Raw genomic sequence first — 144,179 nt, 5'->3', positions numbered from 1 at the left:
AGAAAACACAAAAGCATTTCCAACTTGTCAAATAAGTCGAAAAACATCCTAATAGTTCAGTGTAGGTTCTATGGTATATTCCATAGCCTGTGTAGTCACAACAGCTTTGTTTGTTTTTCAGGAGATGCTATTCTGCGGGAAAGAAAGTAGGGAAACAGAAGACAGAGACAGAGAGGGAAAACGAGAGACAGAGAGAGACAGAGAGAGACAGAGAGAGAGACAGAGAGACAGAGAGACAGAGAAAGTAAGAGAAAAGATATACACTTTCTGGAAAGCAAGCATTATCACCTTCCACAATCATGATAAGAGGCTTTATCCCAAAGCAGACACTTAGTCACGATGACAGGTGATTTTACTTGCTAGAGAAGATTGATTGTACCCCTTGAAATCTGGGGTCCTGTGACCTCACCATCGCAGATACATCTCACTTGCACCATCAACATTCCATACGTCAGTCGTAGAGTAAGCTTAGGAAGCTCATAATGAAACAATACTTTTCTTTCACATCTTTGATAAACCCTAGAAGACCCTGGATTGTGGAGAACTGCTCAAATATTGCATAAAATAGTGAACTGGCTTTAAATTCTCTAGAAACTATGAATAGCCAATTCTCCCACAGCCTGAAGAAGATGCAGATTATAAACCATAAATCTACAAGGAAATGGGTGCTCTTTTGGGCCTAGAGTTTGAAGAAGGAGGAGGTTTGCCAGCTGTAAAGACTTCAAATCCTTCTATGTCTCTTTTTTCAACTGGAGGAGGTGATGAGTTAAATGAACTACCAGCCCACGAGATGTATCACTCTATCTTCTGCAGCCCTGAGGCATCTGACCCTTCATCTCTTGCATTATTCCACCCTTCTTTCACTCCTACAGCAAGGAGGAGAAGGGAGATTTTGTAGCTAAGCTACCAGAGCATTTGTTTTGTAGGAACTCCAAAACATGAATCTCAATCAATCACTTGGGTGCTAATGAGGTCAAGTTTACAAACTGAGACTCCACCTGAGCCAGCTATTCGGCAGCAAATCATTACTGTGGGGTGATAGAGTTCTGGATTCTATTTTAAGTTCAACAAGAAGATGGTGATGGCTTTCAAGCAGAGGACAGGTAAAATCCATTTTGCCCGGAAAGTAGATCACTGTCGATGCTACAAGAATGCGGCCTAAGAGTGGAAATCAAAGTCAGATAGAGGACTGTGGTGGATATATTTTTATGGGCCCCGATAGATCCACTCTCCACCTTTCTTTATACTCTCCTTCTCCAGCCCCCCTCCACCCCAGGGTGCGGACTACAAGAACTGGAACCCCAGCAGCATCCTTTTCCTGGTGGCTTCCAGCTCTGCTCGGCCAGTGCGGATCATGGGCAGGAAATGAGGGAGGGGCAGAAAGTAAGATCGAGGCATTTCTTCACCAGGCTCATTCTCTGCTGGGTCGCCTCACCAGGCTGTGTCCCTCTACTGGAAGCTGAAGTGACTGCCCTAAGGTCCTCATCACTCAGCTCTCTGCCCAGCTGCTGATAACCCTTCCTCAACCTTTGCTCCCCTGTGACTATTTCTGGAGTACTCTACTATCCCTCGCTGTCTTTGTATAAACCCTGCCAATAGCTTTGGAAATAACCCCTTTATAAAATCTTCAATTACTAAGCTCGGGTGTCCCATGTGTTTCTAACCAGGAACCTGCATCCAGAGGCTATCTTAGTATTTCAGCCAAGCGATAATGATGATATGATCTAAGGGAGTGGTTGTGAAGATAGATAGAATTAGACTGGCTCGAGATGTATTATGGAGTCAGAATCACAGGATTTGTTGAAATATATGATGTGGGATTTAAGAAAAAGGAGGACAAATCCAGGATGATTCCAACCAAAACAAGTGGTTCAATGGAAGGTAATATCTCTCATTTATAAGGGAAAAGTGGAAATGGAATAGAGTTGGAAGATAGGAAAAGGGCAAGAAAACGTCATTGTAAGGTGCTTGGGAGATAGCCAAGTGGGAATACCAAGAAGTAGTTAAATAAATAATTATGGATTTCAAGGGAGGTCAGGACGGTAAGTGTGTTATTCTTCACTTCGTCGGTGGTATCTGAATGTCAGGACTGACTGCCATCACCCAGGACGTGGGCACAACTACAAAGAAGTCTGAGGTCTGATCTCTGGTCAAGGAGAAAAGGTGATGCCTGAAGTTGAGTGAGAAAGAGTAGTGAGTGAGGTAGAAGGCAACCTAGGAGAAAGGCATCACGAGAGCTCAAAAAAAGGATGTTCGAAGAGGAACGTGAAACACATCTTAGAGCTGGCCAACCGATGCGGAGGGTTTGAATGGGATGAGAATGGATAGGTATTCGTTGAATTTTGCTGGCAATTTTGACAATATTAGTTTCTGTGCATATTTCGACCAAACCAGACTAATTGGAAGAATGGCTGGGAGAGAAGCAAGTAGAAACATCATTTGTAAGTAATGCTTTTAGTAGTAAATTTATTTACGAAAGAAATTTCCTTTCTCTCCGGGAAAGAAATGGAGATATGGGTGGTATGTGAGAAGAAAGGAAGACTGTTTTTGTTGTTTTTAAGATGGGATAAGTTTGAATGAGAATGATCGAATAGATAAGGAGTAACTAATGCTGATAAGCAGAGAGGCAGAGATAAGTAGCAACTTCTTAAAGGTGAGAGAGATCCACAGCAGGAGAACGCAGAATGACCTCTTTTATTTTTTTCCTAAGTTTATGCAACTTAAAAAAAAATCTGATTGACTTTGTCCAAAGAATGGAGGGCAACTTTCAGACATTATAATGAAGAGAATAAAATAGTATATGTTTTAAAGCAATCATTATTGTATCAGTTAGAATATTATAATACAAACAATGAAGAATACACGGGAGTAATGTTAAAAAGATATTTCCCCCTTCTGCAAGCACGGCATGACCTCAGAATGGATATACAGCATTAAAAGAGCCTTATTGGTTGTTCCATGCCCTCCTCTAAGTCGTAAAACAAATAACAGTAATTTTCCTCAGTGTTCCAGGGCACATGGAAAACGTTACACGTTTTCAATAATTGTGTGTCCCTCATCCAAACTTGCACTATTTCATTTTTCTGTCTGCACCGGTTAGTTGTTTTGTATTCCTCTCTTAGAGCACATTTTAATTTTATTGTTAAATGTTTTCCCAAAAAAAGCTGCAAAAAAAAAGAGCCACCATAATGCGAATATTGTGTGTAACTACTATCTGTTTCAAAAGAAAAAAATCAGAAAGCTTTACTTGATATAAATATTTTGGTCAAAAAACAAACTGTTTTCGAACAGAGACACTTCAAACCCAAAAGCGGTGTGAGGCTCAGAGGCGGACGCTCCAGAACGGTGTATGAAGAGAGAATGAGGAAGCTTGTTTAACTTTTACAACGATTGGTGGTTGTTATAACGGGAGTTTCCAGACAGCAAGGAATTGGTTAACAGTGATTATCTTATACCATTTTAGGAGGACAACTTAAGTTTTGTTTATGATCATTAGAAGCATTTACAAGAAATTACCTAAGTTAAATTTTACTAACATTCATGAACTAAGCTAAATTAAGTTTGGCTTACATGGCTTAACTGGTTTTGTCTGGTTGAGGAATTTTCAAGTCTGGTCTCTATGCTACTGAATTTTAACACAAGAAATCTGACAGAAAATACCCATAGACACATCTTTTTTGATTTCAGTATTTATAAATTAAAGCTTATTAACATGACTCTAATTGCTTACTCTTTCTAGTGGCTATTTTGCTAGAAAACTGAATTCAAATTTTGTTTCCCAAATGTTTGTTTCCTACAGTATGAATTATTTTGGATCTTATCTTTGGAAAAAATATAAAATATCCACTAGATTGTATAAAATAATCCCAATAAACGTGTTGTTTATATAATGAAAATTAACTAAATTTTCATTTAAGGTGAATGGTGATATACAGATGCAGCTAGATTATATACCCTTTGACAAAATAATATATCACAAAATTATCTGAAATCTTTGACAAATATTTTCTGAAGTCATTTTCCAGACGCATAGCCTAGGAGTGAGAACACAGGCCTGGAGACAGGTGGATGTGGCTCTAAATACCAGCTGTCACATCTATGAGTCATATGATAATAGATCAATGGAAATATTCAAATCAAAATATTGCTTAAAGTACTGAAGGAAATCATGTAACAATAAAAAACAGCACAGTTTTATCTTCCTTTTCTTCACCCTCTATTTCCATATTTCTAGGTTTTTAATTACTTTGTTATTCTGATAAAAAACACACAACATGAAATTTGTCATTTTAATCATTTTTAAGTGTACAGCTAAGCAGAGTTAAGTACATTCACATCATTATGAAACAGATCTCCAGAACGTTTTCATCCTGTAAATTTGAAACACTACACCCATTAAAAAATAATTGCCCTCCGCCAACCCCTTCTACACATTCCCAGGTAACCACCATTCTACTTCCTGTGTCTATAAATTTGATTACTTTAGATATCTCACGTAAGTGGAATCACACAGTATTTATCTTTTTTCTCAAGCCTCCCAGTTTTTATTTCAATAATGTCATTTAAAAACCTCCCCCAGATAGCCCTACACATAATTCATCATTTTCTTTTTTTTTTCCTATTTTTCACTCTATTTTTTTTTCTTCATTTTTGGCTGTGTTGGGTCTTCGTTGCTGTGCGTGGGCTTTCTCTAGTTGTGGCGAGCGGGGGCTACTCTTCATTGTGATGCATGGGTTTCTCATTGCAGTGGCTTCTCTTCTGGCAGAGCACGGACTCTAGGCCCATGGGCTTCAGTAGTACACAGTATTTATCTTTTTGTGACTGATTTATTTTACGTAGCATAATGTGTTCAAAATTCATCCATGTTGTAGCATGTTACAGGATTGCCTCCCTTCTTTAGGCTGAATAATATTCCATTGTATGCAAAACCACAGCCAACATCATTCTCAATGGTGAAAAACTGAAACCATTTTCTCTAAGATCAGGAAAAAGACAAGGTCATCCACTCTCACCACTATTAATGAATATAGTTTTGGAAGTTTTAGCCATAGCAATGAGAGAAGAAAAAGAAATAAAAGGAATCCAAATTGAAAAAGAAGAAGTAAAGCTGTCACTGTTTGCAGATGACATGATACTATACATAGAGAATCCTAAAGATGCCACCAGAAAACTACTAGAGTTAATCAATGAATCTGGTAAAGTAGCAGTATACAAAATTAATGCACAGAAATCTCTTGCATTCCTATATGCTAGTGATGAAAAATCTGAAAGAGAAATTAAGGAAACACTCCCATTTACCATTGCAACAAAAAGAATTAAATATCTAGGAATAAACCTACATAAGGAGGCAAAAGACCTCTATGCAGAAAACTATAAGACACTGATCAAAGGAATTAAAGACAATACAAACAGATGGAGAGATATACCATGTTCCTGGATTGGAAGAATCAACATTGTGAAAATGACCATAGCACCCAAAGCAATCTACAGATTCAATGCAATCCCTATCAAACTACCAATGGTATTTCTCACAGAACTAGAACAAAAAATTGCATCATTTGTATGGAAACACAAAAGACCCCGAATAGCCAAAGCAATCCTGAGAAAGAAAAACGGAGCTGGAAGAATCAGGCTCCAGGACTTCACACTATACTACGAAGCTACAGTAATCAAGACAGGATGGTACTGGCACAGTAACAGAAATATAGATCAATGGAACAGGATAGAAAGCCCAGAGATAAACCCACGCACATATGGTCACCTTATTCTTGATAAAGGAGGCAAGAATATATATACAAAGGAGAAAAGAAAGCCACTTCAATAAGTGGTGCTGGGAAAACTGGACAGCTACATGTAAAAGAATGAAATTAGAACACTCCCTAACCTCATACACAAAAATAAACTCCAAATGGATTAAAGACTTAAATGTAAGGCCAGACACTCTAAAACTCTTAAAGGAAAACATAGGCAGAACAATCTATGACATACATCACAGAAAGATCCTTTTTGACCCACCTCCTAGAGAAATGGAAAAAAAACCCAAAAATAAACAAATGGGACCTAATGAAACTTAAAAGTTTTTGCACAGCAAAGGAAACCATAAACAAGACGAAAAGACAACTCTCAGAATGGGAGAAAATATCTGCAAACAAAGCAGCTGACAAAGGATTAATCTCCAAAATTTACAAGCAGCTCATGTAGTTCAATATCAAAAAACAAACAATGCAATCCAAAAATGGGCAGAAGACCTAAATAGACATTTCTCCAAAGAAGATATACAGATTGCCAACAAACACATGAAAGGATGCTCAACATCACTAATCATTAGAGAAATGCAAATCAAAACTACAATGAGGTATCACCTCACACCAGTCAGAATGGCCATCATCAAAAAATCTACAGACAATAAATGCTAGAGAGGGTGTGGAGAAAAGGGAACCTTGTTGCACTGTTGGTGGGAATGTAAATGGATACAGCCACTATGGAGAACAGTATGGAGGTTCCTTAAGAAACTAAAAACAGAACTACCATACGATCCAGCAATCCCACTACTGGGCATATACCCTGAGAAAACCATCATTCAAAAAGAGTCGTGTACCACAATGTTCATTGCAGTCTATTTACAATAGCCAGGACACGGAACCAACCTAAGTGTCCATCCACAGATGAATGGATAAAGAAGATGTGGCACATATATACAACGGAATATTACTGAGCCAAAAAAAGAAACGAAATTGAGTTATTTGTAGTGAGGTGGATGGACCTAGAGACTGTCATACAGAGTGAAGTAAGTCAGAAAGAGAAAAAAAAAATACCGTATGCTAAAACATATATATGGAATCTAAAAAAAATAAATCGTCTGATGAACCTAGGGGCAGGACAGGAATAAAGGTGCAGACGTAGAGAATGGACTTGAGGACACGGGGAGGGGGAAGGGTAAGGTAGGACGAAGTGAGAGAGTGGCATGGACATATATACACTACCAAATCTAAAATAGCTAGCTAGTGGGAAGCAGTGCATAGCAAAGGGAGATCAGCTCGGTGCTCTGTGACCACCTAGAGAGGTGGGATACAGAGGATGGGAGGAAGATGCAAGAGGGAGGGGATATGGGGATATATGTATATGTATAGCTGATTCACTTTGTCATAAAGCAGAAACTAACACACCACTGTAAAGCAATTATACTCTAATAGAGATGTTAAAAAAATATTCCATTGTATGTATATACTCCAATTTGTTTATCCATTCCTCCATCATTGGATATTTTAGTTGCTTCCATCTCTTGGCTATTATGAACACTGATGTGCAGCTACCTTTGGGGACCCTGCTTTCAATTCTTATGAATATATACACAGAAGTATGAATGCTGGATCATATGATAGTTCTATTTAAAAATTTTTGAGGAAACTTTGTATCATTTTCCATTGCTGTTGGACCATTTTAAAATCACAACAACAGTGCACAAGGATTCCAATTTCTCCCACATCCTCAAAAACAGCTGTTATTGTCTGGGGGGTTTTCTGGTTGTTTTGTTTTTTGTTTTGTGTTATAATAGCCATCCTAATGGGTGCCAGCTGACATCTCACTGTGGTTTCCATTTGTATATTTCTGATTATCAGAGATGTTGAATGTCTTCTCATATGCTTCTTGGCCATTCATTTTCCATCATTAGAGAAATGTCCATTCAAGTCCTTTGCCCATTTTTTAATTGGTTTATTTGATTTTTTGTTCTTGAGTTTTAGTACTTCTTTACATATTCTGGATAGTAATGTCTTATCAGATATATGATTTGCAAACATTTTCTCCCATTCCATAGGTTGCCTTTCACTCTATGGATTATATCCTTTGATGCACAGATGTTCTTACCAATTACTCTATTTTTGCTTTTTTTGCCCGAGGTTTTGATGTCATATCCAAGAAATCATTGCCAAACCCAATTTCATAAAGTTTTTCCCCTATGTTTTCTTTGAGGAATTTTAGAGTTGTAGGTCTCCTATTTCAGCCTTTAATCCATTTTGAGTTAATTTTTGTGTATGGTATAAGATAAGGGTCTACCTGCAGTCTTTTGCATGTGGATATCCCATTTTCTTAACACAGTTTGTGGAGAAGACTCTCCTTTCCCCACTGAGCGCTCTTGGCACCCATGTCAAATGTCATTTAATCATTACACAAAGATTTATTTCGGGGCTTTCTATTCTTTGCATCAGTCTATTTGTCTTTATGTCAATACAACACTGTTTTGATCACTGTAGCTTTGTAATAACGTGTTGAAATCTGAAAGTGTGAGTCCTCTAAATTTGTTTCTCTTTTTAAAAATAGTTTTGACTATTTGAAATCCCTTGATATTCCATATGAATTTTAGGATGAAGTTTTCCAAATCTCCCAAAAATGCTATTGGGATCTTGATAGGGATTGCACTGAATCTGCAGATTGTTTTGGGTACTACGGACATTTCAACAACATGTTAAGTCTTCGAATCCATGAAAATGGGATTTTTTTTCCCATTTATTGTTTGTATTAAAATTTCTTTCAACAATGTTTGCAGTTTTCAGAGTACAAGTCTTTCACTTCCTTGGTTAACTTTATTCCTAAGTATTTTATTCTTGTTGATGCTGTTGTAAATGGAATTGTTTTCTTAATTTCTTTCTGGGACAGTTTGTCATTAGCATATAGAAATAGAACTCTTTTTTGTGTGCTGATTTTGTATCCTGCTTCTTTGCTGAATTTGTGAATTAGTTCTAATGGTTTTGTGTGTGTGTATATGTAATCTTTAGGGTTTTCTACATATAATATAATGTCATCTGAAAACACCGATAATTTTATTTCTTTATCTCCCACTTGGATTCCTTTTATTTCTTTTTCTTATCTTACTGCTCTGGCAAGGACTTTCAATATTATATTGAATAGAAGTGGCAAGAGTGGACATCCTTGCCTTGATTTTTGAGGAAAACCCTTCAGTCTATCATCACTGAGTATGATGTTAGCTGTGGGTTTTTAATAAATGGTTGTTATTATATTGAGGTATTTTTCTTCTGTTCCTAGTTTGTGTTTTTATCACGAAAGGGTGTTGACCCTGTCAAATGCTTTTTCTCTGTCAATTGAGATGATCATATGATTTTTCTCTTCATTCTATTTATATATCACATTGATTGATTTTCATATGGTGAAGCATCCTTGCATTCCAAGAATAAATTCCACTTGGTAATGGTGCATAATCCTTTTAATGGTCTGTTGAATTCTATTTGCTAGTATTTTCTTGAGAATTTTGAATTAATATTCAACAGGAATAGTCGTCTGTAGTTTTCTTTTCCTGTAGTATCTTTGTGTAGCTTTGGTAATAGGTTAATACTGGCCTCATAGAGTGAGTTTGGAAATGTTCCTTCCTCTTCAAGTTCTTGGAAAAGTTTCAGGAGGAATGGTGTTAATTCTTCTTTAAGTTTTTAGCATAGAATTCTCCAGTGAAACCATGTGATTCAGGACTTTTCTTTGTGGGTAGGCTTTTGATTACTGATTCAATCTCTTGTTATTTGTTCAGATTTTCTAATTTTTCATGATTCAGTCTTGGTAGATTGTGTGTTTTCAGGAATTTGTCCATTTCTTCTAGGTTATTCAATTTGTTGGAGTACACTTATTCATAATAGTCTCTTATAATCCTTTTTATTTCTGTGGCATCATTTGTAATTTCCCATCTTTCATTTATGATTTTAGATATTTGAGTCTTCTCTCTTTTTTTCTTAGTTGGTCTAGCTAAGGGTTTGTCAATTTTGTTTATCTTAAAAAAAAACCTGTTTTTAAAAAAATTTTTCTATTCTCTATTTTATTTAGCTCTGCTGTAGTCTTCACTATTTCCTACCTTCTGCTAACTTTGAGTTTAATTTTTTCTTTCTTCTTATTTCTTGAGATGTAAAGTTAGGGTCTTGTTTCGAGATCTTCTTTTTTAATGTATGCATTCACAGCTATAAACTTCCGTTTTAGCAATGATTTCACTGAAACCCGTAAGTTTCAGTATATTGTGCTTTCAATTACTTTGTCTCAAGGTATTTTCTAATTACTCTTGTGACTTCTTTGACTTACTGGTTGTTTAATTTCCACATATTTGCAAATTTTCCAGTTTTCCATTTCTTTGTCTCTTGTAAAATTTTTTGATTTAAGGTCTAATTTGTCTTATATTAGCATAGCCATCCTTGCTCTCCTTTGGTTAACATTTGTATGGAATATCTTCTTCCATTTCTCCACTTTCTGTCTAGATCTAAAGTGAGTCTCTTGTAAATAATATATAGTTGAATTCCTTTTTATTTAAAATCCACTCAGCCAATCCAAGTCTTTTGATTGGTATGTTAATCTATTTACACTTAAAGTAATTATTGATAGGGAAGGACTTACTATTGGCAATTTGTTAATTGTCTTCTGCATTTCTTGTAGCTATTTGGTCCCTCCTGTCTACACTACTGCCCTACTTCGTGTTTCATTGATTTTCTTCTCATTTCCTGTTGTGTATATTCTATAGATACTTTCCTTGTGGTTACATTGCAGCTACATAAAACATCTTCAAGTTATAACACTCTTCTTTTTTTTCTTTGTCCACGCAACTTGCAGGGTCTCAGTTCCCTGAACAGGGATTGAACCGAGGTCACAGCAACGAAAGTGCCAAATCCTAACCACTAGACCACCAGGGAACTCCCCAATATAGCATTCTATTTTAGACTAATAACAATTAACTTCAATCGCATACAAAAACTATCCCTTTACAGTTCCACCCACCTGCACAGTTTATAGTCTTGATATCAAATTCTGTCTTTATATATTGTATATCATTAACACGGATTTATATATTGAAAAAAATTTTTATCATTTAAATTCTATGCATCAAAGTTACAATAGTATGGTTGCTGTATTTGTCCCTATTTACCTTTACTGGAGAACCTTATGTTTATGTATAGCTTTTTATTGCTGTCTACCATCTTTCTATTTTAATTTGATGAAATCACTTTAGCATTCCTTGTAGAATAGGCCTAGTGGTAATGAAATCCCTCAGCTTTTGTTTATCTGAGAAAGTCTTAATTTTTCCTTCATTTTAAAAGGACAGTTTGCCCTATACAGTATTCTTGGTTGACAGTTTTTTGTTTTTTTCCTTTCAACACTTTGAATATATCATCCCAATACCTTCTGGTTTGCAAAGTTTCTGCTGAGAAATCCTCTGATAATTTTATGGAGGCTCCTTTGTATGTGTAAATTTATTCAGAGTACTAATATTTGTGACTTAATAACTCTACTTCTGATGAATCAGAACAGCAGCCCTCCTGCTTTGAGGGAATAAGTAATAGAAGGCTAGGAAAGAATCATTGGAGGTCTTTTAACTTTTAGAAATAAAGATAGAAAATGGGAAAGAAATATTTTCTTCTCCCCTTAAATCTGTTTATTTTAAACAGGTTTAGTATATATTTTTCAGAAACCATGGTTACTTGGTTTATTGAGGGCTAGTTAACTCATTCATAATGGAAGCTTATACTAATGAAAAGGTATTTAAGCAAGGAATAAATTTTCTACTACTCATTTAGGTCACTATATTAATAAGCCTATAGTTAATTTATATGGCCACCACATGGAAGTGCAGGCAAAGAAGTTTTAACTTTTACAGATATTAAAATTCCTGAAATTTACCCTGAGTCTATAAAAAATTGACAGCTATAGCTCTCTTCTCAAGACCATCAATGCCCCCATTATCATCACATTTTATGTTACTAGGCATAAATAACACAAGGTAGAAAAATATTAAATAGCAACCTAATTAGGAGTTACTATTTAACTTTAATCAATCAGTTCTAATATATTGTTTAGAAATAACAGAACTGAAAGTTTTTCTTCAGCTTTTGGATTACAAATACGGTTTCATGCTAACAGAATTTTTTTATGCATCCCTTTGTCTGAAATAATTAACAAAGTCATCTCCTCAACGTTAATGTGCCAACAGTATGACCACATGGGGGAAATTTACTGTCTTACATTATTTTATCATAAACAACATATTTGCTCATGATTGTAGATATTGTTGAATTTACAAATCCCTTAGCAACAGCCAAGCCAATTGTTTTTATAAAGCTTTGGAAAAAATCTTAACCAAAAGTGAGTTTACATTAATTAGAAATATATTGTGTTCTCCCTCTTCTAAGATCACTTCTGTCTACCCAAGATTTAGCTCCAGAGAATTTTATGTTTAATTTTTAGTCATATTTTGGCCAAACAGAGACACTCACATGGTTGCCAAATTGGGCCAGATGGAAAAGTTGATATGATGGCACTGCAGTTTCAATATCTTCACTGCAGTTTCAGTATCTTCGTTTCCAAGTGTTTTCTCTCCTTTCCTATGTCCCAACCTACTCATTCTCAGAAAACAAAGTCACACCAAAATGTGTGTCCCTCTGCAAGAAGGACCCTCAAGTTGTAAGAATGCAATCTCCATGTGTCAATGGAGCTTTGTTGCTGAATGTCCTCATATAATTAAATACAGGAATTAGTTTTTTGAAACAGAAACCAAAAAAGCATGAAAATAATTCACACCATTTATATGTCCTGGTGGAGATAAAGAAATACTAAAAACACATTTCAGTAAAATGTTTACCTTTCATTGATTGCTGTCATTTGATAGCTACAACTCACATATCTATAAAGCTTGAAGTCTCAATTTTGTTTCTGTAATGAAAATAAACTGTCTGAGATTTATAATGAATTTTAATAAGTATTGAAGTAAAAGAAAAACACTTCAGCTGAGTATTACCATTAAATCACATAAACATATCTGTAGAATTTTTGCCAAAATTCCTGAGAAAATGTATTGAATAATACTTATTACTATTTTTAGTAAAACAAACTATAAGAAACATAATTTTCCAATAGTAAAAATTTCCTTTCCTCTGAAATCTTGGAAAGTTTTAAAAAAGTGATTATTCACAGGCATACTTTAAAGATACATCTTTAAAAACCAATTTTTGCTAGCTAATTCCCCCAAAGACTATGTGGACTTTAAAGATTTTCTGAGCACTTGTTTTGAAAATGTGTGCCATTGCAGTAGGCATGAATTTAAAAGTTAACACAACTTCGGAATCTTATGCTAAATTAATTTTATAAAATTTCTTTTTAATTTTTCTAGTTAAGAGGCGCGTCTTCACTTTTTTTTTTTCCATTTTCATTATTAGCAAAAATACCAAACTGGTGATTGTCAGAATCCATTCTGCTCTTGTTATCAAAGCTTTAAGATTTTATCTAAACCTGTCACCACTTCAGGTTCTTTTGTAGTAGGTGATCAAACTATTTAAGATAAGACAAATCTTTTTTCAGAAACAATTGTTTCCAATCTTAGGATTTCTCCTATATAGCTCTGATAGAGTTAAGATTTCTCTGATTCTAATTCCTTGAAAAATAGAGTGTATTCAGGATTAGTCAAAATAATGTTTGTTTTCTGTCATTCCTTTAATAGAATGTCCAGCCTCCCATGGGTAACAAACTACACCTAGCCCACCAATGAGATTTTAATGACTTATTCATAGACTATGGTAACTGTTCATTTTCAAAGGTTTCTTTGTTCTTGTCTTTATTTTTCTATTCATCTAATGTTACTGTAAATTCAATTAAAATAATATATGTAGAAGTATACATAGGAATGAAGAGTATGAGACAGTATATCAGATTGGAAGCCACGCTAAATCAGCTTTAGCAGGAGAGTCTCTAAAAATGTCCTCAAGAGTGGAACATAGGAAATAGTGCAGCACTAAATATTTTAGTATTAATACATCAGGGTAAATTTATTGTGGACAAAATTTTTCTAAGTGAGAGATTCTAAGTTCAATTTATAAAGAAGTGAATGAGACCACAGAAGAAACATTTTAAATAATTAAAATTATCAAAGTGTGTTTATGACCTACATATACCTGAATATAAAATTAATATATCTTGTGCTTCATATTGTAACTTAATCACTGGTAGACTGGTAGACTGATTAGTTTGTATTGTATTGTATTGTATTGTATTGTATTGATTGTAACTTAATCACTGGTAGACTGAAAATACTGTAAGTTTACAAACTGTTCCACAATCATGCATGGTAATTTATTCCTTATCTTTCTTCATGATGTTAACCTCCATCTACAATGTCTTAGACCTCACCTCAAATGTTCAAATCCAAGGTTGGCCTCAAATTTTCCTTCTTCAGCCTCACCAACTACTCCATTCTGTAATAATTTTTCCCCCCGTTACCCAATTAACTTTCTTATCTCTACTGTACCATTGTTAGACTTCAGCGGTAGGATATCTTGCATATGTCTTGTTTAGCTAAAATTATTTCCATTTCATTGTTTTAGAGCCTGTATAGTACATTTCTGATTGTCACACAGTACGAGTTTTTACTGCAGCTAGCACAAGCTTGACACTCACTGTATGAAGACATTTAGAAATATATCATGATTTCTATTACTTAAATTGATGGAGAAAAATTTTTCTTTGGAAAAGAGCAACTCTATGTTGAGTAAATATCCTAATGACAATTTAGAATTGTGAAATATTGGTCTTCCCTGTGTTCCTCCTCCCCAAGACACTGCAGATGAAAAATGAAAGAAAAAATGAAAATGTTATGTGGGAATTATTACAGATTAAAACCAATCAGCTCAAGGAAGAAGGGTTTAAGTTTAAGTACACCAAGCAAAGAATCAGATGGAGAAGTGCCTATAGAAACCATCTTGGCCTGAAGACAGTGGACAGGTGTTCCTACCTGTACTGTAAACAGCTGATTAGTTACTTTTTTTTTTTTAACATCTTTATTGGAGTATAATTGCTTTACAATCATGTGACAGTTTCTGCTGTATAACAAAGTGAATCAGCTATACATATACATATATCCCCATATCTCCTCCCTCTAATGTCTCCCTCCAACCCTCCCTATCCCACCCCTCTAGGTGGACACAAAGCACTGAGCTGATCTCCCTGTGCTATGTGGCTGCTTCCCACTAGCTAGCTATTTTACGTTTGGTAGTGTATATATGTCCATGCCACTTTCTCACTTCGTCCCAGCTTACCCTTCCCCCTCCCCGTGTCCTCAAGTCCATTCTCTATGTCTGCGTCTTTATTCCTGTCCTGCCCCTAGGTTCTTCACAACCAATTTTTTTTTTTTTAGATTCCATATATATGTGTTAGCATATGGTATTTATTTTTCTCTTTCTGACTTACTTCACTCTGTATGACAGTCTCTAGGTCCATCCATCTTACTACAAATAACTCAATTTCATTTCTTTTTATGGCTCAGTAATATTCCATTGTATATATGTACCACATCTTCTTTATCCATTCATCTGTCGATGGACACTTAGGTTGCTTCCATGTCCTGGCTATTGTAAATAGAGCTGCAATGAACACTGTGGTACAAGACTCTTTTTGAATTATGGTTTTCTAAGGGTATATGCCCAGTACTGGGATCATATGGTAGTTCTATTTTTAGTTTTTTTAGGAAGCTCCATACTGTTCTCCTTAGTGGCTATGTCAATTTACATTCCCACCAACAGTGCAAGAGGGTTGCCTCTTGTCCACACTCTCTCCAGCATTTATTGTCTGTAGATGTTTTGATGATGGCCCTTCTGACGAGTGTGAGGTGATACCTCATTGCAGTGTTGATTTGCATTTCTCTAATGATTAGTGATGTTGAGCATTCTTTCATGTTGCTGGCAATCTGTATATCTTCTTTGGAGAAATGTCTATTTAGGTCTTCTGCCCATTCTTGGATTGGGTTTTTTGTTTTTTTTGTTATGGAGCTGCATAAGCTGCTTGTATGTTTTGGAGATTAATCCTTTGTCAGTTGCTTCATTTGCAAATAGTTTCTCCCATTCTGAGGGTTGCCTTTTCGTCTTGTTTATGGTTTCCCTTGCTGTGCAAAAGCTTTTAAGTTTCATTAGGTCTCATTTGTTTATTTTTGTTTTTATTTCCATTTCTCTAGAAGGTGGGTCAAAAAGGATCTTTCTGTGATGTATGTCATAGAGTGTTCTGCCTATGTTTTCCTCTAAGACTTTTAGAGTGTCTGGCCTTACATTTAGGGCTTAAATCCATTATGAGTTTATTTTTGTGTATGGTGCTAGGAATGTTCTAATTTCATTCTTTTACACGTAGCTGTCCAGTTTTCCCAGCACCACTTATTGAAGAGGATTTCTTTTCTCTATTGTATATCCTTGCCTCCTTTATCAAAGATAAGGTGACTATATGTGTGTAGACTTATCTCTGGGCTTTCGATCCTGTTCCAGTGATCCATATTTCTGTTTTTGTGCTACTACTATACTGTCTTGATTACTGTAGCTTTGTAGTATAGTCTGAAGTCTGGGAGCCTGATTCTTCCAGCTTCGTTTTTCTTCCCCAAGATTGTTTTGGCTATTCGGGGTCTTTTGTGTTTCCATACAAATTGTGAAACTTTTTGTTCTACTTCTGTGAAAAATGTCCCTGGTAGTTGATAGGGATTGCATTGAATCTGTAGATTGCTTTGGGTACTAGAGTCATTTTCACAATGTTGATTCTTCCAATCCAAGAACATGGTATATCTCTCCATCTGTTTGTATCACCTTTAATTTCTTTCATCAGTATCTTATAGTTTTCTGCACACAGGTCTTTTGTCTCCTTAGGTAGGTTTATTCCTAGGTATTTTATTCTTTATGTTGCAATGGTAAATGGGAGTGTTTCCTTAATTTCTCTTTCAGATTTTTCATCATTAGTGTATAGGAATGCAAGAGATTTCTGTGCATTAATTTTGCATCCTGCTACTCTACCAAAGTCATTAATTAGCTCTAGTATTTTTCTGGTAGCATCTTTAGAATTCTCTATGGATAGTATCATGTCATCTGCAAACAGTGACAGTTTTACTTCTTTTCTCATTCGGATTCTTTTTATTTCTTTTTCTTCTCTCATTGCTGTGGCTAAAACTTCCAAAACTATGTTGAATAACAGTGGTGAGAGTGGACAACCTTGTCTTGTTCCTGATCTTAGTGGAAATGGTTTCAGTTTTTCACCATTGAGGACGATGTTGGCTGTGGGTTTGTCATATATGCCCTTTATCATGTTGAGGTAAGTTCCCACTATGCCTACTTTCTGGAGGGTTTTTATCATAAATTGGTGAATTTTGTCAAAAGCTTTTTCTGTATCTATTGAGATGATCATATGGTTTTCCTCCTTCAATTTGTTAACATGGTTTATCACATTTATTGTTTTGCGTATATTGAAGAATTCTTGCATTCCTCGGATAAACCCCACTTGATCATGGTGTATGATCCTCTTAATGTGCTGTTGGATTCTGTTTGCTAGTGTTTTGTTGATGATTTTTGCATCAATGTACATCAGTGATATTGGCCTGTAGTTTTCTTTCTTTGTGACATCTTTGTCTGGTTTTGGTATCAGGGTGATGGTTGCCTCGTAGAATGAGTTTGGGAGTGTTCCTCCCTCTGCTATATTTTGGAAGAGTTTGAGAAGGATAGGTGTTAGCTCTTCTCTAAATGTTTGATAGAATGCACCTGTGAAGGCATCTGGTCCTGGACTTTTGTTTGTTGGATGATTTTTAATCACAGTTTCAATTTTAGTCCTTGGGAGTGGTCGGTTTATGTTTTCTATTTCTTCCTTGTTCAGTCTCAGAAGGTTGTGCTTTTCTAAGAATTTGTCCACTTCTTCCAGGTTGTCCATTTTATTGGCATAGAGTTGCTTATAGTATTCTCTCATGATCCTTTGTATTTCTGCAGTGTCAGTTGTTACCTTTCCTTTTTCATTTCTAATTCTATTGATTTGAGTCTTCACCCTTTTTTTCTCGATGAGTTTGGCTAATGGTTTATCAATTTTGTTTATCTTCTCAAAGAACCAGCTTTTAGCTTTATTGATCCTTGCTATTGTTTCCTTCATTTCTTTTTCATCTATTTCTGATCTGATCTTTATGATTTCTTTCCTTCTGTTAACTTTGGGGTTCTTTTGTTCTTCTCTCTCTAATTGCTTTAGGTGTAAGGTTAGGTTGTTTATTTGAGATGTTTCTTGTTTCTTGAGGTAGGATTTTATTGCTTTAAACTTCCCTCTTAGAACTGCTTTTGCTCCATCCCATAGGTTTTGGAGGGTTGTTTTTGATTTCCTTTTGATTTCTTCAGTGATCTCTTGGTTAGTTAGTAGTGTATTGTTTAGTCTCCATGTGTTTTTATTTTTATAGACTTTTTTCCTATAATTGATATCTAGTCTCCTAGCATTGGGGTCAGAAAAGATACTTGATACGATTTCAATTTTCTAATATTTACCAAGGTTTAATTTGTGACCCTAGATATGATCTATGCTGGAGAATGTTCCATGAGTACTTGAGAAGAAAGTGTATTCTGTTGTTTTTGGATGGAGTGCCCTATAAATATCAATTAAGTCCATCTTGTTTAATGTGTCACTTAAAGCTTGTGTTTCCTTATTTATTTTCATTTAGGATGATTCGTCCATTGGTGAAAGTGGGGTGTTAAAGTCCCCTACTATTATTGTGCTACTGTTGATTTCCCCTTTTATGGCTCTTAGCGTCACCTTATGTATTAAGGTGCTCCTATGTGGGGTGCAAAATATTTACAACTTTTTATCTTTTTCTTGGATTGATCCCTTGATCATTATGTAATGTCCATTTTTGTCTCTTATAATAGTCTTTATTTTAAAGTCTATTTTGTCTGATACGAGAATTGCTACTCCAACTTTCTTTTGATTTCCATTTGCATGGAATATCTTTTTCCATCCTCTCACTTTCAGTCTGTATGTGTCCCTAAGTCTGAAATGGGTCTCTTGTAGACAGGCTATCTACGGGTCTTGTTTTTGTATCCATTCAGCCAGTCTTTTTCTTTGGTTGGAGCATTGAAACCATTTACATTTAAGGTAGTTATTGATATGTATGTCCCTATTACCATTTTCTTAATTGTTTTGGGTTTGTTATTGTAAGTCTTTTCCTTCTCTTACGTTTCCTGCCTAGAGAAGTTGTTTTAGCATTTGTTGTAGAGCTGGTTTGGTGGTGCTGAATTCTCTTAGCTTTTGCTTGTCTGTAAAGGTTTTAATTTCTGCATCGAATCTGAATGAGATCCTTGCTGGGTAGAGTAATCTTGGTTGCAGGCTTTTCTCCTTCATCACTTTAAATATGTCCTGCCACTCCCTTCCAGCTTGCAGAGTTTCTGCTGAAATATCAGCTGTTAACCTTATGGGGATTCCCTTGTATGCTAATTGTTGCTCTTCCTTTGCTGCTTTTAATATTTTTTCTTTGTATTTAATTTTTGATAGTTTGATTAATACATGTCTTGACATGTTTCTCCTTGGATTTATCCTGTATGGGACTCTCTACGCTTCATGGATTTGATTGACTATTTCCTTTCCCATATTAGGGAAGTTTTCAACTATAATCTCTTCAAATATTTTCTCAGTCCCTTTCTTTTTCTCTTCCTCTCTGGGACCCCTATGATTCGAACGTTGGTGTGTTTAATGTTGTCTCAGAGGTCTCTGAGACTGTCCTCAATTCTTTTTTCTTTATTCTGCTGTGTGGTAGTTATTTCCACTATTTTATCTTCCAGGTCACTTATCCGTTCTTCTGCCTCAGTTATTCTGCTCTTGATTCTTTCTAGAGAATTTTAAATTTCATTTATTGTGTTGTTAGTCATTGTTTGTTTGGTCTTTATTTCTTCTAGGTCCTTTTAAACGCTTCTTGTATTTTCTCCTTTGTATTTCCAAGATTTTGGATCATCTTTACTATCACTACTCTGAATTCTTTTTCAGGTAGCCTGCCTGTTTCCTCTTCATTCGCTTGCTCTGTGGGGTTTTTACCTTACTCCTTCATCTGCTGTGTGTTTCTCTGTCTTCTCATTTTGCCTAACTTACTGTGTTTGGGGTCTCCATTTTGCAGGCTGCAGGTTTGTAGTTCCCGTTGCTTTTGGTGTCTTCCCCCAGTGGGGAAGGTTGGTTCAATGGATTTTGTAGGCTTCCTGATGGGGGTGGACTGGTGCCTGTATTTTGGTGGATGAGGCTGGATCTTGTCTTTCTGGTGGGCAGAACTGTGTCTGGTGGTGTGTTTTGGGGTGTTTATGAACTTATTATGAATTTAGGCAGCTTCTCTGCTGATGGGTGGGTTTGTGTGCCTGTCTTCCTAGTTGTTTGGCATAGGGTGTCCAGCACTGTAGCTTCCTGGTCGTTGAGTGGAGCTGGGTCTTAGTGTTGAGGTGGAGATATCTGGGAGAGCTTTCGCTGCTTGATATTACATGGGGCCGGGAGGTCTCTGGTGGACCAATGTCCTGAACTCGGCTCTCCCACCTCAGAGGCTCAGGCCTGACACCCGGACAGAGCACCAAGACCCTGTCAGCCACATGGTTTTCAACTATTTGGGGAATCTTCCAGGTGTTCATCAAAGAAGAAGGAAGCCGCTGTCTCTGTGAGATGCATCCCTACTTGTTCCTATGGTGTCTTTTAGTCACTGGGACAGCCTTGACTTTTACTTTTGTGTCCATGACCCATATGATAAATGCCACCTCTTTGGCATAAATTATAATTCCCCAGAGGTGAAGTCACAAAGCTCGGTCTTGCAGCTCATCAGCTTGTCCAGATGCATATTTCTGTTCTACCGAGGAATAAGCATAAGTTGGCAGGCAGTGCTGAGCAGGGCAGAAACAGGCAGGACCCCCAAAACAAATGGTTTTGGCAGCTGCTAGAAACGTCCCCCCCAAAACTCCCTCCTGGGCACAGCGAGCAAGGAGCAGCGGCTCCTCAGAGCCAGCCCTGTGAGCTTTCATGGCCGTGGCTCTGCTTTTGATTAGTTACCTTTTACTCTTGGTTTCTGAAACCAGCATATTTCTCACTAAATCCACAACTGCATAAACACAATCCTACAGCCCTGTTTTCTTCATGGAGTTGGGAGTACTTGACAATCAATACCATCTATGAACCTGCCAGTCTATAGATATGACACTGAAATGAGGGAAAATTAATCAGACAAGCTTTACTTTCTTAGGAAAACTAAAATCCTTCAGTTTGTCAGGAAAGACAGACAGCAGTGGCAGAAAATCAAAGCAACATTCAGTGAGTTCATTTCCTGTAAATCTTAGCTAATGTTTTGATGTTATAGAGACACATGTCTAGTAAAAGCATGTTTGATAATTTTATCCACTCAAAAAGTATTTAATAACAGCGTATTTTGTGCCAGACTTACGAAGCTTGTTTTTAAAAAATTTATGTCTCGCTTATTTCCGAAAAGGTATTCGAAGTGACTTTTACCATCCATTACAATTAATCATGATCTTATGAAATCCATACAGTTAAGTTAGTCTACTGGTGGCTCCCTTTCTTTCAAAGGACTTTGTTCTCCAGGAATGTAGTATGTGTCAAATGTTCTAGTAGGTAAGTTAAGAAAATAATCTTGCTCACAAATCAACTAATATTTGCTGAGGGCCATATTTTTTTTACTGATTATTTTATTATTGTATGCTAAAAAAATAACAAAAGAATAAAAACTGTTGTCCTGCTCCTACTATAACTTCTTGCCGGAAGATACACAAACAAGCAGAGAACAAATTTCTGCCCTTGGGGACACGACGTTCTCAAGCAACAGGACAGCTGTTCCTTGAACAACTAAACAGCAATGTAAGACTCTATAGAGCAATGCTTCTGAGATGTTAATGTGGTTAGAATCACCTTGGGATCTTGTTAAAATGCAGACTCAGGTTGAGTAGATCTGGGGTGGAAACTGGGCTTCCACGTTTTTAACAACTTCCCAGGTGATGGTGGAGGCTACCGGCTCCTGCACCCCCACTCTGAACTAGGCTGTGCTACTGGCCAGTTGAGCTAGTCACTTCATCTTCTGAAACTTCATCTATTACATGTGGAAGAGTCTAATGCATAATAAACAGATCTCTAATGTTCCTTGCTGCTCTAACACTTTGATCCTGTGTGTATTTTGTTTCTCTTTTCTGTTTCAACACTTATTTTCTCATTCCAAGATTCATGACCAGATTCTTTAATAGCAGAAGAGGCAGATGAGATAGTTTGCCATCTTGCTTTCTAAATTAATGGCTCCTCTGTTTCCCCGATTTACCCATCTTTTAATTAATTATTAGGTGATTTCATAATCTTCTTCTTCCAGTAGTTCATGTATTCTACACAACTTGTCTTTTGAGTTCTCTAATTTTATAGTCTCATTTTTTTCTACTCCATCAAATTTTTTGCAATAAAAATATAAAACTTTGAACGTTTTTTTCTGCCATATAGTCCTCTAATATCTTGTCCTTGTTTTAAATGGGAAGTGGCATTCCACAAGGTGCCTAAAAAACAATGCAGTTTTGAACTCAAAGACAAACGTTTTTAATTTAATATTTTACTAGAATTACTGTCACATAGTCCTGTGTTGAGAATTCTTGGCCATAGAGGTAGGAATACGTCACTTAAGAAGCTCACAAAGATTTTCTCTTCAATGTCCTCTCCTCTTGGCCCTTCCTGACTGCCACCAGTAAGCACCTGTGGACTATAATGCATTGAGAATACACTGAGCAAAGGAAAGCATGGCCATCTAAGTTTTGCACACTAATTAAGAGTTGCAAATGTCTTAACAAACTTCAGTTATAATTGAGAAATTGCCTTTTTCATCTGTTTATATAAATAAGACAGCTAGAGTTGGAAATTTTTAGATTGCCTAATAAAAAAAGATAAGGGCTTTTTTAAAAAAGAGTTGATCCTCCTAAAATATTTAAAGCCCTGTCCTTTAAGACCTTTAAAATCTTTTGTTTTTCTGTAAAAGACTATATAGAGATAGAAAGAGCGTTATTATCTCCAAGAGCCATACTTACATTGGCATCAGAAATTGAATGTTCCTTGAATTTTCTACCAGGAATATTGATATGTTTATCCTTGAAGCACTCTTTAAAATAAAAATACTATCTACGTAAAGAACTCTGAATAAATGGTACTGGTTGCTGGCTTACTGGGAAAGAACAATTGGCTATTAGGTAAAATGTCTCACTTACAGAATTAACTCTTCTCCTGGATCTGGCCTTCAACATTGTAAAACCAGACATCTAAATATCAGTACTCAATAGCAGATTTGCTTCTAGAGCAGAGATCTGTTTTCAAAGCTTACAGGAACTCAAGAATATGATTATCCAAAAGAATGAAATACTCAAACATAACTATAACTAGTACATTGTCTCTTTCAAGGAAGCCATTTGGAAAAAGTCTCATCATGGTTGGAAAGTTACTCAGTGAGCAGAGAATCAGAGCAAGGAGAATTAAGGAATTACTAAATAGATACTGTCTTTTGTTGTTATATCTTTTTAAAAAACATCTTTATTGGAGTATAATTGCTTTACAATGGTGTGACAGTTTCTGCTGTATAACAAAGTGAATCAGCTATGTGTATACATATATCCCCATATCTCTTCCCTCTTGCGTCTCCCTCCCACCCTCTAGGTAGTCACAAAGCACCGAGCTGATCTCCCTGTGCTATGCGGCTGATTCCCACTAGCTACCTATTTTACATTTCGTAGTGTATATATGTCCATGCCACTCTCTCACTTCGTCCCAGCTTACCCTTCCCGTCCCCATGTCCTCAAGTCCATTCTCTATGTCTGTGTCTTTATTCCCGTCCTGCCTCTACAGCCACTATGGAGAACAGTATGAAGGTTCCTTAAAAGACTAAAAATAGAACTACCATACGACCCAGCAATCCCACTACTGGGCATATACCCTGAGAAAACCATAATTCAAAAGGAGTCATGCTACTATGTCTTGATGGCTCTATCACCATAGTATTAGAAAAGGACAAAGGAATAGGAACCACTCTATCAAATAGATATAATCTAATGCATGATCACACAGGTAGTGGAAAAGACTGACAGTGTAAACAACAGTGGGAAGTTATTACCTTTCTTAGACTAGAGGGGGACAAAAGGAGAAAACCGGTTTATAGAGCCTACGGGTCAGCTGGCCAAAACTGGAACCACAATACAATACCCATGTTCCCTCTTCCTTTCATTTCCAATCTCTTGGCAATGCCTCTCACTGGCTGAACCAACCCACAAGACAGCTTTAGAAAAGATTCTCTTTCTATTTTTTCTTTACTTCTTTGGAAGGTATTCAACTCTATTTCTATGCTTTTCGTGGTTTCTCTAGAAATTTTAACATGCATACTTATCTAAATTGAAAATCAATATCTTTACCCTTTTCCAAACAACACAATTATATTCACCACTCCTGGCTTTATGGCTATAATTTTAAGAACTTTTAAACCTCATACAACATTGCCATTACTGTTTTATACAGTAGTAATAATAATCATAACACATGCTGACTGCGTTTCAGGTATTTTTTCAAATACTCTTTTCATATTCTCCTGATAATAACCCATAAGGGAAGTAGTATTATTATCACCAATTTACAAAGGAGAAGAAAAGGGCGGACGGAGGTTAATTAATATTTGCATGATCACATCAATTAAATGACAGTCAGCTTTTCAATGCACATTGTTGGCTTCAGAGTCTAAGCTCATAATCACTCTTTAGAGCCTCTTCCTGTGAATGCTGGCTTTGATTTCCCCACATATTCCTACATTTCTTAGCTTTGTAATATCTAACATCTCAGCCCATCTATCTGGAAACATTATTTTTTTCTGTCTACATTTAATATGGATTTATTTGATTATTTGCAATTGTCTTTATTTTTCCTTCTTTCCTAAAAAAGACTATTTTTATTGGCTACAGAGTGCTAGGTCAATGTTTATCTTCATTAGGCATATTGAAGATACTATTCCATTTTGTCTAAGCTTTCATTTTTTATGTAAAGTCAGATGTCAGTCTAATTATTGCTCTATTTCAATAATCAGAATTTCTCTTCAGCTGCTTTAAGTGTTTGGCCTTTGCTTTAGGTGTTTTTAATTTCACTATTATGTGTTTTAGGTAGATTTCTTTTATTTATTTGGTTTTTAGTTACCTGTTTTTATATTATATTTGTTTTCATTTATAAATCTTTGAGGTTCTTGAATTAATACAATTTGGTGTCTTTCAAATTCTGGGAAGTTCTCAGCCAGTATACCCTTAGATAATACTTCTGCCTTATTCTCTCCCTCCTTTCCACTGGGAACTATTAGGTTTTTTAACTTCTCTATGTCTTTAATCTTTTCATTATACTTTCTAATTCTTTTATTATTCTGGGCCAAACTCTGGATATTTTCATCAGCTTTTATTTGATAATCCAATTTAAAACTTAAAGTGTTTTATTTATTTATTTATTTTAATTTCCAGGCATTCTTTTGATTCTCCCCCCCCCCCCCCAATCCTCTGGTTCTTTATGATTGTCTTAAAGTTCCTTCTGCTTTTATAAAGTGCTTATAATTCCCTTGAATGGTCTCTTTGCAGGTCCTAGATTTTGCTGCTGTAATTTCTTCTGGTGTTTAGAGTGCCTTGTTTCTTTATATATTTTTGTGATTTTATTTTACTGTGAGGTGTTCAATCTGCCTTGAAACTTTATATGTGGAAGTACTTTGAAGCCTGGGATGTTTTTCTCCAGAACAGACTAGTATTTGCTTCTGTAGGTACAGTCCAGACTCACTAAGCCAAATTTATAGCTTTAGTTCATGTGTGTGTCACTCAGGTGGTGTGAATTCAGGCTGTCATCTTCTGAGAGGACAGGTTTATCACTACATGTTCTCAAGGGAACATTCTTTTCCCCTTGCTCAGGAGAAGTATGACAAAGCAGGCATTTTCCTTGACGTCCTTTGTGGTAGAATGGAATTATCTCTAATTCTCCCTCATCCTCAGGTTATATGGCCCTTTTGGAGTCTGAGAATTATTGAGGTGCGGGAGTCTGATGACTTCTATCATAAAACTCTGCAAAGTGTGTAAAAACTTGTGTTCAAGTTCACTTGGATCAGAAAAAGTAATAATTTCAAAGCCTCTCAGCATTCCCACTTTCACTCCGGCCCTGGCCTTAGTACTCCTGACTTTGTCAACATACAGATACATTAAAAAGATACTTTTTCATATTTTATATAAAATTTTTAGTTGCTTTTACCAGAAGCATAAGTTTACCAATGTATTCCACATATTTACGAAAACAGAAGCAGATCATACTTCCCTTAGATGTTAATGTCAGTTGCATTACAGCCAAAGGAACCGTAAACCAATCTGTACCTCAAAGACAACTGTTTCTATTTTACGAGACACCCATTATGAACTGACTTTTAGAGTTTCTCAAATAATTCCTAGTTTTGCCTTTATTTCCAAGGCATTGGAAGAACTCTTTATTCCTCCATCCCCTTCATCTCCCGGTTTGGCCATCTTGAAGAAAATTAGACACCATCCATACTCCACACATTTGGACAAAATATACATCCAAAAACAAGGATGCCCTTGGCCAATTTAAAACTATGGATGAATGTTATACTAAGGTTAAAAAAAAAAAATGCAACCTCCACATTTAGCTTCTCTAATAGGCTTCCGTCATTTATAAGCACTAAATAGTCTGCAAATCTACCAGCTGATGGATGCTACCAATATGGAGTTTTTACAGATACTGATTTCTTCTCAAATCACATTTCTGCTAAGAATTAGATAATTCCTGTACCTGTCTTTGTGTAACACAATAGGTTTATCAACTTGAACTAAGAGTTCACTCTTAATGAAAATATTTGTTGTTGCTATTTACAGATAAACTATATTGGGTTGGCCCAAAAGTTTGTTCGGTTACGCTGTTCAATAAATTTCTTCGCGAAATGAAAAACGTGTCTTTTATTTTTACTGAAAACCGAACGAACTTTTGTGGCCACAACCCGATATCACAGGGCTTCATTTTCTGGCAATCCATGCTGGTCAAGGTCGACTTTTAGGCTGAATCGAATACCATGAAATGTCATTAAATGTACATCCAGACTGGAAAATAGGAGATCAAAAATTATAAGAAAGTATAATTCACAAAAGCTCCCATGCTCTGAAGCCAATAATTGCCCTGAGGACATCTGCCCGTTGCTTGTAACTTGGAGGTTTTGAGTTTAAGCACACTAGAGGACTGAAGACAAAACACAGGGCCAGCACAAGTTTGAAGTCTGATTAAGCTCCAAATAGTCATGGCTCTAAAAGGCAGCGTTCAGTAAAATGATGAACTGAGAAAAAACTCTACCCGCCACCCCCCTCCCCCCTTGCCTGCCAGGACCACTGTTTAATAGCCTACAGTATTCTAAGGATCTCAAAAGCCCTCTTCTCCATTTGCTTTCAAATGGGACCAAAGCTCAAATATTGCCTGGGTTCGAATTCTACTGTACTATTATTTAAGCAAGTTACTCAAACTTTGAACCAGTTACTTCAACTTTCTGGGCCTCAGTTAATTTTCACCAGTAAAAAGAGTATGATTATAATACTACCCGTCTATGCCTAGTATATACGAAGTTCTCAATAAATGTTAGTAGAATCCAGAAGTGACCAAAATAACTTGGGAAACAATTAATAAAAGAGAAAACAGGAAGAGAAAAGAGGAAGACTGAATGATGAGAGGTACAGCTGGTTACAGAAATTCCTGTGCAGGGTTATTTTTTAATATACTTTAATGATACAAAAACATAAATGAGGAAAATTTGTAATGGAAAATCTGCTGCCTACAACATGTTGGCAATTGTCTTACTATTATTTTAAGACAATTAAGCCTAAAATCAGAGGTCTAGTGATTTTATTTACAATGTCTATACATTCTTCCTTTAGGGATATTCATCCAAACGCGCAAAGTCTTTTCTTTGCCGCCTAAAAATAATTAGGGAACACAGACAAAGCTCACGGGAATTGCATTCTCTGATGTTCTTTTCACAACTACTAGAAAATTCCTTGGCTTGTCTCTTCCTGTATTTCTTTCATTGTGGTGTTTTCTATCAGCTATTCCTCTGGGTTAAACACACTGAGCAACAATGCTCTTCAAGGTTAATTATAAGAACCAGGTTCAATGTAAGCAATGCTTGCCTAGTTGTCCGGTGAATTCATTTTCTTTCCTGATTATACTTAGAAGTGATTCTCAGCCCTTCCTGGTGTCATGACTGGGAGTCAGCTTTGGACATTATTTTCATAAAGTCTCTTCAGATTCCACAATATATTAAAACCATGAATTGATAGAAGACGTTGTAGAGCTAATGTGATATGTTTAGCCCTTTGAATAAACACTTAAGTTAATCTTTAAAAAAATAACCCTTAGCCCCACCTTTCCTCTAATTCTCTGCTTTGCAAAACGGGAGCCACAGCAATAATGAGTTGGAAGGGTGATTACAATTAGAAAAGTAAGGGCAAGCTACAGCTATCAGCATGTTTCATTAAACTTCCATACACTAGAGTGAGATAGGATTTTTCAACTGTTTGTAGCTACGTTTGCCAAAAGCTAATTAACAGGATTAAGCTTCAGAGTTTCTCTTTTCCCACTGGGCAAACTAAAACAACATTAAGAAAGATACCCCATATCTAATCTGAAATGAGTCTTGTGCTACTATGTTTGTGTCTAAACTTTAGAGTGGGTTTAGAATTCATCAACAGAGTTAAAGCTATGACATTCCCCTAAATGACTATTCTAGATTGATAACAAAATAATGAAATGGCAAATAACTTTACTTTGAAAGTAACAGAACTAAATACAGGACATTTCTAAAGGTTCAGATTGTCTTAAGAATAGAAATTTTTAAAATTTACTATGAGAAATAATGTCTGAATTTATCCACTATAACTGAATTTATCATCTTCATAAAAATATTTACTATGTCGATCCTGTGAAATGGTTTTTCTGCTAACAATATAGTTTTTAAAGTAGTAGAAAGATACCAAAATATTATATAATACACTGTAAATTCTTATTCTATTTATTATGCTATAATTTTCCTGAGACTTGCTTTGTTCTTTCTATGGAAAGATTTGCTGAGAAACTAATAATGAAAACAATAGGGTTTGAGAGGTACGTATTGAGAGAAGGGCTGGGGAACCCAGAGGGGGCATTTCACATTAAGATTTTCATTGTTTTAAATATTTTAGGACATTATCATCATTTAAATTACTAAAAAATGTCATCAGGGCCCCTAGCTTTATAAAAATGTAACTGCTAACTGGAAACATTTTTAGGAGTTATTCTAAGTCTCCTTAGGAGTTACTCTTATTTGGAATGAAAAAGTCTTTTTTATCTTCAAAAGTCGCTATAATATTGCGTTACATGAAATGAGTGGACTTCCTAAAGTAGCTTAAATTGTGAATTTTCACTTTATTCTATCACTAAGAAACAAAATTAACTTAGTATGTATTGGGGTATTTTTCTGCATTTAAAATAGATTTTTTTCTACATTAGTTCATTTCTACTTGTTTCTTTACCATTCAACGCAATAAAATAAACAAACAAACAAGTAAATAAATAAATAATTTCCGTCAGCGTTTCTCATCTTTGGCACTACTGACATTTGAACTGGATAATTCCTTGCTTGGTGACAGGGGGAGTGTCTGTGCTGTGTATCATTGGATATTTAGTAGCATTTTGGCCTCTACCCATTAGATGCCAGTAGTACCCTCCCAGCTGTGACAACCCAAAATGTCTGCAGACCTTGCCAGGTGTCCCCTGAAAGGAAGGGGCAAAGCCACACTCCACTCTTGGTTGAGAACAACTAATTTATATGTATAACTGAGGTTATAAAAAGATTGAAAAATTCCAGTGTGCCCTAATTATAAACAACTTTAATTTACCAACATTTATGTAAAATTAAATTTTTTAAGGAGAAAAAGTAGAAAGTATCAAAGAGCAGGTACAGGAAAAATGTATTAAACGTTAACATTTTCATTTTGAAATTTAACATAGTATAAAAAATACTGAATACAGATTATCCAAATTGATATAAATGATATATAATTATATATGAAAATTGATATAATTTTATCGTAATTTATATTGGAATATAAAATACAATAAACTTTCCATATTTAAGTTGCACAATTTGATCATTTTGACACATATATACCTATAAAACCATAATCACTATAAAAATACTGAACATTTTAATTACACTAGAAAATTTCCTTTTTCCCCTCTGTAATCCATCTCTCTCTCAACTCCTAACCATAGGCAATCACCCCTGATCTGCTTTCTGTCACCGTAGGTTAGTTAGAATTTTCTAAAACTTTATATGTATATGGAATCATACAGAATGCACTCTTTCTGCCTTACTTTTTCATGCAGAATAATGATTTTGAAATGAATCCATATTGTTGCGTACATCAATAATCATTTCTTTTTATTGCTGGTGAGTATTCCTTGGTGTAGATATGCCACAATTTGTTTATCCATTCCCCCAATATAAGTATATACTTGGGTTATCTCCAGTTTGGGATTTTACAAATACAGCTACTCTGAATATTTGCATACAAATCTTTGGACTGGAGTTTTGTGTCTCTTGGATAAATACCTAAGAGTGGAATGGGTGGATCAGGGGTATGTGTTGAACATTCTAAGAAACTGTTGGTTGTCCACTGTGATTGTACCTGTTTACATTACCTCTGGGAGTATATGGGAATTTCAGTGGCTCTATATTTTGTAGGGTCACACATACAAACACTTAACGAACTCATCACTGACAGCTCTTCACTAGAAGAAATGTTAAAGGAAGTCCTTCTTGAAGTAGAAAGAAATTATACCAGGTAGATGTAGGGAATTACACAAAGGAATAAAACGCACCGGAAACAGTAACAACGTCGTGATCATAATTATTCTGAAGTCCTTGTCAGGTAGCACCCATATCTCAATCATCTGTGAGCCTGTTTCTACGTTATTTATTTTATTTTTGGTCTTGATATTAGTTTTGTGCTTTAGCAATTTTTATTAAAGGCAAGTTTTTCTATAGTAAAACAATTAAGAGGCTTAAAGTGGTAATATATTCCTCCAGACAGTATTTATCTTTGCTACTGTGCTAAAACAACAGAGGCTTAGTTAGAACTGCTCTGAATCACGGCTGCACTGCAGCCCCACTGATGCTTATTCTACTCGAGTTTGATCCGGACTCAACCAAGAGCTCTGGGTATTCTCCATGGCCCCTCCCCATTTCAGGTGCTGAACAGTAATTTTTGTCTTATAAGACTGGTGATAGCTTTGATATGCTTTTCAGAGGCTTCCCACCTAGCTTTTACATCTCCTGCCCCATGGAGCCCAGAATTCGGCAATATTTTCAGGGGAAAATTAACCACATGCTTGGGGTTGCCAAATTCTATCATAACCCCAGGGTTTCCTCTGTCTCCGGGCAGCAGCCTCTGGGGGATCAGAGCTGAGATTCTGAGTCCCCTGCTCTCGCCCAGATCCATCTGCCCCAGGGTAGAAGGCGATGCAGAAATTATTTCACCTCTGAGGAATCTGGCTCCTGATTCAAAGCCTCTGTGTGCTTTCTCGTGCCTGACCATAGGCAATTACCGAGGCTTTCCCTGACAGACCTCGAATTTGGGGCACAGCCAGTGGACAGCCAAGTCAGGACTTGGGCTCCTCTGACGGGCCATGCATTTCACGTATTTAAATACCTAGCCGCAGTGCCTTCATTCCTAAATCTCTTTATCTGAGGCCTTGCCAAGGTCTCCTTATGAAGGGAGGGGGGCGCTATTTTTCCCCAGCCTGACTCAGCATCTACTACATTCCACTCCCGCCCTTCCGTTTCACACCCCTCCCACCCCCCACCCCCCGAACTCCATGGTCCACACAACTGCGGGAGCCTTCGGGGCCCCTTCCGCTGTGGCACACGCCCGCACCTGCGTTGATCCACCGACCTTCAACGGGTGCCCCTTCCACGGGGGAAAACGGAATCGGGGGAGTCGGTGTTTCTCTGGTTTTAGTCTCTTTCTTACACCGTCTCAGGAAGCCATGAAAGGCTTAACCCTTTCCTTTTGGGCTTGTTGCTCTAATCAGCCAGGCGATCCCTGACAGCTCTGCTTTCTCCCTCCCAGCTCAGCTGAGCTCTGGAACACCTTCAGCTCTCCTACCTCACTTCTTGTCTCTCGACTGCCATTAAACATTTTGCTTCTGTATTTTATCTGGATTTCAATTATTTTCTGCAGAAGTGCTGTTCTATTCCTATGCAATCTATCCTACCCAAAGTGTAATTTCCACCCACTGCCTTTTTAAAAAAAATACATCATTGGAGTATAATTGCTTCACAATGCTGTTAGTTTTTGTTGTACAACAAAGTGAATCAGCTATATGTATACATACATCCCCATATCCCTTCCCTCTTGTGTCTTCCTCCCACACTCCCTCCCTATCCCACCCCACATAGCTGATCTCCCGGTGCTATGTGGCTGCTTCCCACTAGCTATCCATTTTACATTTGGTAGCGTATATATGTCTATGCCACTCTCTCACTTCGTCCCAGTTTACCCCTCCCCCTCCCCATGTCCTCAAGTCCATTCTCTGTGTCTGCATCTTTATTCCTGCTCTGCCACAAGGTTCATCAGTACCATTTTGTTTTGAAAGTACCGTATAACACTTCTGGTTACGCTTCATTAACTGCACTTAGTTACACGGTTAAAAGTGGCTTCAAGTGTGTCTGGGGAATACGTAGTCCTATGACTGAGAACATTGTCATCCTAGGTCCTGTTTGTAAGGATGAGGGGGAAATGGTTATATTAAGGCAGCTCCAGTCTCTAACACATCTTCCCCTTTTGGCCCTGGTGCCAAGCTGCTTTTTCCACCTGCCCCTCTCTACACTCTCTTGTGCGTCTAATACTGTCTGACTTGACTGCATAAAATATGTTGAGTTTCCGTTCACAGGAGGTGCCTGAAGTCGGTGGCATGGTCAGAGACGAGGCAGGTGAGGAATTATCAACACTGGTGGGATCTGGGGCAGCTAAAGACTAAGAACATGTTCACGCTGAAGGGAAGGTATATACCTTGCAAACTGGAAGTACATTGGACTAATGTGTGGCTTAATTCCCAATGGTTATTGTGTCCCTGAAAATGGTGTGATTTTGACTTTTTAGTTTGGCTTTTCTTTATATGTGTACACCGTTCTAAAAAAAGATAAAAATTAAGTGTGATAGTACAGTCATCTTAATTTCAGATAGTTATTTTTTGATCATTTTAACTTTATATGTACTTATTTATATGCCTTGGTTGCTGACAGAGAAGAAAATAATTAACGTTATATAAATGACTAATGCTTCTCAATGTTTATGAACAAAATATACAGAATGATTTGTAGGTTTTACAATTGTATATTTAAATGTGACTTGTATTTCTGATAATACATATACCTAATAGATTCGATGGATAAATTGGTTAGCAAAGTCATCTTATCTATAGTACCCTTTTAATTTTAGTTAATACTCTTAAAAGATATACTATAAATAACTTCCAAATCGTCTAGGAGCCTCTGTCCCAAGCGTCATTCCCTTAAAATATATAAAATATTTGCTGACAGTTATATGTCATACGTAGGTATTATATAGGTTATTATATAGGTTATGTGTAGGTGTTACAATAGCTCCTCTTCAGTAAATGGTGGGGTTTCTGCTCTTACATGACAGCGCCATGCATCATGCCAGTGCTGAGTCAAGGGACAGAAAGGGCAGCATTCCCTTTTCCTAGGAATAGTGTAACACAGAGGATTATCAACCAGATATCGAAGAAGAGAAGTGGCAATAAAGGGAATACTAGACTACCACAGAGGTAATAACTTCAGGAAGCAGCTACCAGCAGCCATCACTAGGACTGGAGAATAGAGGGAAGAGTCTGGAAACTTAGAAATCTGCAGGAGCTTAGACTCAGATCTCCACGGTGGTCACCACTGGGCTGGTGCACGGGTCTCGGCAGCTTAGGGAGGAGGCCTGTGGAGCCGGGATTAGATCCAAGAGGAGGGTGAGCCAGCCAGCAGGGGCTGATGCTCCTTAAGGAGGACCTTGAGGTTGATTCTCAAAGTGTTGGGAAACCTGCCAATTAGCCATAGCCAGGGGATGGGGCATCATCGGCTGACTCTGACAGGACAGAGGGGAGGACAGGAATGAAGAGTTGCCATCTTCTCCAGCCTAGCACTGTCTCTCAACACCTGGCACAGCTGGAACCATCTGGCAAAAGGGAAATGTGTCTTACAGGAAGCCAAGCAGAGCAGAGGGGGCAGGATTTGAAATGGAGAGAAAATAGCTTCGGGGCTTCCCTGGCGGTCCAGTGGGTAGGGCTCCGCGCTCTCAGTGCAGGGGGCCCAGGTTCCATCCCTGGTCAGGGAGCTAGATCCCGTGTGCAGGCTGCAACTAAGACCTAGCGCAGCCTAAATAAATAATAAGTAAATAAAAATAAACCTTTAAAAAGAAGATTAAAAAAAAGAAAATAGCTTACTAACTAGCACAAAGATCTTACATATGTTACTAAATGAGACACTGGACTATATACATTGATGAATTGATGGTTCGATGTTCACTCTGTAGGATTTTATTTGGTGAAGGATATTATTAACTTAGTTAAATGTGGACAAAATAAAACAAACTCGAAATCATGTCCCTAAATTTCAAGTGGAAATCTATTCTTATTATGAAAAACTGAATAAAAAAAGAGAAAAGCCAAAGTAGGTTTCAACTATAATAAGAGCCGTTTGTGAACACATATATTCTGTTTTCTGAGACAGTCTTAATTTCAAAAATGAAGCGAGAGCTTGAAATTATTTTTCTTGTAAATATATGTGTGTTCACAGGTAAGGGCACATGCGCTGTGTGTGTGTGTGTGTGTTTGTGTGTGTGAGAAGAGTTTTTCATACATATCTAGAAAAGTAACATAATATTTTTTTTTTTTTTTTTTTTTTTTTTGCGCGGTACGCAGGCCTCTCACTGTTGTGGCCTCTCCCGTTGCGGAGCACAGGCTCCGGACGTGCAGGCCCAGCCGCCATGGCTCACGGGCCCAGCCGCTCTGCGGCACGTGGGATCTTCCCGGACCGGGGCACGAACCCGCGTCCCCTGCATCGGCAGGCGGACTCTCAACCGCTGTGCCACCAGGGAAGCCCCGAAAAGTAACAGAATCTTGATTAAGAGATTGGGGTTGAGAAGTATATCATCTTACCTGAGACTCTAGCTTAAATTTTCTCTGGCCTCTGGCACAGAGTCTTAAAAAGTGAACCACAGCTTTTAGTGGAGAGAAGTGAGGATGACATCTGGCTGATGCAGGAATATATCTTGGTTACATTCCACCTCATTCCGGAAGAAAAAAAGAATGTCTGAGCAAATAATATAAATGAACTAAATATATAACTTCAGTTGTCATAGGCAACTTTTTCCTTCCACGGGGAAGAAAGAATAAGGATAAGAAACATATGGGAAAACGGACACATGATCTGAAAGTATGCACAAGAGAAATCTCAGAATAACATGAACACATATGCTCTATGCAACTAATCAAGCAAATGACCAGCCAGAAAAGCTCAGTGTCCCCCATGAATACTCATTTACTTCTAAGAGTTCTTTCTGCAGACCCATTTACCCTCCAGCTGGCATTGAACAAGTAAAGCAAAAACTGTTAGGAACAAAGGATAAGAAGAGTAATTTTGAGTAATTACAGGGAGGCATCAGCAGTGTTAATCATTCCTCTTGAGTTCCGCTTAAAAACTATTTTGTCACAGGAAAGAAAACTTTTGTTGACTAAGTCATAGAATATATGTTAGCAATTATCATGGAAATTGTATATTATACTCACAAAATTTTTTGTTCTAATTTGTCACCCTCTGTAGAATCTGAGATTGAAATTGTATACTTATTGATTTTATAAATGTATTTTTGTAAATTCTCCCATGTCCCCATTATTGGTTTCAATGATAAATACCCACTGACGTTCTATGTATATTGATACTTAACTCTCTTAAGTAATTGCTTTAACTCAAGATTTTGCTTTGTTTTGTTTGATTTTTCTATTCCTCGTCTTGGTTTTGATGTTAGAAACATAAGAAGTCCAAACTCAGAGGTTTGCAATGCAAAACCTAGATGAGACCATTTTAATGATAATATAAACTCCTAAATGCCTATTCTACTATTTTAAAATGAAGATCAATAAGAGAATGAAAGAGGGAGACTTTGGGGGGGTTAATGGGTAGTAAAGTAACAAAGCAAACAATACACAAATGACAGAAGGACAGACAAAAATTCTCAACATTTATGAAGAAAATGTGATAATAGTAAAACAGCAATTTAAAAAAAAAACAGAGAAAACAAAAATAAGGCAGCTGACTCTGATGGTTATTGCTGCATAGCATTTTCCTTCAGATCTGAGAGCTGAAAAGGCAAAACTATTTTTCTGTTCATTATTAACTTCTGACTTGTAAAATCACATACTATATGATAATCTATTCATTGAAATTTGAGACTCTTTCTGGCTTAGTACTGATCAATTTTTATAAATGTTCTAAGAGTTAGAGGGAAAACATATTTAAAAAATTATTGGCTCTAGAACTCTATGTATCCGGGGGTCACTCTTGTTAACTGTATTTTTTAGATATTCTATTTTTTGTTTACCTGTCAATAATTACTAAGAAAAATGTTTTAATTATGAGCTCTTAGGAATTTCCTCCTGTAGTTCCACCAACTTTTGCCTCATCTATTTCCAAGCTGTTTTAGATGCATAATCTTTAACATTGCTATATCCTCTTAGTTAATAGAATGTATTATCTTGGATAATGAGTCTCCCTACTCCTCATGTTCTGTTTTTGTTTGTTTATTTTACCTGGCTTTAACACATTACAGTAATGTTCTTTGGTTTGGTACTTTCCTGATATGTCTTTTTACACTCTTTGCCAGTGGCTTCATTTGCAAATATTTTCTCCTATTCTAGGGTTGTATTTTGTCTTGTTTATGGTTTCCTTTGCTGTGCAAAAGCTTTCAAGTTTCATTAGGTCCCATACGTTTTTGTTTCTATTTCCATTACTCTAGGAGGTGGGTCAAAAAGGATATTGCAGTGATGTATGTCATAGACTGTTCTGCCTATGTTTTCCTCTAAGAGTTTGATAGTTTTGGGCCTTAAATTTAGGTCTTTAATCCATTTTGAGATTATTTTTGTGTATGGGGTTAGGGAGTGTTCTAATTTTATTCTTTTACATGTAGCTGTCCAGTTTTCCCAGCACCACTTATTGAGGAGGCTGTCTTTTCTCCATTGTATGTTCTTGCCTCCTTTATCAAAAATAAGGTGACCATATGTGCGTGGGTTTATCTCTGGGCTTTCTATCCTGTTCCATTGATCTATATTTCTGTTTTTGTGCCAGTACCATACTGTCTTGATTACTGTAGCTTTGTAGTATAGTCTGAAGTCCAGGAGCCTGATTCTTCCAGCTCCGTTTTTCTTCCTCAAGATTGCTTTGGCTATTCGGGGTCTTTTGTGACTCCGTACAAATTGTGAAATCTTTTGTACTTAGTTCTGTGAATAATGCCATTGGTAGCCTGATAGGAATTGCACTGAATCTGTAGATTGCTTTGGGTAGTAGAGTCACTTTCACAATGTTGATTCTTCCAGTCCAAGAACATGGTATATCTCCCCATCTGTTTGTATCATCTTTAATTTCTTTCATCAGTGTCTCATAGTTTTCTGCATACACGTCTTTTGTCTCCTTTGGTAGGTTTATTCCTAAGTATTTTATTCTTTTTGCTGCAACGGTAAATGGGAGTGTTTCCTTAATTTCTCTTTCAGATTTTTCAACATTAGTGTATAGGAATGCAAGAGATTTCTGTGCATTAACTTTGTATCCTGCTACTTTACCAAATTCATTGATTAGCTCTAGTAGTTTTCTGGTAGCATCTTTAGGATTTTCTATGTATAGTATCATGTCATCTGCAAACAGTAACAGCTTTACTTCTTCTTTTTCAATTTGGATTCCTTTTATTTCTTTTTCTTCTCTGATTGCTGTGGCTAAAACTTCCAAAACTATGTTGAATAATAGTGGTGAGAGTGGACAGCCTTGTCTTGTTTCTGATTTTAGAGGAAAAGGTTTCAGTTTTACACCATTGACAACGATGTTGGCGGGTTTGTCATCTATGGCCTTCATTATGTTGAGGTAGGTTCCCTCTATGCTTACTTTCTGGAGGGTGTTTTATCGTAAATTGGTGTTGAATTTTGTCGAAAGATTTTCTACATCTATTGAGATGATCATATGGTTTTTATCCTTCAGTTTGTTGATATGGTGCATCACTTGGATTGATTTGCATATATTGAAGAATCCTTGCATTCCTGGGATAAACTCCACCTGATCATGGTGTATGATCCTTTTAATGTGCTGTTGGATTCTGTTTGCTAGTATTTTGTTGAGGATTTTTGCATCTATGTTTATCACTGATATTGGCCTGTAGTTTTTTTTCCTTGTGACTTCTTTGTCTGGTTCTGGTATGATGATCAGGGTGATGGTGGCCTCGTAGAATGAGTTTGGGAGAGTTCCTGTGAAGCCATCTGGTCCTGGACTTTTGTTTGTTGGAAGATTTTTAATCACAGCCTCAATTTCAGTGCTTGTGATTGGTCTGTTCATATTTTCTATTTCTTCCTGGTTCAGACTCAGAAGGTTGTGCTTTTCTAAGAATTTTCCATTTCTTCCAGGTTGTCCATCTTATTGGCATAGAGTTGCTTGTAGTATTCTCTCATGATCCTTTGTATTTCTGCAGTGTCAGTTGTTACTTCTCCTTTTTCATTTCTAATTCTATTGATTTGAGTCTTCTCCCTTTTTTTCTTGATGAGTCTGGCTAATGGTTTATCCATTTTGTTTATCTCCTCAAAAACCAGCTCTTAGTTTTATTGATCTTTGCTATTGTTTCCTTCATTTCTTTTTCATTTTTTCCTGAGCTGACCTTTATGATTTCTTTCCTTCTGCTAACTTTGGGGTTCTTTTGTTCTTCTTTCTCTAATTGCTTTAGGTGTAAGGTTAGGTTCTTTATTTGAGATGTCTGTTATTTTCTGAGGTAGGATTTTATTGCTATAAACTTCCTTCTTAGAACTGCTTTTGCTGCATCCCATAGGTTTTGGGTGGATGTATTTTCATTGTCTTTTGTTTCTAGGTATTTTTTGATTTCCTCTTTCATGTCTTCAGTGATCTCTTGGTTATTTAGTAGTGTATTGTTTAGCCTCCATGTGTTTGTATTTTTTACAGATTTTTTCCTGTAATTGATATCTAGTCTCATAGCATTGTGTTTGGAATGGAACTTGATGGAAAGATACTTGATATGATTTCAATTTTCTTAAATTTACCAAGGCTTGAGTTGTGCCCCAAGATATGATCTATCCTGGAGAATGTTCCAAGAGCACTTGAGAAGAAAGTCCATTCTGTTGTTTTTGGATGGAATGTTCTATAAATATCAATTAAGTCCATCTTGTTTAATGTATCATTGAAAGCTTGTGTTTCCCTATTTACTTTCATTTGTGACGATCTGTCCATTGGTGAAAGTGGGGTGTTAAAGTCCCCTACTATGATTGTGTTACTGTTGATTTCCCCTTTTATGGCTATTAGCATTTGCCTTATGTATTGAGGTGCTCCTATGTTGGGTGCATAAATATTTAAAATTGTTATATCTTCTTGAATTGATCCCTTGATCATTATGTAGTGTCTGATATGAGAATTGCTACTGCAGCTTTCTTTTGATTTCCATTTGCATGGAATATCTTTTTCCATCCCCTCACTTTCAGTCTGTATGCGTCCCTAGGTCTGAAGTGGGTCTCTTTTACACAGCATATATACCGGTCTTGTTTTTGTATCCATTCAGCCAGTGTATGTCTTTTGGTTTGAGCATTTAATCCATTTACATTTAAGGTAGTTATCAATATGTATATTCCTATTACCATTTTCTTAACTGTTTTGGGTTTGTTATTGTAGGTCTTTTCCTTCTCTTGTGTTTCCTGCCTAGAGAAGTTCCTTTAGCATTTGTTATAAAGCTGGTTTGGTGGTGCTGAGTTCTCTTAGCTTTTGCTTACCTGTAAAGGTTTTAATTTCTCCATTGAATCTGAATGAGATCCTTGCTGGGTAGAGTAATCTTGGTTGTAGGTTTTTCTCTTTCATCACTTTAAATATGTCCTGCCACTCCCTTCTGGCTTGCAGAGTTTCTGCTGAAAGATCAGCTGTTAATCTTATGGGGATTCCCTTGTATGTTAATTGTTGCTTTTCCTTTGCTGCTTTGAACATTTTTTTCTTTGTATTTAATTTTTGATAGTTTGATTAATATGTGTCTTGGCATGTTTCTCCTTGGATTTATCCTGTATGAGACTCTCTGCATTTCATGGATTTGATTGACTATTTCCTTACCCATATTAGGGAAGTTTTCAACTGTAATCATCTCTTCAAATATTTTCTCAGTCCCTTTTTCTTGTCTTCTTCTGGGACCCCTATAATTCGAATGTTGGTGCATTTAATGTTGTTCCAGAGTCTCTGATACTGTCCTCAATTCCTTTCATTCATTTTTTCTTTATTCTGCTCTGTGGTAGTTATTTCCACTATTTTATCTTCCAGGTCACTTATCCATTCTTCTGCCTCAGTTATTCTGCTACTGATTCCTTCTAGAGAATTTTAAATTTCATTTATTGTGCTGTTCATCATTGTTTGTTTGCTCTTTAGTTCTTCTAGGTCCTTGTTAAACCTTTCTTGTATTTTCTCCATTCTATTTCCAAGATTTTGAATCATCTTTACTATCATTCTTCTGAATTCTTTTTCTGGTAGACTGCCTATTTCCTCTTCATTTGTTTGCTCTGGTGGATTTTTACGTTGCTTCTTCATCTGCTGTGTTTTTCTCTGTGTTCTCATTTTGCTTAACTTACTGTGTTTGGGGTCTCCTTTTCGCAGGCTGTATGTTTGTACTTCCCGCTGTTTTGGGTGTCTGCCCCCAGTGGCTAAGGTTGGTTCAGTGGATTGTCTAGGCTTCCTGGTGGAGGGGACTGGTGCCTGTGTTCTGGTGGATGAGGCTGGATCTTGTCTTTCTGGTGGGCAGGACCATGTCTGGTAGTTTGTTTGGGGGTGTCTATGACCTTATTATGATTTTAGGCAGCCTCTCTGCTAATGGGTGGGGTTTTGTTCCTGTCTTGCTAGTGCTGTTGCATAGGGTGTCAAGCACTGCACCTTGCTGGTTGTTGAGTGGAGCTGGGTCTTAGCATTGAGATGGAGATCTCTGGGAGCGCCTTCGCTGTTTGATATTATGTGGAACCAGAGGTCTCTGGTGGACCAGTGTCCTGAACTCGGCTCTCCCATCTCAGAGCCACAGGCCTGACACGTGGCCGGAGCACCAAGACCCTTTTGGGAAGTCTGAGGTCTTCTGCCAGCGTTCAGTAGGTGTTCTCTAGGAGTTGTTCCACATGTAGATGTATTTTCTATGGATTTGTGGGGAGGAATGTGATCTGCACGTCTTAGTCCTCTGCCATCCTGAAGGTCTCCTCTACTCTTTACTTTTCTTCCATATTCTATTCTAACGCGCTGTCAAGCATATTAATACTAATGTGAAAAAGCACTTTTTCATATTTCCTTTGAAAAAAGTTTCCCTTATCTCACCAAAAAGTACTATCTTATTCACACTTGGATCAGATGGAGAACAGCAGCCACCCAGATAGGCTGGGAAGGAGCTGACCTCAAAGGTGGAAGAGGCAGGACCAGAAACACATTCTTTCACTGACAGAGGAGTGAGCAATAATGATGTCTCCTAATATGTATTTTAAAATAATATTCCTTATATATTTTTTATCAGAATCATTTATTTATTATAGTATATTGGGAAAATACACAAAAGCCCAAGGAAAAAAATAGTCACCTGTAATGTCATCAAAGTTATTAGCATTATTAAAAGTTGGTATATATATCTTCTAGGAAATTTGTCTGCTTCTAATATATCCATAAATTTGATTTTAAAACTTAGGTTATACTGTAGACATACTTTTATAATTTGATTTAATAATTAATGTACTGTGAAAACATTTAAATATCATTGAATATTCTCCTCTGAAATTACATAAATTTATAGCTGCATAGTATTCCATTATGTATATAAGCAAACATTAATTTCATAATTGAAAAAAATGTTCATAATGGACATTTGAGATGTTTCTAATATTTGGCCATTATACATCACCAATAAAACCATCCTTTTTACATAAATTAGTTTGCATATTTTTAGTTGTATATTGAGGATGTATTCCTAAATATTGCAGAGCTGCATGCTGGGTGAATTTTTTTACCTCTTTTTCAATGAATTTTTACATATGTGTGCATCCTTGTGTAACCAACACATATTTCCAGTTGGGTCAGAAAAACATATCAGTTTAAAGTTTCTTTGTGCCTTTTTTTTCCTCTGCATTGTCCCCAACCTTTGTACTTTTCTGCTCAAATTCCACAATTTTGATACCCAAATTTGTAAATAATTATTATGGCTACTGTTTGTATAGCAACTGCACTTTAAAGTTACCTCTTCCCTAGAGGAAAAAAAAAATTGTATGGTTTATCACAATGTTACCTCTCTACTGGTGATAGCTTATGAATGTGTCCGAATTTTGGGGGGATAGGTTTTGTTAGAATCAATCCTCTAGGGCTGAGTCCTTTCAGGTGGAAAAAAAAGGACTGAAAATTCTGGAAATGCTTCCTAAAACATCAAGTAAAGTGATTTGCTGGCAACTAAATTTGTGAATGTGAAAATAGTAACAACTTTCATCCTTCCTAACAAAACTATTAAAAATTACAGTTTTGCATACCATTTAAAAATATTTGTGGCTAATATTCTGTCATTTTTACAACTGCTGAAAGAATAAGTCAAAGAAAAAGAAACACAAGAAAAGAGGCAGCAGCAAGGCCAACACTTGAAAGTGCAGAACGAAGTCACTGCCAAAAATTCAACACAATTATCTCCACGAGGCAGTGTTAATTCCCGTCCTTCACGTATATTAAGTTCTGAAGAGCAACATGAATGGCCATGGAAACAAAATTCTATTTGACTCTATAGTAGAAGAGTAGCTGCATAAAAAAACTAAAAGCCCAGTACATTTTTTAGAGCCCAAGGAAGTGATATTATGAGAGCAAATCACAAATACTATGTTCATGTGTATAAAGATTCCAAAGAATACTCGGTCTTGCAAAAGCTCATCTAAATGACAATTCACAAAAAGAGAAGCCCAAGAATACTTGATGAGTAACGATTTTAAAAGGTAAAATGAGATGGGAACATCTGAAAAAGGGAAATCAGAGGTCTAAAGAAGTTACCTATCAAATTCAATCAAGATTCTTAGTCTCTTCGTTTATGCCATTTACATAAGAAAAGCAATGGAAAAATAGTGCCTTGGGTCTCTGTAACGTGTACCCAGCACCTTTTTCCCAGATTGTTTTGTTTGCCACTGTGAGCAGGAAGCTGTCCTTGACTTTCTTTACTGCGTCAGAGCTGATGTCTATGGGAGTTAGAGATTGAAGACAATGTCTCCGCACATGAGACTGTAAACATAGAAACAATTGAGCTGCTGTTTGAATGAAGTTTAGCTTCCTGAACCCCAAAAGAAAAGTCACTCTCTTTCTGAAACCTCAGCCACTTTGGAGATTTGATGTGATGGAGTCACAGTGAAATGAATCTCGCCAAAGTCATTTTGGAAACTGGCTATCAGTTCCTTCATTTCCACACAAAAACACTTTTTGTACCTTTTCATTCAAAAAGCGGACTTGGTGCTACAAGCTTCCAGTAAACAGTCTACTTGTTTTATTTTTCAAGATAGCGTTAAGTGTAAGTTTGGCAATATATTTCAAATGTGTCTACAAAAAGCAGGGCTTTTAAGAGAAGTGTCCTGGAATCCTCTGGAAACCTCAGGAAACACTAGAGTTGTTTCTTTTACTTGTTTGTCAAGTTGTAAAGTCAAGTCTGGACGTTTTGCCATTGGCTTTAGTGCCACCAGTGGTAGAAAGAGGTATTTGGGGCTCTTTCTTTCAGAGGTGTGTTTAACACTCTCCAGAGGACAGCCTGCCATGGGAAGTGCTCAGTTAATCACCAGGGATGGGAAAGACTTTAGTGACAAGAGCTAATCGCATACTTGTCAGAAGCTAGAAGAGTAGCTGCAATGTCATTTCCCACAGAACTCCAACAGTCACTCTAACTTGGGCTTCGTATTATCATCCTTAGTCTTTATTTCATGATATCTTACCATGAATATGCTGACACTCCTGCAGGGAGACCAGAGATCACCAGAAGGCAGAAAGTTATAGGAAAATTGAAATACATTTAGAGACATATTGGTGGAAGGTTACTAATACAACGTTATTGCTTTACTCAGGTGATTCTTGGACTATGTGTGGAATTCATGTGGCTAAACAGAAAGGCCAAGGAGAAAACACTGTTGAGGGTTTGAATCTTTAATTTTGCCTAGATATTCTAGCTCTGATTACATACTATCTAGGTATTCATTGCAGCAGTTAATTTTTAATCTAAATTTTGGAGACACTGAATGGATAAACCAATTATTTCTCTGTTAGAAAAAGCAAGCATTATACTTAAACTTTGGAGAAATATTGGAGAAATCAATCCAAATCTATTTCTGAATCTCATGAAGAATCTACAGAGCCTTATGCTCAGGTTTCATATTTCAAACAATCTTATTTGAAGTATAATAAACAAATGCCCTTATTATTTTACAAGGGGTATACATAATTCAGTGTTCATTAAGTCGTTTCATTTATTTCGTAGGATTTAAGTAAAAAGAAATAGCATTGGACAGGAGAGGACAGTCCTTGTCCTTGTATTTAGGTCAGTGAAATGTGAAACTTGTTAAATTATTTTCAGAAAGTTAAATAAACCAGTTCAGTGAAGCATGCTTTTTTGTCTACAGGAAATTGGAGAAACACATACTTCAGACTAATGTGTAATGACAACGTTAACTGCAATTAGCACCCTAAACATATTATTGTCCAAACAACAAATGTGGTAACTGTTGACCTTAAACAGAGCATTTGTTTGCTTTCCTGTCCTCTTTTTTTGAGAATGTCAATTAATGTAACATAAATGCTGGAAACAATAAAAGTAGAAAGCCCTTTACTCTGGTATTCAAATTCAAATACAATTTTTGCTAAGTATAAGCACAATGCTGGAATGTAATTAAGACACACATATAAAAGTTCCCTAATCACACAATTGGCCTCCTCTTTTAAAATTTCCATTTAATAATAATGATTTTCTAATAAGATTACCAGTAAGAATGTTATTACCCCCACCATATATTGGGTAGAAAGCAACTGCTTGAAGATTTCACCTTAATACAACATGTAACCCATGTTTAAGCAGCCATGAAACAGGCTGACAGTTTTAGCAACACTGCTTTATTGGGGTAGGTGTGGTATGACAAGCAAATACCATACACAATAGCACAGAAAATAGAAGGGTATTTATTTTAGAAGGAATTCTCACATGTGGTGGGTGACAGGCAAAAGCATATGAGCAACTTCCAGAATAAAACAAAAGAAAATATGGTGACCCAGAATGAAAATAATTTTTTCATTTTCCCTTGGTTGAGGAAATGGCTGTGCCAGTGCAAAAATTGCAGAGCAATCAATGAAGCTCTATTTATAGCTGAAGACATGCCAGATAGGGCAACCCATCAGTCTTGAATGGGGGAAGAAGATGTAAACAATCTAGGCCTTGGAAACGTGTCTTATTGTTAGATTCTGTCTGCTTCTGTTGTTCTGGCTCCATCCTTGGGATCATCTGTACGCTTTTGATTTGATGTTCATTCTCTCTACTCCAGAAATTTAATCATCTGTCTCAGAGTTTTTATTCTTTTTGGCCTTTTATTTTTTATGCCAGATGATTTTTCTCTGGTTTATCCTACCACAATCTGTTTCTTTAAGTTTTCTCTAGTCACATGTTCACTCTTTAATGCACCCCAACATGGATCTTGATTGCCTTGTGTTTTTTTCCTTCTTGATTGCTTTTGTATTTTGACCACTGTCTCTGCCTTCCTTCCAGGCTGTTCTCAAATTGATACTTTGCTTCTCTATTTTAGAACATATGTATCCTTGTTTCTTCTTTAAAGGACAACACTCAAATGTTTTCTAATACATTCTCCTAATTTTTAAGCCAAAATATTATCACAGATTAGCTTTTTTGATACCAAGCATTCATTCATCTGTGAAAGACATCAGCTAAGAGGTATGGGTCCTCTGGAGGAGACCTTCCATGTGTTTTATGCAATGCAGTAACTGAAAGAACATATCCAGTGAGTTCTCTGCTGTTACAGCTTTACAGCTTCTGTCTCTGTGTATCACACTGATGGTTAACTACACATCCAAAGGTGGCACGTGTTTCCACCCATCTCTTTCTTTTCCCATCTACACTGTACTGAAATTTAACTCTAAATGGGTTTAGAAATATACATATATATATTTCTTTTTTGACAAAGGATGAGACATCAATTTTATGCTGTTCTTGTTCATATAAAAGGCAGCTGCCTGCCTTTTTGGCAAGCACTCCCCCTGGTTCATAGAAGTAGTAGCATACAAAGAGTGAGTCCACGATTGTCACATCTTCTTGGAGGATCTCAGTAATGTTCCATTTGAGACGGTAGAGATTTGAGTGGTTATTCCAAAACTGTTGCTTTAAATACATTCATCTCTGTTGAATCCAGTCAATGAAGAGTCAAACGTGAAGTTTCTTTTTTACTAGTATTTCCAGTTTTTATCCTTTTGTGAATTTTCATACACATCTCATTGGAACACTGGAAACAAAAGACCAGGTATTTCTAATCTGCTACTGTATTTACCAGACAGAGAGTTTTCAGTAATTTTGTCAAAATGATTGTTCCACATTTTTACTCGTGGTCTTCAAGACCGTGCCTTCCCAATTTGCCAACCCATATACTTATGCATGTGTTGAAAATGTGATTTGTTAAAGTGACCAAAGGTCTGTATTATTTGCTAAAGTGTCCAAATATTATTGTGTTAGACACATGTCTCCTAGCAAAAGCCACTGTTTTTTGGATTGTATTCACCAGTTTCAATTAGGGTGAAGGTAAAAAATAAGTGGCGATTCAAGACAAAACCAATTTATTGCATGTACTCTATGAAGGCAAATGAATGTGTAGAGTTTCCTGGGATAGACAAACCCTCCAAAATAAGGACATATAGATTGCCTGTCTGAGACTCCCAATGGAGTCATATATTTAGGGAAGATACTGATTCACTGGAGTCATCACCTGATAAAATTGGAGAGTTAAGCTTCAAAATACAAATGCTAGGTGTTTTAGTTTCCTATTGCTGCTGTAACAAATTACTACAAAACTAATGGCTTCGAGCAATGCAAATATATTGTCTTATAGTTCTGGAGATCAGAAGTCCGAATGGGTTTCATTAGGCTAAAATAAAGTTGTCGACAGGGTGCATTCTGGATGCTCTTAGGGAGAATCTGTTTTTCTGCCTTTCCAGCATCTCAAGGCTGCCGCAGTCCTTCACTCGTAGCTCTGCATCCCTCCAACACCTGCCTCCACTGTCCTGCATCCTTCTTTCCCTCATTATCACATCACCTTCTCTGACTCTGACCCTCCTGTCTACCTCTTAAGACTCTTGTGATTATATTGGGCCCATCTAGAGAATCCAAGATAATCCCCTGATTTCAAGATCCTTAATCACATCTACAAAGTCCCTTTTGTCATGTAAGGTAACACATTCACAGCTTCTAGAGATTAGGATGGGATGTGGACATCTTCTGAGGGACTATTATTCATCCTACCATGCTAGGGAAATTAGAAAACCCTTGAGGAAACAGGAAGAACAACTCCATGATAATATTAAACTTTCAAAAGTTTCAGAAATATCCTTAGTACATTGGGCTGACCACTGATACCTGTAGGCATTGTATACTAACACCGATATCCATGAGGGTGTGTGTGTGTGTGTGTGTGTGTGTGTGTGAAAGAGAGAGAGAACATACGTGGTGGAAATAACTGACTAACAGGGGTAATCTTTATATGAGCATCCACACTTTGTTGGAATCAATAAATATTTCAGTCACTAAAAGATGTAGGGTAGATTTATATCAACTCTTTTTTAAAAAATTAGAACTATTCTTTTACCGTGTGCAAGATAACTTTCACAGATCCTTCTAGGTTACTTTGGAGACATGATAATTATAAGAGGAGACTTGCCATCACAAAATTATCGGAGATCTTCACTGTTCATCACACTCTTTAGAGAGAGAATCTGAATTCAGCTACCATCTGGTAAGTTAGTGGCTGAACAGGAGTCAAACTTCTAGTTTCAAATTTAGTGTTTCATTATAAAAACAGGACTGATTTACCCCTAGGCCAGATCTAAACTATTTTATTGATTTGAGTCCTCTCCCTCTTTTTCTTGAGGAGTCTGGCCACAGGTTTATAAATTTTGTTTATCTTCTCAAAGAACCAGCTTTTGGTTTTGTTGATCTTTGTTACTGTTTTCTTTGTTTCTATTTCATTTGTGCTCTGATCTTTATAATTTCTTTCCTTCTACTAACTTTGGGTTTTGTTTGTTCTTCTTTCTCTCATTCCTTTAGGTGTAAAGTTAGATTCTTTATTTGATATTTTTCTTGTTTCTTAAGGTAGATTGTATTGCTATAAACTTCCCTCTTAGAACTTCTTTTGCTGCATCCCATAGGTTTTGGATAGTCGTGTTTTCGTTGTTATTTGTCTCTAGGTATTTTTTGATTTCCTCAGTGATCTCTTGGTTATTCAGTAACATATTGTTTAGCCTCCAAGTATTTTTACATTTTTTCCCTGTAATTTATTCCTAATCTCATACTGTTGTGGTCGGAAAAGATGCTTGATATGATTTCAATTTTCTTAAATTTACTGAGGCTTGATTTGTGACCCAAGTGGTGATCTAACCTGGAGAATGTTCCATGTGCACTTGAGAAGAAAGTATAATCTGCTGTTTTCAGATGGACTGTCCTATAAATATTGTTTAAACTTTTCTGGTCTATGGACAAACATCAGTGATAACTGTGATTAAAAATCCTCCAACAAACAAAAGCCCAGGACCAGATGGCTTCACAGGAGAATTCTAACAAACGTTTAGAGAAGAGCTCACACCTATCCTTCTGAAACTCTTCCAAAATATAGCAGAGGGAGGAACACTCCCAAACTCATTATACGAGGCCACCATCACCCTGATACCAAAACGAGACAAAAATGTTTCAAAAAAAGAAAACTACAGGCCAATATCATTGATGAACATAGATGCAAAAATCCTCAACAAAATACTAGCAGACAGAATCCAACAGCACATTAAGAGGATCATACACCATGATCAAGTGCGGTTTATTCCAGGAATGCAAGGATTCTTCAATAGACGCAAATCAATCAACGTGATACACCATATTAACAAATTGAAGAAGAAACACCATATGATCATCTCAATAGACGCAGAGAAGGCTTCTGACAAACTTCAACACCCATTTATGATAAAAACCCTCCAGAAAGTAGGCATAGAGGGAACTTACCTCAACATAATAAAGGCCGTATATGACAAACCCACTGCCAACATCATTCTCAATTGTGGAAAACTGAAACCATTTCCTATAAGATCAGGAAGAAGACAAGGTTGCCCACTCTCACCACTGTTATTCGCCATAGTTTTGGAAGTTTTAGCCACAGCAATCAGAGAAGAAAAGGAAATAAAAGAATACAAATTGGAAAAGAAGAAGTAAAACTGTCACTATTTGCAGATGACATGATACTATACATAGAGAATCCTAAAGATGCCACCAGAAAACTACTAGCGCCAATCAATGAATTTGGTAAAGTTGCAGGATACAAAATTAATGCACAGAACTCTCTTGCATTCCTATACACTAACAACAAAAGATCAGAAAGAGAACTTAAGGAAACAATCTCATTCACCACTGTAACAAAAAGAATAAAACACCTAGGAATAAACCTACCAAGGGAGGTAAAAGACCTGTACTCAGAAAACTATAAGACATTGATGAAAGAAATCAAAGATGACACAAACAGATGGAGATATATACCATATTCTTGAATTGGAAGAATCAATATTGTGAAAATGACTATACTACCCAAAGCAATCTACAGATTCAATGCAATCCCTATCAAATTACCAATGGCATTTTTTACAGAACTAGAACAAAAAATCTTAAAATTCGTATGAAGACACAAAAGATCCTGAATAGCCAAAGCAATATAGAGAAAGAAAAATGGAGCTGAAGGAATTAGACTCCCTGACTTCAGACAATACTACAAACCCACAGTAATCAAGATGGTACTGGCATCAAAAACAGAAATGCAGATCAATGAAACAGGATAGAAAGCCTAGAGGTAAACCCACACACCTATGGTCAACTAATCTATGACAAAGGAGGCAAGGATATACAATGGAGAAAAGACAGTCTCTTCAATAAGTGGTGCTGGGAAAACTGGACAGCTGCATGTAAAAGAATGCAATTAGAACACTCCATAACACCATACACAAAAATAAACTCAAAATGGCTTAAAGACCTAAATGTAAGACCAGACACTATAAAACTCTTAGAGGAAAACATAGGAAGAACACTCTTTGACATAAATCACAGCAAGATCTTTTTGACCCACCTACCAGAGTAATGGAAATAAAAAAAAAACAACAAATAAGACCTAATGAAATTTAAAAGCTTTTGCACAGCAAAGGAAACTATAAACAAGATGAAAAGACAACCCTCAGAATGGGAGAAAATATTTGCAAACAAATCAATAGACAAAGGATTAAACTCCAAAATATATAAACAGCTCATGCAGCTCAATATGAAAAAAACAAACAACCCAGTCAAAAAATGGGCAAAAGACCTAAATAGACATTTCTCCAAAGAAGACATACAGATGGCCAAGAGGCACATGAAAAGTTGCTCAGCATTACTAATTATTAGAGATATGCAAATTAAAGCTACAATGAGGTATCACCTTACACCAGTTAGAATGGGTATCATCAGAAAATCTACAAACAAATGCTGGAGAGGGTTTGGAGAAAAGGGCACCCTCTTGCACTGTTGGTGGGAATGTAAATTGATACAGCCACTATGGAAAACCCTTGGAGGTTCCTTAAAAAACTAAAACTAGGGCTTCCCTGGTGGCACAGTGGTTGAGAGTCTGCCTGCCGATGCAGGGGACACGGGTTCGTGCCCGGGTCCAGGAAGATCCCACATGCCGCAGAGCGGCTGGACCCATGAGCCATGGCTGCTAAGCCTGTGCGTCCACAGCCTGTGCTCGGCAACGGGAGAGGCCGCAACCGTGAGAGGCCCACGTACCACAAAACAAAAAAACTAAAACTAGAATCACCATATGACCCAGCAATCCCACTACTGGGTATATACCCAGAGAAAACCATAATTCAAAAAGACACATGCACCCCAGTGTTCATTGCAGCACTATTTACAATAGCCAGGTCATGGAAGCAACCTAAGTGTCCATCAACAGACGAATGGATAAAGAAGATGTGGTACATATATACAATGGAATATTGGTCAGCCATAAAAAGGAATGAAATTGGGTCATTTGTAGAGACATGGATGGACCTAGAGACTGTCATACAGAGTGAAGTAAGTCAGAAAGAGAAAAACAATTATCGTATATCAATGCATATACGTGGAATCTAGAAAAATGGTACAGAAGAACCAGTTTGCAAGGCAGAAATACAGACACAGATGTAGAGAACAAACGTATGGACACCAAGGGGGGAAAACCTGTGTGGGGATGGTGGTGGGATGAATTGGGAGATTGGGATTGACATGTATACATTAATATGTGTAAAATAGATAACTCATAAAAACCTGCAATATTAAAAAACATTAAATAAAATTTTTTTAAAAAGTTAAAAAAAACCAACTATATTTAGCTGCAAACATCTAACAGATGCCAAAATGTATAATCTTATTTGACCATTTGGTTTGCAGTATGTGTTGACAGATTTAACTAAAAGTGAGTTATGTCCTTGAGAACTCTATCTAGCTAAGTTTAAGTACTAGTAATATAAATTACACTATAAAGTTACAGTTATACCTCAAGACTATAGAAAGTAATAACCTTGTTGAGGGTAAAGAAAATAGAAATAACCACTATTGCTACTAATAGGGACAGACAGATCCATCTATTTTAAATAGAGGAGATGCCAGTAAAGTTACATGAATTACAGAATCAGAAGGGCAGAGATTGTTACTTCATGCTATTAACAAATAGATATTCAGATATGTTGGGGAACTACCATTTAAGGAAGAAATTCAAGATTTCAAATGTTTGAAGAACTTTCACAGATTATATAGATTATAATGTTAAAACCTCATCTTATTTTGTTGCATTATTAGACATGGTAAGCATAGAAAGTACATAGAAAGATACATACAAATACCTTAGTCTTTACCTCTTGGGTGTAGCAATAGAGAATCTTTTTCCTTTGTATTATTCAGAATTTTCATAATTTTATGCATTAATATTTTTATACTGAGAAAATTAAAAATGATGGTTAGAGCTTCCCTGGTGACGCAGTGGTTGAGAGTCCGCCTGCCAATGCAGGGGACACGGGTTCTTGCCCCGGTCTGGGAGGATCCCACATGCCGCGGAGCGTCTGGGCCTGTGAGCCATGGCCGCTGAGCCTGCGTGGGAGAGGCCACAACAGTGAGAGGCCCGCGTACCGCAAAAAAAAAAAAAAAGTTAAAGTAGCTTGTAAGGAGTTAACTAGGTGTTACAAAACACTTTTTAAAAATAACTATGTGATTATTATTAAATTTATTTATATTATTTATTTATTTTTGGCTGCATTGGGTCTTCATTGCTGCACACGGGCTTTCTCCAGTTGCAGTGAGCGGGGGTTACTCTTCGTTGCAGTGCACGGGCTTCTCATTGTGGTGGCTTGTCTTATTGCAGAACATGGGCTCTAGGCACACGGGCTTCAGGAGCTGTGACACGTGGGCTCAGTAGTTGTGGCTTGTGGGTTCTAGAGCACAGGCTCAGTAATTGTGGCACACGGGCTCAGTTGTTCTGTGGCATGTGGGATCTTCCCAGACCAGGGCTCGAACCCATGTCCCCTGCATTGGCAGGCGGATTCTTTACCACTGTGCCACCAGGGAAGCCCCCTATGTTATTTTTAATTTGAAAAGATACATGCACCCCAATGTTCATAGAATCATTATTTACACTTGCCAAGATATAGAAGCAACCTAAGTGTCCTTATCTAGATGACTGGATAAAGAAGATATGGTGTGTGTGTGTGTGTATATATATATATATATATATACATATATATATATATATATATATACACATACATACAATGGAATACTTACTACTCAGCCATAGAAAGGAACAAAATTTTGCCATTTGCAGCAACCTGGATGGACTTGGAGGGATTATGCTAAGTGAAATAAGTCAGACAGAGAAAGACAAATTCTATATCACTTATATGTGGAATCTAAAAAATACAACAAATTAGTGAATATAACAAAAAAGGAAGCAGACTCACAGATACAGAGAATAAGCTAGTGGTTACCAGTGGGTGGGGAGGGGCAATATAGGGGTGGGAGAGTGGGAGGTACAAACTATTGGGTGTAAGATAGGCTACAAGGATGTATTGTACAGTACAAGGAATAGAGCTACTATTTTGTAATAACTGTAGAGTGTAACCTTTAAAAATTGTATAAAACTTTAAAAATTAAAAAAAAGAACAGAAAACCCTACATGTAAAAGCCCCTAGTATTGGGTAATGTAATACTAATTATATATAACTTATAGATCAAGATTATTAGGTGTTTGTGTTTAATATATAAGCTCTGATAACCAGAATTTAGAGTCTACAGGACTGAAGATAAAGAGAAAGGCTGAAATAAGGCAAACACACATGTGAACCACTAAGGTTATTCCTGAAACCTTAGCAACATGGTAATTTATTTTAGAGCACATGGCATAGATATAGAGTAGATTATAAACAAACAAACAAATACACACATATCATGTGTACAGTTGGTAAACTATGAAGTATACTGTTTATTTTATAATGTGAGTTTCACTTTCAGAGGACAGTGTTGCTTATATCAACACCAAATTTCAAAGGAGGACCTCAGGCCTTTAGGTATTGCTAATGACGAGCAGCTACACCACTACTGCAGTCAAAGCTGAAAGAAAGTAAACCATGTAGACACCTCATCCTCAAATGAGGAGCATCCCAATACATATTTTACTTTGCATGTTCTATCCCCCAAACTGAAAAATGGATGAAAAAGAAGCATGATTTAAAATTAAGTAATACATTTTGCCGTTGCCATTGTTTTGGTGCAACCCTTGCCAATCAGCCACATGAAAAGAATCAAATAAAGAACTCTTTAATTCCCAAATAATATTCATAGGAGACATTCATTAACTTTATCAAATACCTGAGTCCTCCATTTCTCCTACTGCATCCAAATTTCATCTATCTCCTCACCTTTTCCTTTGCTATTGTTGAACTGAAAGATTTATGGCAATAGCAATTGACTGAAACAAAACTGGCATTAATAAACTTACTGTAAATCTACTCTTTGTCCTTCATGAGAGATTTTGTTAAAAAAAAATAAGTAAGCATCACCTTTTAATGATTTTAGAAGAGCTGGAGTATATTTTCAATTTAATCCCTCAAAATCAGAGAACATTTTTCTAGTGTGTGGAGGGATGGTTTTACTTTCCTATTATTTTTTGGTCAGTCTTTGAACTTTCACTAAACTATCACCTATTCTAACCTCTATAATGGCTTTTCCTCTTTTATTTACATTAAAAAAGTTAATCTTTATCAGAATTTACCCAGTGGATAGCAACAGTGGATTTCTAAATGTTTAGATAATCCACTCCAGGTTTCATTTGCAAACAATGAAAAGCCACTTCAACTAAGTAGTTCTGTCAGACATAGACAATGACTGTCCTCTTATAAACTAAACAAAAAATGTTTATTATGATGCATGTCTGTCACTCCACATTTATTCTTCAAACTCATTTAAATTATTTACATTTTTCTAAGACTGTTTTGAACAAAGAATGTGAATATTGCTTGGTATTTTAAGTGCTTTTACATTTCACAAGGCACAGACCCTTTTACAATGGGTCAGGAATGGAATGGTAATCTGGAATGGAGCCAGGGGCAGTACCCAGACGGCCAAGTCTGGGGAAGGGGATTTGAAGCCAAGCTGGATTAACAGCAGTGTTGCCTCTTGCATCCTCTTGCATCCATTACTCCACAACAAGAAGCAGTGAAAATCCTAAGGGGGCAAAAAAAGTCTGGGATAGGGTACAGGTCACGGACTGTACAGAGGTGTCAGGAGTGTACAACTGCCAGTACGTTTTTCGAAAGCTGAAAATATAGTTTATTTGTTGACTATGACAAATGGTCCTCAGCACCAGTATGGGGTATGGCAGTACCAAAATGTTGTGTGACGTATATTAATATTACTTCATTTAAACAGGATAGGAGTTTATGTGGTTTTAATATCATGATTGAATTGATTACGTATTGTTGATTGAAATGTAGAAATTTTCTGTTAAGAAATCCCCCCCAAAAGAAATGTCAAATATATTGGTAACCAGGGAATTCTTCAGAATGAAAACAAGCGGAGGAGAGGGAGAGAAAATAATCAAGTAATCAAGGATTTTAAACTAGATTTCTCAGTACTTCTTGGAGGCCTATAGCTGGGTTCTAGATCACAAACTAGTGTAAACTGAATGATACCTTCCTCTCTGAAATATGTCCATGCCCCAATCCCAGGAAGCTGTGAATGTGTCACATTCCATTGCAAAAGGGACTCTGCAGTTGTGATTAAGGGTGTGGATCTGGCAATGTCGAGATTCCTTTAGATTATTCAAGTGAGGAATTCCTGCAAGGACCAGAAAGAGGACCACAGGAAATGAAGGCATCCCCAGGTGACAGGAAACAGAGACTTCAGTCCTATCATCTCATGGGACTGAGTACTGCCAACACCTGAATGAGTTTAGGTCCCTGCGGGGTCTATAGAAAAGAACACAGCTCTGCTCACATCTTGGTTTTAGTCCAGTGAGATCTGTACTGGATTTCTACCCCCAGAGCTGTAAAATAATAAATTCGTATTGCTTTAAGTCACTAAATTTGTGGTAATTTGTTTTGGAAGGAATAGAAGACCAATACACAAGGATTTCCTAAACTTGTATGCAATATTTGGTATATTTGTGTGGCCATTCTTCTGATGAAAGAAGCTGTATATTTCATCAGTCTTTTAAGAGTCAATGAGATAAACAACAAGGACCTACTGTATAGCACAGGGAACTGTATTCGATATCTTGTAATAACCTATAATGGCAAAGAATCTGAAAAAGAAATATATATATGTATACTATATACATATATATATATTTACTGAATAACCTTGTTGCACAGCTGAAACACTGTAAACGAACTATACTTGAATTTAATAAAAAGAGTCAATGACACACCATAAAAAAAGCAAGAACGATTGAATGCTATCATCCTTTCGCATACTGCAGCAGTAAAAACATCCTCATTCACTGTGAAAGCAGAACATTTCTCATTTTACATATTCAACTGAGAAACTTGTGTTTTGCGACAAACAACTCAACACAAGAGCGCACTCTCCCCTCCCCTCTCCTCTCCTCTCTTTTCTTCTGCCTTGCCTTCCATACCTCCAAACCAAGCAACATTTGGTGTTTATTTATTACGTTTCCTGTGAACTGTGAGATACTGTGGATACTCAGGGGTGGATTGTGAGTTCCTCCAGAACAGCGTCTTTTTGTTTTGTTCTGTTTTTTTCTTTCAACTCTCCACTGTGTCTAGCAGTGGTAAATTCTATTAAACTATTCACATGATTGAATCAAAACATAAGGTCCAATATCAAGACAGTGACCTGGACTACATACCATGTGTAATTCTGTCCACACCATTGATGCAGTCTATGTATTTGTTTATTCTTTATATATCTAACTCATTATTTTCTGCAAAAAAAATAGGAGAGCTCCCAGATTTCTACAGGAAAAATATCTCAGTGCCCTCAGATTAATTTCCACGATAAGAGTCTGGATGGATCGTGGGGAAATAATGGTATAGGAGCTTTGATATTTCCCACTGATCACCTTGACGCTCTCTGCGATGTTTTCTATTTTCCTAAGGCCTAAATCCACCCAGGCTCCAGTGGAATATAGTTAATGTTCAGATATGTAAGCAGAAGCTTAGTGATATTTATGAAACAGACATTATAGACCAAACTCTATTTGGATAAACCACAAGATTCACACATAGAAAGAAGCCCTAGGGGTAAATGAACACATTAAAAGTTAAATGGGGGGCTTCCCTGGTGGCGCAGTGGTTAAGACTCCATCTGCCAATGCAGGGAACATGGGTTCAAGCCCTGGTCCGGGAAGATCCCACATGCCGCACAGCAACTAAGCCCATGCACCACAACTACTGAGCCTGCACTCTAGAGCCCGTGAGACACAACTACTGAGCCCAAGTGCCACAACTACTGAAGCCCGTACGCCTAGAGCCCATGCTCCGCAACAAGAGAAGCCACGGCAATGAGAAGCCTGTGCACCGCAACAAAGAGCAGCCCCCGCTCGCTGTAGCTAAAGAAAGCCCACGTGCAGCCCAACGCAGCCAAAAATAAATAAAATAAATAAATTTTTAAAAAAATTAAATTGGGGAGGTTAGATGAGAATTTGATAGTCTCATTTTCTAACTAGGTTATTTCAGAATGACTTGAAATTATGTAGTGAATGAGAGAGGATGATGACTGACAATGACTTTGCACGCAGTAATCTGCTTCCTATTCAATCTTATTTAAATATTTTCACAGGATATCTGGAATTGATAAAGTTTTAATAACACGTGCAGAAGTTTCTCCATAAAGTGTGCAGAGGTGTGCTGAGCACCCATACAAATGGAAAATGAGAGGAAAAAAGCCTAGAGAAGTTGGAAATATGGTGACATTTTTTTAAAAATGAGATTCAACTTCAAATAATGTGAGGAAGCGTGCCTGCAGAAAAATAATCAGAAACAGGCATTCAGTGGGAGACAACTGGGAAGCTGTCAAACCGAACAGGACAGAGGGGAGAGGACACCAGATGATAAATTAGACAGCACTGAAACACTGTGACAATTTGGAGAAAAAAACTAAAAATCACCTTGGCGGCCACAGGATGTTTCCAAACAAGAAAGTACACCTGAACTAGAATTCACTTTTGAGATGGTATTTTCTCTTTTTCAATGTTGAAGAAATCAGAGGAACTGGAAGGCATTCAAAAAAGAACAGCAAATACAATTAAGAGTCTAAAGGGTTTGATTTATATAGTGAGAGGGAAGAAATAAAATGTGCAATCCTTGGCTAGGGACTTCTAGAGAGAACATAATTGTCCAGCGTCCTTAAAGAATTTACGTGCTGAGTCAATAGAGAGTGATTTAGTTCAATAAAAGGGAATCTAGGCAGAAGCACAGGGAGATGAATATAAACTCTAATGCTAACATTTTTCGAATTTTGTTAATACCGAAAACGAAAGTGTTTCAACTGGTGCTGACTCAGAGATCTGCTGTTGTTTTTGTTGGTGTTTTTCACCCTTTTTGAGAGTTATGCTAAGTGACCAAGGGAGACAGTTGTAGGAAAATTCTTTATGCCCCTGTCATTCTCTTTCTAACAGATTGAGACCTGTCCTTCACAGTACAGAAATAGCTACTGATGTTATAATCGTAGCTTTATAATAAGTCTTGATATCTGGTAGGGCAAATCCTCTCTATTGTTGTTATTCTTTTAAAAGACTTGGATGTTTATTTTGTCTCTTTATACATACTCTGTGTACTTACTGACTTTAATAGTTTAAACTATTACGTTAGTCTGCTAGGGCTGCCAAAACAAAATATCATAGACTGGGTGGCTTAAACAACAGAAATTTTTTTTCTCACAGTTCTGGAGGCTAGAAGTTTAAGATTAATTATAAAAACTTAAATATATAAGAGTATCAAATGACATCATCACGTATGGTATATTAACTTGAAGGACTAGTATTAAAGCACTAGTAAGAAAAATGAAATTGTTTAATTAGAACAGCTATAACTCCAATTATGTTAAAATAATTATGTTAATGAGAAAAAATGCATAACATACATATATATGCATATGTGACACGCGATGGCTACTGTTATTTTGTATGAACAGTAGAAAGTGGAAATAAAGGTATTTACTCCACTTAGTTCCTTTTTCTTTAAATGCAACATTTTCATAATTTAAAAAATATAATGCCTAGAAAGAAGCATTGCAACTGTTTTTACAGACGCTCATTATTAAGAGTAAACAGCTTTATTTCCAGAAATCTGTGTCACATTGGGGATAAACTTGGTAACATACCCATTCATTTACAGATGCTTCTCATCTGTTTATTCTCTTCTGGGCACTTTTCTAAGCATCTGAACCAATTCACATGCCCAGCTGATTCTATACACCAATTGGCTTAGGCCTAGGTTCCCGGACCAATCACTGGCAAATGGATGAAATTACACTTAGCCAATCAGTGTGACCCCCAAACCAGGATTTTGTAGTAGTAAGCACTGACTTTAGAGTATTCCATCATCACTTATATGACATATTTGTTTAATGAAAAAATTTACAAGACTCTTCACTCAGTATAACTTATAGCATTGAATATATTAACTTTTAACTAATTAATATTCCTAGCTTTTATAACTTAGAGGAGGAAAGATGAAGATATTTTAAATATTTTGAAGAAATTTAGAAAGATAGCAACTGAAAAACTATAAATAAAAGTTACCTTACTTAATCTAAACAGTTTCAAATACTTTTAGTTTACCATCTTTGCCTCTCATACTCAACTACGGACTGAAAAGTTACCTATGGGAGAAAAATTATTTACAACACATTTATTGCATAACCTAAAGAAATTTATGCCCCCAAATTTAAGTCATTCTTAATAACAGAAATAGCTAATTGACCATTATTTGTGACCAAAATCTAATTATTTGGAAGATGTGACTATAGAATTTTTTTTCAGAATTACATTTTGATATTTTTCCAAGAGATGTTGTAACCTAAATAAAACTCTTATAATGATACAAAGTTATAAACCCAATTTAGCATGTGACTCATCATGTTAGTTATACTAAACCATTATGGCTAATTCTCCTTTGAAAACTTTCCAGGAAGAACTTGATCTTTCTGTCTTAGACTATGATCCCTGTATTTAGAGAATCTAAGGGCCCTCTAGTTGAGTAACAAAAATGGAACAGATGATGTTTTAATGGCAGTTGAACTAAATATTTTGTAGCTGTTTCATAAAAATGAAACTCTGGGGATTTCCTGCTAGTAAGTGAAGAATAAGTAAAATGTCAAACCTGCTGGTATAAGAGGTCAGAAATTATATCTGAAGTCATCTAAAGCTATAATTGTTTCTCAGAAATAAAAGCTATGGATATGGGAAGACGTTATAATAGATTTCAAAATACTCATGGTTGTTTGGTAGAAATATTTGAACTTTATCTTGAAGATAAAGACAGTTACCCTTATAATAAAATGGTATAAACTTTGTATAGTTCTTATTGAGTCATGTCTTATTAAAACTTCTATAATTTAATATTATCTTACATGCATTTTGAGAGAAGGGGAAACTGAATATGGCAAATTTTCAGGGTATTTTATGGACAAAATATTCAAAATCCCAGATTCCTAATCTCTGACTCATTGAGCTATGCTGTCTAGGTGAATTAACTTAGAAAATAACCAGAAAAACTTGGTTTTAAATTACTTCTCCATTAGTCACTAGGTGTGTATTTTGCGGAAAGTGACTTGATCTTTCTAAGCCTCGATTTTCTTAACTATATAATGGATATATTAAGGCATCAGTAGATTAACTAATTTGTTGATAAGACAGCAGCTATATTTTAATCAGCAGAGCCATATGCAATACCTTAAATCCATTCTGAAACAAGATATAAATTTAAAAATTAAAAATTTCTTATTTCTACTAATGTCAATTCACCTATAGTGATGTTTCAGAACCTTGGGTGCACATGGGAATTCCATGGGGAGATTTAGAAATTACTGCCTGGAACTCAAACCTGAAATTTGTATTTAGTTGTCTTGGTTACGATGTGGACACCAGGATATCTAGAGATTGACTTAAAGGACTAATTATTAGAATGTATCCCTGCATAGTTTTGAATAAGAATATATATTTACTTTTAAACTTGATGGATAAGCATCATATTTAGACAGCCTCAGGTATAATTGCACAGCTCTAAATAGCACGTCAAGCGTCACTGGTATTTCCAATTGATTATAAGCCCCTACCAAACTCAAATTAACGATCTGTAAGGAGTATTAAATAACACAGAATAGAACTCCCCAGAAGCAATGTGCTTGGCCCTCTTTTTTCTCATTCTATTCACCCCCCTGAGTGATCTCTTCCTCTCCAGGCCCTTGAATACCATGTGTATGCTGATGATTTCAAATGGCCACCAGCCCAGACTCACTCCCAATTTCCATACCCATGGCCAACAGTGACATACCCAATTATATATTGGGTATATAATATCCAATTATATATCCCCGAAGCACTTCAGAACCGTCATGATCAAAACAAGATTTACTCCTTTCCCCTTAAAATCCTCTCTTCCCTCTTTATTTACTATCTCATTAAATAATACCTGTTGCAGAGACTCCAAAAATAGTGGGTGGACCTCCAGCTACTACCTGTTCAGATGTCAGGACAGATGATGCCACACTTGCCTCAAGAGGGTATGAAAAGGTTTACTCATCACCTAATGAGGTTTTATGGGGAGAACAGGGGAGTCCCCAGTCAGGTCCCAGAACGTCTTGAGCAAACAGGGAAAGGAGACTGGTTTGGCTTTTAATGAGATTAAGGGGTGGGGCTGGGGTGAAGGTTCCCATCTTGGGTCCAGGTCTTTAGTGGTTTGAATTTCCCAGAGGTGCTAAAGGAGAAAGAACCTGGGGTTTCTTAACAGATCGTGAGGCAGAAGCCGTCAGTCACCCTTGATTAAGGGTGAACTGTAGTAATGACTCTGGCTCCATGTTTGTCGTGAATTTAGAACTTCCTGACCACCCATATAAACCCATGAAATGTATTGTAATCTAGTCAGTATACATCTTTAGTGGATCACTTTCATTCTATAATCATAAATTAACTGGTGTTATTCCTAAGAATAAATGCAGTGTAGTAGGTCTATTAAATAAGGGAACATTGGCGATCCTGCACAGACAGATAATAAACTCTAGGATACAATATTGAATTTGAACTAACACAGAGAAATTAAAAAAGAAAAAATATATATATATATAAGTGACTAGAGTAGTACATCTGTATCTATTTATACACACATAAAATAAAATTAAATATATTTAATATTCTATTAACTAAAAATGCATGATGAATTTTAGGCCAATTTATGGTAATCTTTGTAAAAATAGGCATGTATTACACTTGAGAAAAAGATGCTCCTATTAACAGCTGTTTCTTTAGATACTGTCCCTTGGTGATACTGAATAATTCATAAACCCTTGGGGACATAAGGTGAAATACTGAAATTGATATAAATAGTGTAAAGTTATACCACGTGAAAAATTAAACTTTTGTTTTTAAACTTTGGTCTTTAATCATGCTGTGTTCTCTAGTTAGTATCCTCATGATCTTTTCCTTCAGTCCAAATCTCAGAAGATAAACTTTCATTGCTAAGAAGTGCCTTAGTATGTAAACCGCATGGTTTATATTACCAGAGTTGGCCAGATTTGACAAGAACAATTAATCACAATAGTTCTTACAATGGCAGAAATGGATGAACTTAATTTTTTTTCTTTTTGAAAGGGAAAGGGGGAAACGAAATCTCTTAGAATTTGTTAAAATAGCTTATTGACAAATCTGTAAGACAATTATGATAAATATGTACTGTAAATTCTCTGGCAAATTATTTTGTTATTGTGAGTATTTTGACCTTAGTATTAGTTTCTCTAAAAATGAATTCGACCAAAAACCAAAAAACTAGTGGTCTTTTGAGTAAATGAATAAAATACAGACTGAGAGTAAGGAAACAGATTTTCCAAAAAAATACCCTATAGAAATCTTTGGTTATTTTATTTTAATTCTATGTTTGTATCTATTAAAAATATATCCTAAGCAGATATTATTTTCATAAAAATATTTGATTTCTCTAAATTGAAAGAACTACTTGCATAATCCTGGAAAATACAAAAGAGGTTGCCTCAATTATGTGAGTTTAAATTATTTTCATTTGCTGTATGGACCGATATAGTTCTACCCCAATGTAGATATTTTAAGAGAACCTGACTGATAACTAGAAGAAATATCCAGTTGAATGGATTCTATTGTCAATAACATGCCAGGCTTGGCTACCCTGAAACCCTTTAACCACAAACACCTAAAGATTCTAGATAAAGTGTTACAAGTTTAATGAATGGCTTTGCTAAAGGAAGAAAAGAGACTATCGAGAAATCCTGAACAATCACGCAAAAGAAGCCAAGTCCCAGCTGGTTGAAAACTTAGTGAAAATTGCACGCTCTTCATTAGGTTCTTAAAGGTCTTCCACTCTTACTGCAAAAACCATTCAAACCTTCACAACAACCCCCTGAGGTGGGCACTATTATCCTAGTTAACATTACATAACTTGCCCAAGGTCACACCTTGTAGATGGTGGACATGGAATGAGAACCTAGACAGTCTGACACTGGAGTCAGTAAACTTAACCAACTCATGGATTAGAAGTCCCTGGATGTGAGATAACACAGCAGTCTCAAAGGCTCTATAACAGTGTTCAAAAAGATTAAAAAGTACATAGGAGTCATAATGAAAGAACAAGATAGTAAAATAAGAATAAACATATCTGAAAAAGATCTAAATAGAACTTGTGAATGTAAAAGAAAAGTCATTGAAAGTAAAACTCATTTTACTTTAGTAAAGGTTACTTGAGTAGCTATTACCGCTAAACCTAGTGGAACGCTGAAATTACAGATTAGATGAAGTTTGCTATATCTGTTTTTCTGTCACCGATTTGGGAAATGAAAACACATCATAAGATTGTGTATTGTAAACTTAAAGCTCCCTAGTTTCCTGCTGCCTCAACGTCCCTGCAAATAGGCTGTGAGTACCCCACCCGGTTGACCTGGAGCAGCAGTGTGATAAGGCTGGCTGGCCCCTGCCACAAATAACCCATTTTGTCCTAGTGACATCAGATACATCAGTGAAACCCGTGATGCCTTTCACTTGGGTACTCCAGCCCGACCCCCAGTAAAGCACTTGCCCAAGAGCCTCTCCCTCCCTCCCCACTTTCTCTCCCTGCCCCTCCCCTTCTCCCCCTCTTCTCTCAGCTCCCACCTGCTTGGCTGAGCGTGCTCCCTTGGCGCTCCTTCCATTGGCCCCCCTCTTGGTGAGTACTGACTGTCTCTCTAGGACCTGTGAGTTTAATAAACTTTGTGTTCCTGCCTCTCCTGTGACCCCTCTTGTGGCCCTACCTGACTGACCATCTCATGAAAGAATATAAGGCAGATGACTCCTAAACCTTCTTTTTCAACTTACACTTGACCGTAATCCAACCACACAGGTCAGAAAATGACAATCCTACAATGTAGCCAGGTGGAACAGAACCAGATTATTGGAAAGTATTTACATTATACTGCAAGTATCCTTTGACTAATATACATACATTAATATGTACATATATTTCGAAAACTGGGAGTGGGCAGGGTGGGATAAAGAAAATGAATCTATTCCCTGTCTTTTTAGAAGTGAGAGAGAGTCACTTAAATGACTGAATGTATTTGGATGGGCACACAAATTTACTCAAGGGAGGATATAATGGGAATAATTTTAATTTTTTAAATACTAAAATGAAAGGTCTAGGTTGATGGGCCCTAGATGTTGCTCCAGATATAGTTTTGGCTAATATATTTTATTATTTCCCTGAGCTTTAAGGTTAAATAATTTTTTTAATATTACTGTATCATTACTGAATTTTCAGCTTACTTTTCTTATAATTAACAAAATCACATTAATAAATCACTGTACTTTTTATTCTCTCTCTCTCTCTTTCTAATATAATATACAGTCACCATAGTCAGCATGAAATAATTACAAACAGAAAAATAACCATAAATTCCAATACCTATGGGAGTAGGATGCTTTTTTTCCCCCTATTTTGACAAAGAGGCACAAACACACATTGAGATAATTTTACAAATGAAAATCGGAATGATCACTGAGAACGTTCAGGTACCTGGGGAGATCAGGTAGCTTGCTGAAGGATGCCCTAAGGGGTAGACCTAAGAAACTAGGGTCTGTGTGAATGAAAAACTCCAACTCTTTCCCAGTCAAGCGAACTCCTGAGGTGACAAGAGAGGAAGAGCGAAGACAGTAGGGCGAGAAAAGGAGGGAGGCATCCCGATGGCATTTGGAAGAAATAATTTCACCCTCTTTTGAATGCCCGGAGTGCTTTACCTGTAATTATTTAAACCCTCTCATCTCTTCGAACAAGCATTAATTTTAATTATACTAAAAATATCTTCCATTATTGAGTATTATTACTTTGCCCCCACGTACCTTTTAAAGAGCATTGCATGCATTCATACACTTACTTCGTACATTTATAAGGTTGCTGCAATTATAATTCTCAGCTTACGAAGGAAGAAGAAAAAAGATTAAGTGGCCAGCCGTGACCACACCTGGCAGGTAGCAACAATGCTGCCACGACTTCTTGAACAAATCAACAAATAAATAAACACTAATCTTTCACTACTACTGTAGTCTCTGTAAACAGCAGGCATGTTTTCTGACATTTTATATCCTCAAATTTTTCTAATTTTTTTCAACATTGATAGCAGTAAGATTGTTGAGGAAAAGTAAAATTTTTTTAAAGATTCTAACATATGAACTAGTGAACAGCTCAGAAGATCATGTCAATTCTTATTAGTAACATAAGCACTTTTCATTTGACCATTTATTTCTTACCCCTTTTCATCTCATTTCTAATCTGATTTTATTCCGCGCCCTTTTCAAATCTCAAGGAATCTCTTGAGTATTTCTTGGTCTCCCGTGATGCTGTGCATCTGTCCTGGGAATTCTCAGGCAGATGACTGAGGTACAGGGAGTCGGCTGACTAGCCAGAGATCACACTGGACCTACTGCAATTTAGGATTACAGCCTGAGGATCTCTTGACCCTGCATTTCCTCTCCCCCAACAACCCCCAACAATTAAGATTAATTACCTCAAAAAAAAGTAAAACAACCACAAAACCCAATAATTACTTCATTCTTCTCACAACTGAGGAACTGAATAACAGACTAATCAGACTTCATGGATCACAATTCAATAATAAAAGGAAAGAAAGAGACACACAGCACTTTGCCTTGAAAAGGTAAATCTGCAATAAAGGCTTAGATGGGAAAACCAGAAATTGCTAAGGAAACACTAATGGCTTGCCTTAGTATCTGCAATCCGTTCCATCCTGTTCTGCATGTTCCAGAGAGATTACTCTTCGTCTTGTAATTTTCCTCAAACATGGTATCCTTGAAAGAAAACATTAAAAAGTATGCTGTGGTGTGTTTCTTTTACTTTGAGTTATTCTAATTTAAGCTAATTTAGTGCAGTTCAAATGTGCATGTAATTAAGCATGTAGGAAGCTTTTCTTTAATAAGCGCAGTTAAGTTCAAAACTTTTAAGAACATCTACAAAAGAGCCTCACGCTAACCTTCTGGCAAAAAGTAAATAAATGACCACACCAACTACTTAGACAATGCAATACTTGACTGAAAAGACATGCACGCACAAGAAAATAAAAGAGAAAGTATAATTTCAAATTACTTGGAGTACATAAGTCATATGGTTACAGGGGAATTTCAGCCATTTACACATCACTAATTAATAGGTGGTCTAGACTGACAAACATATGTGTTCAATTATGACCCATAGATATAGTCAGGGACTCTGATATTTTTCAATTTAGCATAGAATGGTCATTTTACAATGACAAATATATGTGTGTGTGTATATATATATATATTTACAGAAACATTAAATTTTCTTTACATATATATAAAGTCTATAATTCACTAACAATTTAACAGAAACAAAAATTTTTGAAACCTTTATTTTTATAAAATAAAATGACTGGAATTAACATTTCCATTTCTTGAAAAGAGGACACCGTTTATGATAAATGTGAGATGTTCTCTATGAATATGATACATGCTCCACATCAATGCAAACTCTTTTCAGACAGTCATAACGGATGTGAATCAGGTATATTAGTACTTTTTTCATTGTTTCTTCTTGAGTTGAAATTGAGGGAAAGGGAGGACAAGATAAGAATTTTCATCAAATGTATTAGTTTGAAGGAAAATATTAAAAGAACCTAAAGATCTTATGCATACAAAAATGTTCCTGCTTAACATTACAATTTGCCTTAATTTTCTCTCTTTCTCTTTCATTTCTCTCCTTTTCCCCATCTTGCTATGTATATTATCTTATACAAATTGAAAGCAGAATTGTATTGAAAGAATTCCAGATTTGAAAAACTTTGTGATTGTCTTTAGTTGAGAATATACAATAGATTACTCACTTGGTCATATTTCAGGAAACCTGTCTAAGCTAATAGTTTAAAGAATTTAAATACATTATTACCAGTTTTTCACTACATCTTGAATATTGTAGAGATCTCTACCCTAGTTCTTTTAAATGCTTCTTAACTTTTCCACCCATATCAAAATATCTCCTCTCATTTCCCTATCCACAAATAAAAAGCAGGAAATAAAAATCAGAAGCTTTTAATATCATACATAAATTTTTTATAACAAATTTATGGTGATGAAGCACTCAAATAATAAAACTATTAACTCTAATTTTAAAATAAATATTATACCAGGAGCATAAATTTATTTTGTGTAAGCAATTAATGTAATGTTTCCAATTAAATGCGATATTATGTTTTTAATAAAAACTTCTGGTTTCATTTTAAAAGATAAACTCTGAGTTGCACATTTTTACAGTAAAAATAATTAACATGTTCAAGTTTTAGTTTTCAATATATTGCCAAATGTAAGCTTTATACTAATTTAAACTTTAAAAATGTACAGTATTTAAGTGTATATTACAATCCTTTTATATACAACCATGAAAATAACTGTCTCCAAAGTGTCAAAAAGACTGGCATTTAGCATCTGTCTTTATTTCAGGTTGAAACTTTGATTATTTTTCTATAGGCTTCTTTAATTTATTTCTTCTTTTTCTTAAAAGATATCCACCTCAATAAAACTGCAACATTTTAACTGATGATCACTTGATAGACTAAAAAGATAATGTATATTTTGACAAGTATATATATTTTAAAATACACTATCAGTCATTTACCTTTTAAAAACTTAACACGTTTAACCATGTCTAACGTACACTTTTTTTTTGATTGCCCTTAAAAATCCCCATGTCCCTCCTTTATATTTTAGCCTTTTGAGCACAGAAAAATTTCCCTGTATCCTCTCAGCTCTGGTGGAATATGTGACTCAAAGCATGTATTCAATAATTGTTTTGTGATTGTTGAATAAATGGAGTCCACATGGTTTAGTATGTACATAAATTATATTGCTGCTATTATTCCTAATCATTTCCTTCAAAACATATTTAATCATGGCTTCAGTGTTGTTCATTTGTTAATTTATTCAACAAATATTTTTAAAATATAAGGAATTGACTCTTCTTAATTAACAACAGCTCTCTGATCCTCTGCGCCTGTGTTAATCTTCCTGAACATGGCTAAGCCCTTGCATTCCTAAATTTTAAGCATATGTCAGATCCATTGGCTGGGATCTGAGCTGTGGTCCTTCTTTAGCTTGTATTATCATCTTGTCATCATGCTCTGGTATGACAAAGTTTACAACTAAATGGAAAGAAAGTCTTATTAATTAAATAATATATAAATGATGGCTTTCAGAGTGGCTTACTTTATAAGACAGTAGATTTCAGAAGCATCTGTCACAGAGTCTGGAGCCTTGAGTCAGTCTCATTTATTTTGCTTTGTATGTGCAAGTAGTCTGAGCTCTTTTTTACTCATCTGCAAAAAGTGAGTATCTCTATCTAGGCAACACAAGATTGCTGTTAATTAGTTTGTGAATATGTGAAAACACTAAAAAACTATAAAGTGATATTAATATAGGGATTGGCAAACTATCACCTGTGGGCCAGCTGCCTGCTTCTGTAAATAAAATTGTATTGAATCACAGGCATACCTATTGATTTATGTATTTTCTATGGTAGCCTTCAGCTGTAACGGTAGAATTGAGTAGTTGCAACAAAGACCTCAGGCATGCAAAGCCTAAAATATTTACCATTTGATCCTTTAAGGAAAAATGCTGACCCATCCCAATAATATTAATACTAATAGTTACTACAAATAATAATAGCAACAAAAGTCAATGGGTATAACTCTAATGGAAAATATCTGAAAAATTCAGGTGGTGATGCAATTTGTTTCTTTAGGAAATGAATACCATTGATTTTGCTAACTGACCAATAAAATCAAACAGCAAGTTTTTATTTTAAGAGTAAATTTTTATTTCCAAGCTTAAATTTAAACTTTACATAAATGTGTTCCCTTGTTAATCATTATAATGACAATGAGAGCTTATTAAGCTCTCAATTTCACACCCATGTACTTAATGTTTATACTATACTGTTTAATACTGATTACAAAAATTAGAAAGAATGCTGACATTAGTGCATAATCATAAACTTAAATATATTTATGATATTTAAATTGTGGTACAGTGAATAGATGTCATCTACATTTACTTGGCTTAATTAAGACTACAGATTAACATTTCCAAGTTTTAAACTATCAGAAACGAAAATCAATTGGACCACTTGATCTAAGGTAATTAGAGAAATATATTCACTTTATTAGATCTTTGGATTAGAGGTAATTTGAAACCAGCAGTGATCAAGCAAGATACCACATCAAAAATAATCTATCAGACATCAATAGTATATAAAGTCATTCTTTGTAAAAGGAAGAGCCAGAGGAAGTTTTATTACGTGTAAAAGTTAGTCGTATAACTGACAAGTACAGACTTACGTGAGGTCCCAGTGAAAGGGAGGCAATACAATACAGCTTAGATGATTTATTTGGTCTTGACACTGTGTTTGTTATTTGAAGAGACTTATTCTTTAAAGGTATTTCATTTGCTGACATATCAGTTGAAGTATATCACATTTTGAATATGATATTTCTCTGAAGAAATCAAAATAATATTTTCTTTCCTTTTATGACATACAACAAAAAAGACTGACTTTTCAAAGATTCTAACAGTAACTATAGCTTATAGTAATTAGGCAAAATACTCAGACTGTTACATGATGTTTAAAAATAAAGCATAACCTATAAAACAGATATCCAAATGACATAGGACTTAAACAAACAGGTTTCCTAGTTTCAGAGTTATATATAAATCATCTTGATCTTTTGATACAAATCAAGAATTGTCCCACCTAGGATCTGCGTTCAGTGTAGAATGAATCTACTGTAATTCTAGTCTGTCTTCATGAACTTGACATATATTGATAAACTAACAGGAAAAGTCTTCTCAGAAGGAAAAACCATCACTATATTATACTTTGACTAGAAATTCAATTATTTCTTAAGGTGCCATATGACTGTACTTTGGGGGATCTAACTTCTAAACTGGTGCCCTATAGACACAGGCTTAGTATAGATCCATTCGTTATGAGGCTTCTATTCATAAAAAGGTTGCATACTCATACTTTTTTCCTGATTGTATATTACTTTAGAAGAAAATCAGCTAATGGGAGAAATTTACAGGAAAAATTTTTAGGATTTCTCAGAACATTCTTAAGATGTGCCAACGTATTCCTTAGTAGATTACAGAATTGTTTTTCTTTTTTAAGCAAAGCTTATTAATGCTCAAGTTGCCTAGTGTTGCAAGCTTTTGGGGACTGATTATAAATGCACTGCTCTGTAATACTGATACATGACACTTAATTATGGACTTAAGCCAAAGGAGAAATATCAAAGTTAATGGTTCAAAAGTTAAAGGTCCATAAACCAGTAGTTTTCCTTTTTTAATATGCAACAAAGAGGTCTATAAATGGAGCACTAGAACAAAAGATATATTAAAAAATAAAACATAATTCTACCCTATTTTTGGTCAAGAACATTAAAGCAAGAATAAAGGAGGAGTATGCTCAGAGCAGGGGGAGTGAAGAAATGGCTGGACCAATACACGTCCCCTGCACCTTCACATGGCTGCTGGGCAGGGCCAGTGAGACAGGGCTCAATACTGGAAGAAGTTATACTGGACAAATTAGCCTCAAAAAAAAAAAAAAAAAGGAAAAAACAAGATAATGTAGAACAAATTGAAAAAAAAAACTGATGAGGAAATGTGGTAGTGTATATCAATAAAAATCCTTAATAATGTTAATATATATTAAAACCTTAATAATCAGTGATTCCTAGAAAATCCTAATAATCAACGTTATAATCAGCCAACACTGTGGTTCCAAAAACAAGTAGAACAATATATTTCTTTCAAAAGCTTCTCCAAAACCTTACATTCTCCACATATGACAGTCATCAAATACATGTTTGAATAATTTAAAATTATGAATATGTGTATATATGTATATGTAGATATGTGTATATATATGTAATTTTTAAAAGCTGTTTTTAAAAGATTAGGTAAATGGTAGTCATTCAGAAAGTTCCCAGTAAATTCAGTGTAACACTTTTCTGTGGCTACTTAACTAGCGCCCTGTGTAACTAATGCAAGCAGAGTTTATTACAATTTAAATTTGTATAACAAATGTTATAACAAACTATTAATGGGCGAACCAGAATAGCTATCTTTTAAAATGCCCTTACTTCCTAATACGTCTCTGTCCTTTTAAGAATGAAAATGTGTAATTTGTATAAGGAGAAACTTCTAGTTTATGAAAAACGAAGTGTCATAGAAAAGTATGTCTTTAGGAATCTGTATATTTAACAACATACATTTAACCAACATTGACTGAGCACTTATGTGTTCTCAGGCTTTGGATGCAGCAGTAAAGCGGGCAGACAGTGTTCCTGATCTCTCGCTTCCCGCTGTATGTGGAAGTTACCACATTTTCCTGTGTCTTGTCTGCTCCAATCACAAATACAGCCTCAGTTTCTCAGAGGCTGCAGATGGTCATTGGCTTGGGCAGTTTAGCAATGTTTTCCTTTCACATGGTGAACGAAGTCTTATAGCTATTCTTCTGCTGAGTACAGAAGCAGAAGGTAAGACTAAGAACATTGGGTGTATGTTAGATTCTCAAAACAAAAACAAACAAATCAGAAAACTAAAAGTGCTAAAAACAGTTTTAATCAGCTTTTCCAGTGACTTGGTATTATCCGTACGATATAAACTCAGACATTTGGAGTAGCTGCTTCACTCCCTGGGTTATGGCCCTACGAGGCTGTGTCTGTTATCAGTCTATTGATCCCATTTGTCTTCATGGACACCACACCCTCAGACAGCAGGTGAGCAACCAGGGATCATAAAAGAAGAGATGAAAGGCATCTGAGATTGGACCGTTAACATAAATTGGATGATATACATGCGTACTGTTATTTCTATAGGAGAAAATTTGGCAAACATTTGACTAATTTCATTAAAGAACACAGGAAATTTGGATCATTTCAAGTACCATTCATCATCATGTGAATACCTGAGAATGAGTGTTTATATTTAATTAAATCAACAAAACAATTTCAACAATCCTTTCCTCTCTGTGTTATTATAAATCTTACCTTGAAATCATTAGTATTTCTTTAAGTGCTGAAAAGACCCTCTTTGTATGGCATGAGGAATAAGCCTAAAATTTTACCAAATTCTTCATCTTTCTGTTAGTTTTTAAGTTTATATGAAAGTATTTGCCAATATACTTGATTGAAATTATATATATATGTATGTATACATATATATATGTGCTTAGTATAAATAAGAATATTCAGGACACAACATCTGAACAGACATTGTTCAAGTCTGCCACTGCAGCAAGCACAGCAGTGTTTCCAAATAAAGTTCTGTGTGTCCAGTAAGTTTAACATATAAGGCTCTCCAAATGCTGGCTTTTTGTGAAAAAAGGGAACACGCAGAACACATGGGTTACTGCCATACATTTTAGCTACAACCAACAGTGGATATGATCAAATCATTGCAGCTACTTATTGTTTTTCATGCTTCCTGTCACTTTGCCATATATTTCATTTAATTATTGCTTTAAATGAAACAATTCAAAAGTCATTCTTTTTTTTGCAAAGAAAAAAACTGGAGTTAGATGAGAGAATTGTAATTTAGAGAGTTAGCATCAAGCCAGGATAAACAGGTATTACTTAGTAATGGAGTCCCATCATTACACACAAAAATTACATATAACTGATCATCTTTCAAACATACAGCATGTATGAGACTACAAAATCAGTACTGCAAATTGGTTGAACTGTAATCTTCCACTTTCTCAGATATGTAGTTGCTTCAAGAAAATTAAGTCCACAATTTTCTCTTTCCTTTTCCTTTCTGACATTAAGTGTGATCAATAGGTTTATGTTTCATTTCATTTCATTCCCATGAGGTAGGTGATCTACAAAACCACAAACACACCAAACACAGAAATGACTTTATACCACTAATTCTGGTTGTTTTCATAGACCTAATCCTGGAAGTAGGAGCTGCTGATGGGCAAGTCACAGCCTGGATTTAGCCCACAGGCAAATTTTGTTTAACCAGCACAATATTTTAAACATTTGGAAATTTTGTGAATCATTTCTAATATTTGACTTGAAGATCAGAAAAAATCTTTCCATATGGATCCACGTTCCCATATGGTAACAAGCAGCTGGACGTGATCTGTATCTGCCACAGGCTCCACCATTCCTACTGCCTTACATACGGTGTTCTGCATTGATTCAAACTGCCTGTAGAATACCTACATTTTCTGGCTTGGCTGCATTTTTCCATGACTTGGTCCCTAGCACAATCAGAACACAGCAATTAAGCTTTCCCTACATATTTAATTGGTATTTGCTTCCTTATCAATTTTGCATTGACTAACTAGATTCATAGAGCATATGATACTGAAGAGTACAAGACTACAGAGACTGAAATCTCATTTTACGAGCGATGAAAACTGAAAAAGCTAGAGTTTGAGTTAGCATGTGCCCTCTGGCCACTTGTCCCCAAAGCCTGAAATCTTAACCCAGACACTGTCTGTGTGCCTGTGGTTCGGACCATTGCACAACCTGACCTATGTAGACAATTCCTTGGACAAAGCTGATTCGGATTTTTCTGGAATCCTAAATTGTAAGTACTAAACCCCTTCGGAACCTCTTCGATGTCAAGAGTTTAAGTTGAAGCATTATCATTATAAATTATAATAATTGGTTCAAATCCTATAATAATGCCTTTCAATGAAAACTAAGTTATTATTTTCAGTTTTTAAAAAAATGTGTATAATGCTAAAAATGGCATTAATCTGAAGATGGTAAAACCTCTTATAATACATATATGCAATATGTGAGAATAACATATGTCTGATTTTCTTACCTCTATAATCCTTAATCTACCCTGTTAACCTTCTATATTTCTTACATTGTTTGAGATGATAAACAGAAACGGTGCAGAAAGATACTTGTGTAAATTTTACAAAACCAAAGAACTGTAATGAGCCTGATTCCACTCTCCTTAGCATACGGTTTCTTTTATTATATGGCACGGTAAGTAAATGCATTAAAACTCTGCTCTTTGATCTGTGTTTTTAAATTTATCACTTTAGTTTTCTCAGTTTAGCATAAATGAGTTTTACTTCATTTTTAAATTTCATTTCTGACACAGTATCTATAACTCAAGCGTGCTGCTACCAGATGGAAATTATTTCAATAATGTGCAGATGAAAATCTTAAAGAAAAATTCAAATTCCTAAAAGGATTATTGGGCAATGAAATTTATCATAAAAACCCAAACCACGCACATTTATGTATAAGATGCTTTTCCCAACACAAATACACACATAAACACACACACACTCACATGCAAATCCCATTTTCAAAGATAATTCGTGTAATATTTTATATTCTCACTACAGATATGAAAGTGTTTTCTGTCACTCAATAATGTGTCTTATCCCTCTCTCCATATTAAAATAGGTAGATCTAGCTTATACTCAATGGCTACATAGCATTTAATTGCATGATAAACCTAAGTTTATAAAGCCACCTCTGGTAAAATGTGGGCTATTTTTTCCTTTCTTTTTCTTTTCTGTGTATTACAAAATTTAAGTGAATATATTTGTATACACATCTTTTCACACCTGTATGAGGTAAAATGAGGATAAATTTTTAGAAGTAGAATGGCTGGATCGTACTGTCAGAAATAAGTAGGGTAGCTTAAAAATGACTTCTGAAAATACTACATTAGTTACAACTTTTGTTATCTCAGCATCAAGAATAGAGAATGTTTGTCTCTCATACTTTTGTGGACACTGAGTGTTACCAGTTATTTAAAACCCTGGGACCTTATTTAATCCATCAGTTTGTGTCATTTGTATTTTTACCTATAAAATCTTTATAGATTTTAGTATATTTTTCTTTCTCATAATAAGACATATTAAAATAACAAATGTGAGCATCATTACTAAAATACATCTTAAAAAGTAACAAATACTAGTCAATAGAGAAAACAGCTCCTGTCTAATTTCACCATTCTGACCAAACAATTGAATATTTGAACTCACTTCATAACTCATTCCTCACCACTTTAGATATGACAGTTTAAGTGTCCTTTGAGACACATACCATTTCCATTACTATTTGAAGACCATTTTGAATGAACTCAAACGGCGTCAAGGACCTGGGGGAGTTTGTTCTCCTCTGGCTTGACCAAATAAATGCGTTAGTTTCCATTTTTCAGTTACTCTCTCTCAATCCACCACAGAAATTTTAGTCATTTATGTGTGTGGGTGCTGGTGAAAAAAATGGAATTTACTTTTTTTTGATAGATAAGGTAATTACTTCTCTCTCTGTTTATTCAAAGGAAGATTTTATCTACTATATAATTTTTCCATTACTCTAAATTTAAATGAACTGGAACTATATAGTGAATAATTTTCTATAGACATTCTTTTCAAGGACGTTACAGTAAAAATCTCTCTTAGATATAGAATATTGGTAAATGAATTCTCTAGAATTACTTCAGAAGGCTTTCCATACCGAAATAAGATATTAAAATTTTTTGAAGCCATAAAGAAAATAATAACTACAAAACAAAATCAAAACTGCTAAACATGGCATTTATCCTTGTGATCAAGATGTATTAAGTAACTTCAGGCATTGTGGAAAAACTGTTTCAAGCAGAAAGCACTATTTCACTGAATAATTTCTAGACATGGAAATAGTTCAGTGGTATAGCAGCCCCAAGAAGAATCAGATAGAAGAATAGGACACAACTTTTTAGTAAAGTCAGGGAATTGGTGCAGGACTTCTGATCCTCATTTCCCTGAATACAGATTATGTGTTTTACATTTGTATTCCTTCTTCAACACACCATTCCAAATGTTTTTCATCATATTAATGTGGGTGTTCCCCAAAACCTCCTTTGCTTCTTGATGTTTAAGTTAACATTTGCTCCTAAATACATATCATTTTTAAAAAGTTTTAAGTCACCTTTTAGCCAAAAAATTTTTATTTACAACTAATTAAGCTTTTTCTGTTTTTTTTTTCTTCTAAACTTCTGTGAGTTTTTCAAATCTAGGCTGCTCAACAGGAAAAATGATGTATTTCTTATGAATAATCAATGGCCAACTTTTCATAAATTACAAGTTACTTTCAGAACTCACTTTATGACACACTGCAGAGAATTTCTGAAGCCACACCAAGAGTACTAAGAAACTTAAAACAAAATACTGTGGAAGAAGGCAAAGAATGGCATTTGTGGTCACTACATAAGGGGTTCCATGATATAGAATAGTTCACTCACTATGGCACATACAAATTTCTGCTTTATCATGCAGAATAATTTCATAACAACCTTTAGGGTCACCTCATTCTTGAACTGAAACATTTACTTTCAGAAATAAGTATTTTTTTCAAATAAAAATAACTGAATAAAAATAGGGGTTAAAGATATTCAAACATGGATAGACCTCAATCTTTCCCTATTTTAAATGAATATTATCTCACTCTCCCCCGTTAAAAACACCTGGGGAAAGTCCCAACTAAACCTGAAAATATGTCCAAACTAAACTTTTATGTAAATGCCAGAGCCTACCCTTACAAATCAAACTCCAAATCATCAGATATTGAGTTATGGATCCCCCAGTGCTTCCTGAGTCACCCAAAGTGGGTAACCAATGTCTTCCTGGATCAGTACCTACCAAGAGGCCACTGCCCTCCAACACTTGACTTCTTGAGTCACCCAAAGTGGGTAACCAATGTCTTCCTGGATCAGTACCTACCATGAGGCCACTGCCCTCCAACACTTGACTTTGCTTCTCTCATTTGTACCCTTACTCACTTTTGATTGGTGTTTATATTTTGTTTTTGCATTGGATTCTTCGCAAACACTCCGCATTTTAGCTGGGGCTCAGTTTTAGTGATACGATCCTGGAAAATTCAGCAGGGTGGTTAAAAGCCCAGGCTCAACTCAAATAGTTCTAAATTTACATTCTAGGCACATTACTTACTCTACAATCTTTGGCAATATATATAGCTGGTCTGAGAAAAGCTTCTTCATGTAGAATATGTTACATTACAGAGCGGTTTTAAAGATTAATTGAGAAACACATGTGAATTGATTGGCTTAGTGCTGAGAATATGTTAAGTGCTCAATAAATACAGCTGTTAGTCTTGTCGTTTATAGGAACTCTCCTGAGTAGAATGCAACACCTTAGTTGTGGTCCCACTGGACCCGTACATACCTCAGGATCAGCCCTCTCGCTTGCATAGGACAGTTTCATTCTGTCCCCACCACTGAATGGGACAGTGAGGAGAGTGAGACAAAGGCATCCAGTCTTACAAACGCCCTGCGTGCCCCACAGACCCAGTGCCATTTGGCACACAGAAGAAGCACTCATCTAATATGCATAAGGGGAGGATCATAATTTTCCTGTACTAATTGACTGTGAATATGTGTTGTTGGAAGGAATAATAAAAATGATGATTCCCTTGGCACTTTATTTAGTTGCCTCCAAAATGCAGACCATTGTACAAAATGTTTACAGGGTGATTTTGTACCATACAAGTAAATGGCATGAGTTCATGAAGGAGGTGGAATTTTCCTTTAAGTATGTCTGTAGTTGGCTGTAAACTACAGAAGAATATGTTATGAATGCTAACTCCTGGCTATAAGGACAAAAGAAGATCAAGAATGTTACATAATGCTGCTGGGTAATCTTAAAAGTCATTATATACACTTCAGAGTAAAGTAAAAAATTTAAGCCAATCCAATAAATTGATACTATATAATTCATCTTCCAAAGGATTTGAAAAAAAAAAAAGAATTTAGTCTCTGACCTAGTATGGTCAATGACTAATAGTCTTTAAAACAGAGGATCAAAGAGTGACTGTTTTATATTTTGAGAGAACTGTAGATTGTCTTTGACTGACTTCTAAAAATAAATCTTGAGCCTTTTGAAAAAAGGAAAAGTTGGATCAATTCCTGACATCATGCACCAAAATTAATTCCAAGTTGATAAAATAATTACACGTTAAAAAAATACAACTTAAAATACAGCAGGAGTAACTACACATGCAAAACTTTCTGTAACTTGTGAATGGCCTATGTATGACTTAAAATCAATTAACAATAAAGATACATAAGTCGATATTATAAAAATGATAGTGTTTAAAAATCTTGGCATGCCAAATACAATCATACATGAAATAAAAAGACAAATATAAGACAGAAAAAATTTTGCAATGTATATCACAGACACAATGTTAATATGCCTAATATATAAAGATTCTCTGATAAGAGAAAAAGATCAATGTTTTTAGAACAATGAACTAGAATAATAATCAGCTAGTTCGCAATAAAAATGCAAATGGATCTAAGACATTAAAAAATTATATATGTATGAATCTTTTGACTCAACGATTCTGTTTTGGAAAACTACCACAGAAGTACCTTGCAAAATATGAAGAATTTTATATTCATGACTAGTTATTAAATGACTAATTTTAACAGCCGGAGATGGCAACAATCCACCAGTCCATCAGCAGGAGAGTGAATAAAATATGTATTATGTAGCTTCATAAGGAATAACCCTGTGGGGATGATTGCAATAAGGAAACAATAGAGAAATGGATATATAATAATAAGCTACCATTTATATGAGTAAGGAGAAAACATGATTGGATATGTGTCTGTATTTTTAATCAAACAAATAATGAAGGGATAGATAACTTTTTTTTTTTGGCTGTGTTGGGTCTTCGTTGCTGCGCGCGGGCTTTCTCTACTTGTGGCGAGCGGGGGCTACTCTTTGTTGCGGTGCGCGGGCTTCTCATTGTGGAGGCTTCTCTTGCTGCTGAGCACGGGCTCTAGGCACGTGGGCTTCAGTAGTTGCAGCAGCGGGCTCAGTAGTTGTGGCTCGTGGGCTCTAGAGTGCAGGCTCAGTAGTTGTGGCACACGGGCTTAGCTGCTCCACGGCATGTGGGAATCTTCCCGGACCAGGGCTTGAACCCGTGTCCCCTGCATTGGCAGGCAGATTCGTAACCACTGTGTCACCAGAGAAGTCCTTAGATAACTTTTTTAAATGTTTAGCTAAAGCTCGAGGCAAGGAATAGGGTAGATATGACAGGGTGAGACGCTAGACTTTTTGACCATATCTTGTTTTACAGACTTGACTTTGTAAAAATACAAAATTTTTTACAAAACCATATGACAATTAAACAAAAACAATCTCTAAAACAATTTAAAATAAAATGGAATAAAGAAAACTAAATACATATTTGGTTGATGGTAGAGTGATAATAAATGATATTAAAACACAACCATCTGCCTAGACATTACCAAAGGGATATAATGTAAAGATAAAAAAAACCCCAAAACTGGGGGGACTTCCCTGGTGGCGCAGTGGTTATGAATCTGCCTGCCAATGCAGGGGACACGGGTTCAAGCCCTGGTCCGGGAAGATCCCACATGCCACGGAGCAACTAAGCCCGTGCGCCACAACTACTGAGCTTGCGCTCTAGAACCTGCGAACCACAACTACTGAGCCCGTGTGCCACAACTACTGAAGCCCGCGCACCTAGAGCCTGTGCTCCGCAACAAGAGAAGCCACCACAGTGAGAAGCCCAGGCACCGCAGCGAAGAGTAGCCCTGGTTCACTACAGCTAGAGAAAGCCTGCACGCCCAATACAGGGGGCTGGGGTTTGATCCGTGGTCAGGGAACTATATTCGGCAGCCGCAGCTAAGACCCGGCGCAGCCAAATAAATAAATAAATAATTTTTAAAAAAACAAACCTTAAACTATTTTCAGTAATCAATTTTTGCAAGTGGTGCTGGTATTGTTACTATGAGATTTTTGTACATACATTGCAGAGTAAAAAAGGTGAGTAATTATGTGGTACAACAAGGATAAACTATCAAGTATTATTGAGAATTAGAATCCTCTGTTTGGGAAAAAGAAGAAAAACACGCAAAACAGAAGGGGTTAAACAAAACTCCCATGGTCTTGGTTTTGAATTGCAAGTATCAATATACACTACTGATGTAGTTTATCTTAAAATTATATTTCCTAGCTCCCGCAACTGAAAAAGTCTAGAAACAATGACCCACTCGACATCAAGCAGCCCTGGTTATCACCCAGGTGTAATACCAAAGTTCTAAGATCCGTTTTTACTAAAAGGAACTACGGATTCTTGAAAAAAAAAAAAAGGCTGATTCCGGGTCTTAGTCAAGAGATGGTTAAGTAAACACTAGGACATATTTCAGAACAGTTATCAAGAAAATTATAAAAGATTGAAAGGGCTATATGCCAAAAGGCCTCAGCAACCATCCTGAAGAGGCTCCCCTGGCCCATTATAGGAAATTTGAGTATAAACAGATCAAAAATTAAACACATATTCAAATGTTTATAAGTGATCTAAAGCAACACAGAACAAACAAAACTAACTAGTCACCTCCAGATGACAGGGAACTAAGTCATTCTTTTGAATATCTAGTACATAAAGGGATATAATCAAACATTTATCCAGCCTCTCCTATACATACTGTGCCACCAATAACCAAATAACAGATATGCTGAAGTTTCTATTTTTAGAAGTATTCCAATTAATAAGTGAAGGAGTAATAGAAGGAAAATAGCCTCATGCAACATTAATACATACTGAAAGATCTTGGCATTGAGCATAAATGTTTCTAACATCACAAAATAAGAGACTTATATGTGCCATGGGCCTCTTGAAAAATCACATTAGCACTCATGAAGCTGGTCTTATGAAAGAAAAACGAATCTAAGTATGATCACCTCTCTAGATCAGAGGACTGTTAAACTACAGCACAGGGATCAAATCAGCAATGCTCAGACTGTAGAAAGCTTTGCAGGATAAACTCCTGGCTTTTCCAACAATAAATTGCACGTGATAAAGGGGAAAAAAAGTCGAGAGAGAGAAAGATGAAAGAGAACTAATAGATTAAAAGAGTCTTAAGAGACATTTGAGCCATTATGAAATACTGACAGTATTTGAAATATTCTCCAATCAAATGTGGAAAAATTACTATATTCATGAGGTCATTGGAAATTTGAACATCGACCTGAAATGTCATAAGAAGTAATTATTATACATTCTAGGTAAATTAATTGCATTGTGATAGCATGAGAAAATAATTCTTATATTTTAGGGCTGCATATGGAAATATTTATGGATGCGATGATATAATCTGGGATTTGCTTTAAATAATATGGTTGTGGGGAAATGACTGGTAGAATTGATAAAACAAGACTGGCTACAGATGGATAGTTTTGAAGAATACATGTGTCTTCATTACTCTAGTCTGTATTTTTTTTGTATATGTTTGGCATTTTCCATGCTGAAAGTTAAAAATAAATAAAATAATTTCATTCAGGCCTTTACTTCACAGTTAGCACTAATAAAGTAAGCAAGTCCAACTTTTGCAAAATAAAAATAAGTAGCTTGGGCTTCCCTGGTAGCGCAGTGGTTGAGAGTCCGCCTGCCGATGCAGGGGACACGGGTTCGTGCCCCGGTCCGGGAGGATCCCACATGCCGCAGAGCGGCTGGGCCCGTGAGCTATGGCCACTGAGCTGTGTGTCCAGAGCCTGTGCTCTGCAACGGGAGAGGCCACAACAGTGAGAGGGCTGCATACCGCATAAAGAAAAAAAAGTAGCTTATGTTTTGTTCTCTGCATAAGAAAATTTAGATTTTAGAGATTTTTAACATGTATGAATACGAATAGAAATATTAAACACTGAACTACATCATTACTTTTCATTTGACTTAGTGATTATTGCCATCATTCTTAGTATCACTCTAATTCACATGAAATAACTACCATGTTTTTCTGCATTTAAGTTTTCATAATAAGTGTTCAAAGTTCCCCATGTTCTTTTTGACTTATTCCAGGATGAATCATTCAAGCAGTCACTGAAAGCAATTTGTAATCTTCAATTATTAAGTCACCCTAGTATGCACAGAGATTTTGTGGTAACACCCTAGACACTTTGATATTACTCCTGTTTGTTCATCTCTCTATGTCTTCTCCTTTATCAACATTTTACCCTTGAATAAATTTTTTTTTAAGCAGTATAAGTTACAAAATGGTATCTCAAAAGCACTAAAATAATTCACAACTTTATCGACTATTCATGGTGTACCGTGCTGGTTACTCACTCTAGCCTCCAATGGAGATAAGATGGTTTCAATGCAATGCACAATTCCTAGCACACTTACACTAATGGTACCCTCCCTCTCTCAACTGAAACACACTCTGGAATGCTTTTGAAAAACTCTGCCATCATTATGGTAACGACTGGAAACCAATTCACAAAATGACATCCATTATTATTAGTAAGAAATTACTTGCATTGCCCTTCACTACTGATCTCAATACAGTAGTGTGTCAATAATATAACTGAAAACCTCTGCCTCAAAAGATAATTTGGTTCAGTGATGTTTTGATAAAAAACTAAGTTCCTTTAGTGAAATTCTTAAATTTTAAGCTCTGTTTGTCCTATCAAGGATTATAATTCCCAAAAAGAAAAAGTAAAGAATATTCTTATTCCTGAAAAAAATTTTTTTGAGAAAAAATAAAGTCATTACCATTTGAGAGTGGTGCTACACCAAGAGGTAGGAAACACAGATGAAGTACATTGTATTCATTCAAAGAGACAAAAATAAAAGGAAACTAAAAAAACAGGATGATAATTCAAAGGACAGAAGATTCAAAAGGTGCTTTAATCTTTATTTAGCAAAATAAGAAAATGTCTTACCACATTTAAAAAAAAGAGTGTCTTCAATAGAATTTACTGCTAAAAATAGCTATAGTTCATTTTAGTCACACTGCATTGCTTTGTGGTATTAAATCTAAACACGATTGAGTTATGCAAGTCAGCCTGCCTTTAGGATTCTTCCACCAACACTGCTTTTCGTAGATGTGGGTATCTAATAAGGCCCAGTAAAGTACAGCTTTGTCATTGTGTGCTGCTGACCGATCCCAGAGTAGCACAGTTTGATTTCACTAATGCTTCATGAATAATACAGGAGTAGTGGTAAGGGCCTGCAGGGGGCAGGGTCATCTGGAAACTGCTTCTGGGAAACTGTCCGACGGTTCTGGCTCCTGGTGTCTAATTTTAGAGAATTTATTTCTGGATTACAAAGCTGCTTTACGGGGTGCAAATGTATACTGTGGTTTACAAAACTGTACATACACATTACATCATCGTGTCTTTGGCACATCTATGTGTTTGCCATATGGCAGCATGCTGAACTGAAAATGTAAATTACATAACTCAAGTTTTCTTTGATAGCAAACAAAATTACTATGGGTAACAATGATCAAACTTCATCACATTCCAAATGATATTATAACTTGATGAGTTAGCGGAAAATTGTCTAAATGCAAATTATAATTGATAAATTGAAAGCAAATCACAGTGCACAAAGGAGAAAACAATTTAATAGAAATAAATATATGTTGAAATTATGCACCAACAATATATTAGATAAAGTGATCTTAAACTTTTAGATACTGATTCAAACCTTAATTGTTGAGGATAAACTGAATTTGGAATGGAACTTTTTTGGCTACTATGTGTGGAAGGAGTCTGGAGGCTTGAAACCTGCTCCTTGATTATCGGAAGCTGTCAATCTAACTTAAACTGGCAGATGTGCTTTTACAGCTGGGGCCATATTGAGATCTTCATGTTTGGGCCTTTGGGAGAAAAAATGGTACATAAAACAGCAAGCACCTTCGTGAAGTTCCTTTGTAGCACAGATAGATAGAAGCTACAATGTTTTCTTAACACACTCTTAGAATTGACTAGCTTTTCCCTCAACCCCAATAAACCACATTGATTTTATGAGTGACTATGTCACTGAAGTTCACACGGAAGGAAATAAAACATCAAATTTTTCTCACATAGCCTATGTGATGCCATGTGAAATTTTTAAAAATTTACTTTGCAAGTTGACTTCTAAAATTAATTATTGTTATAAAAATATTCAATGGCACTGAAATCATTCTGCAATTTTAAGATATTCTAACACATCTTCTCAATTTAAAACACTGAAAGATTTTTCTGCAACTTCTGTCTTTCTAGAATAGCTACCTGAAGGCCATATTAATTAATGAATGTGAGTATAGTAAATATCTAGATTTAATTAGAAATTTAAAGTTTAAAATGTTAGCTTTATCAACTGGAGTTTGATACTTCATTTTTATGTTTTCTTACAGATTTCTATTGATCATCGTAGCATTTTTAGAAAGTCCACAGAATCTCTGAGTCATTTCTACGTGATGCATGTATTCCCTTCCCTATGAATGTCATTCACAGAAAGTTACAATGTGATAAAGCACGCCACTATCGATCTCTATGGATTAGCAGTGCAGTCTCCTGAGACAATACACAGATAACATCCCAAGGTTTGTTTGGAGAAGAGTTGAACTGAGGTCACTTTCCAAAACAACAAACTGCTCTCTATGACCCTGAAAGGTTAGAGTTTAGGAATTTCCTGGAGAGATTGTGTTTTGTCTAGCATTTCTTTAAACGTATCAAAGGACTCAATTAGCAATGGTAAAACTGTCTTAATCAAAGATGTAAAAAGGGTGTGAGTATAACAAAATATATTGAGAATTTGAGGGGAAGGAAAAGGAAGACAGCAATTAGGAATCATAAGCAAAAGAAAAATGCTTAGACAGAGAAAGACAAATAACATATGATATCGCTTATACGTGGAATCTAGAAAAAGGGTACAAATGAACTTATCTACAAAACAGAGACAGAGTTACAGTTGCAGAAAACGAACTTATGTTTACCAGGGGGTAAGGGGGGAGGGATAAATTGGGAGATTGGGATTGACATATACATGCTACTATATATACAACAGATAACTAATAAGGACCTACTGTATAGCACAGGGAACTCTATTCACTACTTTGTAATGGCCTATATGAGAAAAGAATCTAAAAAAGAGTGAATATGTGTATAACAGATTCACTTCGTTGCACACCTGAAACTAACACAAATTGTAAATCAACTATACTCCAATAAAAGTCTTTTAAAAAAGAAAGAAAAATGCTTAAATTTATGCTAAACAAAAGTCAAGTAGGTTATGTGGTTCTGTTTATTGTATTGCTTCTTATTCATTTGCAATAATTTAGTTTTTAATTGTATTAGAATGGTTTTGGGTAAAATACTATACACATAAATGATACTCCTGCCAGCAGCTAACATTTTTCTCCTGAGCTTACTGTAACTCAATTAATAATATTTGTGCCTGGTCATACGTGGGTATATCGCATATCAGTAGAGTGAATCTCAGATTCCCCAAATCCATTATAATGCCATAGCAATGTCACAGCAAACCTTCCAATGCAGACACTTCTTTCTTCTCTTTTTTTTTCAGTAGTAGTTTCTATGTGTTGAAAGAGACCTGCCTGGAGATGATGGTCTGAACCAAACCATCTCTCCAGCTCCCTTCTAATCTTACATTTGAATCAAAAACTAAACTCCACAAGGTGGTATATTAAGCATAAATCGTTTTTATTAGCAATCTCTATCTCAAATATAAGTACCTTGAAGAAACCATGAGTTCAAAACACATACTTTTAAGTCTATTTTTTGCAAACGTACTCTAGCAACTGTCCTGAATTTTTTGATTCTGTCTGTGTTCCAAAATTCTCATGTGATAGGTCAAACTCATCACTCAACGGAATTATTTGCAATAAGTAGGACTTTGTCCCAACTCAGCCTCATATTCATTTTACTCTTGGATCTATACCATGAAATGTAAGATGATACCTACTCCCAATTTTTATTGGGGTCATGTATGAATTTGGCAAGCAATACCATTATGTGCACTTAACCACTGAGTTGCACGGTGAATTTAAAATGCCCGTGAACGTAGGTGCTCTAAACGGGTGCATCATGATAATAAAGGTCAAGGAATGTCAAGTGGACCAGGCAGAAACAACATCATTAGGCTAAATATATAAAAATATCTTTTTCTATGTAATGAATGATTTGCTATAATTTCTAATAACACAAAGCCAAATACTTTAGTCAAGTATGAATTATACCTACATATTCTGAAAAAGATTAAAGCTCCAGTCCTTAAAAAAAAAAGTGTTTGGGACACTTCTATGAAGGTAAAGCTACAAATAGTAAGTAGACCATGTTGCCGGATACGTTGTAACTAACGAGGCTTAGTTTTATGGTACCCTATCCATGGATTGCTATATGAGGGAAACATACTTTCTGAAAAAGCCCTTTTCCAGACTCTACAACAGAGAAATGGGCCACCAAAAAGGAAGATGTTCCCAGAGCCTATCTTGGACAAATAATGTTAGGATCTCTTATTTGGACCAAAAGTTTTTTTGTAAATTTATGCTGAAAAAAAGAGTCATAGGTATTAATTTGATGAATACTTATTACTAACAATATGTGATATCATCGGGATCTGGTCAGGAAAATAAGAGAAACCAGATTAAGCAGAAATAAAAGTATAGTAAACAAGCAGAAAGCAAGTGTGACCAAATGACATTTTGTCCCTGTTGGTGCTCCCTACTGTGGGAGATCTTTTAAAACTAGAGACCACATGGCACTCAGCAACTTATCAGACAAAAACTTAAAAAAATCTTCATGCTAAACTTTAAAAGTTTATACTAAACTTCAAGATTGATTATATTTTGAGGTAAGTTATCATGAAAATATACTATTATGCTCCTTAGTAGATAAAATCTTGGTAGATAATATTTATTGTCCTTGGTAGACATCATTGAAATCTTTCTTTTAAGAGGAGGAGATTAAAACTCAGATAAAATTTATAATTATTAATATAGCAAAAATATTAATAACTACTTAGAGGTCATAAGAAAACAGTTTTAAACTGAAATGTCAGAACAATGATGTTTAGAAATTCCTAAATTCAAGGGAATTCCCTGGCGGCCCAGTGGTTAGAGCTCCACGCTTCCACTGCAGGGGGCATGGGCTCCATCCCTGGTCAGGGAACTAAGATCCCGCAAGCCATGCAGTGCGGCCAAAAAAAAACCTGAATTCTAGTTTAATCTTTTTTTTCTGTCTATTATTATCCCTTAATCTAAGGATGCATGTTTATTCCTTACACTTTCACATTTGCAGCCTGTCAGAACTTCACTGACATTGACAAAAAGCTGGTACCAAGTAATTCTCCTGTTGTGTGCTCTTGTTAATTTGATATAGAGGGTCAATGCTTTTAGTGTCATCAGGCCCACCACTTACTAATTCTTCACGTATAAAGCACAGATAAGAATGTCTACTTCAGATTATTATGAACATATTAAAGGAAAACATGGGTGTAAAGCATAGTGCCTGGACAAAGGAAACAGTAGATAATTGGTAGTTATTCGAATTATTACAATAATTTCATTATCATTAAAGCTAGCAGTAATAACCTTGAACTCAAGATGGTCAAAGCTTTGACCTTGAGATAACTAAGTAACTGCACTGAATTATGTCTAACCACATAGTCACTGATATTCATACATAACATGAAATTTAAGAGGAGTAAAATAATAGCTATCAATCCTCCATCTATAATTCTTTTGGCTTTATTTCTAAGGTTTCTTACATACTTAATGATAGCCAGTACTTCTGGGACATCTAGAGTCATCTTGCCTCTGAGATCCGTAATATATACCCTGTTTCATCTGTCAGCTCTTTATTTTTCTTCTCCTATCAGCTATTCCTCTTGCATGTATAGAAACATACCTAATAATGAGGAATTTTCATACAAAAAATTATTTGAAAAGCCAATCTACAGACCTATCATAGTAAAAACAACGAAACACACACACATACGCACGCACACACACACAAATATTAGTCCACCACCATCCACATTCCTCCCTTTTCTTATCACCCTGATCCCTCCAACTCCAGATAATTCACAATCTTACCTACTTCTGTTCTTATAACTTAGATGGATGGTACACAAGGGACATTGGCCATATATAGTTCCAAAGTAGCTTATTTTTTTTCCAACATAACCTAGTCAAGGTTTTGTTTTTAATATATAGACTTCATTTATTATGCATTGGGAAACATTTTTTCCTATAATTTACAAAAAAATTTTACTAAAGTAGATTTCACTTAGAAACATAATTGAACAAGTAAAAGAAGAGTTAATGAATATGTTACAGAATCAATAAACTCAAAGAGGGGAACATAAAATCATAACAACTGGCTTTCCTAGTGCCTATGGAATCCTAAAGATATTGCTTTCAGCAAAATTTGTATAACAAAGTACCATATGACAAAGAAGCAACAGAAAAATAAATTTTTTAAACTCTGTAGTCTGGACTTTTAAAACTAAAATTACATGGCATTTTTGTGTAATCCTGGATCTCTAGTTTATCAAGCATTACTACAAAATCAAGCTATACATATTTTCTTAAGACTAAAACAGCAACCTCATATATTAACCATGTAATGAAAATTTTTAAAAAATGTTATCACTTATTTATGAAATAAGAAAATGACTATGCTACTTAAAAAAATGCTTAGGTCTTGATTTTAATTCCGCATAGATATGAAGTCTGTGAGTAAAGACTGAATGAAAAAAATGTAGGAATAGGTTGATTTCTATTTTTTTTAACATGTTTATTGGAGTATAATTGCTTTGAAATGGTGTGTTAGTTTCTGCTTTATAACAAAGTTAATCAGTTATACATATACATATGTCCCCATATATCTTCCCTCTTGCATCTCCCTCCCTCCCACCCTCCCTATCGCACCCCTCTAGGTGGTCACAAAGCACCAAGCTGATCTCCCTGTACTATGCAGCTGTTGCCCACTAGTTATCTATTTTACGTTTGGTAGTGTATATATGTCCATACCAGTCTCTCACTTCGTCCCAGTTTACCCTTCCCGCTCCCCATATCCTCAAGTCCACTCTCTAGTAGGTCTGCATCTTTATTCGCGTCTTGCCCCTAGGTTATTCTGACCATTTCTTTCTTTTCTTTTCTTTTTTCTTTAGATTCAATATATATGTGTTAGCATATTGTATTTGTTTATCTCTTCCTGAATTACTTCACTCTGTATGACAGTCTCTAGGTCCATCCACCTCACTACAAAGAACTCTGTCTAATTTCTTTTTATGGCTGAGTAATATTCCATTGTATATATGTGCCACATATTCTTTATCCATTCATCTGTTGATAGACACTTAGGTTGCTTCCATGTCTTGGCTATTGTAAATAGAGCTGCAATGAACATTTTGGTACATGACTCTTTTTGAATTATGGTTTTCTCAGGGAAAATGCCCAGTAGTGGGACTGCTGGGTCGTATGGTAGTTTTACTTCTAGTTCTTTAAGGAACCTCCATACTGTTCTCCATAGTGGCTGTACCAATTCACATTCCCACCAGCAGTGCAAGAGTGTTCCCTTTTCTCCACACACTCTCCAGCATTTATTGCTTGTAGATTTTTTGATGATGGCCATTCTGACCAGTGTGAGATGATATCTCATTGTAGTTTTGACTTGCATTTCTCTAACAATTAATGACGTTGAGCATTCGTTCATGTGTTTCTTGGTAATCTGTATATCTTATTTGGAGAAATGTCTATTTAGGTCTTCTGCCCATTTTTGGATTGGGTTGTTTGGTTTTTTGATATTGAGTTGCATGAGTTGCTTGTATGTTTTGGAGATTAATCCTTTGTCAGTTGCTTCATTTGCAAATATTTTCTCCCATTCTGAGGGTTGTCTTTTGGTCTTGTTTATGGTTTCCTTTGCTGTGCAAAAGCTTTGAAGTTTCATTAGGTCCCATTTGTTTATTTTTCTTTTTATTTCCATTTCTCTAGGAGGTGGGTCGAAAAGGATCTTTCTGTGATGTATGTCATAGAGTGTTCTGCCTATGTTTTCCTCTAAGAGTTTGATGGTGTCTGACCTTACATTTGGATCTTAAATCCATTTTGAGTGTGTTTGTGTGTATGGTGTTAGGGAGTGTTCTAATTTCATTCTTTTACATGTAGCTGTCCAGTTTTCCCAGCACCACTTATGGAAGTAGCTGTCTTTTCTCCACTGTATATTCTTGCCTCCTTTGTCAAAGATAAGGTGACCATATGTGCGTGGGTTTATCTCTGGGCTTTCTATCCTGTCCTATTGATCTATATTTCTGTTTTTCTGCCAGTACCGTACTGTCTTGATTACTGTAGCTTTGTAGTATAGTCTGAAGTCCGGGAGCCTGATTCCTCCAGCTCTGTTTTTCTTTCTCAAGATTGCTTTGGCTATTCGGGGTCTTTTGTGTTACCATACAAACTTGAAATTTTTTGTTCTAGTTCTGTGAAAAACGCCAGTGGTAGTTTGATAGGGATTGCATTGAATCTGTAGATTGCTTTGGGTAGTAGAGCCTTTTTCACAATGTTGATTCTTCCAACCCAAGAACATGGTATATCTCTCCATCTATCTGTATCAACTTTAATTTCTTTCATCAGTGTCTTATAAGTTTCTGCCTACAGGTCTTTTGTCTCCTTAGGTAAGTTTATTCATAGATATTTTATTCTTTTTGTTCCAATGGTAAATGGGAGTGTTTTCTTAATTTCACTTTCAGATTTTTCATCATTAGTGTATAGGAATGCAAGAGATTTCTGTGCATTAATTTTGTAACCTGCTACTTTACCAAATTCATTGATTAGCTCTAGTAGTTTTCTGGTAGCATCTTTAGGATTCTCTGTGTATAGTATCATGTCATCTGCAAACAGTGACAGCTTTACTCCTTCTTTTCTGATTTGGATTCCTTTTATTTCCTTTTCTTCTCTGATTGCTGTGGCTAAAACTTCCAAAACTATGTTGAATAAGAGTGGTGAGAGTGGGCAACCTTGTCTTGTTCCTGATCTTAGTGGAAATGCTTTCAGCTTTTCACCATTGAGGATGATGTTTGCTGTGGGTTTGTCATATATGGCCTTTATTATGTTGAGGAAAGTTCCCTCTATACCTACTTTCTGGAGGGTTTTTATCATAAATGGGTGCTGAATTTTGTCAAAAGCTTTCTCTGCATCTATTGAGATGATCATATGGTTTTTCTCCTTCAATTTGTTAATATGGTGTATCACATTGATTGATTTGCATATATTGAAGAATCCTTGCATTCCTGGGATAAACTCCATTTGATCATGGTGTATGATCCTTTTAATGTACTGTTGGATTCTGTTTGCTAGTATTTTGTTGAGTATTTTTGCATCTGTTTTCATCAGTCATATTGGCCTGTAGTCTTTTTTCTTTGTGACATCCTTGTCTGGTTTTGGTATTAGGGTGATGGTGGCCTCATAGAATGAGTTTGGGAGTGTTCCTCCCTCTGCTATGTTTTGGAAGAGTTTGAGAAGGATAGGTGTTAGCTCTTCTCTGAATGTCTGATAGAATTCACCTGCGAAGCCATCTGGTAGGTTGATTTCTTGATGACCCAGGATAATGCATGAAATTATTTTCTCCTGTCTTAATTTCTATTGGCATTATTATAACAATATAATATAGTGTTATATTATAATACTGTAATATTACTATTTTAATGGTTTAAAAGGCCTCATCTTTAAATATCACTATTTTTAAAAAATTATTTTACCGTAAATCATAAGGAAGTATTACTCTACATCATTTGAGTCTGTGTCTATGAACAGAAAGAAGCAAAGTAAATTTTGAAATAAATCAAGGAAAATTTTACTTACTGCTATGACAACCATCTAGATATTTCAGGTGAGCACAATTTTTACAGTAAATAATGTGAATAATCTTTACATATCTTTCTTTCATTTGGTTGTTAAGAAATCTGAGAGTAGGGCCAGAGAGAAAAAAAGATACATGATCATTTATTTCTCTAGTCTTTTCTGGTTTGTGTGCTGATTTACTTAAGTCTTCAGAAACCTCAGCATCCCTATTTTTTAGGAAGGTGAAAAGTAACATGTACTTATGCCGAAGTAACTCAGAGGGTAAGTTGTTATTTTTCCCTTGTTGTTACTGAGGGACAGGTACTCTGGGCACTGGGGAAAGCTATGTTCTTAGCTTTGTACTACCTGAAATACCCTCGCCCACCCACGCAGAGTATAAAAATGTCACAGAGTTCAAAGACAAAACGTGGCACCTTACAGTGTTGGGTTAGGTGGAGGCTGCTAAAGTCCTCTGGACATATCTAGATTTCAGGCAAGGTAGAGCTGGTGTCATTTTCCCTGAGTAGGTGGGACAAATATATTTATACAACTCCAATTTGTGATTCTAGATCAATGTCTCTCCACACCCAACTACCATCCTGGCACTGGGCATAGGTACCTTCCCTCATCCAAGTTGCTGGCAGCGTGATTGAGTGATTTGCTCTTATAGGTTTTTGTTTTGATACAGGAAAGAGAAGACACGAGGTGATGAAGTGAGAGACTCATGTTAGGAAATAGGCGATTGGGATGACAGAAGCTGATATAATGACACTAAGGCAAAGAATGGATGCCCAGCAAGATAAGTAGTGATAGTTTCTCTGAGTGAGATAAGGAACTGGACTGGACTAGAGTTTCAGTGAAATATTTATGGAAAGGAGCATGGGCTGGGGGAAGGGTATGGAGGGATTGTGTGCATAGGGCAGAGGAATGCCCTCCCCTTACCTTCTTGTCACCAGAGCACCACCTGGTGTGTGTGTGTGAGGACGATGGGGAAAGAGTAGCATCAAGGAAGCCTTCCATTCCTCTGTCTAGAGTCTACTCTGTTTTTCCTATTTTCCCTCTTCACCCTTACCTGGTGACAGAGACTGTTAATCTTGTAAATGGGGTTTTCTCTTTATATGGCTGTTAGGGAACCTGCAGCAAAATCATAGGTGGCACTTCTTTGAACTTGAAATACCATCACCCTCATCCTATTCCCCTACTCAAATTTTCCCTTAGCCAAATTTCCTAATCTGTCTAATTTGAATTCTGTTGTATAATTTTTGATAAGCTTCCTCAAGTCTCCTTTCTAAAGAGGTGACAGATAAATAGATGAATGCGAAATAGATGACTGATGAATATTTATACTCTCAGGCAGACTGTGTAGCATAAAGGCTGCATTTAAAGTCAAGATGGGAAGGACTTAAGGAGCAACAGGGATCTTAGGGTGATGCAAAGACATTCTCCCTCCCATCCCCTCCCTCTTCCTCTTCTGTGCCATCACCAAATCCAATATCACACAGCGCAAAATATAGGGGTCTAGAGGTCAAGGAAGATGAACAAACTAATACTGAGAGAGGCTAGGAGAGAATTATTTAACAGTAACATTAAAAGTAGAGTAGGGCTGGCTCATACATTAGTCAAAAATTGTGTGTGTGTAACATGCAGTATATACTGATTATGTATTATGTATAATACAAACACACACAAACACATATAAAATCAGTTGAGAGGGCTTCCCTGGTGGCGCAGTGGTTGAGAGTCCGCCTGCCGGTGCAGGGGACACGGGTTTGTGCCCCAGTCCGGGAAGATCTCACATGCCGTGGAGCAGCTGGGCCCGTGAGCCATGGCCGCTGAGCCTGCGCGTCCGGAGACTGTGCTCCGCAACAGGAGAGGCCGCAGCGGTGAGAGGCCCGCGTACCGCAAAAAAACAAACAAAACAAAAAAAAACAACCAAAAAAATCAGTTGAGAAAGCAAGAGAGGTTCATGATGCTGGGGAGCAGGAAGTGCAACCAGGAAAGTGCCTTCTGGACAGCTTCAAACCTAATCTTCATTAGTTGGCATATATGTTATAAATAATTTATACCTCTCCCCAAAGCATTTGAGTCTTAAATTAATTCTGTGCCTTGTAGCTAAAAATTAGACATATCCAATGATATTCTTTTCCAGCCTCAAGCTCAGATTCTTGTTTGTGTAGTTAATGGAAATTAACATAGAAAAATTAAAGCTTTATGACAAAATATGTCCGGAAAAGGTCTATTGGTAGTAAATGGTATATCTTTCAGCATTAATCTGGGATTTGGTACATTATAGACAAACAAGTCCACCAGATTTTTCCCAGGAAATAATTTAGGAATGCAATTCTTGGAAATATAGCCTGAATTTAAAACTATAAAAGTCCCAGCACAAATTACCATCAAATATCACAATTAAAAATGATTAAAACTCAGAACATATTTGTCGTAAAAGCAAATAGGCTATTGTTTTATAAATCAAGATTGAGATCATTGATCTTAGAGATGATTTCGCTAGAAAGCTTTTGATAAACCATGTCACGGAAAAGAGCAAGAAAGTCAGGCTACTCAATATCAATTTTCAAAATTATTGTAAAATTAATGACTATAAAGCACAGTTCTTCCTTGGATTATTCACTGATTACATCTTTCTAGACTTGTCTCTAATATTCTAAGAGCTAATTTGATGATGTTACCATTTAGTGAACTTTACTAGATTCAGTAAGAACCTTTTGGAAGTCTGGTTTTGTGTTGAAAATTAAAGGAACACAAAAGAAGTAAAAAACACAACTTCTGCCCTTCTTATTTTTAGTGACAATTATGATGCTTTGAATGCATAAACTAATTCAGCGTAAGTTGTAATCAAAACAACTTAGGTTAAATACTTATTAATATGCTTTTCTCTGCCAATCATTCTGTAGTTAAATAATTCACACAGACACATATTATTATTAGAATCTCTTCCAATATGAGGGAAATAAGTCAGGATGGGGAATTATCACAGGATCACATAAATAGTAAGAGGGAGCGCTTCAAGTGCAGTGTTCTTTTTACTACATGTATATTGCCTGCAAGAGCAGAAAAAAGATGAATTTACGTTTGGGCTTAGAGTTGAAAAATCAAGCCTGTTCTATTTTGAGTGTTATGGTTCAGAAGTCTTCCTTTAAACATTTTCTTTAAGTCCCAAAGGAAAGAAAACATATTTCATGAGTTGGCATAGACACATGTAACATAATTTGCTTCTTCCTTTGCCCAGGATAAATGGCAATGCTGACAACACTCACTGAGACATAAATCTGGATACTTTTCTGCAAACTTGTCTCGATGGGTAGAGATTCCCAAAAGGAACTGAATGCAGGAGAGCTTAGAGTGACAGTGACAAAAGTTTCTGACATAAAAATTAGCTGAGGGCCTGCACTGTGCTTTCAATTTCCCTATCTTAAAAATACGCTCTAATTCACAACAATGGAATTCAACTTAATAGAGTAAATATACAGAAGGAGCTGTTAGTATAAACCCAAATCATTTTTAAATTGCTTGTATAAACTCATTGATTTACTTTATAAAACAAATGTTCTAATTCAAATAAATTTTTAAAATTAAACACATATAAAAAAAACTATACTCAACCAATAAGGAGTTAAACGTATTCTTTGGAAATGTAAGAATTCAGGCAGGATAATTAACGTTTTCTTAACGAAGCTGAAGCATCACCGGGCACAAGCAGGATTTTAAAGGACAGTAACATAGTGGAGGCTTTTCCCAGCCTGACAGCTCTTTTCCGCTGAACTCTGATTGCTTTTGCGGTTTAGATCTATTTTCTGAGTCTGTCCATCAAAGCCAATATTAAAGATGTGCTGGTTTGTTTTACATGTAAAGAGAGAAAAGCCAATGGACAGGCTGGGTCCTATTCCATTCATCATTGATCAGAAAAGGGGTCTTTCCACATATAACAAGAATTTGGGGTAATGATAGTAAAACTAATATTTTTCGCATACTGTATGAAATTATCCTTCCCCTTAGAATCAGGATCCAAAATCTTCTTACTCCAGGGAACTGAACTAAACAAAATAACATGACTTCACCAGGCATCTCTCATCATGGACACTACTCATATATGAAAGCATGAGGCATAATACCCTATTGCATACGTACGTCCTGAGGCACATGGGGGTTAAAATTTTCTACAAGTCACTATTCAATACACTTCAAAAGAGAATTACAGTCAATGAGATCATAAAAAAGGAAACATAATTGTTTCACTTTCTTCCACTGTGGCTCTTACAAGATTGAAGCATCTCGATTCTCCACTAAGAAGAGTTGAGACAGGAAGCTCATGTTAACAGTGCCTTTTCTTAAATATCCCCCAAACCTGTAAATGCTAGGGTCCATTATCTTTGTGGGATTCTATATTATCAGTGAGTCTACGGTTAGGGTAATACACTTTCCCATAAGTAACCTGGAGTAGATCCTGATGCCTTTTGGTTATAAAACTAAATTAATGGGGTACAAGTCTCAATAATTTAAGATGAAATGAAAGAAAGTAAACCTGTATTTCCTTCCTTTATAGCATTTCTGATTTTTACCTAAGGACTTGTTTAATATCAGTCTCCTTCATTATCCTCTGAATATCTTATTTTTATTTTTCTTTATATCCAAGTTTTTAGCAGAGTCTGAAACCTAGACTACCAAAATACATTTTTGACAAATGACAAATGAGTACGACCTCACTTGTACTCAATCCTCCCTGAGTTTTACCTTACTATAAGACAACTGCCTAAACATGTGACATCACATAATAATGTAAAAGCACTGATTGAGGAACTATGAGTCAGATGTGGCCTTCCATTTACTCTCGTACTTAGTTTTGCCCAACAATCCTATGAACTGACCACTATCATTGCCTCATTTAGTAGGTGAAGAAGGTAAAGGACTGAGAAGCTAAAGGATTTCTCCAACTCACAGGGCACTGTGTATCAGACCCAATGTTCAAACCTAAGCAGGAATTGTCTGAATCCCACTCTTGCTTGAATAGGGAACAGTCTTTCTACCATCAAAATAAAATTTATGTTCGAAGTGAAGGCCAATCTTACTACTAACCACCCACTAGCGTCCAAAGTAGGCAAACTTGACATTCTTTCTTAGAAATTCATTAACTTTGCACACAAATTGAATTATTTAATTATAAAATAACACAAGGTAGTTTAAAATGTCGTTAAGTCTCACAGCTTATGAACGAGTTTGAGATTGTGACATCTAGAAGACATAGTCCAGAAATTGGAAGCTTCTAGAGGTAGAGATTTTAGGTGTCTCACTCTGATCTGAACCCAGAATATCATATGAAATAGATACTATTATTACTATTATTAATTATTATATTTTATACATGAGGCCACATATTATAAACATGAGCAAAACCACACAATGATATTTTTCATTTTAGTTAAAGTATACAGTTATTTTCATGAGATGACATTTTCCACTTCCAGTTCAGATGTGTTCAAAGGATGGATATGACATAGGAACTGGAGAGAAAATTTATTTCATCAGATACTAACTATACATTCCAGCTTGTGAGGAATGTCAGATTGACTTCCATATCACGTAACTAAACAAATCTAGGCAACCCTACCTCGGTTCCCCATGAGGTGCCAAAACGCAGTGCTCCAGCTGCAAGCGGTGGGCACGTTGGCTTAAACAGGGCGGTGGGATTAAGGCGGACACGGAGCTGTAACTGCCCCACCTGTCACCTGGGGCAGCCTTTCCTGCTGTGTCCTCATCCTAGGACAGGCAAGTTCTGAACGTCCCGGGAATCACTCCCCTTGACAGCAAGTGGAAAGGAAGTGGAAATAACAATAACTGCTGGATGCATCTATTCAAGGTGCTGTTTGTGAAATTGCCATCATGCCCTCTTCCGGGTCAGAGGATTGTTCACTCTCCCTAAATCATTAAATTCTTAACCATTAAATCGTGACATTCTTTGAGTTTTAAAATATTCTAGTTTTTGCTAAACATCATAAATCCAAATAACAACGGTTATAACGTCTCTTGGGGGTTTGAGGAAAGGGCTACTCAACATGGAAGAAATGATTCCAAGTGCAATGACTGACTTTTTAACAGACTTGTGCTCCAGTGCCATAAATCAGATGATTTCATGCAAAGTCAACCCTTTCCTAAATGCTCTCTTACAGGCTTAGCATTGAAAACATTGACCTAAGTGTGAGATCTTGAACCATGTACTTTCTTGGTGACACCCTAGTCTTCTTGAATAAGGTAAAAACTAATTTATATGACATTTCTGAGAAAATTAGCTCATTTCCTGTGAATTTGTAGAATAGCTTCCAGTTTATCAGCAATTATCTATATTGAGCACATTGCATGTGCCGGCCACTGGCCCAGCACTGGACTTGGCTCAGAATGAATTCATCTTAATTAAAGAAAGGATAAAGATTGGAGAAAATTTGTTCTCCATCTGAATAAATGCTTAATAAGAATCTCCAGGGACTTCTTGGAAGACACATCGAATACCAAAGGAACGTCCAAAGAAACATCCATAGGAAAATGAGGTCTGTTTTAGAAGCATACTTTGGCTGGACCCGCGAGAGATAAAGTGCCGAAATGCAAGGCTATGTACAGACAGAAGAAAAACAACAATATATTACTGCTCCGTCAACCCAAACAGAATAGGTTCTGCCTTGTTTTCATGTTGATTTTGGCATAAACCACAGTACACTTGAATCATTTTGAAAGATGGTAATAGGAGAATTTGTATTGGCAACAGGCCAAATAAAAGCTAAGGCTAAAAAGTGGTAGCCAGACTGTTCCTTTTGTGTAGAGAGGCTTTGCTATCTGAGAGCAACGGGCAATTCACATTGGAAAACAGACTCTCTTAATAAGTGGCAAAGGCTGGAAAAATCTAGAGAAAGCAAGAGGACACACGAAGTGGTAACACAACTTCACACAGTGAAGCTTAAAAGCAAGAGTGGAGATAAACCCTGCTGGGCAGTTCCTTCTTCGGCTTCGGGTACACCTGCCATATGGAATCTGCACAGCCTTTGATTACTGCCTTAGGAAGTGAATGCGTTTAAGGATGCCTTCCAAGGGAATCCACAAGTGTGGCCTCAAGAGAGGGCTTCTCTCCAAGCTGAGACTTTGCTCTCTTACATCTGAATTCAGGATCTGGTGACATTTAGACTTTTCTTAGTGATTCAGAGGCCATAATGATAATATTAGGAATAAATATACATTCTCCTACATAATCATGACTGACAACATCCCACTCCAAATGTATCATTGGATCATACTTATAACACCTAAAGGAAACCAGTCACCTTCAAAACTCTACCCTGAGAGACCTCTCAAAGTGTCCCGCCTTTACAAGAACGTGGCCTGCTGGACAGTGTCAAAATTGCCCTAACATAATTATTACCAGTCTGAGAAACATTGCTAGCCTGCAATGAAATTTTCAATTGTCTGTCAGAGTATAAGAAAAACAAGAACAATTACAGTAAGCTTTATTAAAGCTATATTTATTCAATATAACAAACTCAATTTGAAATTACATCATTCCAACTTTTTGTGTTAAAAAAGTTTTATTTAAAAAATAATGGTAGGGCTTCCCTGGTGGCGTAGTGGTTGAGAGTCCGCCTGCCGATGCAGGGGACACGGGTTCGTGCCCCGGTCCGGGAAGATCCCACATGCCGCGGAGCGGCTGGGCCCGTGAGCCATGGCCGCTGAGCCTGCGCGTCTGGAGCCTGTGCTCCACAACGGGAGAGGCCACGGCAGTGACAGGCCCCCGTACCACAAGAAATAAAAATAAAAAAATAATGGTAAAGACCATTTTTAAAAAATTGGTTTGTATTTTATGTCTTAACCGACAATCTTTTGCCAATTCTGATTTTATTTTTATAGTTCATCTTAAAATTAAAAAGCCTAGGAATTATTTCAAATGGTAGACTTAGTAACAAAAATTTGGCTTTCCAAACTTTCCAAATTAAGCACAAGAAACATTATACAAAAAAGAATGAATGATATATAATATTACACCAACTACACTTAAATTTTAAAAAAGGAAGGATGAATGAACCATTGTAAACTGGAGAAGCTGCAAAGTACATGCAAGAAAGTTTTGAAAAGTAACCAATATGGGAATTGAAACAGTGAGATGCCATTTTCTTTAAAAAATTTGGTAAAAGTAAAAAGGATAATAATACTGGGTGTTGGAGTGGGTAGGTGTGAGGACCAAGCATTCTCACATCCACTAACAGCAATGGAAACTGACTCTAGTATATTAGACTCCCATTTGTTAATGGCCATCAAAAGACATATAATTGTGCATTAGTGCCGCGCAAAATTTCTCCATGTAGGAATTTACTTCAAAAAATACTATGGATATATCCAATGACTGAGCTACTAGGAAGCTCTCCTCAGAAGTGTTTATATTAATAAAACGATTAGAAAATACCTCAGTGTACAAGACTAAGAAATTAGCTAAAAAATTATGTAATCCCTAAAATGGAATATTACATAGCATTAATATGATGCCAAATGTGTGATAATTTTGAGATATCTTTAGAATGTATTGCTAAGTGAAAAAAAGAATCCAAAACTGTGTATAGTATGATTTATGAATAGATACAGAGAGAGAGAAACCTGAAAGTGAACATAGCAAAATTAACAGCTAGGTGGTGAGATTAGAGCTTTTCCTTCCCTCTTTTTGTGATGAGTGTTATGGGTTGAACTGTATCCCCCCAAAAGATATGTTGATGTCCTAACCCCAGGCACCTCAGAATGTGACCTTATTTGGAATCAGGGTAGTTCCAGGTGTAATTAGTTAAGATGATATCATAGTGGAACAGAGCTGGTGCCCTGATGAGAAGACAATGTGAAGACAGAAACACATAGAAAAAACACCATGTGACAACAGAGGCAGAGCCTGGGGTGATGAAGCTGCAAACCAAGGAGCATCGAGCAACAACAGCCACCGCCAGAAGCTAGGAAGAGGCACAGAAGTATTCGAACCTAGAGTCCCAGAAGGAGCACATCTCTGTCGACACCCTCCAGAGTTCTGACTTCCACCCTCCAGACTGTAAGAGAGTAAGTTTCTGTTGTTTTAAGCCCCCCGGTTTGAGGTATTTTGTTATGACTGCCCTGGGAAACGAATACACTGGGTAACACATTCAGAAAAGCACAAAAAAGCATAAATGCACAGCTCAGTGAATTAGTGACAAGCAGGTACCCATGTGAGCACGCTAGAAGCTGCCCATACGACTCTTAGCAATCCCCATCGCTTCCCTATTTCCCAAAGGTAACTACTATCATGGCTTCTAACCCTCTAGCTTCTTCTGTTGAAAATGTTTATAAACAGGTCCAGAAAATGTTTATAAATAGATTTTTAAAAAATCATTATTAACTTTGTTTGTCACTCTTTATAGACACTGGTCCACTTCCACATGAAAAGTAGGGAGCATCTACTTCCACTTAACATTCTATAGAATGATGTTGTACTGCAAACCAGAGTAATGTACTTAACACAAGGGGAAAAATTACTGAAATCATGCCCCAAGATGTCCCCCAAATATGTTTTTTTGTGTATAATTACTAGCATCTATAACTGCGCAAAGCTAGTTCCTTCTTAGGTCAATGTAGTATCTTTAATATCCACACCTGACCATTCGGATCACCAAACTTTCAGAAGAGGTTAAAAAACAGCTATCGTCTGTCAATCAGATGCAAGTCCAAATCTAAGTGACTATATAAGCACATACATAGTTTAGAGCTGCTTGAAGTTATAAACCTTTTCTCTTGTTTCAGAGATATTTACATTAGGTATGCATTTTTGTGTGTATGGTTTCTTTCATCTAATATTATGTTTCTAAAATTTAATCAAGCGTACACCACATTTTATGCATCCATTTATCCTTGATATTTGGCATTGTTTGTAAATAATGTTGCTATGAACCTGATTGTGCATGTCTTTGGTGCCTGTGCACCCACTTCTGCTGGTTATTTAACGGGGAGTGAATTGTCGAGTCACAAAGTATGCATGGTCACACAGTCTTCACAGACAATTACAAACAACTTTCTGAAATATTTGTGGCAATGTACACACCAGCCAGCAGTGAGGGAGAATTCTCCTACTTGGTACTGACCATCTTTTTGAATTGTTATCATTCTTGACGGAGTATAGTAGTATCTTATTGTATTTTAATTTGCACTTCCTTGATCACTAATCCGTACTTTTTCATGGGTTTATTGGCTATTTTGGTACCTACTTTGTGAGTGCCCAGTGGTAAAACTACACAGGTAAAGAGTCTGACAGAATAAGTAATTTGATAATAATAAGATAATAATAAGAATTAAATATAATATTATTAGAAAATAGTATCACTGGTAACATATATTAGTAAATGGTTTTAGTAATTTTTCTGGTTTTAGTAATATTTATTGAAATTAATAAAATATATTACGTACAAGCAAAATAAACCTTTAGAAATGAGGTGAGACTCCTACTACCACCTTCCTCTGTAAGAGTTAGTTTTATGGAGCATATTGTTTCAAGCTATATAAAGCCCCATTGAAAGTGGTTTAAAAAACCAGGCTGTTGATTGCCTAATATTATAACAATTTCAGAGCAGCATGGCTCCAGTATCCATTAATTCAGTGTTCACTGAACATTACTGAGACCACCTCTCCAGTGTTTTGGCTCTACAACAAAATAACTAGGCAGGATTTTCAGAGCGGCTCTCCATGGGTTCAGACCATAAGGAGGTCTCTCAAATTTATAGGGAAAAGTTGGTATATTAACACTGATTTTTCTCTCATGTATGAGAATCTCATTGATTATCTGATGATATGCTTTGTATAGTTGGGAAAGAAAGCCAATGTCCTGAACCAAATTTCATAGTTATGGTATAAGAGATACGGGAAAAAATCTAAATAAGCATCTTGAATTAATGCCCAATTAAATGAAAATCCCAAGTTTAAATTCCAGATGTAACACTGAGCAAGTTTTCCTTAAACCCAACTGCGTTGTTACACAAATCCGTAATCCAAAGATCACGCTTAAAATGTTATTTTACACCTTAATGTATGACACTGATTAATGCTGTAGTCACACAGGGATGATCTTGTTTCAAACTAGAAATATTCCTTGAAATGAGAGTTCAATTCAGCGTGAGAAAAATTCCAAGATGACAGAAAGGTTTATTGAAATATTTTTGGTGAAAGCTCTATAGAAATATCTAGAAACAGACTTTTTTCACTAGAATATAACATTTCTTTATAAAATGCAAAATAAATAAAGCCTTCCCTTGCAAAACTTTTGTGTCAGAATTGCATTTGGTAAAGTTCCCCCTGGGCTCACGAATGTTAATTATTATCCGCACCAAGATTCTAAACCTACACTTTGCAGCTTCTGCAGACACACCCAAACACACCCAGAAAATAAAGGCATGTGCAACACACACACACACACACACACACACCACACTGTCTCAGAGAAGCAACCTCCCCAGAGATTCGCTTGGTACCTGTACTTCCCTTCTCTCTTCAGGTTAGCCTGAGAGATGCTTCATTTCTGACTTCATCTCTTGCTTTCCTTAAGTCTAGTTATTCTTCTCCTTTTGGATATTCCACTCAACTCCTGTCTGTCTCACTGGGAACATCTTTTCTCTCCCTGTGATTCTTGGATCTTACTTGGGCTGCAGGATCTCCCCCACTCCCTACTTGGAAGGAGAAGGAAGTATGAGACCTCTGATGGAAGTAACAGCACTTCAGAACCAGTGCTTAAGAAAGAACCTCCCATGCCTTTCACAACTGCCTTAGATGCTTTTCTTTCTCCTAGAAATAGGAGGGAAACTCAAGGATGTTGCCGCATCACCCACTCTGGTCCTGTTACTCAGTCATGGATGAAGATTCGTTCAGTTAACTGGACGTTAAGACTGTCGGTTAACATCTCATTGGCAGCCCGGAAATGATCCATCCTAAACCAAACAGGATCTGCTCCACCATCTTTCTATCTATAACTTCGATCACATGGCCACAATATCAGCATTAGACCCATGAGAAGGAGAACTGATAATAGCTCATGTGTGGGAGGAAGACACTTCATAAATGTTCTAAGCATTGGGCCAAACACTCTACATCTACCACAGTATTTGGTGCGCCAAACTGGAGAGATGGGTCCTATCATCACTTCTCCTTTCTAGACAAAGAAGCAGAACATTGTAGAGGATGTTTGCTTAAATTTATAAAGTTACTTAAATAGTTGAAGTAGGATTCAACTTCTGCTTGCAGGGTCTACCTCTAACATTTTTAAAGATTCAGGTCAAAAGTACAAACGAAGGCTCATATACCATACATCTAAATATTTTAACAAACTGTTCATCAATTTTAAATGAAATAACTCAGATACTCTTACCCAACAAAAACTGCTTCATAAAAACCTAGAAGATCAGGTTCAAATCTGGATGTCTAGATTCCTTGGTATCCTCAGGAACAAAGCCCACCTCTTCTCAGCGTGGCCTCTATCCTGTGACACAAGCAGCCACATGCATTCACTCCTGGTGTCCCAGCTGTCACATCCACCAGGCTGTCTACACACACCGCAAACAATCAGCCTTGGCCAGCTCAGGGCTTGAAGAGCTCACAGCAGTGGTGTGACCCATGCAGGAAGGGCCGATTTGGAAAAGAAACCAAACCAGGTCCCGGAAAGAAATTAAGAGCTGTTAGCTCAGAGAATTTGGGGTCCAGGTACCTGGAGTGCAGTCTGAAAAAGAGAGGGTTTGGCTCCTTCCTTGAAGCTATAGCCACCTTGATCACAGGGAGCATCTCAGCCTACAGGGAGCATCTAAGAGGACTAGGGTGGGGCTTTCTAGAGCAGTGCTTCTCAAACTTTAATTTTATTTGGATCACAAAAGCCTGGGGCCCTGAGCAGGGGCCCTGTTACTGATGCCTGAGGGCAGTGATCCCTGCCAGATTCTAAAGGCTATACTTGTAGCTCTACTGCTACCCTGTTGCCCAACAAAGTTCAGAAGAAAAATAATACAGAAAAGATAAACTCATTAAGTCTATACAAGCATAGTTAGGAAATATAACACATATAGAAAAGTTTCCTGGGAAGAAGCTCAAATAATGAGGTCAATTTCAGAGATTCTGTTTCTTTCTCCAAAACTATCCAAGCCCAGTTTTCTCTCTATAGAATACATTGCTTTATCGCCTTATGTAAATCATTATTTGTTGGCTCTCAATGACATGGAGTGAGTGGGAATACTAAAAATACTTTGTGACTTAGCTCTAAGGAATTGTGGAGAAGATCCTGGCTTGTAAGCTGGGGTTTTGGCTCTAGTTCTATTGCTAACAAGCCACCGTGGGTAAGTCACTTAGCCTCCGCACCTGATTTTCCTTGTCTAGAAAAGCGTAACAGTGAAGGCCTTGCAGACCCCAAAAAATGAAATATGGATCAAATACAACAATACATATGAAACATGTATTTTGGAAATCATACAATGGATTTATCTACAAATCTATATATATATGTAAGATGATAAAATTTACTGTTGCTGTAAAGAAAAACAATCTTTTTATCATCTTTTTAACTTTTAAATACTGCAAATATGTACTGTTTTAGGGCATTATTTACAGAAACACTACAGGATTTATGAACTAGGAAACAAAGAGAAACACTTTTAGAAAACCATTTTTCTTGGGGAAACATTCATGTTAGTTTCTGTCTTGCGTAATTTTATGCTAAAGCTAAGACATGAAGTAACTAGGTAAAGTTACAAGAGGCAAGTTCACAATTGAATTACAGGCAGCTTCTACACATATAATTCAAAACAGCTTTTTGAAAAATCTCCACCATTCAATAGTTAAACACCACATATGTGTGAGAGAACTGAAAACAATTTGTTTATCACAAACATGCCCAGAAATGTATTTTTAAAACTCACCATATACAGGATATCATACATTAAGGATTTGATTATACATTTTCCTAATTTAAAGGCAGAATGAACTATTTTCCCTTTTGACACAGTTAATCATTAATCAGATAGTTTCTTATTTCTAAATAAAACAATATAAATATAAACAATTTTATATTTAAGAGATCATCTTTTACTGTCCCATTGAAATTAAAGTTTCCAAAAAAGGAAATGAAGCAGCTGTAGACCTTCTGAATAATTACTTCAAATAATTCACCTTCTCTACAAGTTTCTTGTATACATCAATATACCTTGCTCACTATCACCTGACATTTATCACCTATATTAACATCTTCATCAGGTCATAAGGGCAATATGTCCTACATAAATGAAATTTATAAAAAACTACAACTTATTTCTTTAAAATAAAAAAATGTAAATGATTTTGTATGGAAATATTTATCCTTCATTCATTGAGTCACGAGTATATGACAGGTCCTTTATAAATACATCTAATTCTTCCAAACCTTGAATCCTTGGTTTTGATATTCATTTTCACTTGGGCTTTAGAATCTCATCTGAAGACATCCATATAGGGCAGCACCATCCAATACTGTCACCACTAACTGCATGTGGCTAGTGAGCACATAAAATGTGGCTAAGACAACTAAACAAGTGAATTTTAAATTTGATTTAATTTCAAAGTAACCTAAATTTAACTTAAAAACGATACTCGATTCAATTTTTAGAAAACTTTTAAGTGTGTTTGGAAAATTTCCATACGTGAGTTTCCCTTTCAACTGCAAGTTTTATAAGTCTAAATAGAGATCAAGTATTTCAGGTGAATATTTAGCATCCGAATTGAAACATTTTTGCTGTAAGTGTAAAACATACACTGGATTCAAAGACTGAATACCAAAAACTTGTAAAATATTTCACTGATGATATTTAATGTTGATTATATATTGAAATGATAATATTCTGGATATATACCCTAAATAAATATATTTTTGAAAGTAATTTTACTTATTTCACTGTATTTAGTTTAATGTTAAATTAAATTGAATTTTACTACCAGAAAATTTTAAATTACATATGGACTCACATTGTGTTTATACTGGACAGCACTAGCATGGAATATGGCTGCCTTCAGAGTAAAATCTAGCCTGTCTGTCTACCAAGTTGGTTAGTTCCATTAAGGATAAGCTGATTCTCAGTGTATGAATCATTTGCATTAATCAGTTGTCTTTGGGTTAAATAGAAACACTGAACATGATTAAATTTTAATATGAACCAAGAATATCATTGTGGCATATATGTTTACTCTGTGCTATTTTCAGTGCCAGTAGGATGTTTTTAAGCTATATTATGCAGTCCAAAACTGTTTTGGTTTTGTGGTTCTCATATCTATTTCTTTTTTTTAATATTTTTTTTTTCTAATTTTTCCCCTTGTTCTCAGACTATGAATTTTTCTCCCTTCCCCAGCCCCATTACAGACATGTTTCCCTAGGAGGTCCTTCTTCCCTAATCTCCTTAAACACCTTTGGTGTTCATTTTCTGTGGACCAGGAAGTCAACTAAAGGGGTCGCTTAGCATCAGGTATAAAGTATCATCCACTTGGCACCTGCTAAACATGTGCTATTATCCAGACCATTTGTCCAAAAGATTCTCACAGAAAAGCAGAAAGATATAATATAATGGCTTTATAATGAATATTTCATCTGCTTAGAGAACCTTTACTTTTTTCTGCTTAATTTCCATGTTTGGCATTGTTCTAAAGGTTTCATTTGGCTAAACAAGTGAATATAGGTGTTATCATTTCCATTTTTAATGTTATTTGGCTCAAAAATGAGTACACATTAATTAATTCTACAGCTGCCACTGTCTACTAAAAATGGCAAAAGAAATCATAGTGAAGACAATTCTGAAATATGGTATATGTTAAATCAAGAATGAAAATATTCCACCTGCCAAATCATTTACTTCTGAATGGAAGTCCATTAGAGAACATTCAGAAAGACACCTCCGAGAGCTCATCATTATAAGTGACAAGACACTAGCCAGGTGGGTGGATTTATTTTTCATATATTTCCATTTTGTAAGACTGCTGTCCATATTACAAAACAAATTAGCATTAGATTATAGAGTGTACTCCAAAAGCCACTTAAAAGGTCTAACTAGTGGTTCTAACATTGGTTATTAGTAGTCAGCGTTGACACCATTTTAATTTATTTTGTTCTTTAAATATTTTGAAGACTTTTGTTCTTTAAATATCTTGTTTTAGGTTCTTTGGATTCTACGTATGTGTTTATTTCCATGCTGGAATATCCATGAATCCCGACAGTCAAGGAATAGAATTTCCACAGGTAAATTTATTTACGAAGTTTTAAGTTTTAAAAGCCTTAGATTATAAAGAAATGAAAATAAAATACAATGTTAAATTTTAATAAAAGTTACCTAAATCAACTTTTTAAAATTTTAGAGAACTTCCAACAAGTGTAGTCAAATTTATTGCTTGAAAAAAAAAAAAAAAACAAACCTGGATTGTTAAAAGCTCCTAATTTAACAAACGAATGGAAACACAGAGGTCTCCAAAGACAGAATTTCAAGCCTATCTACTGAAGCAGCTGTGACATTGCCATGAAACCTAATGAATGGCAAACTCAGGCGCCAGTCTACCTCGTGCTGCTGTGTGCTCTAGTCACTGTGCTAGAACAGAGATTTCTGAAACTGGGAATGCTTCTTTAAAGTAATGTAAAGTCAGACATAACTGTCTCCCAAAAGAGCAAAATGGCATAAAGTTAGAACTTGTTTCCCAAAAGAACTATTTGAAGCTGTGCTTAACATGTGCAATTCTTAATGAAATTCTGAAAACATTGGCAATAAATAGCTACACAGCAGAAAACTCCCTTGAGTGCAAATCACAGAACAAATCCTCCTCTTAATTCAGGATGGACGGATTGTCCAGATTCCCAGGCATTACATTTTTGTCCTATCCACTTTTTGATCTCTTAGTCAAGACTTCAACTCTCCATTCTAGCCCAAGCTGTCCCCACCCACAATGTGGACATGGTTAAGAAGAGCCAAGCAAGCTCTTTCAGACCCTGGAGCATTCTGTATAGTTTATTATATCGCAAAATAACTTCTCACCTTCTATCATATTTACTGGGGATGTTCTCCTAAAATCAACTAAGGAAAAACTTAAGCCCTTTTTCAAAAAGAAAAATGAAAAACAAAATGGTAACACAGAAAATACCAGAATTGACATTGTGCTTACCTTCATGTGGAATCTAATCTTTTATCCCTCAAACAACAATTCTCCCCACACTTCTTTCAGAATATACCTATTGTTGAAATTCAGTAAAGACTGAATTCTTATCCTTTTTGTTCCCTTATCCCCAATGTCTTCTGAATATAACATTGCCTTTTTAAAGTTTCCAGTGGCCTATACTTGGAAGAAATGTAGAATTTATTTTAAAGCTGTATGTTTAAAGTGGTTTATAACATTTTAGAGTTTATGGTTTTCTTTAAGAATGTAAAGAAGCTATGTAGCTCTTCTCTGCTAAAAATACCCTTAAACACAAAATATTACATACAATTTCAATGAATTTATGGATTTATTGAAAAGGACCTCCCAATGGTAGTAGATCTCAGGTCAAAAACCTCATGAGTTGCATTATTCTCATGAGTATACATTGCTAGTACTATACAACTTTTACCTACTAAGTAGAGTGTATGAATTGGGAATTGATCATCAGTGGCTGCATGGAAATCTATTTTATGTACACTATTTTTCCCCAGTATTGAAGATTTAGGATTTGTCCCTCAAAGTTACTTATTTTATTCAATCGTGTGTTTAGTTTTAATTCTATCTTTAACAGTTGCTTGAAAGGAATTTTTTAAAATCATGTTAATAATAAATAAATAGAAGGCAATAAATGCCTGTATAAATTTAAGGATGATTCATTTTGATTACTAATTAGGAAGTTGAAAAAACAGAGGCCAACAAGGATAATACCCACAAATTCACCATACCCATGACGAAATAGAAAATAAGCTATATCAATAAGTAAGTCAAGAGAGATAAGGAAATAATTTCTATGTACGTTACCCCTCATCTTTCCAAACCCTAGATAGAGGGGTACCCCAGGAGTCATTCCTCACCTCCTCTCTTATCCATCCATATTTAGGCCCTAAGTAGTTGCACCCAGTTTCAATTTCAAATGCCACCTGTACACTTGGCACCTCATAATCTGCGGTCCCCCCCTCTCTTCCAAATTCCAGAATCATATCAGTACCTACTAGACTTCTCCATTTAAATGTCTAAAAGAAATCTTCTGTCTGAAATCCATATCTTATCTTCTCTCCCAATCCCTGTTGCTCCCAAGGCTTTCCCCATCTCAGTAAAAAGGCATTTCCAGTTATTAAGACCAAAAGCCTTGCTGTTTCACTACACTTCTCCAGGAAGAACCTATAGACTCTACGTATTAAATGTATACGAACTCTGACCAGTTGTTCCCCACCACAGTAGCAACCTGGTCCAAACGACCATAACCTCTCCTCTGGATTGCGGTCGTGCAAAACCTCTCAACGGCCTGCTGCTTTACCCTTGCCCCTTACTCTTCATACAGCAGCCAGAGCAATACTCGTAAGTTTGTTTCTGGTAGATTCGATTTAGAAGTAGAAGGAAGAAAGGGAATCTCAGCTGACTCCCAGATTCATGACTAAAGTATGCAGATGATGATACCATAAATAGAGATGGGTAATAATGGAGGAAGAAGAGTTTGTCAGGAGTTGGTGGGATCACAACTCCTGTTTTGGATATTTTAGGTATCTATCATCACACGTGGAAGTGGAAGTGTCAGGTGTGTAGTTTGATATCTAAGCCTGGACTCGAGGGGGTACTAAGGGCTGGATATATCACTGGGTATAAATCCACATACGTTGACTTAAAGCCAATGGAACTCATGAGATTTTCTAAGAAGTAAGTATATCTTGAGAAAGAGGTCCAAGAATGAGCTGTGGGACCATCCAATATTTATCAATATGGCAGTGGAAAAGAAGGTGGCCAAAGAGACGAAGAAAGAGTAGCCAGTGAGGCAGGAGGTGATTTCACAAAAGCTAAGAGAAAACACTGTCACAGGAAGAAGATGTAACTGTGAAAAAGAGAGAATTATTTCTCGAATTTCATAAAGTTTAAGGTAGATGCAGGTTTATCAGTGGATTTGGTGTTGGGAAGATTAGGTAATAATTGTCTGATAGCTTCCATTTTCCCAAGAAAATATGAAGTGTGATCATCAGCTGGGAGTTGGCAGTGAATAGATGCTATTGGGGGAGATAAAGAGAATATTTTTCTTATTACAGGAAATGAGAAAGAAAATTCACTAGCGAAATATAAAATGTCATATCCCTTCCAGTTCTAGAATTCAATACATTCATCTCATTTTCCAAGGAATTCCATAAACACTAAATCATACAAAAGATGGACAAAGGGCACAGAGGATTTTTAGGGCAGTGAAAAAAAAATCTGTAGGATATTATAATGATGGATGTACGTAATTATACATGTATCCAAACCTAGAGATTGTACAACACCAAGAGTGAACCCTAAGGTGAGCTATGGACTTTGAGTGATTATGATCAGTGCAGTGTAGGTTCATCCTTGATGAAAAACAAAAAAAGTATCATGCTGGTGAGTGATGTTGACAATGGAGGAGGCCATGCATGGGTGGGGGGCAGGGAGTACGTGGGAAATCTCTGCACCTTCCTCTCAATTTTGTTATAAACTTAAAACTGCTTTAAAGAAAAGTAAAGACTCTTAAAAAAGAGATTAACAAAGGGAGGTAACACTGTGAGGTGACTAGGAGAAGCTTTATGATAGAGTGAGGATCTGAGGAGTCTCTGTGGTTGAGTTAGGACCTGAAAAAGAGGAGATGAGAGAAGATGCATGGAACAAAGGCACAGGCGTTTGCCAAGAGGCAGAGGTGGAAGTGTACAAGGTGTCAACGTGTGCGTCACCTGGTGAATAATTCGCCGACTACAAAGCCGGTTTGTAAAGACATACAAACTCTCCAACTCTCTCACTTGCGCCACCGCAACCAGTTGCTCTTTCTAGCATTAAGTCCTACTGACTCCAAAGGGTTATATCTCAAAGCAAATTCACCTTCCCTCCATAAGTCGGCTTCTGTCCCCTATATTGCCCTAAATTCTAGAAATGAGACCATGATTCTTCTTGTCTCACAGGTTCAAAATGCATGTGACCCTTCGCTCTGTCCTTCGTCTACCACAGGCAGCCTCATTCGGGCTCTCTGGCGCATCTGGTCCTTCTTTCTCCCTGTCACTCTCATCAACCCAGTTCAGCCATCCATCACCTAAAGCTCACATGACTGCAATCATCTTCCACCTAATCTAGATTTCTCAAGTGTCTCACAGTCCAAATGGATCTTATTAGTACTCCTGAATCACAACTCTCATCATATTTTCCCCTCAAATATAAAACCTTTGATTACGCCTTATTACCTCCTACTTAAAGTCTACACTCATTCGCCTTGTATTAAGGCACTTTGGAATCTAAAACCAACTTTTCTTTAAAGCTCAATTCCCCAATATTATCTAATACAAACTGTAGATTATGTCTCTGCAAAGTTGCCACATATATTCCCGTCACCACGATTTTGCTTATGCTGTTCCTTTTAGTTTGGGTGTGCTCCCACCAAAACGCACACACGTACACACTCATACACACTATTCCTGTCTCTTGAAATCCTGCCCATCAATTTAAATAGTACCACTTTCTTCATGAACCGTCTCCTCATAGGTACATTACAAAATGTTCCCTTGCTGCTTTGAAGTCAAACAACGCTGCTTTATTATTCCCACATTACTCTAAACTTACAACGAGAAAACCAGGCTTACACGCATTCCCTGTCCGTTAATAATTATAGGACCGTGGATAATTCATTTGACCTCGCTGAGCCTCAATTTTCACATCTGTAAAATCTAAGGGTTGTAAAACTAGTAAAATATGGCACAGGTAAAGTTTCCATTCATGTAATCGGCATTTGCTGAAGACCTTCTTGATGAATCATTGTTAATACGTAAGATGAAATATTTCTCTATATGAGGCAGAAAACTCAGAATTATTTATTTAGGAATCTGGAAAGCAATTTTAACAGATATAAGCCAGCAGTTTAAAGTTTATAATAGATAACAGCAGCAAGAAAAGGCGTATCATAATAAATAGTAAGCATCTGTTATGTGCTAAGCTCCCTGAAAACAAATAGCTATAAGAAATGGAAACACTACAAGCAAACAATTGTACAACATCTAAAGAAATTTTCTGAAAGCTAGAACATTGCTACATTGCTTAAAATATCTTTTGTTATAGCAAAAGCAAACATTACGCATATCTTTGATATAAATATGACATCCAACATCTTGACTTAAAAATGAAAAGGCCAATCTTATTTTGTCTTCATGACCTGAACAAATCCATCAGAGGGATTCTTTAATGGATTGACCAGTTGGTTGGCAACGTGAAAACACAGGCTTGCCTAGACCATAAAATAATTTTCCAAATCAATCAACTTAGTAACAACAAAATCAAACAATGCTAGCAAAAATTTCCAAATGGATGGGTGGAATTCCCACTTTTCAATCTGTTGTTTTGGAACTACAGGCACATACTGTAAGACTTTTAATATTTTGAAATATTTCTTACTTCCACTTAATTAGGGAATGCTTTAGAGAAGAAGACAGATTTTATTTTTAGGATGGAAATTTCTCTGATTTTCTCTAAATTTAGGGGAAAAGAAAAGTGTGCAGCAAGTATAAGGATGATTGAAAAATTGTCAAGGCAAAAAGGAGTTGAAGGAAATAATCTTTTGCTGTAAACTTTACCTAGTTGGGGTTCGGTGGGAACAGAGGAAGAAGCTAAGCGTATAAGCATAAACCAAAGATGCAAAGAAAGCTGGAGATGGGATTCTTGGGTTTAATGTGTAGGCTGAACAGGAATCAAGGCAGAGTCCTGAGGGGAGAGAGGTGGTCAGATTTTTCAATAATGATTCAATCTACTGGACAAGCCCAATTCATACTCAGAAGTTAATTTACTACACCTTTTCCTAGCTTAGTACCTAAAAAGTGCGACTTCTCAAGCTACAAGCTTTGCCAATTCTTTTCTACGCTGTTGTTGAAAACTTTACAAACAGCAACAAGTTTCGTTAAAATGGATTTATTACAGTTTAAGATCCAATTATTTGAATGAAAAAAATCGAAGTAGAGACTAGGGAAGTGAGTGTAAGACAAACAAGAGCCTGAACTGACAGTAATTCTAGAAAAACTCATGAGGAGAGACCAAACAAGAGGTTAGAAGAAATTAGATCTCCCTGTGAAAAGGTCTTTCTCTTGTAACTAATAAAAATAGTCTTTCAAACAACCTTATTTAAAACTTGAGCTTCCAGGGCTAAGCAATTCGCCTTTACATCACCTTACATTCATTAACTTTATAAAATCTGGGGAAAGGCATGCCAAAGAAGCAATTAGTTTACACACCACTAAACAGAAGGTGGGTGAGCTTATGCAACATCTGTCACTGAAAATGGATCCTGGGCTAAAGGTGATTGCTGTTTTCTTTTGTGTTTCCCTGATAAACTTTTTTTTTTCCTGAAAAAAAAATTCATAAAAAGTGGGAATTTGATACTTATCTTAAATGTACAGACTTGGCTTGTTCATTAAGGGCATTGAATTTGTTTCCCTGTTCAAACTAACAGTAAAGACTGATTTCAAAATCTCAAGGAATTAGGATCTTTCTCTAATGTACTGAATGAATCTATCCATGGGGATTGCAGTTCCTAGTCAATTTCAGTTTACTTTCTGCCTGGGGCAGGTCTCTGCTAATGCTTCTATAATTACAAGCACTGTTGACTTCATATAAGACACCAGTTGTTGACAATGTTTGAAGATTTATGAAAAGTGATCTGGCATCATTATACAGAACTCCCTTTCAAAACTACACTTGTGGAAACAAGTTGTGATTCTTAATCAGGAGGTCCGCTTAATTTAAGACAAACTAAAACACTGGTCTTCCACATCTGCTTAGTCTAATTCACTGACTAATTCACTGAGCCTTAGAGCTCAGTTATTGAGTACCAAGCTCATGGATGATGTGGCTTGAAGACTAGGTGCCTATGGAATGGATCAACCATCATCTCCATCTGGGATCAATGTGACTGGCATTTAATGACATGGCTTAAAGGTTGACTTCATGATAGGAAAAAAGCATATACATTTTAAAGCAGAAATTATTCTTATAATTCTGAACACTAGTTCAATATATAATAATACTTGGATGGCCTTCGATGAAAGTCTGTGAGCAAATGCTATAACTTACGTTTGCATAGTTGATTCTATTCTCTGTTGCTTCCAAAATACTTCTCCACAAGCTATCAGAATAGTCTGCCCACAGACGACGTTTCATATTTTCTTCTCTCCCTATTCATCCATTTGAAAACTTACGATGGCTTCCACTTGCTCTATATACGAAGACGAAATTCTACTGCTTTATCACTGACCTTGGTAATCCAGCTCCAGCGTTTGAGATCATGAATTCAAACTACTTCTACAGACCACACTTCTATCCCATCCAACTCTGTCACTTAGCTGATCTCACTACTGCTGTTCTTGGCTTTTTGAAAACATCCAGTTCCTTTACTGTTTACCTATGGATAAATCCTCTTCTAGTCTTTTAAGTTCCATAAATTATAATTTCAAACACTCTCTTGACTGCTTCCTTTATATTCTTATTCTATTTGTCTTTCATGGGGTCTACGTGAAAAACCCAAACCTGAATGTATCCACTTCTCCACCTTCCCCACACTGACACCTGGTGTGGATGTCACTTTGGGTCGGGCTCATTTAACACCCATTCGCTATTCTCATTTCCCTTTTCTGTTTTTGTTATAGAAAAGTTAGATACTCACTTTCCTGGGTCCTCTTGAACCTATAAGTGTCATATGGCATAACTCTGGCCAGTTAGGCATAACAGGTAGTTTCTGCTAAAGTTTTTGCTTTTGTGATTAAAAAAAAGTGCCTATACTTCCCTTCCTTCTTCCTCCTTTAAATGTGAATGTGATGCCTGGAGTTGCAGCAGCCATCTTTTAACCCTGAGCCAAAGGCCAAGGAAATCACCAAGACACCATTCCCGACCCCGGCGGGATGCTGAACCTACTCCTGCAGCCACCACAAACAGAATTCCTAGTACATGAGGGAAAATAAACTACTATTTCTTTAAGCCACAGTAATTTAGCTTTTTGCTACCTGAAGAAGAAAGTATCTAACTGATGTTTCTGGTGTGGGGAATGAACTATGTTATATAAACAAACAAAAAAACAAATAAATAAAAATAAGCCACCTGCTCAGACTGTTGTCACAACAAAAGTACGGACTCTAAGGTCACATGGGTGTTCGGTTCTGCCCAGCTCCTCCCTTTCTCTTCTCAGCATATTTTCAGGTCTCCAGAAGGCTACTTTAACCCTGCCAGTTAACAATTTCCCTTCCTAATGTACAGAGAAAACAGAAGCTGCCAGTCTTTTCTTGGCCCCCACGGTCCAACTTCCGTTTCTCCCGCTCTGTCCCTCCCAGTTTCACCAACCATGTTTCTGGATATGTCTTGTTTGATCTAGCAAGAGAAGCCCATAACGTTCCTAAAGTTCTCCTTTCCAACGTGCTCCTAAGCCTCTTCTCCCTTGAATCTCAGAGGCCTTTTCCAGAATACTCCTCAAAGTCTCCTCACCCTGTGTTTATCCCTGTTAATGTTGGTATCTTCCAGGATTCTATCATTTGCCCTCTATTTACTCACTCTTCCACCCAGATTTTTCTTTGCACCTATATCTGACTGCTTACTAGAAAATCCCATTTTGATGCCTCAACGATATCATGTCCAGACTTGAAATCATATCTTCTTGCCTCCAAACCTCCTACTGTCTCAGTGAAAGACATCATCCTGTATTCTGTGACTCGGGCTAGAGATGTGGCACCATTTCCTAACCCTTTATATCCCTCAAACTTCACCTGGACTCCATCATCTAGTCTTGTCTGTTCTACCACTCAAATATCTCAGGATTCTAGACAATTTTCTCTGAACTCTTTTCTCCAAAAGACCCTCATCTCTTTCCTAGAATATTACCACAGTCTCTTAACTGGGCATTGTGCCCTACTCTGCTCTCCTACACCCCCTTTCCTACCATCCCCTCCCCTCTGGCAACCAGTAATCTGTTCTCTGTGTCTATGAGCCTGTTTTCATTTTGTTTTGTTTGCCCGCTTCTTCATTTTTTTATATGCCACATATATGTGAGATCATACAGCATCTGTTTTTCCCTGTCTGACTTATTTCACTTAGCATAATACCCTCTAAGTCCATCCATATTGTCTCAAATTTTGACAATTTTTAGTTGCTCTACAGTAAGATTTATTACCCCATTTAGATATCATGCATGAGGTAAGAGATCCAATATTGGGATTGAAGCACTGAAAGAGTGTGAGAGAGAGGGAAGCATCTGAGCAAACTTAAAGGTAATAAATCTGGAGTCTCCTGCCCCACCTACGCCACAGGTGTCAATCACTGAAAGAGATTCCACATATCTATATCTACGCATCAGAAAGCTTGATGCTTTATGTCTTATAGTTTCATGTTTTGAGCTTAGGAAGAACGGAGGTTAGGAAACAAAAGATAACAAACAATTTCTCAAAAATACCAACCTCAGTCACTTTCAAAATGAGAAATTTCTAAGTGAGCTGGACTAAAATGATACAATGTCATTTAAGGCAGAAACTGTGAAGTCTTGGAAGCTTTAATGCATTCAGCTGCATTCTATTATCTCCTGCTTGAGAGTCAGCCCTGTAGACTCCTCTGATATACTCTTCATTAAATCCATCACTAAGACCTTGAAAAGAGGCACCCTTGCTATGCTTTTAAATGAATACATTAACTATGTTCAATGACCCAAGAAAAGTATTCAGGAATGCCTGGAATAGAGTGGAATTAATCTTGCACTTATATAGCACTAGCAACTCTTCAAAGTATTTGTACCTTTCAGTACGTGTTGATTCATTGGTTATAGGTTTATGCACTAAATAAGCCAATAAGTAGGTCTTGACTACTGTATGCTCAGCACTGTTTGGCACGGCAAACTATACAAGAGAAATAATCAATATAGTGCCTAGTTTTGGAGAAAGATATGAGAGACTCACATGACACTTACTAGAGCATGACCCCAGGCCACATATATTTAAGTGCAAAATGATACAAGGTTACGTATATTTAAAGTGTTTCTCTGAAAGTTCAGAGAAGGGAGAGGTCATTCTGAGTGTTCGGACAGAATCACAAAACTTTAGGACTTGTATTTTCTCCATTCTATTTCCAAGATTTTGGGTTATCTTTACTATCATTATTCTGAATTCTTTTTCAGGTAGACTGGCTATTTCCCCTTCACTAGTTTGGTCTGATGGGTTTTTACCTTGCTCCTCATCTGCTGTGCGTTTCTCTGTCTTTTCATTTTGCTTACTTACTGTGTTTGGGGTCCCCTTTTCACAGGCTGCAGGTTCGCAGTTCCCATTGTTTTTGCTGTCTGCCCCAAGTGGGTAAGGTTGGTTCAGAAATGTTTAACAAGGACCTAGAAGAACAAAAGAGTAAAAAAACAATGATGAACAACACAATAAATGAAATTTAAAATTCTCTAGAAGGAATCAATAGCAGAATAACTGAGGCAGAAGACTGGATAAGTGACCTGGAAGACAAATAGTGGAAATAACTACCTCAGAGCAGAATAAAGAAAAAAGAATGAAAAGAATTGAGGACAGTCTCATTAATGTTGTCCTCTGGGACAACATTAAACATACCAATATTCAAATTATAGGGGTCCCAGAAGAAGAAGAGAAAAAGAAAGGGACTGAGAAAATATTTCAAGAGATTATAGTTGAAAACTTCCCTAATATGGGTAAGGAAATAGTCAATCAAGCCCAGGAAGCACAGAGAGTCTGATACAAGATAAATCCAAGGAGAAACATGCCAAGACAAATATTGATCAAACTATCAAAAGTTAAATACAAAGAAAAAATATTAAAAGCAGCAAGGGAAAAGCAACAAATAACATACAAGGGAATTCCATTAAGCTTAACAGCTGATCTTTCAGCAGGAACTCTGCAAGCCAGAAGGGAGTGGCAGGACATATTTAAAGTGATGAAAGGGAAAAACCTACAACCAAGATTACTCCACCCAGCAAGGATCTCTTTCAGATTCAATGGAGAAATTAAAACTTTTACAGACAAGCAAAAGCTAAGAGAATTCAGCACCACCAAACCAGCTTCACAATAAATGCTTAAGGAATTTCTCTAGGCAGGAAACACAAGAGAAGGAAAAGACATACAATAACAAACCCTAAACAATTAAGGAACTGGTAATAGGAACATACATATCAATGACTACCTTAAATATAAATGGATTAAATGCTCCAACCAAAAGAAATAGACTGTCTGAGTGGATACAAAAAACAAGACCAATATATATGCTGTCTACAAGAGACCCAATTCAGACCTAGGGACACATACAGACTGAAACTGAGGGGACGGAAAAAGATATTCCTATGCAAATGGAAATCAAAAGAAAGCTGGAGTAGCAATTCTCATATAAGACAAAACAGACTTTAAAATAAAGACTATTACAGGAGACAAAGACAGACACTACATAATGATTAAATGGCCAATCCAAGAAGAAGATATGACAATTGTAAATAGTTATGCACCCAACATAGGAGCACCTCAATATATAAGTCAAATGCTAACAGCCATAAAAGGGGAAATTGACAGTTACACAATAATAGTAGGGGGCTTTAACACCCCACTTTCACCAATGGACAGATCACCCAAAATGAAAATAAATAAGGAAACACAAGCTTTAAATGATACATTAAATAAGACAGACTTAACTGATATTTATAGAACATGCCATCCAAAAACAACAGAATAGACATTCTTCTCAAGTGCTCATGGAACATTCTCCAGGATAGATCATATCTTGGGGCACAATTCAAACCTTGGTAAATTTAAGAAAATTGCAATCGTATCACGTATCTTTTCCAACCACAATGCTATGAGGCTAGATATCAATTACAGGAAAAAATCTGTAAAAAATACAAACACATGGAGGCTAAACAACACACTACTAAATAACTAAGAGATCACTGAAGACAACAAAGAGGAAATCAAAAAATACCTAGAAACAAATGGCAATGAAAACATGATGACCCAAAACCTATGGGTTGCAGCAAAAGCAGTTCTAAGAAGGATGCTGACAGCAATACAATCCTACCTCAAGAAACAAGAAACATCTCAAATAAACAACCTAACCTTACCCCTAAAGCAACTAGAGAAACAAGAACAAAAAAAACCTCCAAAGTTATCAGAAGGAAAGAAATCATAAAGATTGGAACAGAAATAAATGAAAAAGAAATGAAGGAAACGATAGCAAAGATCAATAAAACTAAAAGCTGGTTCTTTGAAAAGATAAACAAAATTGATAAACCATTAGCCAGACTCATCAAGAAAAAAAGGGAGAAGACTCAAATCAATAGAATTAGAAATGAAAACAGAGAAGTAACAACTGACACTGCAGAAATACAAAGGATCGTGAGAGATTACTACAAGCAACTATATGCCAATAAAATGGACAACCTGGAAGAAACGGAAAAATTCTTAGAAAACCACAACCTTCCGAGACTGAACAAGGAAGAAATAGAAAACATAAACAGACCAATCCCAAGCATGGAAATTGAAAGTGTGATTAAAAATCTTCCAACAAAGAAAAGCCCAGAACCAGATGGCTTCACAGGCAAATTCTATCAAACATTTAGAGAAGAGCTAACACCTATCCTTCTCAAACTCTTCCAAAATATACCAGAGGGAGGAACACTCCCAAACTCATTCTACAAGGCCATCACCACCCTGATACCAAAACCAGAAAAAGATGTCGCAAAAAAATGAAAACTACAGGCCAATATCAGTGATGAACGTAGATGCAAAAATCCTCAACAAAATACTAGCAAACAGAATCCAACAGCACATTAAAAGGATCATACACCATGATCAAGTGGGTATATTGCAGGAGTGCAAGGATTCTTCAATATATGCAAATCAATCAATGTGATAAACCATATTAACAAATTGAAGGAGAAACACCATATGATCATCTCAATAGGTGCAGAAAAGCTTTTGACAAAATTCAACACCTATTTATGATAAAAGCCCTCCAGAAACTAGGCATAGAGGGAACTTACCTCAACACAATAAAGGCCATATATGACAAACCCCCAGGAAACATCGTTCTCAATGGTGAAAAACTGAAACCATTTCCACTAATCAGGTTGCCCACTCTCCCCACTATTACTCAATGTAGTTTTGGAAGTTTTAGCCACAGCAATGAGAGAAGAAAAAGAAATAAAGGGAATCCAAATCGGAAAAGAAGTAAAACTGTCACCATTTGCAGATGACATGATACTATACATAGAGAAACCTAAAGATGCTACCAGAAAACTACTAGAGCTAATCAGTGAATTTGGTAAAGTAGCAGGATACAAAATTAATGCACAGAAATCTCTTGCATTCCTATACACTAATGATGAAAAATCTGAAAGACAAATTAAGGAAACACTCCCATTTACTACTGCAGCAAAAAGAATAAAATACCTAGGAATAAGCCTGAGTAAGGAGACAAAAGACCTGTGTGCAGAAAAGCATAAGACACTGATGAAAGAAATTAAAGATGATACAAACAGATGGAGAGATATACCATGTTCTTGGATTGGAAGAATCAACATTGTGAAAATGCACTACCCAAAGCAATGTACAGATTCAGTGCAATCCCTATCAAACTACCAGTGGCATTTCTCACAGAACTAGAACAAAAAGTTTCACAATTTGTATGGAAACGCAAAAAGACCCCGAATAGCCAAAGCAATCTTGAGAAAGAAAAACGGAGCTGCAGGAATCAGGCTCCCTGACTTCAGACTATACTACAAGGCTACAGTAATCAAGACAGTATGGTACTGACACAAAAACAGAAATATAGATCAATAGGACAGGACAGAAAGCCCAGAGATAATCCCACACACATATGGTCACCTTATCTTTGGTAAAGGAGGCTAGAATATACAGTGGAGAAAAGATAGCCTCTTCAATAAGTGGTGTTGGGAAAACTGGACACCTACATGTGAAAGAATGAAATTAGAACACTCCCTAACTCCATACACCAAATTAACTCAAAATGGGTTAAAGACCTAAATGTTAAGGTCAGACACTCTAAAACTCTTAGAGGAAAACATAGGCAGAACACTCTATGACATAAATCACAGCAAGATCCTTTTTGACCCACCTGCTACAGAAGTGGAAATAAAAACAAAAATAAAGAAATGGGACCTAATGAAACTTAAAAGCTTTTGCACAGCAAAGGAAACCATAAACAAGACAAAAAGACAACTCTCAGAATGGGAGAAAATATTTGCAAATGAAGCAACTGACAAAGGATTAATCTCCAAAATATACAAGCAACTCATGCAGCTCAATATCAAAAAAAACCAAACAACCCAACCCAAAAATGGGCAGGAGACCTAAATAGACATTTCTCCAAAGAAGATATACAGATTGCCAACAAACACATGAAAGGATGCTCAACATCACTAATCATTAGAGAAATGCAAATCAAAACTACAATGAGGTATCACCTCACACCAGTCAGAATCACCATCATCAAAAAATCTACAAATAATAAATGCTGGAGAGGGTGTGGAGAAAAGGGATCCCTCTTGCACTGTTGGTGGGAATGTAAATTGATACAGCCACTATGGAGAGTAGTATGGAGGTTCCTTAAAAAATTAAAAATAGAACTACCATATGACCCAGCAATCCCACTAATGGGCATATACCCTGAGAAAACCATCATTAAAAAAGAGTCACGTACCACAATGTTCACTGCAGTTCTATTTACAATAGCCAAGACATGGAAGCAACCTAAGCGTCCACTGAAAGATGAACGGATAAAGAAGATGTGGCACATATATACAATGGAATACTACTCAGTCATAAAAAAGAAATGAAACTGAATTCCTTGTAGTGAGGTGGATGGACCTAGAGACTGTCATACAGAGTGAAGTAAGTCAGAAAGAGAAAAACAAACACCATATTCTAACACATATATATGGAATCTAAAAAAAAAATAAATTTGTTCTGAAGAACCTCAGGGCAGGGCAGCAATAAAGACGCAGACGTAGAGAATGGACTTGAGGACATGGAGAGGGGGAAGGGTAAGGTGGGACGAAGTGAGAGAGTGGCATGGACATATATACACTACCAAATGTAAAACAGATAGCTAGTGGGAAGCAGCCCCGTGGCACAGGGAGCTCAGCTTGGTGCTTTGTGACCACCTAGAGGGGTGGGATAGGGAGGGTGGGAGGGAGACGCAAGAGGGAGGGGATATGGGGATATATGTATGCGTATAGCTCATTCACTTCGTTATACAACAGCAAGTAACACAACATTGTAAAGCAATTATACTCCAATAAAGATGTTAAGGAAAAAAAAGAAATAAACTTTAGGGCTTAGAGATAATCTAATCTGACTTCCTGGTTTTACAGATAAATAAAATGAGGCCTACAAAGGTAAAAGAAAGAGGAGAAAAGAAAGGAAATAGCTGTTTTACAAAAAATATTACGTATTCTTTGTACATGTTATTTCACTTAATCCTGGCACCAAGTCTACAAATTTGGTACTACTATACCCATTTTCATAGGAAGTCTAAGAGGTTGAGAGATGAATTTTTTGTGTATATATTCTCAAAATTCAAGAATTCACATTCGGATTCCCTAATTCTAAATCCTATTTTCCACAGCATGAAAAAAGGTTAAGGTACGTATTATGTGCAAGGTACGTTCATATATTTTATCTTAATTTTAAAATAAAATAATACCTGCCAATAATAATATTTAAACCCCCCCTGGCTCCCTTCTGTGCTGACTTTTGGGTAGAAATATGCAAATCAGATAGATCTAAAACATATTAAGTACCTATGCATGACTGTAATAGCAAATACTTTTTTTAATCGCCCATCTTCTAGTTATTTTGCATATATTTATTCATTTAATTAACTATCATAACAATGCTGGGAAGTCTGTCACTGCGCCCACGTAGGCAATCACTGTATACAGCTACTACTCACTGAGAAAGGGGACAAGAGATTTAGCAAGAGAGTCAAGGGATTTGGTTGTTCTCCTAAACAATAATTAAGAAGGGTTCCCTGTTTGGCAAAGGGACTGAGATTCTGCAGAGAAAAAACAGCAAATGAAAAGCAGGGATAAGGAGCTTTACAAGGGTCAGGCATCCTCAAGAACAGAGCAGAGTTCTTGGTAATATTCTCACTGAGATGTTACATTTCCCTTTCTCTCTGCAAGAATAGTGACCCTTGTAGACTTATTTCTGTTCTAATTCTTGTTGAAGCTGAAGATTGGGTTAATGATAATGATACAATTTCTCTGTAGCAATACCACACACTGAAGCTTTCTGCCCTGTTTGAAGAAAAGTCTTTTTAAGTATTTCAGCAGCAAATTTAAGATTACTGCCTTCACTTAGATCGTTCATTTTTATCTTACTTTCTTCTTGAACTTCCTGTTTCACCCAAGCATTGGGAAAAAGATAACGAGTAAATCTTGGATATAGCAATGTAGCAAAGGAGTAATTAAACTGGACTGCATGATAACAAAAATTGAATTTCTATCTATATTTCCCTTCATTATATACAAGTTAACTGCCAGTGTATTTTGCTATTTACTTGACTACTTGAAAGTTCCCAATAATTAACTTGTATAAAAATTAACAGCTTTCATAATCATCATTACTTATTATGGACTTTACCTCTACAATAACATTTATGTATACTTCATTTGACTGATAAAATTCCAATATATGAAGCAGATCCCAAGCTACTTTTAGAATGAGTACCTAAATTTGAAAGTGTGTAGTCAGATACTAATGATAAATCTGCATGACATGCCTTGTTCTTGTTCCTGAGATTTAATTTGATGGCACCTATAATATCTCACAATCATTGATCACACAGAGGAAGTTCAGCTAAGTTAAATTTGAAAAGCACTTAAACAGGCATTCAGTTTATTAGTTCCAAATGTCAAGCTGAAGTCAAAGGCAAATAGTAGGTTTTCACCACTTAAATAGACTAAGCCACGCTTTGGTATAGATCAAGTTATTGTACCTATATTCTGTTTTTACTCTGAAGAATCTGTTCAGGAGACAGAAAAATAGCAAATTCAAGGATTGAAACAAAAAAGCATTATTTTTATAAACAGTTTTTTAAAGTTAAAATTGAAATGCAATAAATGGTACCTGTTTAGGTGTACAAGATGACACATTTTAGTATAAGTATATGCCCATGAAACCATCACCAAAATCAAGAAAATAAACATATCTGTCACTCCCCAATCTTCCTGTGCTTCTGATGAATTCTTACCTCCTGCCCCTCTCCACTCCACCACCACCCCTCCCTGGTCCCCGGACAACCTCTAATCTGCTGTTTGTCACTACACTTTACCTTGCATTTCCTACGATTTTATATTAATTGAATTATAAAATGTGTACTTTTTGTGGCCTAGGGTCTTTCACTCAGGATGATTATGTTGAGATTAACTTGTTAGAGTGTATATCAGCAGTTCATTCTTTTTTATTGCTAAGAAGCAATCTGTTGTGTGGAGTTATAATCAGTTATAACTGATGGGCATTTGGATTGTATCCAGGTTTTGGTTATTACAATGAAGTTGCTATGAACATTCATGTGCGGCCCTTAGTAGGAACATATGTTTCCTTTCTCTTGAGGAAATACTTAGGAATGGAATTGTTGGATCATATGATAACTGTATGCATCACTGTCAAGTGTTTTACAAATGTTGCACCATTTCACATTCCCACCAGCAGTATATAAGAGTATCAACTATTTGAAAAATATCATTTCTTGAAGCAGTAGGACTGAAGACAGTCCTATAAGCTATTTTTCAGCCAGAAAATTCTCAGCTCACAGAGAATGTCACTAGGTCTTTGTCACATGGCCCCTTCCATCGACCCTCTCACCACATGTCAGCCCACCTCCCCAAGGCCAGCAACTGAATCCTTCTCAGGCTTTGAGTCCCTGACTAAGGCTGGGTACCACTTCTTTTGACTCTCACCTGATTAGGTCTGACCTACCCAGGGTAATCTCCCTTATGATTACTTCAAAGTCACCTGACTTGTAACCTGAACCACATCTGCAAAATCCCTTCACCTATGTCATATAATGCAAACTAATAATAGGAGAGAAATAAATCACATTCTTCCCTGTCCCCTCAGAAAAGAGAAAATCATTGGAACTAAAAGTCCTTTGACAAGATAAATAAAATTGATAAAATTCTAATCAGATTGATCAGTAAAAAAAAAAAAAAGGCAAAATAAAAAATTACAAATATCAGGAATGAGAGAGATGACATCATTGAAGAGCCTACCCATAATATAGCATTAGAATGGTAGGGAAATATTATGAATAACAGGTCTAGCTTTTTCATCCAACCTGACAAACTCTGACTTTGATTTCTAGTATTTAGACCAACTATATTTAGTGTGATTATTAATATGGTTAAGTTTAAATCTATCACCGTGCTATTTGCTTTCTATTTTTCTATCTGTCCTTTATTCCTTCTTCCCATCTTTCCTGCCTTCTTTCAGATTAATTAAATATGTTTTATGATACCATTTTATCTCTTGTGTTTGGTTATTTCAGGGGTTGTTTTAGGATTTATAGTATACATCTATAACTTACAGTCTACCTTCATAATATACCATTTTACATTTAGCCTAAAAATCTTAGTATTTTCTCTCTTAACTTTTGTGCTATTGTTGGCATATGTTTTAATTCTGTGTGTGTGTGGTTGTGTGTGTGTATCAACATTTTTTATCCATTCACTTGTTGACAGATACTTAGGCTGTTTCTATATCTTGGCTAATGTAAATAATGCTGCAGCAAACATGGAAAAGCAGATATTTCTTTGAGATATAGATTTCATTTCTTTTGGATATATACCCAGGAGTGGGACTGCCAGATCATATGGTAACTCTATTTTTAATTTTATGCAGAATTTCCATACTATCTTCCATACTTGGGGTTAATTCATATTCTTAGGTATATGAGTTTACAGTTTTATATAATTTGGAAAATTTTCAACCATTAATTCTTCAAATAGTTTTCTGCCCCACACCCTTCTCTTCTTCAGGAACTCTAACCATGTGTACTTAAAATTGTCCTACAGCTTACTGATGCTGTGTTTATTTTTTTTTTACTCTTTGTATTTGTTTTGAGTAGATTCTATTGCTATGTCTTCAAGTTTACTAATCTTTTATTCTGAAAAGTTTAGTCTACCCTTAATCCTCTGAAGGGTAATTTTTATGTCATCATAACTTTTTTATAACTTCCATTTCTATACTTAACTTTCAAATACAGTATATATGAATTTATTGTACAAATATAATATAAATACAATAACTGTTTAATATCCTCCTGCTAATTATATAATGTCTCTGTCAGTTCTCAGTCACTTTTGATCAACTGACTCTTCTTCTCATGTGTCATGCCTTCCTACCTTTAACATGCCAGGTAATTTTTTGTGGCCAGAGATTGTGATTTTATCTTACTGGGAGCTGGACATTTTTATAATCCTATAAATGTGCTTTATTATGGAACACAGTTAGTTACTTGGAAACAGTTTGATCCTTTCAGGTTTTGTTTTTAAGATTTTTTTCCAGGGGAACAGAGCCGTGCTTAGTCCAGGACTAGATTATTCGCCCTACAGAGGCAAGGCTCTTTTGTGTACTCTGCCCAATGCCCCATAAATCTTGACGTTTTCAGTTTGCTTGGTGCAGCAGTTACTATTCCAGCCCCTTCAGTTCTTTTCATGACTCTTCCCCCAGACTCCAAAAGTTTGCTCACATGTAGGCACACACTCTGATCAGTATTCTGTTGAATACTCAAGGGAGAACTACCCAGGTTTCCGGAGTTCTTTATCTGCTCAGTTCTGTTCTCCCTGGTAAATATTCTGTTTCAAAACTCTAGGTACCTTGGTTTCCATGGTCTCTTAACTCGGTCCCCTCAACTTAGGGGCTCCACAGTGTTCTGCCTGGGTTTCCCCTCCTTGCACTGGAGATGGAAACTCAATCACAGCAATACACTGAGTTAATTGTTTGTTTCCTGTCTCTCAGAAATCACTGTCTCTTGTCTGATGTCCAGTGTCTTGCAAAGCATTTTTTCATACACTGTGCCCATTTAATGGTTGTTTTAGGCAGGAGGGAAAATTCAGTCCTTGTTGTTGCATCTTGACAAGAAGTGGAAATCATGAGATTTATTAGTGTTATTGTTTTTAATGACATGAGTATCCAAGTAAGAACCATCAAAATGGTCCATCATCAACCATTTTCCTCAAATAGAAAAAGGAGTACATGGTGTCTAATTTAGTTTTAATTTATACAGATTGCATCTGGAAGGAATGTAAAGTATGTATGTATGTACATATGTACGTATGTATTAATCTTATATCCCCAGTGTCATGGGGATGTTCAGTGTTCTGCATATTCTAACTCCCCAGGAAAATCTCTGGGAAAGGGAACAGCTGGCAGGATACAATTCAATTATTCTTAAATCCTGGCCATCACTGTTTAAATACCCTCAAAAGCCCATCTCACAAACCTTACATTATAACATATATTTTTTATCCCTCCCAATTATTCTGAGAGGTTGAATTCCATCTTTACAAATGTTATGTATATATTTGTCATGTTTCCTAATCTTCTTCATTCTCACTTCATCACTTATAAAAAATAGCAAAAACAGAGCAATATAGCATGCTATGAATTCAATTATATATGTAAAACATCACATACATTATGTAAAATTGATGTGATAGCTATTTAATACTATTATTTCCCGCTTGTACTTCACCCTGAGAACAAATTGTTAATATTAGCAGAAGTCACAATATTTATGCCTGGTTTTGTTCCTCATGCCAGGAAAGCCTTTGAGATGCAATTTTACTAAAGGTTTCGCAGTCTTGTTTTTGTCAGTTCTCAATATAACTGTGAAGGTTTCTAGTTTGCTGCATGCAACTCAAACAATGTTGTGTGAAGAGTCAGCTTAACTACCTTTTAGGGAAATTAGAAAAGACATAAAATAAAACTATGTGTGCATAGCATCTTAGATAAATTATATCCTAAATAACAAGGTGGAATAATCCATGTTTAACACAACTGGTAACACCTAGACCATAAGATTCTGACGGTATGCTTTTGACAAATACATATTTCACTTTGCAAATAAACTACTGAGAAGATTCTACATGGCAAAGTAGCTCTATGCTGACTTCAACCTTTCTAAGTGTCTGCTTCCTAATACTTACCTTCCTCACACGCTAGACCGTAATTGGGATAAAGCCTTCATACGATACTTAGGTCTTGACTGGTTAAAATCTGATTCACTGGCATAGTCTCTGATTAATATTCTAATGGGAATTAAAACTTATACCCTGGGCTTCCCTGGTGGCGCCGTGGTTGACAGTCCGCCTGCCGAGGCAGGGGACACGGGTTCGTGCCCCGGTCCGGGAAGATCCCACATGCCGTGGAGCGGCTGGGCCCGTGAGCCATGACCGCTGAGCCTGCAGGTCCGGAGCCTGTGCTCCGCAATGGGAGAAGCCACAGCGGTGAGAGGCCCGCGTACCGCAAAAAACAAAACAAAACAAAACAAAAACAAACAAAACAACTTATACCCCAAGAACACTGTTTATCTCTCATCCTCTCAACAGTGGGAAGTCTTCTTCTCTCATATCCACATACCATAGGATCTGAAAGTGGGACAGATGCCTCCTGGCTGCTTGTTGCCTGCAGACTATTTAGTGTCCTTCCTGCTTTAAAAGTCTCAATGGTTTTGACGCAAGTCTGCCAGTCTATGTCACTCAGTTCTTTTTTCGGCCAGCTACAGATGTTGCTCGTCACTTTCTCTGCTTTATTGTTTCACCAATAACTTCAGTTTGGGGAATTTCAATACATGTAGATGACTGAGCCCAGACTCTGGCCTCTGTCTCCCATGATCTCCTCAGTTTTGACGGGCATTTCCCCAGTTTATATTTCATAGACCACTATAACAAGTATTTATATGCTTAGCCACTGAAATTTACCTTATCACCCCTCAGTCACCATCACCTGGAAAGTTACTGCTTTGCACAAATTCAAATCACTTCTCCACTTGTTCTGTGCCTAGACCCAAACACCTAAAGCCAAACGTATTGACTGATCCACTTTAAATTAATGACCACAGATTTAACCAGACTCTCAGCGCGGTCTAAAGTTAACTTTCCCTCATTAATTCATTCTTTCACGCTCTGAGATGATTCTATCGTACCTTCTCTTTTTATCCCCTCAAACTATCAGCATCCCTCCTCATACTGAGGGCTTCTGTTCGTTATCTTTGAGCAAATAGCACTATTTAGAAAATAAGTGCTTCAGCTTCATACTAACTCCTTCTGGAATCAGCCTCCAACTTCTCTCCTGTTACTCTACCTGTACCCTGGCAACATCCAACGCGTACATAGCACTTAATGTGTACTAATACCGATCCACATATTTTACATACATAAATTTACTCAAGCCTGCAATAATACTATAAGCTCAATGCTATAATTATCCCTATTTTACAGATAAGGAAACTGAGGAACATGGGGATTAAGTAATTTGCCAAAAGGTTGCACAGCTAGTGAACCAAGGAACTCGAATTTGAAATAGTTAATAGACAATTTTTAGAGCAGTTTTAGGTTTATAGAAAATCAAGCAGAAAGTACAGAGAGCAGCCACATTCCACCTTTCCCTCCAACACAGACACACAGACACACACACACACACAGTGTCCCCTATTAACAACTTTCATTCATTCATGTGGTATGTTTGTTAAAATTGATGAGCCAATATTGATACATTATTATCAACTGTATAGTTGATAAACAAACTCCACAGTTTCAAGTTCACCGTTTGTGTTATACAGTTCTATAGGTTTTGACAAATGACTAAAGTCATGTATTCACTATTACAGTATCTTACAGAATAGTTTCACTGCCCTAAAAATCCCCTGTACTCCACCTATTCATCCCTCCCTCCCCCTGCCCCGAATCCCTATCATCCCTACAGCTTTGTCTTCTCCAGGATGTAATATAGTTGGAATCACACAGCATATAGACTTTCAAACTGGCTTCTCTTACTTAGAAATATGCTTTCCAGGTTCCTCTATATTTTTTCATGGCTTGATAGTTCATTACATTCTTTGCCAAATAATATTCAATATTCCATTGTATAAATATATTACAGTTTATTTACCCATTCACCTACTGAAAGATAACTTGGTTGCTTCCAAGTTTTGGCAGTTAGGAATAAAACTGCCATAAACATCTGTGTACAGGTTTTTATGTGAACATAAGATTTCAATTCCTTTGGGTAAATACCAAGGAGTACGATTGCTGGATGGCACGTCATGAGTATGTTTAGTTTTTTTTTTACATCTTTATTGGAATATAATTGCTTTACAATGGTGTGTTAGTTTCTGCTTTATAACAAAGTGAATCAGTTATACATATACATATGTTCCCATATCTCTTCCCTCTTGTGTCTCCCTCCCTCTCACCCTCCCTATCCCACCCCTCTAGGTGGTCACAAAGCACAGAGCTGATCTCCCTGTGCTATGCAGCCGCTTCCCACTAGCTATCTATTTTACATTTGGTAGTGTATATATATCCATGCCATTCTCTCACTTTGTCCCAGCTTACCCTTCCCCCTCCCCATATCCTCAAGTCCATTCTCTAGTAGGTTTGTGTCTTTATTCCTGTCTTACCCCTAGGTTCTTCACGACATTTTTTTTCCTTAAATTCCATATATATGTGTTAGCATATGGTATTTGTCTTCCTCTTTCTGACTTACTTCACTCTGTATGACAGACTCTAGGTCTATCCACCTCAATACAGATAGATGAATTTCATTTCTTTTTATGGCTGAGTAATATTCCACTGTATATATGTGCCACATCTTCTTCATCCATTCAACACTACAAATAGAACTACCACATGACCCTGCAATCCCACTCCTGGGCATATACCCTGAGAAAACCATCATTCAAAAAGAGTCATGTGCCACAATGTTCATTGCAGCTCTATTTACAATATCCAGGGCATGGAAGCAACCTAAGTATGTTTAGTTTTGTAAGAAGCTGCCAGACTGTTTTCCAAAGTGGCTGCCCCATTTGGCATTCCCACCAGCAACGAACGAAATGTTCCACACACTCCTCAGCATTTGGTGGTGTCAGCGATTTGCATTTTAGCCATTTTAGCCATTCTAACAGGTGTGCACTGGCATCTCATTGTTGCTTTAAGAAACAGGGATTTTGAAGTGGCCCATCTGACACCAGAGTCTGTAGTGTTTAGCTACTATACTGTTCCTGGTTAACACCAAATCCCTAACTTGTGGACTAGAGCCCATGCCTTCCTATCAAACCAAGGGCTATGCTCCACCCTGCAACATCATTTTCTCCCTTTTTATTGGACCATTCCCTTCAGCATATAAACATGCCTTAAGCTCATTTATCTTAAAAAGAAAACCCCTAGGCTTCAGACAGACTGGGACCTGGGACTCTTTGCTACGGTGCTTGTACCTGGACACACCTCTCCTCAAGCAACGAAATGCAAAGATACAAAATACAAGCTATAAGGGAATTAAAATAACTGTGTGCATGTGCAGTTGGGGCAAATTATGGACAAAAAGATACAAAAAGACCAAAAACCCAAATGCCACTTCTGAAGAGCTGGGAGCAAAAACAGGGGGTCTGGAGCAAAAGCAGGGCACTGCACATGTCCCCTGCACACCCCACCACCTAACGGGCGGGCAGAAGACCTGAGCCACACCTCCAGCCCGACCCCCCAGCACACCCCCACCTTCACCCCATATAAGGAAGCGGCTCAACACCCCTCAGGAGGCTGAGCCAGCAAGGGAAACTGCTACTTGTTCTCTTTCCCCCCTGCTGCAGCAGGGGCCCTAATATAGCCTTGCCTGAATTTCTTGTCTGGCCTCTTATCAATTTCTATTGATTAAGGAGGCCAAGAACCCTGGTTAGTAACAGGCTCTCTATCCTTTCCTTATCTCTGCTCCCCTTCATGGCAACCTTCTCAAAATATTTCTCCTTACTTGCTATTTTTGTTCCTTCACTCAATTCTCTTGATATCATGCTTCCTGTTTGCATCATTTCTCTGACTGTTAATGTCGTCGATAATTTCCACTTAGCTCTCAGCATCATCTGACATACCGGATTCCCCATGTATCCTTGTAACACTTTTCTGCTTGGTTTCTGGGATAACATACTTTTTAATTTACCTCCTACTGTGTTGGTCCATTGCAACTAAACTGCTTTTCTGAATTCTTCTCATGTCCTAATGTTTAAGTGTTTGAGAGTCCCCCATCTCAGTCCTTGGTTCAGTCTTCATTTGTATACTCTGCCTCCCAGGTAATGATATCTATTTCCACGGTTTTAAATACTACCTGTAATCTGATGATTCACAAGTATAATATATATTTCCAACCTTTCCACAGGCCCTCAGATCAGAGTCTTACATCAAACTGAACAGCTGACATGTTTACCTGGATGTGAATCTAATACTTACGAAGACCCAAATTGAATTTTATTTCCTGTCCCTGTCAAAACTTGCTTCTCACACAGTGTTCCTCGTTTCATTATGTGAACCGCCATTCACCCTGATGCTTCTGCCAAACATCTGAGTCATCCTTTATTCCTTCCTCTCTTTTTCTCACATTCAACATCCAAGTTAAAAACGAATTCTGTTGGGTTACCCTTCAAAATATATCTTAAATCCAACAATGTCTCACCGTATCGACTACTAGTGCCTTCAGATTCTCCACGCTCCACGAATTCCAGAACACCATTCCCTTGGGATACAATGAGAATTTTGCCCTAGAGTTTGCCCAAGGTAATGGCCTTGACAGTTCGTGCCACCCTCAGCTCTTGCACTGACATCACAATAGCTTCCCTGCAGTGTTTGCTTCTTGAGGAAGGCAAATCGTAGAGTGAGAAGGATTGGTAACTCACACATGCTTCATCCTATCACTGAGGTAAGCTCTCCATTGGTGATGTGTTTCCCAGACTGCATCCCTTGATTCACTGCTCCTGAGAGATGCTCTTCAATGAAGGGTTTCATGGCCAAGTAAGTGTGAACATGACCCCCAAGTATATCCCCCCTCAGGAAGATTCACAAAGTAGTTTATCCTTTATAGTCTTTGAAAAAGCTTGCAGGAAGGAAACACGTTTAAATTTAAGTAATTTTTCCTAATCTTATTCACGACAGAACGTTTTTTCTCATCTTATCGGGTAAGGAGGAATGTTTATACCTCCCTCCTCACCTGTTCTTTTAAGAACAACCATAGTTTCACTATTCGCTGAAGTGAACACATTTTACCAGCATTTCTTCACCTTATTTGCTCCTCTCCCTGGATGTTACAGTCTCAGACACACAAAATCTGACTTGTATTAGTACTATGGTTATTTTACCTGAAAATTAGGAAATAATTTAAAAATTAGGAAAAATTAGGAAAATTAGGAAATAATAAGCTCCAGGCTGGCTTCTTTTTAATTTCCTGACTGATGAATCAGTAAGAAAAACAGTGGATCCTTTCCTTCTTCCTGTTTCCATCTGTTACCTCTACCTGAGCCATATTTTCCAAAGTGGTGGCTCTGGGAGAGGGAGACCGGATTCCCTCTGCCTCTCTGTCTCAGCTTCTTCACTGGGCCCATGACAGGTAAATCAAGTCAGGCTCGCACATGTGGGCTCACACGTCTTAAAGAATGAGAAGGGGGCTTCCCCAGTGGCGCAGTGGTTGAGAGTCCGCCTGCCGATTTAGGGGACACGGGTTCGTGCCCCGGTCCGGGAAGATCCCACATGCCGTGGAGCGGCTGGGCCTGTGAGCCATGGCCGCTGAGCCTGTGCGTCCGGAGCCTGTGCTCCGCAACGGGAGAGGCCACAGTAGTGAGAGGCCCGCGTACCACAAAAAAAAAAAAAAAGAAGAATGAGAAGGGAGTAAATCTCCAGTTAGACTTCAGGTTGAAATCATACCCTCCAACATATTTTGCCCCAAACCCCAAATTGTGAGACAGTTTCATGCTGCTAGCCATTGCTATTAGTTGTAAATTTCTGTCACTCCTATGAATGTGTTTCCTAACAGTTAGACCCCGATGAGAGGTGAGTCTTATAATATCCCATAAGTTTAGGAAACACTTGTTATTAGTAAACTCTAATGTCAGATATTATACCTTATCTTACATTTAATCCACTGTTTGTTACTTTTCTTTGAGATGTCAACATTTAAACTCCCTCTCTACTCAAAGAAGGAAATGATGTGTTCCTGATTAAAAGAGTCTCAAGCAGTTTGATATCATGGATAAGAGGATGGAGGCCACAAAATGGCATTTAAACAATATTGTCAAAAATACAGGTATGCAGCATTTATGCTAGCTCTGATTTCAAACACTTCTCATTCCTTAGGAACTAGTGATATTTTTGTAGCATCTTGGGGGAGAAGAGAGAACATGATACATTTTACTTGCCCCCAAAGATTATCATTAGCAAAAAAGAACTTCCTTTACCTAAATAAGATGCAAACAAAATAAATTCTTGTACACATCTATTTAGAAAGTTGTTTAATTTATTAGATCACTGAAGTGGGATTTTGAGCTGTTAAGTGTGGAAAATTATAGTCAATTAAATTTTCGTTTAGAAATTTTCAACTATGCCTTTGAACATAAGGCTGAAGACATAAACCTTCATGTTTTCTTCCTTCCCAAGACTTTAAGACTTATCACCACTTAAAATATTCTTTTCTCTTCTACTCTAGAGAAAGAAATGTAGTTATCTGCAGTACATTACAAGTTGTATAAATTATTTGCTATTTAAAACACCTGCATTTTGAAAATAATAATTAATTTAAATCATCCTCTTTCCTTCTGTCATGTTAGTTATAGTATCTTCATAGGGGTTCTTGGTTGAATCAAGTAATCTAGTTCTCACGTGGTTTTCTCAGACTTTTCAACAAAATCCTCTTAGCCCTTACTTTCAGGTATCCTGGGACTCGATGTGACAGGGAGCTTGTCTGCAGCCAGGCTTATCTTTCCTATTGATTGATTCACTGTGCAGCCTCTAGTAAACCATCACAAACCTAGCTGTGCCAATGGACTCATCAATAAAATTGTGATGCTATCCTCCCATACTAGCCTACGAAATATTTAGCTGCCACAGGTTAATTGAGGAAGGCGTGTAGGATGTTGAACATCGTTGCTTCTTTTTCTTTCTTCCCTTCCCTGTCCCCGCCCCATGCTACATTAAAGCAAAGTACACTTTTCTCCTGATTGTTCCTCGACCCATTCATCCAATCTTTCTCTAAGATAAACCTTTCTTTTTTGATGCCAAAAACAACAATAAAGGAAAAACTTCTTTCTCGAATAGTTTTCTTTTCTTTTGAATCAACAATTCAGCCACTACAGGTTGAAAGAAAACTACTAGCTCCCACTCAATTAAAACAAATATATAGCAAATTGATACTGAATTTTAGATACAATAGTTCTGGTGATTTTATCACTGAGAATTGTGAAGTGACTACATTTTAATGAAATAGCTCTTCAGTCAGGAAAGGAACATTAGAACAGGAGTTTCACTAAAATATGTTCGGTGTTCTTTTGTACTACAGTTTTGGCACGTCGGATGTAAGATGACTTCTCAAGCATTATTTGAACTGGTAAATAAGGTTTCCCTGAGAGGCTCATTCCCATTTAAATCAAAGCCAGGACAACATCACCCCACCTTATTTGCAAGGCCTGGCGGGACCTTTAAAGCTTCTGGTGTTTATGGCTGAGCCTCCACTGTTAAGTCATTTGCTGGAGGAAGTGACCTATTGCCTGGAGAGCAAAGGCCCTGATGCCACTTGAACCAGAAAAAAGAAATGTTTTCCCCAAGAGATAATCTAATGCTCACATGGTCACACGAGCATCACATGATTTACTGCTCACATGAGATTTAGCAGTAAATTTAATATTTTTGGTTTAAGATGTGGAATCCCTTCACTCAAGGAAAATTTTCCTTACCTCAGTTTGGCTAGTATACATAGGAATATGAGGAAGAGGTGACTGACTGCAGAGACTGCACACAACATACTCTACTCATTAGTATACACATGTGACCTTTGTTTAGCTCCTGCGTTTTCCACTTATTTCAAATATTAAAAATCTAGAGCTTTTTCGTAACGAAATACAAAGCAAGAATGTTATGATGATTAAGTTTTAATTTAATAATCTTGAACAGAAATTTATTTTTAAATGTCTTGCATCTTGAGCTACATTTTAGCTGCATTGCATCAGGAAAAACAATAATAAACAAAACATAATAAACAATAAATAATAAACAAAAACAAGAGGCGGCAAAAAAGTCCAGCACAGTAGAACTGAGCTCAGATGTCAATGTCTCTTAGGAGGATTAAAAGTAGATGCGGAGGGACTTCCCTGGTGGCGCAGCAGTTAAGAATCTGCCTGCCAATGCAGGGGACACGGGTTCGAGCCCTAGTCCAGGAAGATCCCACATGCCATGGAGCAACTAAGCCCATGCGCCACAACTACTGAGCCTGCGCTCTAGAGCCCACGAGCCACAACTACTGAAGCTCGTGCACCTAGAGCCTGTGCTCCACAAGAGAAGCTACCACAATGAGAAGCCCGTGCACCACAATGAAGAGTAGCCCCCCACTCACTGCAACTAGAGAAAGCCCACGCACAGCACTGAAGACCCAACGCGGCCAAAAATAAATAAATAAATAAAATTGATTCTTAAAAAAAAAAAAAGTAGACGCAGAGACACACCTGTACCAGAATAAAATTACGTGCAAAGAAACCAAGTTCAAGGAAGAGTGGACAGAAGGCGAAAGAGGGAACCAAGAAGCACAGGCATTTTGTCTGCAAGAAGGTATAGACTTGTTCCCGTGACAGATGCTCCCACAGCACTCATTGGCCTTGCATCCACTGATCTTAAATACAGATGCAAAACTAGAAAATTATAATAAATTAGAGTAAGAAACTAGATTAAAAGCTATCATTATTAAGTACTGATTACATATCTTAGCTCATCAATCCTCACAACTGCACTTGAGGTAGGTGCCATTAGCCCCATTTTATAGATGAGGAAACTGAGACTCAAAGTGACCAACTGTTCATCTCAACTTACCCCAGATGGAAAGCAGCAACGTGGAATTCAACCCCACGCTGGTTCAATTTCAAAACTTTCTCTCGTGCTCATATACAGAGCAATGCCAAGTAAGGCAGCATGGATGGTGTTTTATGATTTGTGTTGAACTCTAAAGAACAGTGAAGCTAAATAAGAAGACTTTTGGAAACTAGGCTACTTTTAAAAAACATGTTTCTGTCTAATTTGCCTGGAACTAATTATAGCAATGTTTACATTATTTGGATGCTGGACCAACGCAATGCTATGTATCTCCACTGACTGTTTCATTTTCTGGCAGATGTTTGGCATTATATACATATAGCCAGGGACTTGAGTTTCCAATTTTTGTCACCGTTTTAAAAAGATTACGTGATTGAAGAAATTTTCTGTATTTGGAAGATAAATTTTAATTAATCAAGTCCTCAATAATCTTATTCAGTCATCAGTCAGAATGAATAATACACCAACATTCTTTTTATGTAGGTCCCTGTCTTCTCAGTACAAAGTTTCGGTATTAACCTACAACTATCAAAGACCGAGAATGGTTCAACTGCCAGGCATTTGAAAATTTCTGATTTTTGTCTATACATTTCCTAAATAGTGCACATAATATAGTGACTGAAAGTGATATGAGTCTGGGGTCTCCAGACAAACAGAATTAAAGAATTGGTTCATGCGATCATGAGGGCTTGCAAAAGCAAAATTTGTAGGGCAAAAGAGTAGTCTGGAGACTCAGGCAAGAGTTATTGCTGCAGGATTGAGGCAGAATTTCTTCTTCCTGAAAGAAAGTTCAGTTTTTCTCTCAAGGCTTTCAACTGATTGAATGAGGCTCACCCAAATTACCTAGTCATCTCCTTTACCTAAAGTCACCTGATTGTAGATGTCAACCACATGGACAAGATACCTTCATAGCAACACCCAGATTAGCGTTTGATTAAATCACCGAGCACTATAGTCTAGCCAAGCTGACACATAAAACTAACCATCACACTAATACAGCACACTATTTCTCAAAGTACATGTTAAGATGTTCCTAGGAGGATATAAGTGTTAGTCACCAAGTTAAGGAAATGATGGGCATTAATTACAACCTTTTTTTTGGTAAAATCTCTTCCCAGATAGACTGATGTCCTCTACTTTGCTCTCTTGCATTGTTTTACTCCCACAGACATTTAACTTCCATTCTCTTTTAATATCAGCCTAATACCCTCATAAACAGCCATCTAGCTTCCTCTTTTCTACTCTCTAGAGCGATACAGAAAGACTGTCCTGACATTCTGTAAAGGAAAACTCAGAGAATAGGTCATGACATTCTTCTCCAGGATATAAAATGTCATTGTCCAATTTTCACCATTTTAGAACGTGTTAATCGTCCTCTGATTATAGTTGGATCATTTATTCAAGTCTATGTTGTTAAAAAAGAGAGAGAGAGATCTCTTTAACACTGAAATATAATCTTCAATGAAAATCTCATGCATCAACTGTAGTATTTCTTCTCCTCTCTGGGGATAACAAGCCTGCATGTCCCATTCCTTGACAGTATGAATTTTTCTATATTGATTTTCTGGTCCTCTTCTTGACGTGTTAATTGGCCTAATACTAACTGACATGATTGTTATTATGGCATAGTGTATCTGGAAATACAAACTTCTCAGAAAATACTTTTTAATTTCCTTGCTAAGTTCCTCTTTGCACATTTTTAACCTATTACTCATACTCATGGAAGGAGCAATAACTCCACTGATGAAGCAAACGTCGCTCACTGCTATTACTGCTTCATCACGTATCTTCAGACAACTGATTCTGACTTCGGCATTTAGAGCCTCATATGAATAAGACGATAGCCAAGATACAGTTGGAAAACGGTCAGTCTTGAAAGCAGAATGAGAAATGGTCCTATCAACACTCTGAACTGATGGATGAGAATAACATGTCTTTAAGGCTGTTCACTCTAGTACTAAGTACTAAGTAGTTCTCTCACTGATCTTGGTTTAGAAGTTTTCCAAATAGGTGCTATTTAGTCCATGCTCTTTATCCATTTTTTTTTTAAATCAAACAGACAGCTGAAATATTTAGGCTTTCCCTCTAAATAATTTCCTCCATTTTTTTCTGTTTTTTCTGGAGTTATTTCCAGTTTTCCAGGGTCCCTGTGGTCTTCCAATATATGTTGCTCACAATGGACAGCATATCCTCTGAGTATCCAGTAAGGCCAGGCAATAAGAAATCGTCCTTGGCATAAAATTTGTTAAAATTATAATATTGTGGCAGAAACATTCCAAAATTAATGATTGCAGTTTGTTTGTTACATCTTATAGATCTGAACTGGAATTATCTTTTTTTAATGATTTTTATTGGGGGGATAAGGAGGGAAATGAATTGTCTCATGTGAATATAATTTTGCAGAGGACATTTCTCTGGGAAGGAAAAGGGAGAAAACATCTGCAGCATCCCTACTTTGTCTGGGCACTGTTAATCAATACTCATTGCTTTTTGACTCTGTATATCAACACTCACAGTTGTTATTACAGGTCCATAATCCCTTAGAGTGAAACCCCTCAGGCTACATATGTCTCAGAATTCAGAAATCTTCAAGTTTTAGGGTCTGAGGTATCTCCCAGTAATCCCCAATATTAATACTACCTCAGTGAAATGTATAAATTCCTACACAGAGCGAAATAAGGAAAAACTATCAATAACCTCATGTCAGTTCTGGTCAGGTTTGCTGACAACGGATTCAGGTCAGGCCAGGTTTCTGCTGCCAAATAAGAAAAAATATTTTCCGTGGTGTTTGGGTTTCAGAATTGCAAGTAAGGGATAGTGCACCTGTATCAACCCAACTTTAGGAGGAGGAACTTGGCATCCCGAGTGGTTGACGCCAGTCAGGGACACAGACGGTAAACACAGGCCTGTCTTGACCCAAAAGGACCTTTGCTGCGTTGCTGCTGAGCCTATGCTGGGGTAAAATACGCAGAAACACCCTCTGAGAATAACTGCACAATTAGATGCTCCAAGGGGCGCGAAAAATAAAAGCCTTCAACGATCATCCATCACTGAATCAGCATTTTAAACACGTGTGAACAAGTTTTCCACTGGGATCACCAATCACAGCACCATGGGGCAGGTTATTTTTCCAAGCTTTAGAAGTTGATGTATATTCAATAAAAGGAAAGCTTATGTGCTCTCCTTAACTCATCTAATTTCAAATTAGCTCAAGTGGCTCTCAAGAGGTTGCTCTGACACTGAAAGTTTGCAGCTAGATCAGATTTGAAGGACCCATGAAGCTATTATTTTTCATGCCAATCCACGTGGGCTATTAATTAATTATAGTTTATGTTCACATCTATTCCCAAGCTACAAAAAAAAGGTCTCACCTTTTTCAAGCCTACAAGGGTGTGTAGGCTATTAACAGGTATTAACTGGACACCACTGGTGTGATGACAATGCGGCTTTGCCTGGGCAAGAAAAGCTGGCAGAAGTACTGCAAATACTCTGGGATGTTACTCAGCCAGAACTTTGACAAGGGTTTTTAGAAAAACATGATGTTATCCTGAATACCAGATGCTGCATGCTAAAACTTTTGGACCAAGTAATCCTTTATTGGAAGGCCAAATATTGTCCCCAAGTGTTGCAATCAGCCGCAATTTTCTATACTCACTACTCTACCTTAGGTGAACTTCCCATGATTATGCCACAAACAAAGAAACAAAGTAATTCTAGTGGAATGCTTTAAGCTGGAAATAAGTGACATGATTATTACTGTATTCAGTGAAAGCTTAGGTGCAATTCATGCCACATGTTCTAAGAAATGGGTTCTTAATCACTGTCATTCTCAGTTATGGGAAGCCATAACTTGGTTTCAAGATAATCCTTCAAAACAAAATTTTACATTATGGTCAGATTAATTAAAGATTTGGCAAGCAAATTTTTATCACATCCACAAATTTGATATAACTATTAGTATATAGTATATTAGAATACTATTAGTATTCTAATAATTGTAAGAGCAAGTTTTAATCAACTATTTCTAAATCTTCACTAACCAATTTTGGAAACTCAAGAAATAAAGCGGTTAGAAATGTAACATTGTGTAACATTGTGACCAACATTCAGAAAGGTAGAGTCATTACACACTTTAAAAGATGTCAAGCATATCATGCCTAATTTCCTTTTTTTTTAAATATAGAAAGTCGCAATTGGCAACTAAGCAAAGGTAACCTAAAACTGAATTTTTCTACATGAGAGAATTGTTAAATAAAAAGATGTAAGGGCTTCCCTGGTGGCTCAGTGGTTGGGAGTCCGCCTGCCGATGCAGGGGACACGGGTTCGTGCCCCGGTCCGGGAAGATCCCACAGGCCGCGGAGCGGCTGGGCCCGTGAGCCATGGCCGCTGAGCCTGCGCGTCCGGAGCCTGTGCTCCGCAACGGGAGAGGCCACAACAGTGAGAGGCCCACGTACCACAAAAAAAAAAAAAATGATGTAAAGCAGTTAATAATTTAGATTCTACTTTTGATCCCTTTTCGAGCCATTTGTGATATACTCCTTATGCTGGACTAAAATTGTAACGCTTTGGTATATGTAAGCATGAAAAATTCCACAATGGGTTTGAAATGAAAATAAACAATCCTTTCCTTATATTGGTGATTCAAGCTTCTAAAATGATATCATTCTTCAGATTCAGTGGATTATTTTTTTTTAATGTGCTGGCAAAAGTACCTTAGTCACAAATCACTGGACGCATTCTCTCATGAACAATGTAACGGTATCCATACTACTCAGCATAGTTTTCCTTTGACTCCTCTTCTAATAGCTGGAATAATTTATATCTCTAGTGTTTTTAAACAATGCCCGATATTCTCCACAAAGTTGCTCAGTATCTAACATAATGTTTTCATGGCCATTTATGGATACTTACATAAATACCTGTAGTCTATTTAGAACACTTTCTCACTAAGTAATAATAATTCCATTTATAATATCACAAAATTAGCATTCACAGGGAAATCATTTCACTGTCTTTAGATATGGATGCCCTTCACACTGCTCACGTGTACAGCTGAGATAGAAAATACATAATTATACTGTCCATTATGATAATTACTCAGGCATAGGAAATGCAATCTATCCAGAAAAGACATCAAAATACACAAAAAGAAATTGGAAAATCACAACGGTCTTTTTGTTTGCTTGTTTCTGGCTAAAGATAAAAATAAAGAGAACTGAATCAAATAAAAATGGATTAACTATACTTGCATTTCATTTCCTTTCAGTTTAATCATGATATACAACAACTGGCTAGCCCAGAAAAGGGAGAATCTCAGCATGCAGTAAAATATTTTCAAAGCAGATTGAGATAAAGATTTGTTGTTGTTCTTTACTGAACCGTATCCTTAATTACAAGAACAAATTAGAGAGATAAGATGGGACATGTAGAAAGGAGGAAGAGTTAGCTCCTTTTTAATACCATT

The sequence above is a fragment of the Phocoena phocoena genome, chromosome 21, assembly GCF_963924675.1.
Source record: "Phocoena phocoena chromosome 21, mPhoPho1.1, whole genome shotgun sequence".
Lineage (NCBI taxonomy): Eukaryota > Metazoa > Chordata > Mammalia > Artiodactyla > Phocoenidae > Phocoena > Phocoena phocoena.
Note: the sequence above shows the minus strand (reverse complement) of the source record.